Raw genomic sequence first — 144,179 nt, 5'->3', positions numbered from 1 at the left:
CAGGTGCCATTGTGTATCGTGGTATGGTCACATGTGGAGATCTGTAAAGATGCTCAGTATTTGAACACAGACTCCACCCAGGTCCCATTGTGTTTGGTGGTATGGTCACATGTCGAGATCAGTAAAGATGCTCAGTATATGAACACAGGCTCCACCCAGTTGCCATTGTGTTTGGTGGTATGGTCACATGTGGAGATCTGTAAAGATGCTCAGTATATGAACACAGGCTCCACCCAGTTGCCATTGTGTTTGGTGGTATGGTCACATGTGGAGATCTGTAAAGATGCTCAGTATTTGAACACAGACTCCACCCAGGTGCCATTGTGTTTGGTGGTATGGTCAAATGTGGAGACCTGTAAAGATGCTCAGTATTTGAACACAGACTCCACCCAGATGCCATTGTGTTTTGTGGTACGGTCACATGTGGAGATCTGTAAAGATGCTCAGTATTTGAATACAGACTCCACCCAGGTGCCATTGTGTTTGGTGCTTTTTTGTCACATGTGGAGATCTGTAAAGATGCTCAGTATTTGATCACAGACTCCACCCAGGTGCCATTGTGTGTGGTGGTATGGTCACATGTGGAGATCTGTAAAGATGCTCACTATTTGGACACAGGCTCCACCCAGGTGCCATTGTGTTTCGTGGTATGGTCACATGTGGAGATCTGTAAAGATGCTCAGTTTTTGAACAATGACTCCACCCAAGTGCCATTGTGTTTGGTGGTATGGTCACATGTGGAGATCTGTAAAGATGCTCAGTTTTTGAACAATGACTCCACCCAGGTGCCATTGTGTTTCGTGGTATGGTCACATGTGGAGATCTGTAAAGATGCTCAGTTTTTGAACAATGACTCCACCCAGGTGTCATTGTGTTTGTTGATATGGTCACATGTGGAGATCTGTAAGGATGCTCAGTTTTTGAACACAGACTCCACTCAGGTGCCATTGTGTTTGGTGGCATGGTCACATGTGGAGATCTGTAAAGATGCTCAGTTTTTTAACACAGACTCCACCCAGGTGCCACTGTGTTTTGTTGGTATGGTCACATGTGGAGATCTGTGAAGATGCTCAGTATTTGAACACAGGCTCCACCCAGGTGCCATTGTGTTTCGTGGTGTGGTCGCATGTGGAGCTCTGTAAAGATGCTCAATATTTGAAAACAGGCTCCACCGAGTTGCCATTGTGTTTGGTGGTATGGTCACATGTGGAGATCTGTAAATTTGCTCAGTATTTGAACGCAGACTCCACCCAGGTGCCGTTGTGTTTGGTGGTATGGTCACATTTGGAGATCTGTAAAGATGCACAGTATTTGAACACAGGCTCCACCCAGTTGCCATTGTGTTTGGTGGTATGGTCACATGTGGAGATCTGTAAAGATGCTCAGTATTTGAACACAGGCTCCACCCAGGTGCCATTGTGTTTGGTGGTATGGTCACATGTGGAGATCTGTAAAGATGCTCAGTATTTGAACACAGGCTCCAACCAGTTGCCATTGTGTTTGGTGGTTAGGTCACATGTGGAGATCTGTAAAGATGCCCAGTATTTGAACACAGACTCCACCCAGGTGCCATTGTGTATTGTGCTGTGGTCACATGTGGAGATCTGTAAAGATGCTCAGTATTTGAACACGGGCTCCACCGAGGTGCCATTGCGTTTGGTGGTGTGGTCACATGTGGAGATCTTTTAAGATGCTTAGTATTTTAACACAGGCTCCACCCAGGTGCCATTGTGTTTTGTGGTATGGTCACATGTGGAGATCTGTAAAGATGCTCATTATTTGAACACAGACTCCACCCAGGTGCCCTTGTGTTTGATGGTATGATCACATGTGGAGATCTGTAAAGATGCTCAGTATTTGAACACATAATCCACACAGGTGCCATTGTGTTTGGTGGTATGGTCACATGTGGAGATCTGTAAAGATGCTCAGTATTTGAACACAGACTCCACACAGGTGCCATTGTGTTTGGTGGTATGGTCAAATGTGGAGATCTGTAAAGGTGCTCAGTATTTGAACACAGGCTCCACCCAGTTGCCATTATGTTTGGTGGTATGGTCACATGTGGAGATCTGTAAAGATGCTCAGTATTTCTACACAGGCTCCACCCAGTTGCCATTGTGTTTGGTGGTATGGTCACATGTGGAGATCTGTAAAGATGCTCAGTATTTGAACACAGACTCCACCCAGGTGCCATTGTGTTTGGTGGTATGGTCACATGTGGAGATCTGTAAAGATGCTCAGTATTTGATCACAGGCTCCACCCAGGTGCCATTGTGTTTGGTGGTATGATCACATGTGGAGATCTGTAAACATGCTCGGTATTTGAATACAGGCTCCACCCAGGTGCCATTGTGTTTCGTGATGTGGTCACAGGTGGAGATCTGTAATGATGCTCAGTATTTGAACACAGGCTCCACCCAGGTGCCATTGTGTTTGGTGGTATGGTCACATGTGGAGATCTGTAAAGATGCACAGTATTTGAATACAGACTCCACCCAGGTGCCATTGTGTTTTGTGGTATGGTCACATGTGGAGATCTGTAAAGATGCTCAGTATTTGAATACAGGCTCCACCCAGGTGCCATTGTGTTTTGTGGTATGGTCACATGTGGAGATCTGTAATGATGCTCATATTTGAACACAGACTCCGCCCAGGTGCCATTGTGTTTTGTGGTATGGTCACATGTGGAGATCTGTAAAGATGCTCAGTATTTGAACACAGGCTCCACCGAGGTGCCATTGTGTTTGGTGGTATGGTCACATGTGGAGATCTGTAAAGATGCTCAGTATTTGAATACAGGCTCCACCAAGGTGCCATTGTGTTTGGTGGTGTGGTCACATGTGGAGATCTGTAAAGATGCTCAGTGTTTGAACACTGACTCCACCCAGGTGCCATTGTGTTTGGTGGTATGGTCACATGTGGAGATCGGTAAAGATGCTCAGTATTTGAACACAGACTCCACCCAGGTGCCATTGTGTTTGGTGGTATGCTCACATGTGGAGATCTGTAAAAATGCTCAGTATTTGAACACAGGCTCCACCCAGGTGCCATTGTGTTTCGTGGTTTGGTCACATGTGGAGATCTGTAAAGTTGCTCAGTATTTGAAAACAGGCTCCACCCAGGTACCATTGTGTTTCGTGGTGTGGTCGCATGTGGAGCTCTTTAAAGGTGCTCAGTATTTGAACACAGGCTCCACCCAGGTGCCATTATGTTTGGTGGTGTGGTCACATGTGGAGATCTGTAAAGATGCTCAGTATTTGAACACAGGCTCCAACCAGTTGCCATTGTGTTTGGTGGTTAGGTCACATGTGGAGATCTGTAAAGATGCTCAGTATTTGAACACAGACTCCACCCAGGTGCCATTGTGTATTGTGGTGTGGTCACATGTGGAGATCTGTAAATATGCTCAGTATTTGAACACGGGCTCCACCGAGGCGCCATTGTGTTTGGTGGAATGGTCACATGTGGAGATCTGTAAAGATGCTCAGTATTTGAACACAGACTCCACCCAGGTGCCCTTGTGTTTGATGGTATGGTCACATGTGGAGATCTGTAAAGATGCTCAGTATTTGAACACAGACTCCACCCAGGTGCCATTGTGTTTGGTGGTATGGTCACATGTGGAGATCTGTAAAGATGCCCAGTATTTGAACACAGACTCCACCCAGGTGCCATTGTGTATTGTGCTGTGGTCACATGTGGAGATCTGTAAAGATGCTCAGTATTTGAACACGGGCTCCACCGAGGTGCCATTGCGTTTGGTGGTGTGGTCACATGTGGAGATCTTTTAAGATGCTTAGTATTTTAACACAGGCTCCACCCAGGTGCCATTGTGTTTTGTGGTATGGTCACATGTGGAGATCTGTAAAGATGCTCATTATTTGAACACAGACTCCACCCAGGTGCCCTTGTGTTTGATGGTATGATCACATGTGGAGATCTGTAAAGATGCTCAGTATTTGAACACATAATCCACACAGGTGCCATTGTGTTTGGTGGTATGGTCACATGTGGAGATCTGTAAAGATGCTCAGTATTTGAACACAGACTCCACCCAGGTGCCATTGTGTTTGGTGGTATGGTCAAATGTGGAGATCTGTAAAGGTGATCAGTATTTGAACACAGGCTCCACCCAGTTGCCATTATGTTTGGTGGTATGGTCACATGTGGAGATCTGTAAAGATGCTCAGTATTTCTACACAGGCGCCACCCAGTTGCCATTGTGTTTGGTGGTATGGTCACATGTGGAGATCTGTAAAGATGCTCAGTATTTGAACACAGACTCCACCCAGGTGCCATTGTGTTTGGTGGTATGGTCACATGTGGAGATCTGTAAAGATGCTCAGTATTTGATCACAGGCTCCACCCAGGTGCCATTGTGTTTGGTGGTATGATCACATGTGGAGATCTGTAAACATGCTCGGTATTTGAATACAGGCTCCACCCAGGTGCCATTGTGTTTCGTGATGTGGTCACAGGTGGAGATCTGTAATGATGCTCAGTATTTGAACACAGGCTCCACCCAGGTGCCATTGTGTTTGGTGGTATGGTCACATGTGGAGATCTGTAAAGATGCACAGTATTTGAACACAGACTCCAACCAGGTGAAATTGTGTTTGATGGTATGGTCCCATGAGGAGACCTTTAAAGATGCTCAGTATTTGAATACAGACTCCACCCAGGTGCCATTGTGTTTTGTGGTATGGTCACATGTGGAGATCTGTAAAGATGCTCAGTATTTGAATACAGGCTCCACCCAGGTGCCATTGTGTTTTGTGGTATGGTCACATGTGGAGATCTGTAATGATGCTCATATTTGAACACAGACTCCGCCCAGGTGCCATTGTGTTTTGTGGTATGGTCACATGTGGAGATCTGTAAAGATGCTCAGTATTTGAACACAGGCTCCACCGAGGTGCCATTGTGTTTGGTGGTATGGTCACATGTGGAGATCTGTAAAGATGCTCAGTATTTGAATACAGGCTCCACCAAGGTGCCATTGTGTTTGGTGGTGTGGTCACATGTGGAGATCTGTAAAGATGCTCAGTGTTTGAACACTGACTCCACCCAGGTACCATTGTGTTTCGTGGTGTGGTCGCATGTGGAGATCGGTAAAGGTGCTCAGTATTTGAACACAGGCTCCACCCAGGTGCCATTATGTTTGGTGGTGTGGTCACATGTGGAGATCTGTAAAGATGCTCAGTATTTGAACACAGGCTCCAACCAGTTGCCATTGTGTTTGGTGGTTAGGTCACATGTGGAGATCTGTAAAGATGCTCAGTATTTGAACACAGACTCCACCCAGGTGCCATTGTGTATTGTGGTGTGGTCACATGTGGAGATCTGTAAATATGCTCAGTATTTGAACACGGGCTCCACCGAGGCGCCATTGTGTTTGGTGGAATGGTCACATGTGGAGATCTGTAAAGATGCTCAGTATTTGAACACAGACTCCACCCAGGTGCCCTTGTGTTTGATGGTATGGTCACATGTGGAGATCTGTAAAGATGCTCAGTATTTGAACACAGACTCCACCCAGGTGCCATTGTGTTTGGTGGTATGGTCACATGTGGAGATCTGTAAAGATGCTCAGTATTTGAACACAGACTCCACCCAGGTGCCATTGTGTGTGGTGGTATGGTCACATGTGGAGATCTGTAAAGATGCTCAGTATTTGAACACAGGCTCCACCCAGTTGCCATTGTGTTTCGTGGTATGGTCACATGTGGAGATCTGTAAAGATGCTCAGTACTTGAATACAGACTCCACCCAGGTGCCATTGTGTTTGGTGGTATGGTCACATGTGGAGATCTGTAAAGATGCTCAGTATTTGATCACAGGCTCCACCCAGGTGACATTGTGTTTGGTGGTATGGTCACATGTGGAGATCTGTAAAGATGCTCAGTATTTGAACATAGACTCCACCCAGGTGCCATTGTGTGTGGTGGTATGGTCACATGTGGAGATCTGTAAAGATGCTCATATTTGAACACAGACTCCACCCAGGTGCCATTGTGTTTCGTGGGATGGTCACATGTGGAGATCTGTAAAGATGCTCAGTATTTGAACACAGACTCCACCCAGGTGCCACTGTGTTTTGTTGGTATGGTCACATGTGGAGATCTGTGAAGATGCTCAGTATTGGAACACAGGCTCCACACAGGTACCATTGTGTTTCGTGGTGTGGTCGCATGTGGAGCTCTTTAAAGATGCTCAGTATTTGAACACAGGCTCCACCCTGGTGCCATTGTGTTTGGTGGTATGGTCACATGGGGAGATCTGCAAAGTTGCTCAGTATTTGAACGCAGACTCCACCCAGGTGCCGTTGTGTTTGGTGGTATGGTCACATTTGGAGTTCTGTAAAGATGCACAGTATTTGAACACAGGCTCCACCCAGTTGCCATTGTGTTTGGTGGTATGGTCACATGTGGAGATCTGTAAAAATGCTCAGTATTTGAACACAGACTCCACCCAGGTGCCATTGTGTTTGGTGGTATGGTCACATGTGGAGATCTGTAAAGATGCTCAGTATTTGAACACGGGCTCCACCGAGGTGCCATTGTGTTTGGTGGAATGGTCACATGTGGAGGTCTGTAAAGATGCTCAGTATTTGAACACAGGCTCCACCCAGGTGCCATTGCGTTTGGTGGTGTGGTCACATGTGGAGATCTTTTAAGATGCTCAGTATTTGAACACAGGCTCCACCCAGGTGCCATTGTGTTTTGTGGTATTGTCACATGTGGAGATCTGTAAAGATGCTCATTATTTGAACACAGACTCCACTCAGGTGCCCTTGTGTTTGATGGTGTGGTCACATGTGGAGATCTGTAAAGATGCTCAGTATTTGAACACAGACTCCACCCAGGTGCCCTTGTGTTTGATGGTATGGTCACATGTGGAGACCTGTAAAGATGCTCAGTATTTGAACACAGACTCCACCCAGGTGCCATTGTGTGTGGTGGTATGGTCACATGTGGAGATCTGTAAAGCTGCTCAGTATTTGAACACAGGCTCCACCCAGGTGCCATTGTGTTTCGTGGTATGGTCACATGTGGAGATCTGTAAAGATGCTCAGTACTTGAATACAGGCTCCACCCAGGTGCCATTGTGTTTGGTGGTGTGGTCACATGTGGAGATCGGTAAAGATGCTCAGTATTTGAACAACAGACTCCACCAAGGTGCCATTGTGTTTGGTGGTATTGTCACATGTGGAGATCTGTAAAGATGCTCAGTGTTTGAACACAGGCTCCACCCAGTTGCCATTGTGTTTGGTGGTATGGTCACATGTGGAGATCTGTAAAGATGCTCAGTATTTGAACACAGACTCCACCCAGGTGCCATTGTGTTTGCTGGCATGGTCACATGTGGAGATCTGTAAAGATGCTCAGTATTTGATCACAGGCTCCACCCAGGTGCCATTGTGTTTGGTGGTATGATCACATGTGGAGATCTGTAAAGATGCTCAGTATTTGAATACAGGCTCCACCCAGGTGCCATTGTGCTTGGTGGTATGGGCACATGTGGAGATCTGTAAAGATGCTCAGTATTTGAATATAGGCTCCACCCAGGTGGCATTGTGTTTGGAGGTATGGTCACATGTGGAGATCTGTAAAGATGCTCAGTATTTTGACACAGCTTCCACCCAGGTGCCATTGTGTTTCGTGGTGTGGTCACATGTGGAGCTCTGTAATGATGCTCAGTATTTGAACACAGACTCCAACCAGGTGAAATTGTGTTTGATGGTATAGTCACATGTGGAGATCTGTAAAGATGCTCAGTATTTGAACACAGACTCCACCCAGGTGCCATTGTGTTTGGTGGTATGGTCACATGTGGAGATCTGTAATGATGCTCAGTATTTCAACACAGACTCCACCCAGGTGCCATTGTGTTTGGTGGTATGGTCACATGTGGAGATCTGTAAAGATGCTCAGTATTTGAACACAGACTCCACCCAGGTGCCATTGTGTTTGGTGGTATGGTCACATGTGGAGATCTGTAAAGATGCTCAGTATTTGAACACAGACTCCAACCAGGTGCCATTGTGTTTGGTGGTATGGTCACATGTGGAGATCTGTAAAGATGCTCAGTATTTGAACACAGACTCCACCCAAGTGCCATTGTGTGTGGTGGTATGGTCACATGTGGAGATCTGTAAAGATGCTCAGTATTTGAATATAGGCTCCACCGAGGTGCCATTGTGTTTGGTGGTATGGTCACATGTGGAGATCTGTAAAGATGCTCAGTATTTTGACACAGCCTCCATCCAGGTGCCATTGTGTTTCGTGGTGTGGTCACATGTGGAGCTCTGTAATGATGCTCAGTATTTGAACACAGACTCCAACCAGGTGAAATTGTGTTTGATGGTATGGTCACATGTGGAGATCTGTAAAGATGCTCAGTATTTGAACACAGGCTCCACCCAGGTGCCATTGTGTTTGGTGGTATGGTCACATGTGGAGATCTGTAAAGATGCTCAGTATTTGAACACAGACTCCACCCAGGTGCCATTGTGTGTGGTGGTATGGTCACATGTGGAGATCTGTAAAGCTGCTCAGTACTTGAACACAGGCTCCACCCAGGTGCCATTGTGTATCGTGGTATGGTCACATGTGGAGATCTGTAAAGATGCTCAGTATTTGAATACAGTATTTGAGTGTGGTGTCAGGTCAGTGGGGTGGGGCTGTCGGGTCAGTGGGGTGGGGCTGTCGGTTTAGTGGGGTTGGGTGGGGGGGTCGTGTCAGTGGGGTGGGGGGTTCGGTTCAGTGGGGTGGGGGTGTCGGGTCAGTGGGGTGGGGGTGTGGTGTCAGTGGGGTGGGGTGGTCGGGTCAGTGGGGTGGGGTGGTTAGTTCAGTGGGGTGGTGTGGGGGGGTTGGGTCCATGGCCTGTGGTGTCGGGTCAGTGGGGTGGGGGGGTCGGGTCAGTGGGGTGGGGGACGGGTCAGTGGGGTTTGGGGGTTCGCATCAGTGGGGTGGGAGTGTCGGTGGGGTGGGGGGGTCGGGTCAGTGGGGTGGGGTGTTCGGGTCAGTGATGTGGGGGTTCGGATCAGTGGGTTTGGGAGGGTCGGATCAGTGGGTTGGGGGGTTCGGATCAGTGGGGTGGGGGGTCGGGTCAGTGGGGTGTGGGGCCGGGTCAGTGGGGTGGGGGTGTCGGGTCAGTGGAGTGTGGTGTCAGGTCAGTGGGGTGGGGCTGTCGGGTCAGTTCGGTTGGGTGGGGGTCGTCGGGTCAGTGAGGTGGGGTGTCGGGTCAGTGGGGTGGGGCTGTCGATTCAGTGGGGTTGGGTGGGGGTTCGGGTCAATGGGGTGGGGGTTCGGCTCAGTGGGGTGGGGGTGTCGGGTCAGTGGGGTGGGGGTCTGGGTCAGTGGGGTGGGGGTCGGGTCAGTGGGGTGGGTGTCCGGGTCAGTGGGGTGAGGGTCCGGGTCAGTAGGGTGGGGGGGTCCGGTCAGTGGGGTGGTGGGTCGTGTCAGTGGGGCGGGGTTTCGGTTCAGTAGGGTGGGGTGGTCAGTGGGATGTGGAGTCAGTGTGGTGGGGGTGTGGGGTCAGTGGGGTGGGGGGTTCGGGTCAGTGGGGTGGGGTTGTTGGGTCAGTGGGGTGGGGGGGTCAGTATGGTGGGGTGGTCAGTTGGGTGGGGGATCAGTGGGGTGTGGGGGTCGGGTCAGTGGGGTGCGGGGATCGGGTCAGTGGAGTGGGGTGGGGTTGTCTGGTCAATGGGGTGGAGTATCGGGTCAGTGGGGTTGGGAGGGGGATTCGGGTCAGTGGGGTGGGGGTCGGGTCAGTGGGGTGGGGCTCTGGTCAGTGGGGTGGGGGTCGGGTCAGTGGGGTGCGGGCCAGTGGGGTGGTTGTCGGGTCAGTGGGGTGGGGGTCAGGTCAGTGGGGTGCGGGGGTCATAGAGTCATAGAGAGTCATAGAGTAATACAGCACGGATAGAGGCCCTTCGGCCCATCGTGTCCGCGCCGGCCATCATGCCCTGTCTAATCTAATCCCATATTCCAGCATTTGGCCCGTAGCCTTGTATGCTATGGCATTTCAAGTGCACATCCAAATGCTTCTTAAATGTTGTGAGGGTTTCTGCCTCCACAACCCTTTCAGGCAGTGAGTTCCAGACTCCAACCACCCTCTGGGTGAAAAAGTTCTTTCTCAAATCCCCTCTAAACCTCCCGCCCTTTACCTTGAATCTATGCCCCCTAGTTATTGACCCCTCTACTAAGGGAAAAAGCTCCTCAGCATCCATCCTATCTATGCCCCTCATAATTTTGTACACCTCAATCATGTCCCCCCTCAGCCTCCTCAGCTCCAAGGAAAACAAACCCAATCTGCCCAGTCTCTCTTCATAGCTGAAGCGCTCCAGCCCTGGTAACATCCTGGTGAACCTCCTCTGCGCCCTCTCTAACGCGATCACATCCTTCCTGTAGTGTGGCGACCAGAACTGCACACAGTATTCCAGCTGTGGCCTAACCAGTGTTTTATACAGCTCCATCATAACCTCCTTGCTCTTATATTCAATGCCTCGGCTAATGAAGGCAAGTATCCCATATGCCTTTTTTACCACCTTATCCACCTGTTCCGCCGCCTTCAGGGATCTGTGTACTTGCACACCCAGATCCCTCTGACCCTCCGTCTTGCCTAGGGTCTTTCCATTCATTGTGTATTCCTTTGCCTTGTTAGTCCCCCCAAAGTGCATCACCTCGCACTTTTCCGGGTTAAATTCCATTTGCCACTGTTCCGCCCATCTGACCAACCCATCTATATCGTCCTGCAGACTGAGGCTACCCTCCTCGCTATTTACCACCCTACCAATTTTTGTATCATCCGCGAACTTACTGATCATACCCTTTACATTCATATCCAAGTCATTAATGTAGACCACAAACAGCAAGGGACCCAGCACCGATCCCTGTGGTACCCCACTGGCCACAGGCTTCCAGTCACAAAAACAACCTTCGACCATCACCCTCTGCCTTCTGCCACTAAGCCAGTTTTGTATCCAATGTGCCAAGGCACCCTGGATTCCATGGGCTCTTACCTTCTTGACCAGTCTCCTGTGCGGGACTTTATCGAAGGCCTTACTGAAATCCATGTATACCACATCCACTGCGTTACCCTCATCCACACACCTAGTCACCCCCTCAAAAAATTCAATCAAATTAGTCAGACATGATCTTCCCTTGACAAAGCCATGTTGACTATCCCTGATTAATCCTTGCCTCTCCAAGTGGAGACAAATTTTGTCCCTCAGGATTTTTTCCAATAATTTTCCTACCACTGATGTTAGGCTCACTGGCCTGTAGTTCCCCGGTTTTTCCCTACTACCCTTCTTGAATAATGGTACTACATTAGCGGTTCTCCAGTCCTCTGGCACATCCCCTGTGGCCAGAGAGGTCCTGAATATATGTGTTAGAGCCCCCGCAATCTCCTCCTTTGCCTCACACAGCAGCCTGGGATACATTTCATCTGGGCCTGGGGATTTATCCATTTTTAGGCCAGCTAAAACCGCCAATACCTCCTCCCTCTCGATGTTAATATGTTCGAGCATATCACAGTCCCCCCGCCCTGTTTCTATGTCTACATCGTCCTTCTCCATAGTGAAAACAGATGCAAAAAATTCATTTAGAACCCCTCCTACATCTTCCGGCTCCACACACAGATTGCCACTTTTGTCCCTAATGGGCCCTATTTTTTCCCTAGTTATCCTCTTACCCTTAATATACTTATAAAACATCTTCGGATTTTCCTTTATTTTGCTCGCCAGTGTTATTTCATGGCCCCTCCTTGATCTCCTAATTTCTTTTTTAAGTATCCCCCTGCACTTTTTGTACTCCTCTAGGGCTCCCTCCATCTTTAGCCTTTTGTATCTACCAAAAGCCCTCCTTTTTTTCCTAATCCATTCTCGTATATCCCCTGACATCCAAGGTTCCCTGTGGTTTTTGGAACCACCCTTGACCTTTACGGGAACATGTTGCCATTGTATGATCTCAATCTCCCTTCTGAAAGCCTCCCATTGCTCCGATGCGGATTTTCCTACAAGTAGCTGATCCCAGTCCATTTTGGCCAGATCCTGCCTTATCCTATTAAAATCGGCCTTCCCCCAATTTAGAACCTTTATTTCCGGCCCATCCCTGTCCTTTTCCATGGCCACCTTAAATCTTACCATATTATGGTCACTATCACCAAAGTGCTCACCTACTAGCACTTTTTCCACTTGGCCGGCCACATTCCCTAGAATTAGGTCCAGTACCGCCCCCTCTCTTGTAGGACTTTCTACATGCTGGCTCAAAAAGCTCTCCTGGATGCACTTTAAGAATTCTACACCCTCTGAGCCTTTCACACTCTGACTATCCCAGTTAATATTGGGGAAGTTGAAATCCCCCATTATTATTACCCTATTATTTGCACATTTCTCTGAGATTTGCCAACATATCTGTTCCTCTATCTCCCCCTGACTGTTTGGAGGCCTATAGTACACTCCCAGCAAAGTGCTTGCCCCCTTTTTGTTTTTAAGCTCCACCCATATGGCCTCATTAGAGGACCCTGCTAATATGTCATCCCTCCTTACTGCAGTAATTGACTCCTTAATTAATATTGCGACACCCCCTCCTCTTATACCTCCCCCTCTGTCTCGCCTGAAGATTCTGTACCCCGGAATATTGAGCTGCCAGTCTTGCCCTTCCCTCAACCATGTCTCCATGATAGCAACAATATCATACTCCCATGTGTTTATTAACACCTTCAGTTCATCCACCTTATTTGCAAGACTCCTTGCATTAAAATAGATGCCATCCAGCCTTGCCCTTATATATTTGCCCTGTATACCAAGCCAGTCGGGCCAGTGGGGTGGGGGGTTCGGGTCAGTGGGGTGGGGGTCGGGTCAGTGGGGTGGGGGTCGGGACAGTGGGGTGCGGGTGTTGGGCCAGTAGGGTGGGGTTTCGGGTCAGTGGGGTGGGTGTCGGGTCAGTGGTGTGGGTGTCGGGTCAGTGGGTGGGGATCGTGTCATTGGGGTGGGGGTTGTGTCAGTGCGCTGGGGGGTCGGGTCAGTCGGGTTTGTCGGGTCAGTGGGGTGGGGTTTGGTTCAGTGGGGTGGGGGGGTCGGGTCAGTGGGGTGTGGTGTCGGCTCAGTGGGGTGGGCTGTCGGGTCAGTTGTGTGGGGGGGTCGGTTCAGGTGGTGTGGGGCAGTTGGATCAGTGGGGTGGGGGGTCGGGTCAGTGGGGTGGGGGGCTCGGTTCACTGGGGTGGGGGTGTCGGATCAATAGGGTGGGGGTATCGGGTCAGTGGTGTGGGTGGTCGGGTCAGTGGGTTGGGGATGTCGGCTTAGTGGGGTGTTGGGTTCGGGTCAGTATGGTGGGGGGTTCGGTCAGTGTGTTAGGGGGTCGGGTCAGTGGGGTGGGGGGTCGGGTCAGTGGGGTGGGGGTATCGGATCAGTGGGGTTGGGGTGTCGGGTCAGTGGGGTGGGGGAGTCGGGTCAGTGGGGAATATGTGTCAGGTCAGTGGGGTGGGGGGGTCAGATCAGTGTAGTGGGTGGGTCAGGTCAGTGGGGTGGGCGGTCGGGTCAGTGGTGTGCGGGGGTCGGGTCAGTGGGGTTGGGGTGTCGAGTCAGTGTGCTGGGGGTTCGGATCAGTGGGGTAGTGTGGGGGGTCGGGTCATTGGGATGGGGTGGGGTGTCGGGTCAGAGGGGTGGGGTGGTCGGGTCAGTGGGGTATGGTGTGGGGGTCGGGTCAGTGGGTAATGGTGTGGGGGTCGGGTCAGAGGGGTGGGTGGGTCGGGTCAGTGGGGTGGTGTGGGGGTGTGGGATAAGTGTGGTGAGTTTTGTGTCCATCAGATGTAAGACACAGACTGCAGGAGAATGGTGCAACAGGTATTTACTCAACGTGGCTCACTCTGGAACTGAACTGTACAGATTTCTACTCAGTGCTATATACAGGTGTGGTCACTGCCGGTACTACAGTATACATGAGCTGTAAAAAGTAGTTCCCCTCCTTAAAGGTATATACATTACAGTGAGGTGGGCGGGTTGGTTCGGTGGTGTGGGCTGGGGTGTTCGCGTCAGTGGGGAGAGGTGGGCGGGTCAGATCAGTGGGGTGGGGGTGATCAGTTCAGTGGGGCGGGGTGGTGTTTTCAGATCAGTGGGGTGGTGCTGTGGGTCATACAAGGTTTTGCAGATGGGGTTAGATGAAGGAGGAGTGAGTGGAGCATAGACACCGGCACGCTGTTTGGCTGAAAGGCCTCTTCCTGTTCTGCACCTTCGATTTAATTCTATGTTTAAAGGGAAGTGACGATGACACATTTTCTGAAGCAGTTTGGTGCAAAGTAAATAGCGAAGCTTTGCTCTAATTTTGTAGCTGGAACAAGCAAACTCCTCTGGTGGAACTGGGGCATTCCAGTTACCCAGCCAGAGTATGTGGAATGTTGTGTAAAAGTGAAATGAGTTTAACTGTTTCTTTATCATTAAACCACAAATCAGACTTGTGTATTTCAGAGGAGAGGATTTGATCAAAGAATTACGTTCAGTTTCACACTTGGGTGAAAAGTTGGACATAGAAACATAGAAGATAGGAGCAGGAGTAGGCCATTTGGCCCCTCGAGCCTGCTCCGCCGTTCAACATGATCATGGCTGATCATCCAAATTCAGTATCCTGTCCCTGCCTTCTCCCCATATCCCTTGATCCCTTTAGCCTGAAGAATTATATCTAACTCCTTCTTGAATATATTTAATGAACTGGCCTCTACTGCCTTCTGTTTTAGAGAATTCCACAGGTTCACCACTCTCTGGGTGAAGAAATTCCTCCTCATTTCTGTCCTAAATGGCTTACCCTTTATCCTTAGAATGTGACCCCTGGTTCTGGATTCCCCGGCCATCAGAAACATCCTTTCTGCATCTAGTCTGTCCAGTCCTGTCAGAATTTTATAAGATTTAATGAGACCACCTCTCATTCTTCTAAACTCCAGCGAGTACAAGCCCAATCGACCCAATCTCTCCTCATACATCATTCCTGCCATCCCAGGTATCAGCCTGGTGAATCTTCGCTGGACTCCTTCCATGGCAAGAACATCCTTCCTCAGGTAAGGCGACCAAAACTGCACACAATACTCAAGATATGGTCTCAAAGAGGCCCTGTACAACTGCAGCAAGACATCTATGTTCCTGCACTCAAAGCCTCTCGCTACGAAGGCCAACATATCATTTGCCTTCTTAACCACCTGCTGCATCTGCATTCTTACCTTCAGCGACTGGTGTACAAGGACACCCAGGTCTCGTTGCACTTCCCCTTCGCCCAATCTATTGCCATTCAGATAATAATCTGCCTTCCTGTTTTTGCCAACAAAGTGGATAACCTCACATTTATCCACGTTTTATTGCATCTGCCATGCTTCTGCCCAATCAGCCAACATGTCCAAATCATCCTGGAGTTTCTCGGCATCCTCCTCACAGCACACTTGCCCACCAAGCTTTGTGTCGTCTGCAAATTTGGAGATAAATACATCCAGTTCACTCGTTTAGATCATCAATATATATTGTGAATAGCTGGGGTCCAAGGACTGGGGAGCAGTCACCTTTATACTAGGACTTGTGGGAGGAGTCAGCCGAGGCATGTCCAGGCATGTACACAGTGGAATACAAACAGTGGTTTACCACATTCACCCCTTGTTTAAAATTGAGTCCGGCGGGGTGAAGTGTATTAAAAGTTAGTGTATTGGAGTCTCTCCGGAGGTCTTGTCTGCCGCTGTGATCGGTGTGGCGATGGCAGGCGTAGTGGAGCTTCCGGTGTCGAGTCCTGCGTGGGCTGTGGCACAGGCGTGTCGTCCTCATAGATGTCGAGCGGGTCGCGGGGCCCAGGCCTGCCTTCTGCTGGGGCTGGATATCGGATCGTGGGGGGGGGGTGGTAGTGAGTAGTGGATTACTGCGGCCCCCGAGGGTGCAAGGTCTCTTATGGAGACTCTGTCCTCCCGCCCGTCCGGGTATGCAATGTAAGCATACTGGGGGTTCGCGTGGAGGAGGTCGACCCTCTCGACCAGGGGGTCCGTTTTATGGGTCCTCACGTGCCTTCTCAGTAGGACCGGCCCTGGGGACGTCAGCCATGGCGGTAGCGATGTCCCGATGTGGACTTCCTTGGGAAGACAAACATTTTCTCATGAGGGGTGGCGTTAGTGGCAGTGCAGAGCAGTGACCGAATAGAGTGGAGCGCGTCGGGGAGCACATCCTGCCAGCGGGAGGTTGGAAGGCCCCTAGACTTTAAGGCTAGCAGGGCGGCCTTCCAAACTGTCGCATTTTCTCTTTCCACATGTCCGTTCCCCCGGGGGTTGTAACTGGTGGTTCTGCTTGTGGCAATACCCCTAGTTAGCAGGTACTGACGGAGTTCGTCGCTCATAAACGATGAGCCCCGGTCGCTATGGATATAGCTGGGGAAACCGAACAGGGTGAAGAGGTCGTTCAGACATTTAATGACCGTGGCACTGGTCATGTCCGGGCAGGGGATGGCGAACGGGAAATGGGAGTACTCATCAATAATATTGAGGAAGTACACATTGCGGTCGGAGGAGGGGAGAGGCCCTTCAAAATCAACGCTCAGGCGCTCGAAGGGGCGAGTGGCTTTTATCAGGTGGGCCCTGTCTGGTCTAGAAAAGTGCGGTTTGCACTCAGCGCAGACTTGGCAGTTCCTGGTCATGGTCCTGACCTCCTCAATAGAGTAAGGCAGGTTGCGGGCCTTGGTGAAGTGGAAGAACCTGGTGACCCCCGGGTGGCAGAGGTCATTGTGGAGGGCCCGCAGTCTATCGATCTGTGCGCTGGTGCAGGTGCCACGCGATAGCGCACCCGGGGGTTCATTGAGCTTCCCGGGCCGGTACAAGATCTCGTAATTGTAGGTGGAAAGTTCGATTCTCCACCTCAAGATCTTGTCATTTTTGATTTTGCCCCTCTGCTTGTTGTTCAACATGAAAGCAACTGAACGTTGATCAGTGAGCAGGGTAAATCGTTTTCCGGCCAGGTAGTGCCTCCAATGACGCACAGCCTCCACAATCGCCTGGGCCTCCTTCTCAACAGCTGAGTGTCTGGTCTCCGGGCCTTGGAGGGTTCGTGAAAAGAAGGCCACGGGTCTCCCCGCCTGATTGAGGGTAGCGGCCAGGGCAAAGTCGGACGCGTCGCTTTCCACCTGGAAGGGGATGGATTAGTCCACTGCATGCATGGTGGCTTTGGCAATGTCTTCCTTGATACAGTGGAAGGCTAAGCGGGCCTCTGCCGTCAAGGGAAAAGAGGTGGACTTGATCAGCGGATGGGCCTTGTCCGCATAGTAGGGGACCCACTGGGCATAATAGGAGAAAAACCCTAGGCACCTCTTCAGGGCCTTGAGGCAGTGGGGCAGTGGGAGTTCCATAAGGGGACGCATCCGGTCGGGGTCGGGGCCAATGACTCCGTGTTCCACAACACAGCCAAGGATGGCGAGGCGGTTTGTGTGGAATATGCACTTCTCCTTGTTATATGTGAGGTTCAGGAGTCGGGCGGTGCGGAGGAATTTTTCGAGGTTTGCGTCATGGTCCTGCAAGTCACGGCCGCAGATGGTCACATTGTCCAGATATGGGAAAGTGGCCTGCAACGCATTTTGATCTACCATCCGGTCCATCTCCCTTTGGAAGACGGAGACCCCGTTGGTGACGCCAAAGGGAAACCTAAGGAAGTGGTAGAGGCGGCCGTTTGCCTCAAAGGCAGTATACTGGCGGTCCTCAGGGCGGATAGGGAGCTGGTGGTACGCTGATTTCAGGTCAATGGTCGAGAAGACGCGGTACTGCGCGATCTGGTTGACCATATCAGCTATGCGGGGGAGTGGGTAGGCGTCCAGCAGGGTGTAGCGATTTATTGTCTGGCTGTAGTCGATGACCAGGCGCTGCTTCTCGCCGATCTTAACGACCACAACATGGGCTCGCCAGGGGCTGGTGCTGCCCTCAATAATCCCTTCCTTCAGGAGCCACTCCACTTCGGTTTTAATGAAAACCCTGTCCCCGGCACTGTATCGCCTGCTCTTTGTGGCGATGGGCTTACAGTCGGGGGTGAGGTTAGCAAACAGTGGGGGGGGGGGTGACTCTGAGTGTGGAGAGGTTGCACCTGGTGCGTGGCGGGCAATTTGGAAGCTGCTGGCTGCGGACTATGAGTGGGGGTAGGGGTCCACCGTACGCCATCGTAACACTTTTAAGGTGGCACTGAAAATCTAACCCCAGCAGGAAGGCAGCGCAGAGGTCGGGCAGGACCAGAAGTTTAAAATGATCGTACACGGTCCCGTCGACTACGAGTGTCACTACGCAGTAGCCGCCAATGTCCGCTGACTGGGACTCAGAGGCCATAGAAATCCGCTGGTGCGCAGGCAGGACTGGGAGAGAGCAACGCCGCACCGTGTCGGGGTGGATGAAGCTCTCCGTGCTCCCAGAGTCAAAAAGGCAGATTGTATCGTGGCCATTTACCTTAATGTCCATTGTGGAACTGGCCAGCTGGTGCGGTCTCGCTTGGTCCAGTGTAACAGATGCCAGCGTAGGGGTCGGTGTGTCGCTGCGGGTATCAGATGAGGCGGTGTTGGGGGCCTGCTGCGTTCCAGCTGTCCTCCAAGATGGCGGCGTCCATGATCCCCATGTGGCTGGAGGCATCCAAAATGGCTGCTGTACCGGTGGTTCGCACATGGTTGGGGAGGCCCAAGATGGCGGCCCGCATGGCCCACACGCGGCGCTGCTGGGGTTCGGGGTGGCTTTGGCCCTGCAGACGTTAGCGTAGTGTCCCTTCTTCCCGCAGCCCGAGCAGATCGCGTTTTTCGCCAGGCAGCGCGCTCTGGGGTGTTTTGCCTGGCCACAGAAGTCGCATTTCTGGCCTTGGGGCACTGCTGTCTGGCCTTGGGACACTGCTGCGGTAGTTGGGCCGTTGCTGGGGTGTGGCTGGGGTGGCACGGCGCTATGAGGCGGTCCTACCGTGTCCCAGGCTGTCATTCCCCGTGGCGTCCACGGTGCAGAGGAGTAGGCATCCATGCCCCGGTAGGCTGCATCCAATGATAGTGCGAGTTCAGAGGCCTTGTTGAGGTCGAGGTCACTCTGCTCCAACAGTCGCTGTCGGGTGTAATTGGATATGTGGCCCGCTACAAAAGCGTCCCGGATAAGTTCCTCTGTATACACGGCGGCCTTTACATCCTTACAACCACAGGCCCGGCCAAGCACAGACAGTGCCTGAAGGTATTCCACGGTCGACTCCCCAGAAGGTGCCTGGCGTACACTTCGTTCACTGGGTGCGTGTACTGGTCCTTGAGGAGCTTGATAGCGTCCGCATACGAGGTCGCGTCTTGGATGACCGAGTACACTCGGTGGTTCACTTTGGAGGTCAGGACATCCAGTTTGTCCTCGTCCGATTTGATTGCTGCGGAGGCGGTCAGGAATTTTTCGAAACACTTAAGCCAGTGAGTAAACTTGGTGGATGAGTCCGCATCCCGATGATCTAAGTCCAGGCATGCTGGTGTGAGGATCTTCTCCATTATAAAAATTTTGTTAATAAAATTGATGCGCTATCAATTACTCATAAAAGACTGAGAGTTAAGAGAGTAACTAAAGGCTTTTATTAACAAAAGAATGAAGGTCTGCCTCGAGTGGTCGACCGGTCCAGAAATACAAAGGGCTGGGGAGCAGTCACCTTTATATTAGGACTTCTGGGAGGAGTCAGCCGAGGCATGTCCAGGCATGTACACAGTGGAATACAAACAGTGGTTTACCACAACTTTATCCTTCGAATGTGACCCCTGGTTCTGGATTCCCCAGCCATCAGAAACATCCTTTCTGCATCTAGTCTGTCCAGTCCTGTCAGAATTTTATAAGATTTAATGAGGCCCCCTCTCATTCTTCTAAACTCCGGCGAGTACAAGCCCAATCGACCCAAACTCTCCTCATACGTCATTCCTGCCATCCCAGGTATCAGCCTGGTGAATCTTTGCTGGACTCCTTCCATGGCAAGAACATCCTTCCTCAGGTAAGGCGACCAAAACTGCACACAATACTCAAGATATGGTCTCAACAAGGCCCTGTACAACTGCAGCAAGACATCCATGTTCCTGCACTCAAAGCCTCTCGCTACGAAGGCCTACATATCATTTGCCTTCTTAACCGCCTGCTGCATCTGCATTCTTACCTTCAGCGACTGGTGTACAAGGACACCCAGGTCTCGTTGCACTTCCCCTTCGCCCAATCTATTGCCATTCAGATAATAATCTGCCTTCCTGTTTTTGCCAACAAAGTGGATAACCTCACATTTATCCACGTTTTATTGCATCTGCCATGCTTCTGCCCAATCAGCCGACATGTCCAAATCATCCTGGAGTTTCTCGGCATCCTCCTCACAGCACACTTGCCCACCAAGCTTTGTGTCGTCTGCAAATTTGGAGATATTACATCCAGTTCACTCGTTTAGATCATCAATATATATTGTGAATAGCTGGGGTCCAAGGACCAAACCCTGCAGTGCCCCATTAGTCTCTGCCTGCTACTCGGAAAAAGATCCATTTTTTCCAACTCTTTGCTTTCTGTCTGCCAACCAGTTTTGTAACCAAGTCAATACCTTGCCCCCAATCCCATGTGCCTTAACTTTACACGCTAACCTCTTATGCGGGACCTTATCGAAACCCTACTGAAAGTCCAAATATACCACATCCACTGGTTCTCCATTATCTATTTTCCCAGTCACATCCTCAAAAAATTCCAGTAGATTAGTCAAGCACGATTTACCTTTTGTAAATCCATGTTGACTTTGTCCGATCCTGTCACTGTTTTCCAAGTGCTATTGCATCTTTTGTAATGGACTCTAGCATTTTCCCCACTACCGATGTCAGGCTTACCGGTCTGTAATTCCCTGTTTTGTCCCTTCCAGATTCCATCGAATATTGGAAGATGATCAGCAATGCATCTACTATTTCTAGGGCCACTTCCTTAATACCCTATCATGTAGATTATCAGGCCCTGGGGATTTATCGGCCTTCAGTCACATCAATTTCCCTAACACCATTTCCCTACAAATACTGATTTCTTTCAGTTCCTCCCCTTCATTTGACCCTATGTTCCCCGACATCTCTGGGAGGTTATTTGTATCCTCCTTTGCGAAGACAGAACCAAAATATGTATTTAATTGGTCTGCAATTTCTTTGTTACCCATTATATAATCCCCTGATTCTGGCTGCAAGGGACCTACGTTGGACTTCACCAATCTTTTTTTCTTCACATATCTATAAAATCTTTTACGGTCAGTCTTTGTGTTCCCTGAAAGCTTAGTCTCATATTCTAACTTCCCCTTCTTAATTAATCCCTTTGTCCTCCTTTGTTGAATCCTAAACTGCTCCCAATCGTCAGGTTTACTGCTTTTTCTGGCCAATTTATATGTCCTCTCCTTGGATCTTATGCTATCCCTAATTTCCCTTGTTAGCCACGGTTGAGTCACCTTTTTTGTTTTATTTTTATGCCATACTGGGATGAACAAATTCTGTAGTTCAGCCATGCGATCTTTGAATGTTTGCAATTGCCTATCCACCGTCAACCCTTTGAGTGACATTCCCCAATCAATCCTACACAACTGGCGCCTCAGATCATCATAGATTCCTTTATTTAAATTCAGGACGCTAGTCTCTGAGTCAACTACTTCATTCTCCATCTTAATGAAGAATTCTATCATATTATGATCGCTCTGACCCAAATGGCCTCGTTCAACAAGATTGCTAATTAATTCTTTCTCATTACATAATATCCAGTCTTGCACGGCCTGATCTCTGGTTGGTTCCTCGACATATTGGTCCAGGAAACCATCCCGTAAACACTCGAGGAATTCCTCCTCCACAGTATTGTTACTAATTTGGTTAGCCCAATCTATATGTAGATTAAAGTCAGCCATGATGACTGCTGTGCCCTTATTGCACGCTTCCCTAATTTCCCTTTTAATGCCATCCACCATCTCCGCATTACTGTTTGGAGGTCTATATACCACTCCCACTAACGTTTTCTGCCCTTTGGTATTGCTCAGTTCTACCCATACAGATTCCACCCATACAGATTCCACATCATCAAGCTAATATCCTTCCTCAGAATCGTGTTAATCCCTTCTTTAACCAGCAATGCTACCCTACCTCCCGTAACTTTTTGCCTATCTTTCCTGAATATTGAATACCCCTGGTTGTTGAGTTCCCAGCCTTGGCCACCCTGGAGCCATGTTTCCATAATCCCAATCAAATCATATTCGTTTAGCTCCATTTGTGCAGCTAATTCATCCACCTTATTCCGAATTCTCCTTGCATTAAGAAACAAATCTTCAGGCTTGTTTTTTTAATGCTCTTAGACCTATCAGAATTATTATTTACTGTGGCCATGTTTGATTTAAACCATCGATTTCTCTAACTGCCACTTTTGTTTTTCACATGTATCTCATCTCCAACCTTCATTTCCTCCCAATATTCTGTCGCCTCTCGAATCTCTGCCCACCATTCACACAACTCCATATTTGGATCTCTCCAATCGGGTTTCAGCTCCTGCCAAAGCCCTGAACTGCCAATAATAAAAGTATTAAATGAAATGCTCCATGATTGTGATCATGGTAAACGATCCCTCCTCATTCTTCTCGACCTCTGCCGTCTTTGACACGGTCGAGCACAACATCCTCCAATGCCTCAGCCCCGTTGTCCAGCTCAGTGGGACTGCCCTCACTTGGCTCCACTTTTAACCATCCGATCAAAGCCGGAGAATCTCCATCAATGGCTTTGCATCCCGCTCCTGCACTGTTACCTGGAGTCCCCGATGGATCTGTTCTCGACCCCTCCTATTTCTCATGTACATGCTGCCCCTTGTAGATATTATCCAAACATAAGAGATCAAATTTTATATGTACACTGACAGCACTCTGCTCTCCCTCTCCGTCCCCCTGCTCTCCCATTCCAACCCCTCTGTTCTCTCTCTCCAGCCCCTCTGCTCTCCCGCCCCTCTGCTCTCCCGCCCCTCTGCTCTCCCTCCCCTCTGCTCTCCCTCTCCGGCCCCTCTGCTCTCCCTCTCCGGCCCCTCTGCTCTCCCTCTCCGGCCCCTCTGCTCTCCCTCTCCGGCCCCCCTGCTCTCCCTCTCCGGACCCCCTGCTCTCTCTCTCCGGCCCCTCTGCTCTCCCTCTCCGGCCCCTCTGCTCTCCCTCTCCGGCCCCTCTGCTCTCCCTCTCCGGCCACTCTGCTCTCCCTCTCCGGCCACTCTGCTCTCCCTCTCCGGCCCCTCTCCGGCCCCCCTGCTCTCCCTCTCCGGACCCCCTGCTCTCCCTCTCCGGACCCCCTGCTCTCTCTCTCCGGCCTCTCAGGTCCCCCTCTCCGCTCCCTCTGCTCTCCCTCTCCGCTCCCTCTGCTCTCCCTCTCCGCTCCCTCTGCTCTCCCTCTCCGGACCCTCTGCTCTCTCTCTCCGGCCTCTCAGGTCCCCCTCTCCGGCCTCTCAGGTCCCCCTCTCCGCTCCCTCTGCTCTCCCTCTCCGGCCCCTCTGCTCTCCCTCTCCGGCCCCTCTGCTCTCCCTCTCCGGCCCCTCTGCCCTCCCTCTCCGGCCCCTCTGCCCTCCCTCTCCGGCCCCTCTGCCCTCCCTCTCCGGCCCCTCTGCCCTCCCTCTCCGGCCCCTCTGCCCTCCCTCTCCGGCCCCTCTGCCCTCCCTCTCCGGCCCCTCTGCCCTCCCTCTCCGGCCCCTCTGCCCTCCCTCTCCGGCCCCTCTGCCCTCCCTCTCCGGCCCCTCTGCCCTCTCTCTCCGGCCCCTCTGCCCTCTCTCTCCGGCCCCTCTGCCCTCTCTCTCCGGCCCCTCTGCCCTCTCTCTCCGGCCCCTCTGCCCTCTCTCTCCGGCCCCTCTGCCCTCTCTCTCCGGCCCCTCTGCCCTTCCTCTCCGGCCCCTCTGCCCTCCCTCTCCGGCCCCTCTGCCCTCCCTCTCCGGCCCCTCTGCCCTCTCTCTCCGGCCCCTCTGCCCTCTCTCTCCGGCCCCTCCACTCTCCCTCTCCGGCCCCTCCACTCTCCCTCTCCAGTCCCTCTCTCGACCCTCCATTTCTTATGGTTTCTCACACTGCTTGTCCCACAGCCAGTCTGTGACGACCTACATATTTCTCCAATTACACATTGGGAAGACCCAGGACATGGTCTTCGCCACCTGCCATGAATTCTGTTCCTCGCCGGTGATTCCATCCCCGTCCCAGCCACTGTCCCGGATTGTTCACAACCTCATTGTTCTACTGGCACCAAGCTGAGCTTCTGACCTGATCTCCTCTCATCACAAAGACCGTCTACTTCCAACTGAGTAACATCAGCATTCTTCATCCCGGCTTCAGCCCATCTTCTGCTGAAATCCTCTTCCATGCTTTTCTCACTGTAGACTTGATTTTTCCAATGCTGTACGGGTTGGCTTTGATCCTTTCACGCACCGTGAATTAAGTGCATCAAAACCCTGCTCACCGCTCACCCTGTCCTTGTGAACCTACCTTGGCTCCTGGTCCCCCAGCAACTCCAAATTAAAACTCTCACCCTCGTTTAAACCCCATTCATTGATCCGGCACTCCCTGTCTCTGTAACCTCCTCCAGTCCTACACTCCCCCACCACCAAGATCTCTCTGTTCCTCAGACTCAGGCCTCTTGTGCATTTCACCCTCTCCTCACTCTAACCAGATCACATCTCCATGAACCCACGACAACCTCACTGCTCATGGAGACCAGAGGAATCCCGACTAGCTGTATATTCTGTATGTGGATACATAACATATTCATAAAATACCATAATTAATATCAAAACTCAACAAATATCTGTAAATAACATAAGTCAATGCCGCCACTTTGTGTACAGTGAAGGATCGTATAATTTATCAATGATCACCCGCTCCATATTTCCCTGCAGAATATTCTCTACCTCAGTAATAAGGCTGGTTTTGGCCTGCACTGTTAGGGTACATCTCTCCAATGGGTGCTCCCAGTGCGGAGTCTCGGCCTGCACTGTGTGAGTAAATCTCACCAATGGGTGCTCCCAGTGCGGAGTCTCGGCCTGTACTGTGAGTAAATCTCACCAATGGGTGCTCCCAGTGCAGAGTCTCGGCCTGTACTGTGTGAGTAAATCTCACCAATGGGTGCTCCCAGTGCACAGTCTCGGCCTGTACTGTGAATAAATCTCACCAATGGGTGCTCCCAGTGCAGAGTCTCGGCCTGCACTGTCTGAGTAAATTTCACCAATGGGTGCTCCCTGTGCAGAGTCTCGGCCTGCACTGTGTGAGTAAATCTCACCAATGGGTGCTCCCAGTGCAGAGTCTCGGCCTGTACTGTGAATAAATCTCACCAATGGGTGCTCCCAGTGCAGAGTCTCGGCCTGCACTGTGTGAGTAAATCTCACCAATGGGTGCTCCCAGTGCAGAGTCTCGGCCTGCACTGTGTGAGTAAATCTCACCAGTGGGTGCTCCCAGTGCGGAATCTCGGCCTGCACTGTGTGAGTACATCTCACCAATGGGTGCTCCCAGTGTGGAGTCTCAGCCTGTACTGTGAGTAAATCTCACCAATGGGTGCTCCCAGTGCGGAGTCTCGGCCGACGGGAGCCCGCGTGGTACTCGGTTGTGATGCTCAGCAGGACTCACTGGATTTCACTGGGCAGCTGTCTGTGTCACACCTGATGTGGAGTGTTGATCGTAACACTATGGAAATGTTCGATCCCAGATCTAACTGCTGTTCTACTGATGGGGAGGAGGGACTTGATATCATGTTTAACAAGGCAACGTTCTGCTTTTTATTTCAATATTTCCATCTAGACCTCTTAATAATATTGTATTTAATGCAGAGCGTTAGAATCTGGGAACGCCTGTCACCAACATGGCTGAAGCTCCAAACAGGGGAGAATATCCAACATCTTCAAGAATGAGAAAGGACAAAGGTAGGTTCAGAAAATTCATTTAAATATCATTTCTGTCCCAACAAAGGGTCCAGATCTCGTGCAACAACCTGCAGCTCACACAGGAAGAGGGAATAGGATAGGGGCTGAGTAGGAAGAGGGAAGTGAGTGACGATTTGGAGGGGTACTGCAGTCACAGGTGGAGCCAGACCCTTAGTATTGGAAATGTCCAATAGATACCTAGAATTGGTGAATGTAATGTGGATAGACCAGTGACTCAGAGGATGGACTTCCTGAGCAGGAGGCCACTCCGAGTGGGGCGGTCTGGAGAGGCAGGTGGGGTACAAGAATAGGAGAGCAATAAGGGAATATTAAGACAGAGGCTCGAGTCTAAAAATCACGGCCTCAAGGTGGTGGTCTCCGGAATGCTTTGCACTGCACTGCTTAAGGAGGGAGATATGAGGCAGGTCAATGTAGGGCGGCAAGGCTGGAGCAGGAGGGAAGAGTTAACGTTCTTGGAGCAATAGAGTGAGTTCAGGGAGAAGGGAAGGGACGGCCATGATCTGAACCGACCAGCAGCAATCATTTTATGGAATGGGTGAATGGAGCAGTGGGCGGGTGGGTGAATGGAGCAGCGGGAGGGTGGGTGAATGGAGCAGCGGGAGGGCATGTGGATGGAGCAGCGGGAGGGTGGGTGAATGGAGCAGCGGGAGGGTGGGTGATTGGAGCAGCGGGAGGGTGGGTGAATGGAGCAGTGGGAGGGTGGTTGAATGGAGCAGCGGGAGGGTGGGTGAATGGAGCAGTGGGAGGGTGGGTGACTGGAGCAGTGGGTGGGTGGGTGAGTGGAGGGGTATCGGTTGATTTGACTGGAAGGTGGGGAATGTCCAGATCCGAGACTAGAGAGCGGAATAAATAAAATTGTTGAAACAGGAACACTTGGGTAGAGGTTTCCATGATTTTGACCCAACGATGATGACTAATAGGTCAGGCCTGGTCCAAGTCTGGTCGCTGTGTGACTTGGAGGGTAAATGGGAGGTGATGGTGTCCCCATGCACCACCTGCCCTTGTCCACTGGGTGCTGTGATCTATTAACTATGAGACAGAATTTAGTTTTGAATGGGTGTCGGAAAGAAACGATCCTGATTATAACATTTTGAGGAGAGTGAAAATATATTTGTGGATACCAGTATTCAAATTCAAATCGCTTTATTGGCATGATAAGATACATCTTATGTTGCCAAAGCATCATAATACATTTATGGTTGAACACATAAACGCAGTTCTATTCATACAGTGTATAAACAGGTATATCCCTGAGTGTATAAATATACAATCGCATTATTTATATATACTCTTTTCTTAGTTTACTGGTTGTCCCTCTGTTCATGGCAAGCTGTAACATAGTGTGCCGCCAGTGTTACACAGCTTCTCTCCTCCCCCAGTAGGTATGGGAGTTTTTGGTTGTCATTCAGATTTCTGAATTCATGGCATATTTGTGAGAATTTTTGGTAGAAATTCTCCCTGATGCCCTGATATTTTCCACAGGCTGTGAGGAAGTGCATCTCTGTCTCCACTGCTTCCTGACTGCAGTGAGAGCATATCCTGTCTTCTCTTGGCAGCCTGGTCTGCCTGTGTCTGCCTTTTTCGAGCGCTAGGCTATTTTCGCTAAGTCTGTACCTTGTCAAGGTTCTTCTCAGTTTGTTATAGATACATAGAAGATAGGAGCAGGAGTAGGCCATTCGGCCCTTCGTGCCTGCTCCGCCATTCGATGAGATCATGGCTGATCCTTTAATTCAGTATCCCGTCCCCGCCTTCTCTCCGTAACCCTTAACCCCTTTTGCCCGTAGAAATATATCTAATTCCCTCTTAAATATATTTAATGAGCTGGCGTACACTGCCCTCTGTGGCAATGAGTTCCACAGGTTCACCACTCTCTGAGTGAAGAAATTCCCCCTCATCTCTGTCCTAAATGGTTTAGCCCTTATCCTTAAATTATGTCCTCTAGTTCTGTTCTCACCCGCCAAGGGAAACATTCCTTCTGCATCCAGTCTGTCTAGACCTGTCAGAATTTTATACACTTCTATGAGGTCCCCTCTCAATCTTCTAAACTCCAGTGTGTACATCCCTAAACTACATAGTCTCTCCTCATAGGTCATTCCCGCCATTCCTGGTATCAGCCTGGTGAATCGCCGCTGCACCCCCTCCATGGCAAGAACATCCTTCCTCAGATGAGGCGACCAAAACTGTACACAGTACTCGAGGTGTGGTCTCACCAGTGCCCTGTACAGCTGCAGCAAGGTATCCCTGTTCCTGTATTCTAACCCTTTTGCTATGAAGGCCAGCATACCGTTTGCCTTCTTGACCGCCTGTTGCACCTGCATGCTCGCCTTCAGTGACTGGTGTACAAGAACACCCAGGTCTCTCTGTACTTCCCCCTCTCCCAATCTATTGCCATTTAAATAATAATTTGCCTTCCCGTTCCTGCACCCAAGGTGGATAACTTCGCACTTGTCCACATTATAGTGCATCTGCCATTTATCCGCCCAATCGCCCAGTCTGTCCAAATCGCTCTGGAGCTTCCTGGTCTCTTCCTCTGAGCCCACCCCCCCTCCTAGTTTAGTGTCGTCTGCAAATTTGGAAATGCTGCATCCGACTCCCTGATCCAGGTCATTAATGTAAATTGTGAACAGCTGGGGGCCCAGGACAGATCCCTGTGGTACCCCACTTGTTACTGCCTGCCATTCAGAAAATGAGCCGTTTATTCCAACTCTCTGTTTTCTATCTGACAGCCAGTTCCCTATCCACGCCAAAACTTTCCCCTTTATCCCATGAGCCTCAATTTTCCATGCTAATCTTTTATGTGGGACCTTATCGAAGGCCTTTTGGAAGTCCAGGTACACCACATCTACTGGCTCTCCCCCATCTATTCTACCAGTTACTCCCTCAAAAAATTCCAATAGATTAGTCAAGCACGATTTACCCTTTGTAAATCCATGTTGACTCTGTCCTATCCTGTCCCCATTTGCTAAGTGCTCCGCTATTTCATCCTTAATGATGGACTCCAGCATTTTGCCCACAACTGATGTAAGGCTTACAGGTCTGTAATTACCTGCTTTTTCCCTACCCCCCTTTTTGAATAGTGGGGTAACGTTAGCTACCCTCCAATCCTTTACCATGGTCAGGTAATCAGCTATGTTGCATTGTCTGTTTAGGGCCAAGTAGCAATTGAGTTTGCTTTGGGTTTTTGTTGTTTCTGCCCAATATGTCAGATGTTTTTCCTTTTGCTTAGCGACGATTGTGTTGGGTCGAATTCTTTGTGTTACCCTGTCACTGTCCTGGGGCTGGTTGTTGTTAGTATTGTTAGTAGTTTCTTCACTGAGTCCCAGGACTAGTTGACTGAGGGTATTCTTCTTTATGGTCAGCTCTTGGCATTTCAGGGCGTCGTAGTGATAGCATTGGGGGTTGCTCATTTGTAGGTGATTACTACATGGTTCTATATCCACCCTGGAACACTAGGATGTTCCCTGGAGCTACCTTAAGATATATTCTATATGTACACAGTTAAAGAATAGGAATGTAAATAGGATATTTTGTGGTGGGAATGAGATAGAGGGGGAGACTGTGTTGTGAGCAAACTCCTGGAATCTCTAGTTGAAGGACAAATTACTGAACATTTACAGATAGAGGGGATGATCCGGGTGGCTGGAACTGATTAGCTGTCAATAAGTCGTGTTTGACAAATTTGCACACAGAATTGCCTATATAGATTGATGGAATGTAACACATATGATGTATGCGGGTTTTTAGAAGCTGTTTGTTAATGTGGTTCTTTGTGTTCACAGATCCGAACTCGACAATCAATAAGTTCTTCACAAAGTGCGATGATTACCAGCTGTTCCAGTTGACGAAATTCTACCGGAACAGACGGTTAAAGAGGGTGCGGAGGGACTCGGTCTCTGGTTAACAGGCGAGGACCATTTCAGTGGACAAGAGTATCACGTGAGTGGAAGGGACAAAGATTGAGTTTAGATTATTCTAACATCGCAGCACTGACAGAATGTCCTAACATAGGAGCAAAGGAATTGCTTGATGAGCAAAGACCAAGGTCTGTGTAAGTCCCCTCCTAACCCTGGTATTGAATGCTACAATGATGATGGAGTTGTTGACTGACCGATCTCTATTAATTAATCTACAACAGACTCATGATTTGAGGAAAACCCCCAGAGGTGGAGAGCTTTGTGAACCTTAGATCCAAAGTCATCTCTTCCTCCCAAGCATGCTACATACCACCTGTCATATCTCAAACTATTCATATACTACAACCCAACATATGATTTTCTGAAATCAATCTGTCTAATTTGCCGTTTAATGATTCAATATTAACTGCTTCCAACGTCTCCTGAGGGAGCCTGTTCCCCTGATTGACCACTCGCTCACTGAATATTTTTTCCACAGAGTAGTTTTAAATTTACCCTTCAAGCACTTGTGTCCTTTGTTTCTAATATACTGGACAAAGTGAACCAGTAATCACATCACCTCTCAACCTTTTCTCTTCCAGTGAGAACAGGCCCAATTTACACCATAGCTCCTCCTAATCCAACCCCTCCACTCTCTCAATCACTCTAGTCGATCTCTTCGATTGCTGCGATAACCTTGTTAACTGAGGAAATCAGAACAGTATTCTAAGTACCGTCACACCAAAGATTAATAAATTAGCGGGATTATCTCACTACATCTGCTTAATATTGATCTGTTAGCACATCCAACATCTGATTTGATTTGGTTTCCTCACTGCCACTGAGAATTGTTGCAATATCAAATATTGGAATCGTACAATGTTAAAGAATGGAATTGGCAAAATATCAAAGAAATGGATAAAACTGCAAATATTGTGAATCTGAAAATGATACGAAGAGGTGAAAATACCCAGCGGATCCATCAGTATCTGTACAAAGGACAGGGGAACGGTTCAGGTATAACTCTTGTGCGGACTGAAAACAAAGGGAAACGGTTTTACTGGGACTGGGACAGGAGAGACCGGAGGCAACAGACAGGGGTTAGAGGGAAGACAATGAGCTGAGTGACCAGGAAACTACTTGATAGAAAATCGGGGAAATGTTAGATGACACACAGAAATCACCTCTGGGTTAAAGAAAAGATATTAAAAAACAGAAGAGCTCATATGGTGAAAGATTGAGACAAAAATAAAGGAAAAAATCCAACAAAGCAGTGTGGGGATGGAAAACGGGACTCTCCCCATTCAATATAGTGCAATTGTTTGTTTTCTCGTCCGAGTCACCTAGTCTAATCCCAACCTTCTGCTCACTGACCATTACCGTTAATATCCCACCTAGTCTAATCCCAACCTCCTGTTCACAGTCCTTTTCAATTAATATCCCACCTAGTCTAATCTCATCCTCCTGCTCACTGCCCATTACCGTTAATATCCCACCTAGTCTAATCCCAACCTTCTGCTCACTGACCATTACCGTTAATATCCCACCTAGTCTAATCCCAACCTCCTGTTCACAGTCCTTTTCAATTAATATCCCACCTAGTCTAATCTCATCCTCCTGCTCACTGCCCATTACCGTTAATATCCCACCTAGTCTAATCCCAACCTTCTGCTCACTGACCATTACCGTTAATATCCCACCTAGTCTAATCCCAACCTCCTGTTCACAGTCCTTTTCAATTAATATCCCACCTAGTCTAATCTCATCCTCCTGCTCACTGCCCATTACCGTTAATATCCCACCTAGTCTAATCCTAACGTCCTGCTCACTACCCATTACCATTAATATCCCAGCTAGTCTAATCCCAAGGTCCTGTTCACTACACTTACCGTGAATATCCCACCTAGTCTAATCCCAACATCCTGCTTACTACCCAGTACTGTTAATATCCCACCTCGTCTAATGCTAACCATCTGTTCAATCCATGAACTCTAATATTGCTTTTTCTCGAAAGCAAATTATCTTATAACAATTTATCGACTTGCTTCCTCAAAGTTTGTGGGAGTGAACTATACATTCTAACCACCATGTACGGAAAAAAGTGTATCCACCCTCACCCTTAATAATTTGAATTTGCCTAAATTCGTGGCTTTTGACCAGAAAGTGGAAACCATCTGTAAACATTTCTTTCATCATAAACTTTCAGAAATTGAAGACTTCCATCAACTCCTCACCTAATCTGCTCAACTCGCAAAGCATGAGCCCTAAGTTCTCAAACTCCCTTTATAAAAGGAATTCCACATCCCAGTGAACGTGCTGAACAGTTTTTCAAAGAGATGTATTTCCTTCCTATAATTGAGTTTCCAAAACTAAATGCATCTGTGTAAATGACCTGCCGCTGCGATCTTGGTGTGGAACGTCACTCCCCATTTTCCTCCAGTTAAACATTGGAAAGACTGATGCAATCGTCTGCTACCCCACCAGAAATTCCATCTCCTCATTGCTTGATTCCATCTCCCTCCCCGGCCACTGCTGGTGACTAAGCTAGGCTGTTCACCATCTCCACACCCAACCTTGAGCTGTACTCCCTGCACCATATACTCGCCATCACAAAGATCGCCTACTTCTATCCCCGTAACATTGCCCGCCCCTGCCTCGGCCCATCTCTAAACCCGACTGTCCCAATGCTCCCCTGGCCGGACTCCCTCCTTAAACCCTCTCTAATCTTCAGCAACTCCCAAATTCTGCTGCCCGCAACCTGCCCAGTTTCATTCAAATATCTCTCGTGTGCTCACTAACCTTTCCTGGCTCCCGCTTCTCGAATGCCTTCATTCTGCTCTTTAAATAACTTAAAGTCCTCGACCCTTCCTATCGCTCTAACCCACTCCAGCCCTACAGCCTGCCATGCCATGGGAATTCTCCGTTGCTCTGATTCTGGCTTCTTTTGCACCCAGTCCTTCACACTACCACTGGTGGCTGAGCGTTTAGTTGTCTTGAGCCCGACGCTCAGGAATTCACTCCATCAACCCCTCTGCCCCCACCTCCCTCTGCTCCTTAACCCTTACCTTGCCTCCAGCTTCTGAGCACATCCACTAATTAAGATGTTTTGCCTCGGGTTCATTGTCTGATTCCGCCTCTCTGAAACACCATGGGACTAGTTTATACTTTAAAAGCCCTATATAGATATAAGTTGGTGATTGAAGTTCTGACTATCCATTGGTGGACACGTGCTTCCGGTTACTGAGGTTTCATACCGGCAGTGATTGTGCAAAAATTCAGTGTCTGTCATTTCAATTGCAGGAGAAGCATGCGATTGGCGTGATTGGAATTGTCATCATTATTTTTATTATTGGTCGATTCTGCTGACCAATTAACCAAGTGGTTTTTTCGATTAGTCAGTTTAATTTCCCAGGAAGTTTTGCAGCTGCTTCCCTCACTTCAGATTCATCCCTTTCCTGCCAGGGGAGTTCTGATTCGCTGGTGTTTTTGTTCTCAGTATATTAACAAAGTGTGACAGCAGGAAGTAAGTGTGAGAAACGAGTGTATCATATTGTCAATCAGGAATCTGATGTCATGTTGGACACTGAGGGAGAGAGAGAACTAATCCCATTAAAACTATTGCTGATTCTCTTTGATTCCTCACTCTCCCAGAACAATATTTCTGATTTCTATTTTCCTTCTATCTCAATTATTTCCCGTTAATGAGCGAATCAAGATGTTTACAGAATATTTAGCTCTTGTTCAAAATGGATCAGTACCCGTCCCAGTGATTACCTTCTGTGCTCAGAACAATGGGGAGATCCCATCACTATGCAGGTCCTTTCCATCTCATTATCAGTGCTTGTCTTTGACTCCGCACCTCAATACATTCATTACTATTCTTTACAGAAAGTCACTGAGCTCGCGGAGGAGGGAAACCGGGCAGACAGTTCCAAACTTCTAATTCTGGTGATGGAGAAAGGCTCTGGGGCCCCAAGGGTGATGTGGGAATCCTTGGTGAAAATACACCACAGGTTACCAAAGCTGGACAAAATACTGAAAGAAAGAGAGGAACTTGGTACGGTAACATCACACATGGAATGTAAATTCAGATTCAAACACTGCAGAGTTTACTATAATATCACACAGATCTGATTTCATGAAAGGTCATTGATTTCAACAGGTTGTGACCCATTTGTTTGCATGAACATCGGACAAGGTTTATCCGAAGTACCCAGTCACCTGAAAGCTAAGTGAGGAAAGTTTATTTCATTTGAGAATCAGAATGTTTGACAGTAGCCGTTTGTTGAGAGGTTGTCAGAATCTGCCAGTCAGTGGTACAAAGGCTGGAGATACAGCATTAAACGGCATTTGGATTCGTGATTAATCCACCAAAGTTCTGCATAGGTTCAATTTACAATTAACTCAGGTTTTGGAATTATTGGTAAATTTAGAGGTCTTGTATTCTCCAGTTAATCCAACTGCTCATTGCCTACACGTGGCAGGATCCTGGTAGATTGTGAAACCCCATACACACATCGGAGGGTCCTGGTACACTGTGAAACCCCATACACACCTGGCAGGATCTTGATATACTGTGAAACGACATACAGACCTGGAAGGATCCTGATACACTAAAACCCCATACACACCTGGCAGGATCCTCACATCGGGGAGGTTTTCTAGCACTGCTGGGGTGGGTTTAAACTAACTTGGCAGGGGGATGGGGTAAAGAGTGGAGCTATAGTATGGGGTGATTTACAGCCAAATACAGAGGAAAAAACAAGTCAGCTGGGAAGGCAGAGCAAACATGTGAAGGCAAAAAGGGAATATGGCAGAGCTGGAAGGCATTTATTTTAATGCAAGGAGTCTTGCAAATAAGGTGGATGAACTGAAGTTGTTGTTGAACACATGGGAGTACGATATTGTTGCTATCACAGAGACATGGTTGAGGGAGGGTCAGGACTGGCAGCTCAATATTCCGGGGTATAGAATATTCAGGGGAGACAGAGGGTGGTGTAAAAGGGGAGGGGGAGTTGCAATATTAATTAAGGAGTCAATTACTGCTGTAAGGAGGGATGATATATTAGCGGGTTCCTCTAATGATGCCAAATGGGTAGAACTTAAAAACAAAAAAGGGGCAAGCACTTTGCTGGGAGTGTAATATAGGCCCCCAAACAGTGAGGGGGAGATAGAGGAACAGATATGTAGGCAAATCTCAGAGAAGTGCTAAAATAAGAGGGTAATAATAGTGGGGGATTTCAACTTCCCCAATATTAATTGGGATAGTCAGAGTGTGAAAGGCTTAGAGGGTGCAGAATTCTTAAAGTGCATCCAGGAGAGCTTTTTGAGCCAGCATATAGAAAGTCCTACAAGAGGGGGCGGTACTGGACCTAATTCTGGGGAATGTAGCCGGGCAAGTGGTGGAAGTGTCAGCAGGAGAGCATTTTGGCGACAGTGACCATAACTCGGTGAGATTTAAGGTGGTTATGGAAAAAGACAAAGACGGCCCGGAAATAAGGGTTCTAAATTGGGGGAAGGCCGATTTTAATACGATAAGGCAGGATCTGGCCAAAGTGGACTGGGAGCAGCTACTTATAGGAAAATCCACATCAAAACAGTGGGAGACTTTCAGAAGGGAAATAGAGAGAGTACAACGCCAAATGTTCCTGTAAAGGTCAAGGGTGGGACCAACAAGCAAAGGGAACCTTGGATGACAAGGGATACACAAAAATGCATTAGGAAAAAAAAGGGGGGCTTTTGCAGTTACAAAAGACTAAAGACGGAGGAAGCCCTAGAGGAGTAAAGAAAGTGCAGGGGCATATTTAAAAAAGAAATTAGGAGGGCGAGGAGAGGCCATGAAATAACACTGGCGAGCAAAATAAAGGAAAACCCTAAGATGTTTTATAAGTATATTAAGGGCAAGAGGATATCCAGGGAAAGGGTAGGGCCCATTAGGGACCAAAGTGGCAATCTGTGTGCAGAGCCAGATGATGTAGGCGGGGTTTTAAATGAATTTATTGCATCTGTGTTCATTATGGAGAACGACGATGTAGACATAGAAATCGGGCAAGGGGACTGTGACACACTTGAACATATTAGCATCGAGAGGGTGGAGGTACTAGCGGTTTTAGCAGGCCAAAAAAGTGGATAAATCCCCAGGCCTGGACGAGATGTATCCCAGGCTGTTGTATGAGGCAAAGGAGGAGATTGCAGGGGCTCGGACACAAATTTTCAGAACCTCTCTGGCCACAGGGGATGTACCAGAGGACTGGAGAACAGCTAACTTAGTACCATTATACAAGGGTAGCAGGGATAAACCAGGGAATGACAGGCCAGTGACCCTAACATGTGTGGTAGGGAAATTATTGGAAAAAATTCTGAGGGACAAAATTAGTCTCCAATTGGAGAGGCAAGGATTAATCGGGGATAGTTAGCATGGCTTTGTCAAGGGTAAATCACATCTGACAAATCTGATTGAATTTTTCGAGGGGGCGACTAGGTGTGTGGATGAGGGAAATGCTGTGGATGTGGTTTACATGGACTTCAGCAAAGGTTTTGACAAAGTCCCGCATAGGAGACTGGTCAAGAAGGTAAGAGCCCATGGGATCCAGGGTGCCTTGGTGCGTTGGATCCTAAACTGGCTGAGTGGCAGGAGGCAGAGGGTGATGGTCGGAGGTTGCTTTTGTGACTGGTAGCCTGTGTCCAGTGGGGTACCTCAGGGATCGGTGCTGGGTCCCTTGCTGTTTGTGATCTACATAAATGATTTGGATGAGAATGTGAAAGGTATGATCAGTAAGTTCGTGGATGACACGAAAATTGGTGGGGTGGTAAATTGCGAGGACGAAAGCCTCAGGCTACAGGACGATATAAACGGGTTGGTCAGATGGGCGGAAAAGTGGCAAATGGAATTTAACCCTGAAAAGTGCGAGGTGATGCATTTTGGACGGACAAATAAGGCAAGGGAATACACAATGAGTGGTAGGACCCTAGGAAGTACAGAGGGTCATAGATCCCTGAAGGCAGCGGAACAGGTCGATAAGGTGGTTAAAAAGGCATATGGGATACTTGCCTTCATTAGCCGAGGCATAGAATATAAAAGAGCAGGGAGGTTATGATGGAGCTGTACAAAACGCTGGTGAGGCCACAGCTGGAGTACTGTGTGCAGTTCTGGTCGCCTCACTATAGGAAGGATGTGATTGCTTTGGAGAGGGTGCAGAGAAGATTCACCAGGATGTTACCTGGGATGGAGCGCCTCAGCTATGAAGAAAGACTAAACAGGCTGGGGTTGTTTTCCTTGGAGCAAAGGCGGCTGAGTGGGGACCTGATTGAGGTGCACAAAATGATGAGGGGCATAGATAGGGTAGATAAAGAGGAACTTTTCCCCTTAGTAGGGGGGGGTCAATAACAAGGGGGCATAGATTCAGGGTAAGGGGCAGGAGATTTAGAGGGGATTTGAGGAGGAACTTTTTCACCCAGAGGGTGGTTGGAATCTGGAACTCACTGCCTGAAAGGGTGGTAGAGGCAGGAAGCTTCACAACATTCAAGAAGCATTTGGATGAGCACTTGAATTGCCATTGCATACAAGGCTATGGTCCAAATGCTGGAAAATGGGATTAGACTGGACAGGGATTGATGGACGGCGCAGACACGATGGGCCAAAGGGCCTCTTTCTGTGCTGTATGACTCTATGACTATGATACTGATACACTGTGAAGCCCCATACACACCTTGTGGTGTATGTAAGCTGTTCCACCTCGAGAACTTAAGCCTGTTCCACCTTAAGAGATGTACTGCTTTCTCTGGCTGCTGTATACGTAATACCGGTGGTGACCACCGGTATATAAGCACTGTGTAGTAAGATTGTATTTAGTACAGTCCTGACCTCCAACCAGTAAAGACCTGTTGAACTTTAATCTTGTAGTCTGTGTGTTATTAATTACAACTAGAACACACAGACTTTACAGTGGCGACAAGTCAGATTCTTACCCTGTGGCAGTTATATCCACGGCGGCTTCATCCACAGAACGGACGTCGAAGAGAGGCTTCCACCCTCATCACCGTGCTGGAAGACACGTCGCGCGGCAGACATCGAGAAACCAGAGTGCAGAAGACATCCTGAACTCGAAGCCTTCATCAGCGGCAGTCAGCTATCTTCTTTCTACCTTGGTAGTGGGTAAGCCGGGCAGCGACGCGACCAGAAAGTCGGCCGCGTTGGCTGTACAGATGCGGAGGGAAGAAGGAGGAATAAGGGCGGTGAGATCAATCGCGACCGGAGATAAGAGCCAGGCCGCATTCGGGCTGAAAGGCGCAGCGCGGGGACAGCGATCGCGGCTGGTGATAAGGGCCGGGCCGCATTTGGGCTTAAAAGGCGCAGCGTCTGGAGGCAACTGAAGGCGCGAGAGCCGCGGTGAAGCGGAGACAGCGTCGGGGGACGGGCGAAGACTGCCAAGAGCGGGAAAACCGCCATTTTTAGGCGGAGGACGAAGACAAGAGCGTGGAAGCCACCATCTTGGATAAAAATAAAAATAAATTAAATTGCAACGATGCCTAAACATGGATACATTAATACCTTTGATAGCGACATCGAAGATTGGGCTATGTATGTAGAACGCATACAAAATTATTGTAAAGCAAATAAAATCCCAGATGAAGAGAAAGCACTAACATTATTAAACTTAATGGGTGCGAAGACATACGGGCAATTGAAACACCTTTTATCACCAGATGAACCGGCGGATAAGACGTTCGAGGAGATTGTTACTGTCCTGAAAAATCACCTAAACTCCACGCCGCTGATGCTAGCCGAACGATTTAAATTTTACAGCAGAAGGCAGCTGAAGGATGAAAGCAATGCTGAATATTTAATGGAATTGCGTAAGCTAGCAAAGTACTGTCAATTTGGAACGAAACTGACAGAGGCGCTACGAGATAAATTTGTGTGTGGTTTATTAAAAGAAGATACACAAAAGCGATTGCTCAAGGAGAATGAGCTGACGCTTGAGAAAGCGGTCACTATGGCAGCAGCACACGAAACCGCAGCGAGAGGCACGTCAGTAATGCAGCTACGGTCACCGGAACGCAGTACAAATAAATTGGGTTTGAGTTCTGTAAAATGTTATTGTTGCGGAAAGACAACGCACGAGCAGAACCAGTGATGGTTTAAAAACGAAGAATGCAGAACGTGTGGCAGGCTTGGCCACATAGCTAAAGTATGCCGGTCAGGAAAGAAGACCAGCAACAAAAAGTCACCGCAACGAAAATACATAAATGTACACAAGGTGACAAAGAACAGTTCGACCGAACAGAAGTCAGATTCAGACGCTAGCAGTAATGAACTGGGTAGCTTAAGATTACACAACGTTGGTAAGGATGCAGATCTCCAGACAATTTGGGTCACCCTTCAGATAGCAGGAGTCCAAGTAAAGATGGAATTGGACACTGGATCGGCATTGACGGTCATGAATAAGAAAGATTACAAAAGGTTATTCCAACATATTCCCCTACGGGTTATGGAGATTATATTGAAAACATACACGGGGCAAAGAGTGTACCCCATCGGAAAGATAGAGGTAAAGGTGGTCCACAAGGGCAAAGAAAGCCAAGTAAATGGACATATGTGCTACCTGAAGGAGGTCCACCACTACTGGGACTGGAGTGGATTAGGAAAATGAATATGGACTGGCACTCCTTGAAGACACTAATGGTAGATTCCGGGGAAACAGATGTCAAACCTAAACGATTGTCCTGAATATTGGATGATGCTAAAGAGGTGTTCCAGCAGGGACTGGGAAAACTGAGGGGAATTACGGCAAACATCAAGATTGATGAACATGCACACCCAAAATTTTTTAAAGCCAGACCGGTACCCTATGCAATACGACCTACTGTATAAGCAGAACTGGAAGCGCTAGAACGTTCAGGTGTACTGTCTAAGATAGATTGGAGTGAGTGGGCTATGCCCATTGTTCCCGTTATGAAACGTCCTTCGAGCAACAAGCCAGGAGAACCAGGGAAGGTTCGCATCTGTGGAGATTTCAAAATCACCGTTAATCTGTTGCTTCACACGGTGCAGTATCTGCTTCCGCGGATTGAGGATATTTTTGCTTCGTTGTCTGACGGGAAACACTTCACCAAGATAGACCTGGCGCAGGCGTACTTGCAGATGGAGGTTGAAGAAGAGTCACGCCAATACCTCATGATCAACATGCATCGAGGTTTGTACCGGTACAATAGGCTGGTTTTTGGAGTGGCATCGGCTCCAGCAATTTGGCAGAGGGCCATGGAGCAGGTACTACAGGGAATTCCAGGCACACAATGTTACCTGGATGATATTCTGATTACAGGTGATGGTGCTGAAGAACACCTCGCAAACTTGGAACTGGTGCTCAACAGACTGAAAGAGTATGGACTTAAGAGTTAATCGGCAGAAATGTGAGTTCTTCCAGAAGCGGATCGCGTACTGTGGTCATGTCATTGACCGGGAGGGGCTTCATAAGTCTCCTGACAAGATAGAGGCAGTTGTAAAGGCTCCCGCTCCGGATAATGTCTCTCCGTTGAGGTCGTTTCTAGGATTGATTAACTATTACCATAAATTTCTACCAAATCTATCCACGGTACTGCACCCGCTAAAAGCTCTTTTACAGAAGTGGGTACCATGGGAATGGAGCGAAAACTGTAAGAAGGCATTTTGCAAAAGCAAAGAATTGATCACCTCAGAGGAAGTGTTGGCTCACTTCAACCCGACACTGCCTATTCGGTTGGCTTGTGATGCTTCTCCATATGGTATTGGGGCAGTACTCTCACACAAGTTGCCAAATGGCACGGAAAGGCCAGTCGCGTTTCCATCCAGATCATTGACCTCCGCTGAGCGCAACTATGCGCAGATCGATAGGGAGGCTCTCAGCCTTGTATGGGGAGTGAAGAAGTTTAATCATTACCTGCAGGGCCAAAAATTCACACTTCTGACAGACCATCAGCCGTTGGTATCCATTTTTAACCCTATGAAGGGTGTTTCAGTGATGACAGCACAGCGTCTCCAGAGATGGTCCCTTTTCCTAGGGGCACATCAATATCAAATTGAATTCAAAGGTACAAAGCAGCATGGCAATGCTGATGGGCTGTCGCGCCTGCCACTACCTGAAGAAGAAACGACGAAAGTTGACCCTGTTGAGTTATTTCATTCAACCATCGAGTGTTTACCAGTCACCAATGCAAGTATTGAAAGAGAAACCAGGAACGACCCGACACTGTCCAGAGTCTAGGAGGTGACAGTGAAAGGATGGCCAACACGTGGTGATCCTCTGTTACCAGCATTCTCGGCAAGCCGAGACCAGCTGTCCGTCTGCCATGGTACTTTGATGTACGGGACAAGAGTGATTATTCCTCCCAAGTTAAGGGAAAGAGTTCTAAAAGAACTGCATGAAGGTCATCTGGAGGGAGTTAAGATGAAAAGTCTTGCTAGGGCTTATGTATGGTGGCCGGGTATTGACCAACAGATAGAGGAGTTGATGAAAAGCTGCGCTGGGTGCCAAAAAGTGCAAAATGCAACTCCGATCGCACCACTACACCCATGGGAATGGCCTTCAGCCCCATGGCAACACGTACATATTGACTTTGGTGGTCCATTCATGGACTCCATGTTCCCAATTGTGGTGGACGCACATTCCAAATGGCCAGAAGTGATCAAGATGAATACCATTACTTCAGAAAAGACAATTGCGGTGTTAAGAACAATATTCACAAGGAACGGATTGCCAGAACAGATCTGTTCTGACAACGGACCACAGTTCGTGCCGGAAGAATTCCAAAAATTCTTAAAGAAGAATGGGGTGAAACATTATACCTCTGCCCCATATCATCCAGCGACAAACGGGTTGGCCGAGAGATTTGTCCAAACATTCAAAAAGGCAATAAAGGCCATGAACGATGATCAGATTCCGCTACAGCACCAGGTGGACAATTTCCTTATGGCGTATCGAAACGCCGCTCATGCAGTGACTAACCAAAGTCCTGCCATGATGTTTTATAACAGGAGGTTGTGGTCCAGGTTGGACTTGTTAAAACCAAATGTGCGGAGGGAAATGGAAAACAAACAGTTCTGGCATATTAATTACAAGTCCACTCGAAGTTTCGACGTAGGACAACCAGTGTTGGCAAGGGGCTATGGAAACGAAAAATGGCAGTCCGGAACAATTCAGGCCAGACAAGGACCTCTGATGTACACAGTAGATATTGGTAACAATGTGATAAGGCATCATGCGGATCAACTGGTAGAATCAAGAGCAAGGGTCGAACCCATGGTTGCGACAGAGACAACTGTGGAAGACGTTAATGAACCTGAAGCATCTACCTCGGCAGGGACTGTACCTGATGATGACGTCCAATACATAGGAAACCAACAAGAGTCACCTCAGCAACAAGAATCAGAGACCACTGAAAGGCATTATCCAGACCGAATCAGAAGGCCTCCTGAGAGACTGAACCTTTGAACTGTTTATACCTGAAGTTATATATGTATATATGTTATGATGTTATGTTAAATGGGGATATGACTATTAAGCTAAAAAGGGAGGATTGTGGTGTATGTAACCTGTTCCACCTTGAGATGTATTACTTTCTCTGGCTGCTGTATACGTAATACCGGTGGTGACCACCGGTATGTAAGCACTGTGTATTAAGATTGTATTTAGTATAGTCCTGACCTCCAACCAGTAAAGATCTGTTGAACTTTAATCTTGTAGTCTGTGTGTTATTAATTACAACTAGAACACACAGACTTGACACAACTGGCAGGATCCTGATACACTGTGAAACCACACTTTGAAACCACACACTCACCCGGCAAAGCCTAGATTTGCCTTTCTAATCTAGGCTTTATTAACTTAAAAAGCCTGTAGCACATCTTTCAACACCCAGTCCCAACAAAAGGCTGGAAAGAACTGAATTTAAGATGGCCACCACAAATCACATGACATCAACTACCAATGAGATTACAGCATATATCCCAAGGCAGGAAACAAACAACCAATCACAATACTTCTTACTAAACAAAGAATAATCACCACATTCACCCCTCCTTTTAAAATATACTCCAACCTAAATAACCTTTACAATTTATAATTAATTATTTACAACTAAAACTATGCACAGACAAAATAAAACTATTCAACATGACATAATACTAAGTGAGCAACAACAAATAGTAACATTGCACATAAGTATTAAGTATCTCTCAACTAAATCAATATAATATTTCAACAATTTTAAAACATTACTATCAATTTAAAAGTCCATTTTCAATCGGTCGACCGGATATCTTGTTCGAGTCGACCTTCTTAACCTTGGTGAAATTCCTTGCCCTCCCACACCAGGAGACACAGAAGTATCTTCTGCAGGAATGCTATCCATATCCCGATTTTCAACAGTTTCCGGATTAGAAATCCCATCAGGAGGTAAACTGGGACGGTCATGAACATCCATCATGGGCTGACTAATAGAAGTATCATTATCTGCAGTCGGATTGGAAATATTCGTAGTATCTGCAACAGCACCCACATTATCTGAATCATGACTATTGTTAATATCCTCAGAAGAGGACTGGCCACCACAAGGAGCCAAGTCTTTACTTGAAACGGTACTTTCATTCCCATCTTGGAATCGAATATGAGCATATTGGGAATTTGCCTCCAACAGCTCCACCTCCTCCACTAAAGGATCATATTTTGACAATCTAACATGGCGTCGAAGCAGCACAGGTCCCTGCATAGTAAGCCATGAAGGTACCGAATATCCCATAGTAAATCTCCGCGGATAGTTAAAGAGCCTTTCATGGGGCTTCACATTAGTAGCCGTTGAAAGCAATGATCTAATGGAATGCAGGGCATCAGGCAGTACCATTTCCCACTGTGTATTCTTAAGGTTCCGGGATGTCAAAGCCAACATAACTGCCTTCCAGATCACCCCATTGTATCGTTCGCACTGTCCATTACCCTGGGGATTATACGGGGTAGTTCTGCAAGTAGAAATTCCCCGACTCTGAAGGTATTCCTTCAACTGGGAAGACATAAAAGAACTTCCCTGATCCGAATGGATATACGCAGGCATCCCAAAGATGACAAAAATTTGAGTCAGACATTTGATAACTGTAGCAGCTGATACATCTGCCCAAGGAAAAGCAAAAGGGAATCTTGAAAACTCATCCACAACAGTAAATATATATCGGTTTTGATTAGTTGAAGGAAGAGGCCCCTTAAAATCGATGCTCAAACGTTCAAAAGGAGACGTAGCCTTTATAAGATGAGCTCGTTGAGGCTTACAGAAATTCGGTTTACACCGAGCACAGATAGAACATGATGAAGTCATCCGCTTGACGTCTTCAACTGAAAAGGGCAAATTCGTACAGCGTACGAAGTGTATCATCCTCGTAACCCCAGGATGGCATAAGGCATTGTGAAAATTAATAAGCGTATCTCCGTGAATCAGAGAACAATAAGCCTTCGACAGCACATCAGCAGCAACATTATCCTTCCCTGGACGATAAACTATATCAAAATGGTAACATGCCAACTCAATCCTCCACCTCATTATTTTATCATTCTTAATCTTTCCAAAATGTTTGACATCAAACATAAAGGACACAGACTTTTGATCAGTTACCAACGTAAAATGTCGCCCCGATAAATAATGTCTCCATTTACGCAGTGCTTCTACTATTGCATACGCCTCTTTCTCTATTGAAGAATGCCTTTTTTCACTATTGTTCAAGGTACGTGAGAAAAAGGCCACAGGTCTTCCATTTTGGTTCAGAGTAGCCCCAATTGCAAAATCAGAAGCGTCCGTCTCAATCAGAAAAGGAACCTGCTCATCAATAGAATGCACAACTGCTCCAAGGATATCCTTTTAAAAATTATCAAATCACCTCCTGGCCTCCCATGATAGAGGATATGTCGTAACCCGAATAACAGGCTGGATCTTGTGAAAAATTTGCAATCCAATTAGAATAGTAAGAAAACAGTCCAACAACTCGTTGCAAAGCCTTAGAATTAGTAGGACAAGGTAAATCAATCAATGGTCGCAGACGTTCTGGGTCTGGTTTAACCTTGTTTCCCGAGATAATGTACCCCAGTAGATTTACCTCAGTGGTCGAAAAGGTACACTTCTCTTTGTTGAAAGTTAAACCAACTTTTTCCACAGCTTGAAGGAATCTTTCTAAGTTAGAATCATGCTCCACCCTTGATTTGCCACACACCGTGATGTCATCTAAGTATGAAAAGGTGTCAGAGAGAGAGTTATCACTTATAAAAGCATCCATTGCCCGTTGAAAACAAGCAACACCATTAGTAACACCAAATGGTATTCGGCAAAACTGATACAGCTTTCCACCAGCCTCAAAGGTCGTATATGGTTGATCCTTCTTAATAGGAATCTGATAAGCACTCTTTAGGTCAATAGTGCTAAAAACCTTATACTGAGATACTTTATTGATAAGCTCATCAATCTTAGGCAAAGGGTATGCATCTAATTCATTATACCTATTAATAGTTTGGGAATAGTCTATCATCATTCGTTTCTTATGTCTCTCGTTAGTCGTGACGACTACCTGTGCCCGCCAAGGCGAACAACTAGGTTCAATGATTCCTTCCAATAAGAGACGTTGAACTTCAGAATTAATAAATTCTCTATCCTGACTGCTATACCTTCTTGACTTGGTAGCAATTGGCTTACAATCCAGCATCAAATTGGAAAAAAGTGATAATGGACAAATGGATAAGGAGGTTAATCCACAAATAGATAAAGGTGGCTTAGTCCCTCCAAATGAAAGACTCGTGCAACTGAAGCACATCATGACCAATCAAAATATCCGCACAGAGATTAGGCAAAACAGATAGGCGTATATCAGTATACGTATTACCTAGAAGAATCAATTTCACAAGACAACAACCAGCTACTTGTGAAGTGAGAGTCGTCTGAGCCATACACACCTGATAGGAAACAGGCGAAATTTTCAAATGCTTCTCCTTTGCAAACTGAAGACTTATAAAACTCTCGGTACTGCCCGTATCTATAAGGGCCTTCACTTCCAACCCATTAACTTGGGCCGTAACTATAGCTTTGTTTAGGCCATGAGCAAATGCAGCAGAAATTGATGCAATAAACGCCCTATCTAAAGGCTGAATAGTCAGAGGAGGTAATTGAACCTGATGATTTACACACACGTGCGTAATGACCTCTCTTGCCGCATTTACTACACACAGCCTCCCGAGCAGGACACTTCAGATGAGGGTGCCGGACGTTCCCACAAAAATAACACTTCTGAATCCTAGAGGCAACAGCCGCTGAAGTAGAAACTGTTTCAGAATCTAGTAAACCACTCCTATTAAGTCCACATAATTCCTTTTCATCCGGAACTGCCGAAACCACAGTCACAGGCCGATTAAAAAGAGCATAAGAATCCGAACTTCTCTGAGCCACATCCAATGTAGAAGCTTGCTCAGAAGCACTCTTAAGATCCAAAGTCTTATTTTCTAACAACCGCTGACGAATTGATCTAGACAGTAATCCATTAATAAAAGCATCCCGTACCGATTCTTCCTTATATTCTTCAGCCGTCATGGCCTTATAATTACAGTTAACACTAAGGCACCGAAGTGCTTGAAAATAAGTATCCAAAGATTCTCCCACCTGCTGCCTACGGGCAGATAGAAGGTGACGTGCAAATACCTCATTCTTTGGTTTAACAAAAATCTTTTCCAATGTAGAAATAGCCACTTCGTAAGTTTTACAGTCCAAAATATACTTATACACATCCGGAGCAATGTAGTTGATCAGCATATTCAGCTTATTTAGAGACTCTTGATTCAACACGCCCAAAAAGTTTTTAAATGTACAATACCAATGTTTCCATTTATCATCCACTCCTGCTGAATTAGGGTTAGCATTGAACCGTTCTGGTTGAAGATATCGCTCCATTCTGACAAAGTTAATAAATTGAAGTAAAGAATAGATTTGCCTTTCTAATCTAGGCTTTATTAACTTAAAAATCCTGTAGCACATCTTCAAAACCCAGTCCCAACGAAAGGCTGGAAAGAACTGAATTTAAGATGGCCACCACAAATCACATGACATCAACTACCAATGAGATTACAGCATATATCCCAAGGCAGGAAACAACAAACCAATCACAATACTTCTTACTAAACAAAGAATAATCACCACAAAACCCCATACATACCTGGCAGGATCCAGATTCACTGAAACCACATACACACCTGGCAGGATGCTGTTACACTTTGAAAACTCACACACCTGGCCGGATCCTGATACATTGTAAACAAAATACACACCTGGCAGGATCCTGATACACTGTGAAACTCCATATACCTCTGGCAGGATCCAGATATGCTGTGAAACCCCACACACACTCCTGGCAGGGTCCTGATATACTGTGAAAGCCTACACACAACTGGCAGGATCCTGATAAACTGTGGAACCTCATACAAACCTTGCAGGATTCCGATAAACAGCGAGAACCCATAAAGACCTGGCAGGATCCTGAAACACTGAAACGTCATACACACCTGTCAGGAACGTATTACACTGTTGAATCCCATAATCATCTGGCAGGATCCTCATACAGTGTGAAGCCAAATACACACCTGGCCGGATCCTGAAAAACTGAAACCCCATACATGCCTGGCTGGATCCTGATACACTGAAACACCATACACACCTGGCAGGATCATGAAACACTGAATCACCGTACACAGCTGGCAGGGTCGTGATACACTTAATAACCCCATACAAACCTGGCAGCATCCTGATACATTGTGAAACCCCATAAATACCTGGCAGGTTCCTTATATACTGTGAAACACCATACATTCCTGGCAGGGTCCTGATACACTGTGAAACCACATACACACCTGGCAGGATCATTAAAATCCTCAATTTAAATAAAGGAAACTACGATGGTCAGAGGAGCGAGTTGGGTAGGATTGAGTGGGGAATGGCGCTCAAAGGGTTGACGGATAGGCAATGGCAAACATTCAAAGACCGAATGGATGAGCTACAGAATTTGTGCATCCCAGTTTGGCAAAAATAAAACAAAAAAAGGTGACTCAACCGTGGCTAACAAGGGAAATTAGGGACAGCATAAGATCCAAGGAGAGGACATATAAATTGGCTAGAAAAAAGCAATAATCCTGAGGATTGGGAGAAGTTTAGGAGTCTACAAAGGAGGACAAAGGGATTAATTAAGAAAGGGAAAATAGAATATGAGAGTGAGCTAGCTGGGAACAGAAAAACTGACTGTAAATGCTTTTATAGATATGTGAAGAGAAAAAGATTAGTGAAGTCAAGCGTAGGTCCCTTACAGTCAGAATCAAGGAAATTTATAATGGGAAACAAGGAAATGGCTTACCAACTAAATACATACTTTGGTTCTGTCTTCACAAAAGGAGGACACGAATAGCCTCCCAGAGATGCCAGGGAACATAGGGTCTGATGAAAGAGGGGAACTGAAAGAAATCAGTATTTGTAGGAAAATGGTGTTAGGAAAATTGATGGGACTGAAGGCCAATAAATCCCCAGGGCCTGATGGTCTACATCCCAGTGTACTTAAGGAAATGGCCCTAGAGATAGTAAATGCATTACTGGTGATCTTCCAGAACTCAATATACTCTGGAACGGTACCCATGGATTGGAGGGTAGCTAATGTTACCCCACTGTTCAAAAAAGGTGGTAGAGAAAAAGCGGGGAATTATAGACCGAGTCTGACATCGGTAGTGGGGAAAATGCTAGAGTCTATTATAAAAGATGTAATAGCAGAGCACTTGGAAAGCAGTGACATGATTGGACAAAATCAACATGGATTGACAAAAGGTAAATCATGCTTGAATAATCAACTGGAAATTTTTGAGGATGTAACTGGTAAAATAGACAAGGGAGAACCAGTGGATGTGGTGTATTTGGACTTTCAGAAGGCTTTCGATAAGGTCCCACACAAGAGATTAGCATGCAAAATTAAGGCACATGGGATTGGGGGCAAGGTATTGACTTGGATAGAGAACTGGTTGGCGGACAGAAAGTAAAGGGTTGGAACAAACGGGTCGTTTTCTGAGTGGCAGGCAGTGACTAGTGGGGTACCGCAAGGATTGGTCCTAGGACCCCAGCTGTTCACAATATATATTAATGATCTGGACGAGAGAATTGGATGTAATATCCCCAAATTTGCAGACGACACAAAGCTGGGTGGGAGGGTAAGCTGCGAGGAGGATGTCGGGAAACTCCAGTACGATTTGGACAGGTTGAGCGATTGGGCAGAAACATGGCAAATGCACTATAATGTGGATAAATGTGAGGATATCCACTTTGGTGGCAAAAACAGGAAGGCAGATTATTATTTGAATGGCAATAGATTGGGAGAAGGGGAAGTGCAAAGAGACCTGGGTGTTCTTGTGCACCAGTCGCTGTATGTAAGCATGCAGGTGCAGCAGGTAGTTAAGAAGGCAAAGGATGTGTTGGCCTTCGTAGCTAGAGGTTGCGAGTACAGGAACAAGAATGTCTTGCTACAGTTGTACAGGGCCTTGGTGAGACCGGACCTTGAGTATTGTGTGCAGTTTCGGTCACCATACCCGGGGAAGGACGTTCTTGCCATGGAGGGAGTGCAGCGAAGATTCACCAGGCTGATACCTGGGATGGCAGGAATGACGTCTGAGGAGAGATTGTGTCGATTGGGCTTATACTCACTGGAGTTTAGAAGATTGAGAGGGGATCTCATCGAAACCTATAAAATTCTGTCAGGTCTGGACAGACTAGATGCAGGAAGGATGTTTCTGAAGGCCAGGGAGTCCAGAACTAGGGGTCATAGTCTAAGGATAAGGGGTAAGCCATTTAGGAATCAAATGAGGAGCAATTTCTACACTCAGATTGGTGAACCTGTGGACTTCTCTGCCACAGAGGGCGGTGGAGGCTAGTTCATTAAATATATTCAAGAAAGAGTTGGATATATTTCTTGAGGCTAAAGGGATCAAGGGATATGGGGAGAAGGCAGGGAAAGGGTACTGAATTTGGATGATCAGCCATGATCAAATTGAATGGCAGAGCACGCTCGAAGGGCCGAATGGCCTACTCCTGCTCCTATCTTCTATGTTTCTATGATACACTGCGACACCCCATACACACCTGGCAGGATCCTATTACACTGTGGAACCCCATACACACCTGGCACAATCCTGATACATTGAAACCACATACACACCTAGCAGGTACCTGATACATGGAGCGTCCCATAGACACCTGGCAGGATCCGTTTACACTTTCAAACCCCATATACACCTGGCAGTACCCTGATCCTCTGCGAAACCACATACACACCAGGCATGATCCTGATTCACTGTGAAACTCCATACATACCTGACAGGATCCTGAAACACTGAAACCCCATACACACCTGGCAGGATCATGAAACACTGAAACCCCATACAGACCTGTCAGGATACTGATACACTTTGAAACCACATACACACCTGGCAGGATCTTGATGCCTCCGATCAGAACAAATCTTTGAACCTACCTGCTGGTTCCATAAATCCCAAGGCCGGGCCTCTCCGGGTCCGTGCTGGGCCGCCCCGTGTCAGCGTCAGGGCCTCTCCAGGTCCATGCTGGTGGAGGCCCACGTATCCCAGGGGCAGATGCGGTTCGCACGCCACTGGGATCACGTAGGCTTGGTGAACCAAAGAACGGGATCCCCATCAAACTTTTGACAGGTCAATACACACAGAATTGATTCATAGAGTTATACAATACAGAAAGAGTCCCTTTGGCCCATCGTGTCTGCACCGGCCATCAAGACCTGTCTATTCTAATCCCATTTTCCAGCACTTGGTCTGTAGCCTTGTATGCGTTGTCAAATTTAATATTTCTATTTTTTGACATTCTTGAGCTGATAAAATCTGGACTTGCACCTGATTTTACCAGGCTTAGGAATTCCATGGTCTTTCATCTGGCAGAAGTTGTGCAAGAAGTGCATCTCTCCACCCACAAACAATTTTCCTGGGCTGGCGGACTTTGACAGATCGCCAGTGCCAGTTTTCAGCACTTGCACTTCTATTGCCTGAAACCGACACTTGAGACACCTATTTGTGCATACTCATCTCGTCCGCACCCGTGGGAGTCCGAAAATCCAGCCTCTTATAACAGGAGAATGATTAGGTGCAAAAAATATGTGTATTTGACCCAAAAATAAGCCTGTCCCTGTTATACAGATGGCCCACTTACCCCTCCTCTCCGTGTATCTACACAAACTCGTTCAAATGTCACTACCCCATCTAACGCGGCACCATTACGGTGTTTCCTTGGTAACTGGTCCAGCCGATGAAGTATGCTATGGGTGAAAAAATAGACTGAATTACCCTCTTACTTTCAATTCACTCCATTATTAATTATTTTGCTAATTGTGGGCCAGATTCCTGCATTAATTTTGTGAAATCCATTAAAACATTTCAATACCAAAGTCACTTGTCCAAACAAAACTCATCAAACCCAGTAACCCTTCTCACAGCCTAAACTCTGAATCCCTTCAATCATCTTCATCAGTGCACAAAATGCACCGGATACCCTGCACAATACATGAAACAATAACAATCTACCTCCTGCCTATTCACAGTCTGCCCCTCAGTGCACACAACACCCCAGATAACCTGCACAATTCATGAAACAATAACAATCTACCTCCTGCCTATTCACAGTCTGCCCCTCAGGGCACATAATACCCCAGATAACCTGCACAATTCATGAAACAATAGCAATCTACCTCCTGTCTAATCACAGTCTCACCCTCTCTCAGTGCACATAATACCCCAGATAACCTGCACAATTCAAGAAGTGGTTCGTGTAAATCGCCACTATATAAAAGAGTTTAGCTTCGACGAACTATAAATAAGTTGTTTATTTACCGAAACAGGATAATACAGCAGGTAAGGTAGCAGATAAGATGGCTGACTACAAGAGCACCATATTGCAGCTCACAGGATAATTACAGCAGGTAAGGGGGCTGACTGCAGGAACACCATGTTGGAGGTCTTACGGTAGGTAAGATAGCAGGTAAGATGGCTGACTGCAGGAGCAACATGTTGCAGGTCTTACGGTAGGTAAGATGGCTGACTGCAGGAGCACCATGTTGTAGACCTTGTCCCAGCGGGGACTCCACAAGGACTACATTCCCAGTTCCGTGGGGAGCGTGTGGGGAACCTCACAACCTCCTCACACTCGACTCTATATTCCCGACGTCACGTGACCGCGTCATGACGTCAGCACGTTCACGTGTGCTTAGGCAGTCACGTGACCTGCGCCGTTATCGGTAAATCTCCGCGGTACTGAGGCTGGCCTTTAAGGCTGAGGTTACTAGGCTGGGCTGTGCCAGTACTTGCCGCGGGAGCGGAGAATCATTTCGCTCCCGCTTGCAGGCTGATGCAGCCGAAGTCGCGATAGGCCGGGCTGTGCCGGCGGCCGTCTTGGAAGCCCGATTCGGGCCGACGGCCAGTGCGCATGCGTCGTGTGACGTCAGTGCGTTAGGTCGGCGGCCGACGCGCATGCGTCACGTGATGCCAGCGCGTTAGGTCGCCTCTTAATGGGGCAACGGCCCAACAGGTAAGTTATACAATTAAGTACATACAGTTAGGTAAGTTATACACACATAAATAAGTTAAGTTAAAGGGAATTATGCATATATCTCAATGTAAAAGGCAACCCATAAGACCGCCACACTCCTGACTATTCACAGTCTGTCCCTCTCAGTGCACACAATATCACAGATAACCTGCACAATTCATGAAACAATAGCAATCTACCTCCTGTCTATTCAATGTCTTTCCCTCTCTCAGTGCACACAATATCACAGATAACCTGCACAATTCATGAAACAATAGCAATCTACCTCCTGTCTATTCACAGTCTGTCCCTCTCAGTGCACACAATACTCCAGATAACCTGCACCATTCATGAAACAATAGCAATCTACCTCCTGTCTATTCACAGTCTGTCCCTCTCTCAGTGCACACAATACCACAGATAACCTGCACAATTCATGAAACAATAGCAATTTACCTCCTGTCTATTCACAGCCTGTCCCTCTCTCAGTGCACACAATACCCCAGATAACCTGCACAATTCATGAAACAATAGCAATCTACCTCCTGTCTATTCACAGTCTGTCCCTCTCTCAGTGCACACAATACCCCAGATAACCAGCACAATTCATGAAACTATAGCAGCCTACCTCCTGTCTATTCACAGCCTGTCCCTCTCTCAGTGCACACAGAACCCCAGATAACCTGCACAATTCATGAAACAATAGCAATCTACCTCCTTCCTATTCACAGTCTGTCTCTCTCTCAGTGCACACAATACCCCAGATAACCTGCACAATTGATGAACCAATAGCAAACTACCTCCTGTCTATTCACAGTCGGTCCCTCTCTCAGTGCACACAATAACAAAGATAACCTGCACAATTCATGAAACAATAGCAATCTACCTCCTGTCTATTCACAGTCTGTCCCTCTCTCAGTGCACACAATACCACAGATAACCTGCACAATTCATGAAACAATAGCAATCTACCTCCTCTCTATTCACAGTCTGTCCCTCTCTCAGTGCACACAATACCCCATATAACCTGCACAATTCATGAAAGAATAGCAATCTACCTCCTGTCTATTCACAGTCTGTCCCTCTCACTGCACACATTACCCCAGATAACCTGCACAATGAAAGAAACAATAGCAATCTACCTCCTGTCTATTCACAGTCTGTCCCTCTCTCAGTGCAAACAATACCCCAGATAACCTGCACAATTCATTAAACAATAGCAATCTACCTCCTGTGTATTCACAGTCTGTCCCTCGCAGTGCACACAATACCCCAGGCAACCTGCACAATTCATGAAACAATAGCAATCTACCTCCTGTCTATTCACAGTCTGTTCCTCTCTGTGCAAACAATACCCCAGATAACCTGCACAATTCATGAAACAGTAGCAATCTACCTCCTGTGTATTCACAGTCTGTCCCTCGCAGTGCACACAATACCCCAGGCAACCTGCACAATTCATGAAACAACAGCAATCTACCTCCTGTCTATTCATAGTCTGTCCCTCTTAGTGCACACATTACCCCAGATAACCTGCACAATGAATGAAACAATAGCAATCTACCTCCTGTCTATTCACAGTCTGTCCCTCGCAGTGCACACAATACCCCAGGCAACCTGCACAATTCATGAAACAATAGCAATCTACCTCCTGTCTATTCAGTCTGTTCCTCTCTGTGCACAAAATACCCCAGATAACCTGCACAATGAATGAAACAATAGCAATCTACCTCCTGTCTATTCACAGTCTGTCCCTCTCAGTGCACGCAATACCCCAGATAACCTGCACAATTCAAGAAACAATAGCAATCTACCTCCTGTCTATTCAATGTCTTTCCCTCTCTCAGTGCACACAATACCCCAGATAACCTGCACAATTCATGAAACAATAGCAATCTACCTCCTGTCTATTCACAGTCTGTCCCTCTCTCAGAGCACACAATACCCCAGATAACCTGCACAATTCATGAAACAATAGCAATCTACCTCCTGTCTATTCACAGTCTGTCCCTCTCAGTGCACACAATACCCCAGATAACCTGCACATTTCATGAAACAATAGCAATCTACCGCCTGTCTATTCACAGTCTGTTCCTCTCTCAGTGCACACAATACCCCAGATAAACTGCACAATTCATGAAACAATAGCAATCTACCTCCTGTCTATTCAGTCTGTTCCTCTCTGTGCACAAAATACCCCAGATAACCTGCACAATTCAAGAAACAATAGCAATCTACCTCCTGTCTATTCACAATCTGTCCCTCTCAGTGCACACAATACTGCAGATAACCTGCACAATTCATGAAACAATAGCAATCTACCTCCTGTCTATTCACAGTCTGTCCCTCTCTGTGCACAAAATACCACGGATAACCTGCACAATTCATGAAACAATAACAATCTACCTCCTGTCAATTCACAGTCTGTCCCTCTCAGTGCACACAATATCCAAGTTAACCTGCACAATTCATGAAACAATAGCAATCTACCTCCTGTCTATTGACAGTCTGTCCCTCTCAGTGCACACAATACCCCAGATAAGCTGCACAATTCATGAAACAATAGCAATCTACCTCCTGTCTATTGACAGTCTGTCCCTCTCAGTGCACACAATACCCCAGATAACCTGCACAATTCATGAAACAATAACAATCTACCTCCTGTCTATTCACACTCTGTCCCTCTCTCAGTGCACACAATACCCAAGATAACCTGCACAATTCATGAAAAAATAACAATCTACCGCCTGTCTATTCACAGTCTGTCCCTCTCTCAGTGCACACAATACCCCAGATAACCTGCACAATTCATGAAACAATAGCTATCTACCTCCTGTCTATTCACAGTCTGTCCCTCCCTCAGTGCACACAATACCCCAGATAACCTGCACAATTCATGAAACAATAGCAATCTACCTCCTGTCTATTCACAGTCTGTCCCTCTCTCCGTGCACACGATACCCCAGATAACCTGCACAATTCATGAAACAATACCAATCTACCTCCAGTCTATTCACAGTCTGTCCCTCTCTCAGTGCACACAATACCCCAGATAAACTGCACAATTCATGAAACAATAGCAATCTACGCCTGTCTATTTACAGTCTTTCACTCTCAGTGCACACTATACCCCAGATAACCTGCACATTTCATGAAACAATAGCAATTTACCGCCTGTCTATTCACAGTCTGTCCCTCTCAGTGCACACAATACCCCAGATAACCTGCACAATTCATGAAACAATAGCAATCTACCTCCTGTCTATTCACTGTCTGTCCCTCTCTCAGTGCACACAATACCCCAGATAACCTGCACAATTCATGAAACAATAGCAATCTACCTCCAGTCTATTCACAGTCTGTCCCTCTCTCAGTGCACACAATACACCAGATAACCTGCACAATTCATGAAACAATAACAATCTACCTCCTGTCTATTCACAGTCTGTCCCTCTCAGTGCACACAATACCCCAGATAACCTGCACAATTCATGAAACAATAGCAATCTACCTCCTGTCTATTCACAGTCTGTCCATCTCTCAGTGCACACAATACCCCAGATAACCTGCACAATTCATGAAACAGTAACAATCTACCCCCTGTCTATTCACAGTCTGTCCCTCTCAGTGCACACAATACCCCAGATAACCTGCACAAATCATGAAACAATAACAATCTACATCCTGTCTATTAACAGTCTGTCCCTTTCTCAGTGCACACAATACCCCAGGCAACCTGCACAATTCATGAAACAATAGCAATCTACCTCCTGTCTATTCACAGTCTGTTCCTCTCTGTGCACAAAATACCCCAGATAACCTGCACAATTCAAGAAACAATAGCAATCTACCTCCTGTCTATTCAATGTCTTTCCCTCTCTCAGTGCACACAATACCCCAGATAACCTGCACAATTCATGAAACAATAGCAATCTACCGCCTGTCTATTCACAGTCTGTTCCTCTCTCAGTGCACACAATACCCCAGATAACCTGCACAATTCATGAAACAATAGCAATCTACCTCCTGTCTATTCACAGTCTCTCCCTCTCAGTGCACACAATACCCCAGATAACCAGCACAATTCATGAAACAATAGCAATCTACCTCCTGTCTATTCACAGTCTGTCCCTCTCAGTGCACACAATACACCAGATAACCTGCACAATTGATGAAACAAGAACAATCTACCTCCTGTCTATTCACAGTCTGTCCCTCTCAGTGCACACAATACCCCAGATAATCTGCACAATTCATGAAACAATAGCAATCTACCCCCTGTCTATTCACAGTCTGTCCCTCTCAGTGCACACAATACCCCAGATAACCTGCACATTTCATGAAACAATAGCAATCTACCGCCTGTCTATTCACAGTCTGTCCCTCAGTGCACACAATACCCCAGATAACCTGCACAATTCATGAAACAATAGCAATCTACCTCCTGTCTATTCACAGACTGTCCCTCTCAGTGCACACAATACCTCAGATAACCTGCACAATTCATGAAACAATAGCAATCTACCTCCTGTCTATTCACAGTCTGTCCCTCTCTCTGTGCACACAATACCCCAGATAACCTGCACAATTCATGAAACTATAGCAATCTACCCCCTGTCTATTCACAGTCTGTGCTTTTAATGCACACAATACCCCAGATAACCTGCACATTTCATGAAACAAGAGCAATCTGCCGCCTGTCTATTCACAGTCTGTCCCTCTCAGTGCACACAATACCCCAGATAGCCTGCACAATTCATGAAACAATAGCAATCTACCTCCTGACTATTCACAGACTTTCCCTCTCTCAGTGCACACAATACCCCAGATTACCTGCACAATTCTGGAAACTATAGCAATCTACCTCCTGTCTATTCACAGTCTGTCCCTCTCAGTGCACACAATACCCCAGATAACCTGCACAATTCATGAAACAATAACAATCTACCTCCTGTGTATTCACAGTCTGTCCCGCTCAGTGCACACAATACCCCAGATAACCTGCACAATTCATGAAACAATAGCAATCTACCTCCTTTCTATTCACAGTCTGTCCCTCTCTCAGTGCACACCATACCCCAGATACCCTGCACAATTCATGAAACAATAGCAATCTACCTCCTGTCTATTCACAGACTGTCCCGCTCAGTGCACACAATACCCCAGATAACCTGCACAATTCATGAAACAATAGCAATCTACCGCCTGTCTATTCACAGTCTGTTCCTCTCTCAGTGCACACAATACCCCAGATAACCTGCACAATTCATGAAACAATAGCAATCTACCTCCTGTCTATTCACAGTCTGTCCCTCTCAGTGCACACAATACCCCAGATAACCAGCACAATTCATGAAACAATAGCAATCTACCTCCTGTCTATTCACAGTCTGTCCCTCTCAGTGCACACAATACACCAGATAACCTGCACAATTGATGAAACAAGAACAATCTACCTCCTGTCTATTCACAGTCTGTCCCTCTCAGTGCACACAATACCCCAGATAATCTGCACAATTCATGAAACAATAGCAATCTACCCCCTGTCTATTCACAGTCTGTCCCTCTCAGTGCACACAATACCCCAGATAACCTGCACATTTCATGAAACAATAGCAATCTACCGCCTGTCTATTCACAGTCTGTCCCTCAGTGCACACAATACCCCAGATAACCTGCACAATTCATGAAACAATAGCAATCTACCTCCTGTCTATTCACAGACTGTCCCTCTCAGTGCACACAATACCTCAGATAACCTGCACAATTCATGAAACAATAGCAATCTACCTCCTGTCTATTCACAGTCTGTCCCTCTCTCTGTGCACACAATACCCCAGATAACCTGCACAATTCATGAAACTATAGCAATCTACCCCCTGTCTGTTCACAGTCTGTGCTTTTAATGCACACAATACCCCAGATAACCTGCACATTTCATGAAACAAGAGCAATCTGCCGCCTGTCTATTCACAGTCTGTCCCTCTCAGTGCACACAATACCCCAGATAGCCTGCACAATTCATGAAACAATAGCAATCTACTTCCTGTCTATTCACAGTCTGTCCCTCTCAGTGCACACAATACCCCAGATAACCTGCACAATTCATGAAACAATAACAATCTACCTCCTGTGTATTCACAGTCTGTCCCGCTCAGTGCACACAATACCCCAAATAACCTGCACAATTCATGAAACAATAGCTATCTACCTCCTTTCTATTCACAGTCTGTCCCTCTCTCAGTGCACACCATACCCCAGATACCCTGCACAATTCATGAAACAATAGCAATCTACCTCCTGTCTATTCACAGACGGTCCCGCTCAGTGCACACAATACCCCAGATAACCTGCACAATTCATGAAACAATAGCAATCTACCTCCTGTCTATTCACAGTCTGTCCCTCTCTCGGTCACACAATACCCCAGATAACCTGCACAATTCATGAAACAATAGCAATCTACCTCCTGTCTATTCACAGTCTGTCCCTCTCTCAGTGCAAACAATACCCCAGATAACTTGCACAATTCATTAAACAATAGCAATCTACCTCCTGTCTATTCACAGTCTGTCCCTCTCAGTGCACACAATACCACAGGTAACCTGCACAATTCATGAAACAATAGCAATCTACCTCCTGTCTATTCACAGTCTGTCCCTCTCTGTGCACAAAATACCACAGATAACCTGCACAATTCAAGAAACAATAGCAATCTACCTCCTGTCTATTCACAGTCTGTCCCTCTCTGTGCACAAAATACCCCAGATAACCTGCACAATTCAAGAAACAATCGCAATCTACCTCCTGTCTATTCAATGTCTGTCCCTCTCTCAGTGCACACAATACCCCAGATAACCTGCACAATTCATGAAACAATAGCAATCCACCTCCTGTCTATTCACAGTCTGTCCCTCTCTCAGTGCACACAATACCCCAGATAACCTGCACAATTCATGAAACAATAACAATCTACCTCCTGTCAATTCACAGTCTGTCCCTCTCTCAGTGCACACAATACCCCAGATAACCTGCACAATTCATGAAACAATAGCAATCTACCCCCTGTCTATTCACAGTCTGTCCCTCTCAGTGCACACAATACCCCAGATAACCTGCACAATTCATGAAACAATATCAATCTACATCCTGTCTATTAACAGTCTGTCCCTCTCTCAGTGCACACAATATCCAAGTTAACCTGCACAATTCATGAAACAATAGCAATCTACCTCCTGTCTATTGACAGTCTGTCCCTCTCAGTGCACACAATACCCCAGATAAGCTGCACAATTCGTGAAACAATAGCAATCTACCTCCTGTCTATTGACAGTCTGTCCCTCTCAGTGCACACAATACCCCAGATAACCTGCACAATTCATGAAACAATAACAATCAACCTCCTGTCTATTCACAGTCTGTCCCTCTCTCAGTGCACACAATACACAAGATAACCTGCACAATTCATGAAACAATAACAATCTACCGCCTGTCTATTCACAGTCTGTCCCTCTCTCAGTGCACACAATACCCCAGATAACCTGCACAATTCATGAAACAATAGCAATCTACCTCCTGTCTAATCACAGTCTGTCCCTCTCAGTGCACACAATACTCCAGATAACCTGCACAATTCATGAAACTATAGCAATCTACCCCCTGTCTATTCACAGTCTGTCCCTCTCAGTGCACACAATACTCCAGATAACCTGCACAATTCATGAAACAATAGCAATCAACCTCCTGTCTATTCACAGTCTGTCCCTCCCTCAGTGCACACAATACCCCAGATAACCTGCACAATTCATGAAACAATAGCAATCTACCTCCTGTCTATTGACAGTCTGTCCCTCTCTCCGTGCACACGATACCCCAGATAACCTGCACAATTCATGAAACAATAGCAATCTACCTCCTGTCTAATCACAGTCTGTCCCTCTCAGTGCACACAATACTCCAGATAACCTGCACAATTCATGAAACAATAGCAATCTACCTCCAGTCTATTCAGTCTTTACCTCTCTCAGTGCACACAATACCCCAGATAAACTGCACAATTCATGAAACAATAGCAATCTACGCCTGTCTATTTACAGTCCTTCACTCTCAGTGCACACTATACCCCAGATAACCTGCACATTTCATGAAACAATAGCAATCTACCGCCTGTCTATTCACAGTCTGTCCCTCTCAGTGCACACAATACCCCAGATAACCTGCACAATTGATGAAACAATAGCAATCTACCTCCTGTCTATTCACAGTCTGTCCCTCTCTCAGTGCACACAATACCCCAGATAACCTGCACAATTCATGAAACAATAGCAATCTACCTCCTGTCTATTCACAGTCTGTCCCTCTCTCAGTGCACGCAATACACCAGATAACCTGCACATTTCATGAAACAATAACAATCTACCTCCTGTCTATTCACAGTCTGTCCCTCTCAGTGCACACAACACCCCAGATAACCTGCACAATTCATGAAACAATAGCAATCTACCTCATGTCTATTCACAGTCTGTCCCTCTCAGTGCACACAATACCCCAGATAACCTGCACATTTCATGAAACAATAGCAATCTACCGCCTGTCTATTCACAGTCTGTCCCTCTCTCAGTGCACACAATACCCCAGATAACCTGCACAATTCAAGAAACAATAGCAATCTACCTCCTGTCCATTCAATGTCTGTCCCTCTCTCAGTTCACACAATACCCCAGATAACCTGCACAATTCATGAAACAATAGCAATCTACCTCCTGTCTATTCACAGTCTGTCCCTCTCTCAGTGCACACAATAAACCAGATAACCTGCACAATTCATGAAACAATAACAATCTACCTCCTGTCTATTCACAGTCTGTCCCTCTCAGTGCACACAATACCCCAGATAAACTGCACAATTCATGAAACAATAGCAATCTACGCCTGTCTATTTACAGTCTTTCACTCTCAGTGCACACTATACCCCAGATATCCTGCACATTTCATGAAACAATAGCAATCTACCGCCTGTCTATTCACAGTCTGTCCCTCTCTCAGTGCACACAATACCCCAGATAACCTGAACAATTCATAATACAATAGCAATCTACCTCCTGTCTATTCACAGTCTGTCCCTCTCTCAGTGCACACAATACCCCAGATAACCTGCACAATTCATGAAACAATAGCAATCTACCTCCAGTCTATTCACAGTCTGTCCCTCTCAGTGCACACAATACCCCAGATAACCTGCACAATTCATGAAACAATAACAATCTACCTCCTGTCTATTCACAGTCTGTCCCTCTCAGTGCACACAATACCCCAGATAACCTGCACAATTCATGAAACAATAGCAATCTACCTCCTGTCTATTCACAGTCTGTCCATCTCTCAGTGCACACAATACCCCAGATAACCTGCACAATTCATGAAACAGTAACAATCTACCCCCTGTCTATTCACAGTCTGTCCCTCTCAGTGCACACAATACCCCAGATAACCTGCACAAATCATGAAACAATAACAATCTACATCCTGTCTATTAACAGTCTGTCCCTTTCTCAGTGCACACAATACCCCAGGCAACCTGCACAATTCATGAAACAATAGCAATCTACCTCCTGTCTATTCACAGTCTGTTCCTCTCTGTGCACAAAATACCCCAGATAACCTGCACAATTCAAGAAACAATAGCAATCTACCTCCTGTCTATTCAATGTCTTTCCCTCTCTCAGTGCACACAATACCCCAGATAACCTGCACAATTCATGAAACAATAGCAATCTACCGCCTGTCTATTCACAGTCTGTTCCTCTCTCAGTGCACACAATACCCCAGATAACCTGCACAATTCATGAAACAATAGCAATCTACCTCCTGTCTATTCACAGTCTCTCCCTCTCAGTGCACACAATACCCCAGATAACCAGCACAATTCATGAAACAATAGCAATCTACCTCCTGTCTATTCACAGTCTGTCCCTCTCAGTGCACACAATACACCAGATAACCTGCACAATTGATGAAACAAGAACAATCTACCTCCTGTCTATTCACAGTCTGTCCCTCTCAGTGCACACAATACCCCAGATAATCTGCACAATTCATGAAACAATAGCAATCTACCCCCTGTCTATTCACAGTCTGTCCCTCTCAGTGCACACAATACCCCAGATAACCTGCACATTTCATGAAACAATAGCAATCTACCGCCTGTCTATTCACAGTCTGTCCCTCAGTGCACACAATACCCCAGATAACCTGCACAATTCATGAAACAATAGCAATCTACCTCCTGTCTATTCACAGACTGTCCCTCTCAGTGCACACAATACCTCAGATAACCTGCACAATTCATGAAACAATAGCAATCTACCTCCTGTCTATTCACAGTCTGTCCCTCTCTCTGTGCACACAATACCCCAGATAACCTGCACAATTCATGAAACTATAGCAATCTACCCCCTGTCTATTCACAGTCTGTGCTTTTAATGCACACAATACCCCAGATAACCTGCACATTTCATGAAACAAGAGCAATCTGCCGCCTGTCTATTCACAGTCTGTCCCTCTCAGTGCACACAATACCCCAGATAGCCTGCACAATTCATGAAACAATAGCAATCTACCTCCTGACTATTCACAGACTTTCCCTCTCTCAGTGCACACAATACCCCAGATTACCTGCACAATTCTGGAAACTATAGCAATCTACCTCCTGTCTATTCACAGTCTGTCCCTCTCAGTGCACACAATACCCCAGATAACCTGCACAATTCATGAAACAATAACAATCTACCTCCTGTGTATTCACAGTCTGTCCCGCTCAGTGCACACAATACCCCAGATACCCTGCACAATTCATGAAACAATAGCAATCTACCTCCTGTCTATTCACAGACTGTCCCGCTCAGTGCACACAATACCCCAGATAACCTGCACAATTCATGAAACAATAGCAATCTACCGCCTGTCTATTCACAGTCTGTTCCTCTCTCAGTGCACACAATACCCCAGATAACCTGCACAATTCATGAAACAATAGCAATCTACCTCCTGTCTATTCACAGTCTGTCCCTCTCAGTGCACACAATACCCCAGATAACCAGCACAATTCATGAAACAATAGCAATCTACCTCCTGTCTATTCACAGTCTGTCCCTCTCAGTGCACACAATACACCAGATAACCTGCACAATTGATGAAACAAGAACAATCTACCTCCTGTCTATTCACAGTCTGTCCCTCTCAGTGCACACAATACCCCAGATAATCTGCACAATTCATGAAACAATAGCAATCTACCCCCTGTCTATTCACAGTCTGTCCCTCTCAGTGCACACAATACCCCAGATAACCTGCACATTTCATGAAACAATAGCAATCTACCGCCTGTCTATTCACAGTCTGTCCCTCAGTGCACACAATACCCCAGATAACCTGCACAATTCATGAAACAATAGCAATCTACCTCCTGTCTATTCACAGACTGTCCCTCTCAGTGCACACAATACCCCAGATAACCTGCACAATTCATGAAACAATAACAATCTACCTCCTGTGTATTCACAGTCTGTCCCGCTCAGTGCACACAATACCCCAAATAACCTGCACAATTCATGAAACAATAGCTATCTACCTCCTTTCTATTCACAGTCTGTCCCTCTCTCAGTGCACACCATACCCCAGATACCCTGCACAATTCATGAAACAATAGCAATCTACCTCCTGTCTATTCACAGACGGTCCCGCTCAGTGCACACAATACCCCAGATAACCTGCACAATTCATGAAACAATAGCAATCTACCTCCTGTCTATTCACAGTCTGTCCCTCTCTCGGTCACACAATACCCCAGATAACCTGCACAATTCATGAAACAATAGCAATCTACCTCCTGTCTATTCACAGTCTGTCCCTCTCTCAGTGCAAACAATACCCCAGATAACTTGCACAATTCATTAAACAATAGCAATCTACCTCCTGTCTATTCACAGTCTGTCCCTCTCAGTGCACACAATACCACAGGTAACCTGCACAATTCATGAAACAATAGCAATCTACCTCCTGTCTATTCACAGTCTGTCCCTCTCTGTGCACAAAATACCACAGATAACCTGCACAATTCAAGAAACAATAGCAATCTACCTCCTGTCTATTCACAGTCTGTCCCTCTCTGTGCACAAAATACCCCAGATAACCTGCACAATTCAAGAAACAATCGCAATCTACCTCCTGTCTATTCAATGTCTGTCCCTCTCTCAGTGCACACAATACCCCAGATAACCTGCACAATTCATGAAACAATAGCAATCTACCTCCTGTCTATTCACAGTCTGTCCCTCTCTCAGTGCACACAATACCCCAGATAACCTGCACAATTCATGAAACAATAACAATCTACCTCCTGTCAATTCACAGTCTGTCCCTCTCTCAGTGCACACAATACCCCAGATAACCTGCACAATTCATGAAACAATAGCAATCTACCCCCTGTCTATTCACAGTCTGTCCCTCTCAGTGCACACAATACCCCAGATAACCTGCACAATTCATGAAACAATATCAATCTACATCCTGTCTATTAACAGTCTGTCCCTCTCTCAGTGCACACAATATCCAAGTTAACCTGCACAATTCATGAAACAATAGCAATCTACCTCCTGTCTATTGACAGTCTGTCCCTCTCAGTGCACACAATACCCCAGATAAGCTGCACAATTCGTGAAACAATAGCAATCTACCTCCTGTCTATTGACAGTCTGTCCCTCTCAGTGCACACAATACCCCAGATAACCTGCACAATTCATGAAACAATAACAATCAACCTCCTGTCTATTCACAGTCTGTCCCTCTCTCAGTGCACACAATACACAAGATAACCTGCACAATTCATGAAACAATAACAATCTACCGCCTGTCTATTCACAGTCTGTCCCTCTCTCAGTGCACACAATACCCCAGATAACCTGCACAATTCATGAAACAATAGCAATCTACCGCCTGTCTATTCACAGTCTGTCCCTCTCTCACTGCACACAATACCCCAGATAACCTGCACAATTCATGAAACAATAGCAATCTACCCCCTGTCTATTCACAGTCTGTCCCTCTCTCAGTGCACACAATACCCCAGATAACCTGCACAATTCATGAAACAATAGCAATCAACCTCCTGTCTATTCACAGTCTGTCCCTCCCTCAGTGCACACAATACCCCAGATAACCTGCACAATTCATGAAACAATAGCAATCTACCTCCTGTCTATTGACAGTCTGTCCCTCTCTCCGTGCACACGATACCCCAGATAACCTGCACAATTCATGAAACAATAGCAATCTACCTCCTGTCTAATCACAGTCTGTCCCTCTCAGTGCACACAATACTCCAGATAACCTGCACAATTCATGAAACAATAGCAATCTACCTCCAGTCTATTCAGTCTTTACCTCTCTCAGTGCACACAATACCCCAGATAAACTGCACAATTCATGAAACAATAGCAATCTACGCCTGTCTATTTACAGTCCTTCACTCTCAGTGCACACTATACCCCAGATAACCTGCACATTTCATGAAACAATAGCAATCTACCGCCTGTCTATTCACAGTCTGTCCCTCTCAGTGCACACAATACCCCAGATAACCTGCACAATTGATGAAACAATAGCAATCTACCTCCTGTCTATTCACAGTCTGTCCCTCTCTCAGTGCACACAATACCCCAGATAACCTGCACAATTCATGAAACAATAGCAATCTACCTCCTGTCTATTCACAGTCTGTCCCTCTCTCAGTGCACGCAATACACCAGATAACCTGCACATTTCATGAAACAATAACAATCTACCTCCTGTCTATTCACAGTCTGTCCCTCTCAGTGCACACAACACCCCAGATAACCTGCACAATTCATGAAACAATAGCAATCTACCTCATGTCTATTCACAGTCTGTCCCTCTCAGTGCATACAATACCCCAGATAACCTGCACATTTCATGAAACAATAGCAATCTACCGCCTGTCTATTCACAGTCTGTCCCTCTCTCAGTGCACACAATACCCCAGATAACCTGCACAATTCAAGAAACAATAGCAATCTACCTCCTGTCCATTCAATGTCTGTCCCTCTCTCAGTTCACACAATACCCCAGATAACCTGCACAATTCATGAAACAATAGCAATCTACCTCCTGTCTATTCACAGTCTGTCCCTCTCTCAGTGCACACAATAAACCAGATAACCTGCACAATTCATGAAACAATAACAATCTACCTCCTGTCTATTCACAGTCTGTCCCTCTCAGTGCACACAATACCCCAGATAAACTGCACAATTCATGAAACAATAGCAATCTACGCCTGTCTATTTACAGTCTTTCACTCTCAGTGCACACTATACCCCAGATATCCTGCACATTTCATGAAACAATAGCAATCTACCGCCTGTCTATTCACAGTCTGTCCCTCTCTCAGTGCACACAATACCCCAGATAACCTGAACAATTCATAATACAATAGCAATCTACCTCCTGTCTATTCACAGCCTGTCCCTCTCTCCGTGCATACGATACCCCAGATAACTTGCACAATTCATAATACAATAGCAATCTACCTCCTGTCTATTCACAGTCTGTCCCTCTCTCAGTGCACACAATACCCCTGATAACCTGCACAATTCATAATACAATAGCAATCTACCTCCTGTCTATTCACAGTCTGTCCCTCTCTCAGTGCACACAATACCCCAGATAACCTGCGCAATTCATGAAACAATAGCAATGTCTATTGTCTATTCACGGTCTGTCCCTCTCGGTGCACAATGTCTATTGTCTATTCACAGTCTGTCCCTCTCGGTGCACACAATACCCCGGATAACCTGCACAATTCATGAAACAACAGCAAGCTACCTCCTGTCTATTCACAGTCTGTCCCTCTCTCAGTGCACACATTACCCCAGCTAACCTGCACAATTCATGAAACATTAGCAATCTACCTCCTGTCTAGTCACTGTCTGTCCCTCTCAGTGCACACAATACCCCAGATAACCTGCACAATTCATGAAACAATAGCAATCTACCTCCTGTCTAATCACAGTCTGTCCCTCTCAGTGCACACAATACTCCAGATAACCTGCACAATTCATGAAACTATAGCAATCTACCCCCTGTCTATTCACAGTCTGTCCCTCTCAGTGCACACAATACTCCAGATAACCTGCACAATTCATGAAACAATAGCAATCAACCTCCTGTCTATTCACAGTCTGTCCCTCCCTCAGTGCACACAATACCCCAGATAACCTGCACAATTCATGAAACAATAGCAATCTACCTCCTGTCTATTGACAGTCTGTCCCTCTCTCCGTGCACACGATACCCCAGATAACCTGCACAATTCATGAAACAATAGCAATCTACCTCCTGTCTAATCACAGTCTGTCCCTCTCAGTGCACACAATACTCCAGATAACCTGCACAATTCATGAAACAATAGCAATCTACCTCCAGTCTATTCAGTCTTTACCTCTCTCAGTGCACACAATACCCCAGATAAACTGCACAATTCATGAAACAATAGCAATCTACGCCTGTCTATTTACAGTCCTTCACTCTCAGTGCACACTATACCCCAGATAACCTGCACATTTCATGAAACAATAGCAATCTACCGCCTGTCTATTCACAGTCTGTCCCTCTCAGTGCACACAATACCCCAGATAACCTGCACAATTGATGAAACAATAGCAATCTACCTCCTGTCTATTCACAGTCTGTCCCTCTCTCAGTGCACACAATACCCCAGATAACCTGCACAATTCATGAAACAATAGCAATCTACCTCCTGTCTATTCACAGTCTGTCCCTCTCTCAGTGCACGCAATACACCAGATAACCTGCACATTTCATGAAACAATAACAATCTACCTCCTGTCTATTCACAGTCTGTCCCTCTCAGTGCACACAACACCCCAGATAACCTGCACAATTCATGAAACAATAGCAATCTACCTCATGTCTATTCACAGTCTGTCCCTCTCAGTGCACACAATACCCCAGATAACCTGCACATTTCATGAAACAATAGCAATCTACCGCCTGTCTATTCACAGTCTGTCCCTCTCTCAGTGCACACAATACCCCAGATAACCTGCACAATTCAAGAAACAATAGCAATCTACCTCCTGTCCATTCAATGTCTGTCCCTCTCTCAGTTCACACAATACCCCAGATAACCTGCACAATTCATGAAACAATAGCAATCTACCTCCTGTCTATTCACAGTCTGTCCCTCTCTCAGTGCACACAATAAACCAGATAACCTGCACAATTCATGAAACAATAACAATCTACCTCCTGTCTATTCACAGTCTGTCCCTCTCAGTGCACACAATACCCCAGATAAACTGCACAATTCATGAAACAATAGCAATCTACGCCTGTCTATTTACAGTCTTTCACTCTCAGTGCACACTATACCCCAGATATCCTGCACATTTCATGAAACAATAGCAATCTACCGCCTGTCTATTCACAGTCTGTCCCTCTCTCAGTGCACACAATACCCCAGATAACCTGAACAATTCATAATACAATAGCAATCTACCTCCTGTCTATTCACAGTCTGTCCCTCTCTCAGTGCACACAATACCCCAGATAACCTGCACAATTCATGAAACAATAGCAATCTACCTCCAGTCTATTCACAGTCTGTCCCTCTCAGTGCACACAATACCCCAGATAACCTGCACAATTCATGAAACAATAACAATCTACCTCCTGTCTATTCACAGTCTGTCCCTCTCAGTGCACACAATACCCCAGATAACCTGCACAATTCATGAAACAATAGCAATCTACCTCCTGTCTATTCACAGTCTGTCCATCTCTCAGTGCACACAATACCCCAGATAACCTGCACAATTCATGAAACAGTAACAATCTACCCCCTGTCTATTCACAGTCTGTCCCTCTCAGTGCACACAATACCCCAGATAACCTGCACAAATCATGAAACAATAACAATCTACATCCTGTCTATTAACAGTCTGTCCCTTTCTCAGTGCACACAATACCCCAGGCAACCTGCACAATTCATGAAACAATAGCAATCTACCTCCTGTCTATTCACAGTCTGTTCCTCTCTGTGCACAAAATACCCCAGATAACCTGCACAATTCAAGAAACAATAGCAATCTACCTCCTGTCTATTCAATGTCTTTCCCTCTCTCAGTGCACACAATACCCCAGATAACCTGCACAATTCATGAAACAATAGCAATCTACCGCCTGTCTATTCACAGTCTGTTCCTCTCTCAGTGCACACAATACCCCAGATAACCTGCACAATTCATGAAACAATAGCAATCTACCTCCTGTCTATTCACAGTCTCTCCCTCTCAGTGCACACAATACCCCAGATAACCAGCACAATTCATGAAACAATAGCAATCTACCTCCTGTCTATTCACAGTCTGTCCCTCTCAGTGCACACAATACACCAGATAACCTGCACAATTGATGAAACAAGAACAATCTACCTCCTGTCTATTCACAGTCTGTCCCTCTCAGTGCACACAATACCCCAGATAATCTGCACAATTCATGAAACAATAGCAATCTACCCCCTGTCTATTCACAGTCTGTCCCTCTCAGTGCACACAATACCCCAGATAACCTGCACATTTCATGAAACAATAGCAATCTACCGCCTGTCTATTCACAGTCTGTCCCTCAGTGCACACAATACCCCAGATAACCTGCACAATTCATGAAACAATAGCAATCTACCTCCTGTCTATTCACAGACTGTCCCTCTCAGTGCACACAATACCTCAGATAACCTGCACAATTCATGAAACAATAGCAATCTACCTCCTGTCTATTCACAGTCTGTCCCTCTCTCTGTGCACACAATACCCCAGATAACCTGCACAATTCATGAAACTATAGCAATCTACCCCCTGTCTATTCACAGTCTGTGCTTTTAATGCACACAATACCCCAGATAACCTGCACATTTCATGAAACAAGAGCAATCTGCCGCCTGTCTATTCACAGTCTGTCCCTCTCAGTGCACACAATACCCCAGATAGCCTGCACAATTCATGAAACAATAGCAATCTACCTCCTGACTATTCACAGACTTTCCCTCTCTCAGTGCACACAATACCCCAGATTACCTGCACAATTCTGGAAACTATAGCAATCTACCTCCTGTCTATTCACAGTCTGTCCCTCTCAGTGCACACAATACCCCAGATAACCTGCACAATTCATGAAACAATAACAATCTACCTCCTGTGTATTCACAGTCTGTCCCGCTCAGTGCACACAATACCCCAGATACCCTGCACAATTCATGAAACAATAGCAATCTACCTCCTGTCTATTCACAGACTGTCCCGCTCAGTGCACACAATACCCCAGATAACCTGCACAATTCATGAAACAATAGCAATCTACCGCCTGTCTATTCACAGTCTGTTCCTCTCTCAGTGCACACAATACCCCAGATAACCTGCACAATTCATGAAACAATAGCAATCTACCTCCTGTCTATTCACAGTCTGTCCCTCTCAGTGCACACAATACCCCAGATAACCAGCACAATTCATGAAACAATAGCAATCTACCTCCTGTCTATTCACAGTCTGTCCCTCTCAGTGCACACAATACACCAGATAACCTGCACAATTGATGAAACAAGAACAATCTACCTCCTGTCTATTCACAGTCTGTCCCTCTCAGTGCACACAATACCCCAGATAATCTGCACAATTCATGAAACAATAGCAATCTACCCCCTGTCTATTCACAGTCTGTCCCTCTCAGTGCACACAATACCCCAGATAACCTGCACATTTCATGAAACAATAGCAATCTACCGCCTGTCTATTCACAGTCTGTCCCTCAGTGCACACAATACCCCAGATAACCTGCACAATTCATGAAACAATAGCAATCTACCTCCTGTCTATTCACAGACTGTCCCTCTCAGTGCACACAATACCCCAGATAACCTGCACAATTCATGAAACAATAACAATCTACCTCCTGTGTATTCACAGTCTGTCCCGCTCAGTGCACACAATACCCCAAATAACCTGCACAATTCATGAAACAATAGCTATCTACCTCCTTTCTATTCACAGTCTGTCCCTCTCTCAGTGCACACCATACCCCAGATACCCTGCACAATTCATGAAACAATAGCAATCTACCTCCTGTCTATTCACAGACGGTCCCGCTCAGTGCACACAATACCCCAGATAACCTGCACAATTCATGAAACAATAGCAATCTACCTCCTGTCTATTCACAGTCTGTCCCTCTCTCGGTCACACAATACCCCAGATAACCTGCACAATTCATGAAACAATAGCAATCTACCTCCTGTCTATTCACAGTCTGTCCCTCTCTCAGTGCAAACAATACCCCAGATAACTTGCACAATTCATTAAACAATAGCAATCTACCTCCTGTCTATTCACAGTCTGTCCCTCTCAGTGCACACAATACCACAGGTAACCTGCACAATTCATGAAACAATAGCAATCTACCTCCTGTCTATTCACAGTCTGTCCCTCTCTGTGCACAAAATACCACAGATAACCTGCACAATTCAAGAAACAATAGCAATCTACCTCCTGTCTATTCACAGTCTGTCCCTCTCTGTGCACAAAATACCCCAGATAACCTGCACAATTCAAGAAACAATCGCAATCTACCTCCTGTCTATTCAATGTCTGTCCCTCTCTCAGTGCACACAATACCCCAGATAACCTGCACAATTCATGAAACAATAGCAATCTACCTCCTGTCTATTCACAGTCTGTCCCTCTCTCAGTGCACACAATACCCCAGATAACCTGCACAATTCATGAAACAATAACAATCTACCTCCTGTCAATTCACAGTCTGTCCCTCTCTCAGTGCACACAATACCCCAGATAACCTGCACAATTCATGAAACAATAGCAATCTACCCCCTGTCTATTCACAGTCTGTCCCTCTCAGTGCACACAATACCCCAGATAACCTGCACAATTCATGAAACAATATCAATCTACATCCTGTCTATTAACAGTCTGTCCCTCTCTCAGTGCACACAATATCCAAGTTAACCTGCACAATTCATGAAACAATAGCAATCTACCTCCTGTCTATTGACAGTCTGTCCCTCTCAGTGCACACAATACCCCAGATAAGCTGCACAATTCGTGAAACAATAGCAATCTACCTCCTGTCTATTGACAGTCTGTCCCTCTCAGTGCACACAATACCCCAGATAACCTGCACAATTCATGAAACAATAACAATCAACCTCCTGTCTATTCACAGTCTGTCCCTCTCTCAGTGCACACAATACACAAGATAACCTGCACAATTCATGAAACAATAACAATCTACCGCCTGTCTATTCACAGTCTGTCCCTCTCTCAGTGCACACAATACCCCAGATAACCTGCACAATTCATGAAACAATAGCAATCTACCGCCTGTCTATTCACAGTCTGTCCCTCTCTCACTGCACACAATACCCCAGATAACCTGCACAATTCATGAAACAATAGCAATCTACCCCCTGTCTATTCACAGTCTGTCCCTCTCTCAGTGCACACAATACCCCAGATAACCTGCACAATTCATGAAACAATAGCAATCAACCTCCTGTCTATTCACAGTCTGTCCCTCCCTCAGTGCACACAATACCCCAGATAACCTGCACAATTCATGAAACAATAGCAATCTACCTCCTGTCTATTGACAGTCTGTCCCTCTCTCCATGCACACGATACCCCAGATAACCTGCACAATTCATGAAACAATAGCAATCTACCTCCTGTCTAATCACAGTCTGTCCCTCTCAGTGCACACAATACTCCAGATAACCTGCACAATTCATGAAACAATAGCAATCTACCTCCAGTCTATTCAGTCTTTACCTCTCTCAGTGCACACAATACCCCAGATAAACTGCACAATTCATGAAACAATAGCAATCTACGCCTGTCTATTTACAGTCCTTCACTCTCAGTGCACACTATACCCCAGATAACCTGCACATTTCATGAAACAATAGCAATCTACCGCCTGTCTATTCACAGTCTGTCCCTCTCAGTGCACACAATACCCCAGATAACCTGCACAATTGATGAAACAATAGCAATCTACCTCCTGTCTATTCACAGTCTGTCCCTCTCTCAGTGCACACAATACCCCAGATAACCTGCACAATTCATGAAACAATAGCAATCTACCTCCTGTCTATTCACAGTCTGTCCCTCTCTCAGTGCACGCAATACACCAGATAACCTGCACATTTCATGAAACAATAACAATCTACCTCCTGTCTATTCACAGTCTGTCCCTCTCAGTGCACACAACACCCCAGATAACCTGCACAATTCATGAAACAATAGCAATCTACCTCATGTCTATTCACAGTCTGTCCCTCTCAGTGCATACAATACCCCAGATAACCTGCACATTTCATGAAACAATAGCAATCTACCGCCTGTCTATTCACAGTCTGTCCCTCTCTCAGTGCACACAATACCCCAGATAACCTGCACAATTCAAGAAACAATAGCAATCTACCTCCTGTCCATTCAATGTCTGTCCCTCTCTCAGTTCACACAATACCCCAGATAACCTGCACAATTCATGAAACAATAGCAATCTACCTCCTGTCTATTCACAGTCTGTCCCTCTCTCAGTGCACACAATAAACCAGATAACCTGCACAATTCATGAAACAATAACAATCTACCTCCTGTCTATTCACAGTCTGTCCCTCTCAGTGCACACAATACCCCAGATAAACTGCACAATTCATGAAACAATAGCAATCTACGCCTGTCTATTTACAGTCTTTCACTCTCAGTGCACACTATACCCCAGATATCCTGCACATTTCATGAAACAATAGCAATCTACCGCCTGTCTATTCACAGTCTGTCCCTCTCTCAGTGCACACAATACCCCAGATAACCTGAACAATTCATAATACAATAGCAATCTACCTCCTGTCTATTCACAGCCTGTCCCTCTCTCCGTGCATACGATACCCCAGATAACTTGCACAATTCATAATACAATAGCAATCTACCTCCTGTCTATTCACAGTCTGTCCCTCTCTCAGTGCACACAATACCCCTGATAACCTGCACAATTCATAATACAATAGCAATCTACCTCCTGTCTATTCACAGTCTGTCCCTCTCTCAGTGCACACAATACCCCAGATAACCTGCGCAATTCATGAAACAATAGCAATGTCTATTGTCTATTCACGGTCTGTCCCTCTCGGTGCACAATGTCTATTGTCTATTCACAGTCTGTCCCTCTCGGTGCACACAATACCCCGGATAACCTGCACAATTCATGAAACAACAGCAAGCTACCTCCTGTCTATTCACAGTCTGTCCCTCTCTCAGTGCACACATTACCCCAGCTAACCTGCACAATTCATGAAACATTAGCAATCTACCTCCTGTCTAGTCACTGTCTGTCCCTCTCAGTGCACACAATACCCCAGATAACCTGCACATTTCATGAAACAATAGCAATCTACCGCCTGTCTATTCACAGTCTGTCCCTCTCAGTGCAAACAATACCCCAGATAACCTGCACAATTCATGAAAAAATACAATCTACCTCCTGTCTATTCACAGTCTGTCCCTCTCAGTGCACACAATACCCCAGATAACCTGCACAAATCATGAAACAATAACAATCTACATCCTGTCTATTAACAGTCTGTCCCTTTCTCAGTGCACACAATATCCAAGATAACCTGCACAATTCATGAAACAATAGCAATCTACCTCCTGTCTATTCACAGTCTGTCCCTCTCTCAGTGCACACAATACCCCAGATAACCAGCACAATTCATGAAACAATAGCAATCTACCTCCTGTCTATTCACAGTCTGTCCCTCCCTCAGTGCAAACAATACCTCAGATAACCTGCACAATTCATGAAACATTAGCAATCTACCTCCTGTCTATTCACAGTCTGTCCCTCTCAGTGCACTCAATACCCCAGATAACCTGCACAATTCATGAAACAATAGCAATCTACCTCCTGTCTATTCACAGTCTGTGCCTCTCTCCGTGCATACGATACCCCAGATAACCTGCACAATTCATAATACAATAGCAATCTACCTCCTGTCTATTCACAGTCTGTCCCTCTCTCAGTGCACACATTACCCCAGCTAACCTGCACAATTCATGAAACATTAGCAATCTACCTCCTGTCTATTCACAGTCTGTCCCTGTCAGTGCACACAATACCCCAGATAACCTGCACAATTCATGAAACAATAGCAATCTACCTCCTGTCTATTCACAGTCTGTCCCTCTCAATGCACACAATACCCCAGATAACCTGCACAATTCATGAAACAATAGCAATCTACCTCCTGTCTATTCACAGTGTGTCCCTCTCACTGCACACAATACCCCAGATAACCTGCACAATTCATGAAACAATAGCAATCTACCTCCTTTTATTTTAATGCAAGGAGTCTTGCAAATAAGGTGGATGAACTGAAGTTGTTGTTGAACACATGGGAGTACGATATTGTTGCTATCACGGAGACATGTTTGAGGGAGGGTCAGGACTGGCAGCTCAATATTCCGGGGTATAGAATCTTCAGGCGAGACAGAGGGGGGTGTAAAAGGGGGGGTCGGTTGCAATATTAATGAAGGAGTCAATTACTGCTGTAAGGAGGGACGATATATTCGTGGGTTCCTCTAATGAGGCCATATGGGTCGAACTTAAAAACAAAAAGGGGGCAAGCACTTTGCTGGGAATGTACTATAGGCCCCCAAACAGTCAGGGGGAGATAGAGGAACAGATATGTCAGCAAATCTCAGAGAATTGCGAAAATAATAGGATAATAATAGTGGGGGATTTCAACTTCCCCAATATTAATTGGGATAGTCAGAGTGTGAAAGGCTTAGAGGGTGCAGAATTCTTAAAGTGCATCCAGGAGAGCTTTTTGAGCCAACATGTAGAAAGTCCTACAAGAGAGGGGGCGGTACTGGACCTAATTCTAGGGAATGTAGCCGGGCAAGTGGTGGAAGTGTCGGTAGGAGAGCATTTTGGCGACAGTGACCATAATTCGGTGAGATTTAAGGTGGTCATGGAAAAAGACAAAGACGGCCCGGAAATAAGGGTTCTAAATTGATGGAAGGCCGATTTTAATTTGATAAGGCAGGATCTGGCCAAAGTGGACTGGGAGCAGCTACTTATAGGAAAATCCACATCAAAACAGTGGGAGACATGCAGAAGGGAAATAGAGAGAGTACAATGCCAACATGTTCCTGGAAAGGTCAAGGGTGGGACCAACAAGCAAAGGGAACCTTGGATGACAAGGGATATACAAAAATGCATTAGGAAAAAAAGGGGGGCTTTTGGCTGTTACAAAAGACCAAAGACGGAGGAAGCCCGAGAGGAGTAAAGAAAGTGCAGGGGCATACTTAAAAGAGAAATTAGGAGGGCGAGGAGGGGCCATGAAATAACACTGGCGAGCAAAATAAAGGAAAATCCTAAGATGTTTTATAAGTATATTAAGGGCAAGAGGATAACCAGGGAAAGGGTAGGGCCGATTAGGGACCAAAGTGACAATCTGTGTGTAGAGCCAGATGATGTAGGCGGGGTTATAAATGAATTTTTTGCATCTGTGTTCACTATGGAGAAAGACGATGTAGACATAGAAATCGGGCAAGGGGACTGTAACATACTTGAACATATTAGCAAAGAGAGGGAGGAGGTGCTAGCGGTTTTAGCAGGCCAAAAAAGTGGAGAAATCCCCAGGCCCGGACGAGATGTATTCCAGGCTGCTGTGTGAGGCAAAGGAGGAGATTGCAGGGGCTCTGTCACAAATTTTCAGAACCTCTCTGCCCACAGGGGATGTACCAGAGGACTGGAGAACAGCTAATGTAGTACCATTATTCAAGAAGGGTAGCAGGGATAAACCAGGGAATTACAGGCCAGTGAGCCTTACATCTGTGGCGGGAAATTATTGGAAAAAATTCTGAGGGACAAAATTAGTCACCACTTGGAGAGGCAAGGATTCATCAGGGATAGTCAGCATGGCTTTGTCAAGGGTAAATCATGTCTGACAAATCTGATTGAATTTTTCGAGGGGGTGCCTAGGTGTGTGGATGAGGGAAATGCTGTGGATGTGGGTTACATGGACTTCAGTAAAGCTTTTGACAAAGTCCCGCATAGGAGACTGGTCAAGAAGGTAAGAGCCCATGGGATCCAGGGTGCCTTGGCGCGTTGGATCCTAAACTGGCTGAGTGGCAGGATGCAGAGGGTGATGGTCGAAGGTTGTTTTTGTGACTGAAAGCCTGTATCCAGTGGGGTACCTCAGGGATCGGTGCTGGGTTCCTTGCTGTTTGGGATCTATAGAAATGATTTGGATGAGAATGTCAAAGGTATGATCAGTAAGTTCGGAGATGACACGAAAATTGGTGGGGTGGTAAATTGCGAGGAGAAAAGCCTCAGGCTACAGGACGATATAAACGGGTTGGTCAGATGGGCAGAAAAGTGGCAAATGGAATTTAACCCTGAGAAGTGCGAGGTGATGCATTTTGGACGGACAAATAAGGCAAGGGAATAAACAATGAGTGGTAGGACCCTAGGAAGTACAGAGGGTCAGAGGGACCTTGGTGTACATGTACATAGATCCCTGAAGGCAGCGGAGCAGGTAGATAAGGTGGTTTAAAAGGCATATGGGATACATGCCTTCATTCGCCGAGGCATAGAATATAAGAGCAGGGAGGTTATGATGGAGCTGTACAAAACGCTGGTGAGACCACAGCTGGAGTACTGTGTGCAGTTCTGGTCGCCTCACTACAGGAAGGATGTGATTGCTTTGGAGAGGGTGCAGAGAAGATTCACCAGGATGTTACCTGGGATGGAGCGCCTCAGCTATGAAGAAAGGCTAATCAGGCTGGGGTTGTTTTCCTTGGAGCAAAGAAGGCTGAGGGGGGACCTGATTGAGGTGTACAAAATGATGAGGGGCATAGATAGAGTAGATAAAGAGGAACTTTTCCCCTTAGTAGGGGGGGTCAATAACAAGGGGGCATAGATTCAGGGTAAGGGGCAGGAGATTTAGAGGGGATTTGAGGAGGAACTTTTTCACCCAGAGGGTGGTTGGAATCTGGAACTCACTGCCTGAAAGGGTGGTACAGGCAGGAAACCTCACAACATTCAAGAAGCATTTGGATGAGCACTTGAAATGCCATTGCATACCAGGCTATGGACCAAATGCTGGAAAATGGGATTCGACTGAACAGGGATTGATGGACGGCGCAGACACGATAGGCCGAAGGGCCTCTTTCTGTGCTGTAAAACTCTATGACTCCATGACTCTATTCACAGTCTGCCCTCTGAGTGCACACAATACCCCAGATAACCTGCACAATTCATGAAACAAAAGCAATCAACCTCCTGTCTATTCACAGTCTGTCCCTCTCTCAGTGCACACAATACCCCAGATAACCTGCACAATTCATGAAACAATAGCAATCTACCTGCTGTCTATTCACAGTCTGTCCCTCTCTCAGTGCACACAATACCCCAGATAACCTGCACAATTCATGAAACAATAGCAATCTACCTCCTGTCTATTCACAGTCTGTCCCGCTCAGTGCACACAATACCCCAGATAACCTGCACAATTCATGAAACAATAGCAATCTACCTCCTGTCTGTTCACAGTCTGTCCCTCTCTCAGTGCACTCAATACCCCAGATAACCTGCACAATTCATGAAACAATAGCAATCTACCTCCTGTCTATTCACAGTCTGTCCCTCCGTCAGTGCACACAATACCCCAGATAACCTGCACAATTCATGAAACAATAGCAATCTTCCTCCACTCTATTCACAATCTGTCCCTCTCAGTGCACACAATACCCCGGATAACCTGCACAATTCATGAAACAATAGCAATCTACCTCCTGTCTATTCACATTCTGTCCCTCTCTCAGTGCACACAATACACCAGATAACCTGCACAATTCATGAAACAATAGCAATCTACCTCCTGTCAATTCACAGTCTGTCCCTCTCTCAGTGCACACAATACCTCAGATAACCTGCACAATTCATGAAACAATAGCAATCTACCTCCTGTCTATTCACAGTCTGTCCCTCTCTCAGTGCAAACAATACCGCAGATAACCTGCACAATTCATGAAACAATAGCAATCTACCTCCGGTTTATTCACAGTCTGTCCCTCTCTCAGTGTGAACAATACCCCAGAAAACTGCACAATTCATGAAACAACAGCAATCTACCTCCGGTCTATTCACAGTCTGTCCCTCTCTCAGTCACACAATACCCCAGATAACCTGCCCAGACACTGAGACATTTGCAGTGAACCTTTTGTCAAGGGAGGGAAAGGATAAGGGTGCTGATTCCTCAGCTCAGTGTCCAAGCAGCTGAAGCACGGCCGCCAATGCTGGAACCATGTAAACCTGGTATGTGAAAGGGGCATGAATTGGAGGAGCACCGTTATCTCGGCGGATTTTGTGGCTGGAGGAGGTTACAGAAACAATATGGGGGCTAGGACATTGAGGAATTCGCAAATAAGAATGAGAATGCTTAAGTCCAGATGTTGCCTGACCGGGAGCCAATGTAACCCATGGCTAATGGGTAAACAGGATTGATGCGAATTTGGATATGGGCAGCAGAGTTTTAAATGAGCTTGCTTATGGAGGGTATAAGGTGGGAGGCCAGCCAGGAGACCATTGGAATAGTCGAGTCCGGAAGTAACGAGGAGCACGAATGAGGGTTGCAGCAGCAGCTGAGCTGAGGCAAGGGTGGAGACTGAGGATATGGCAGAGTTGGAAGTAGGCAAACTTTGTGATTGGGAGGATATGGGGTCTGAAGCTCAGTTAATGGTGAAATGGAACGCCGATTTGAACATCTGTCCATTCACAGTCTGTCTCACTCCCAATTCACACACTGCCCCAGATAACCTGTCCAAGGTCTGATACAATAACCGTGGGACACTTGACCATTCCTAGTCTGTCCCACTCCCAATTAACACACTGCCCCAGATAACCTGCCCAAGGTCTGATACAGTAACAGTGGGACACTTGACCATTCACAGTCTGTCCCACTCCCAATTCACACAATGCCCCAGATAACCTGCCCAAGGTCTGATACAATTACAGTGGGACACTTGACCATTAACAGTCTGTCCCACTCCCAATTCACACACTGCCCCAGATAACCTGCCCAAGGTCTGATACAATAACAGTGGGACACTTGACCATTCACAGTATGTCCCACTCCCAATTCACACAATGCCCCAGATAACCTGCCCCTGGTTGATACAATAATAGTGGGACACTTGACCATTCACAGTCTGTCACACTCCCAATTCACACACTGCCCCAGATAACCTGCCCCTGGTCTGATACAGTAACAGTGGGACACTTGACCATTCACAGTCTGTCCCACTCCCAATTCACACAATGCCCCAGATAACCTGCCCAAGGTCTGATAAAATAACAGTGGGACACATGTCCATTCACAGTCTGTCCCACTCCCAATTCACACAATGCCGCAGATAACCTGCCCAAGTTCTGATACAGTAACAGTGGGACACTTGACCATTCACAGTCTGTCCCACTCCCAATTCACACAATGCCCCAGATAAACTGCCCAAGGTCTGATACAATAACCGTGGGACACTTGACCATTCACAGTCTGTCCCACTCCCAATTCACACAATGCCCCAGATAACCTGCCCAAGGTCTGATACAATAACCGTGGGACACTTGTCCATTCCTAGTCTGTCCCACTACCAATTCACACAATGCCCCAGATATCCTGCCCAAGGTCTGATAAAGTAACATTGGGACACTTGACCATTCACAGTCTGTCCCACTCCCAATTCACACAATGCCCCAGATAACCTGCCCAAGTTCTGATACAGTAACAGTGGGACACTTGAACATTCACAGTCTGTCCCACTCCCAATTCACACACTGCCCCAGATAACCTGCCCAAGGTCTGATACAGTAACAGTGGGACACTTGACCATTCACAGTCTGTCCCACGCCCAATTAACACACTGCCCCAGATATCCTGCCCCTGGTCTGATACAGTAACAGTGGGATACTTGACCATTCACAGTCTGTCCCACTCCCAATTCACACACTGCCCCAGATAACCTGCCCCTGGTCTGAAACAGTAACAGTGGGACACTTGACCATTCACAGTCTGTCCCACTCCCAATTCACACAATGCCCCAGATAACCTGCCCACGGTCTGATATAATAAATGTGGGACACTGGGCCATTCACAGTCTGTCCCACTCCCAATTCACACAATGCCGCAGATAACCTGCCCAAGGTCTGATAGAATAACAGTGGAACACTTGACCATTGAAAGTCTGTCCCACTCCCAACTCACACAGTACCCCAGATAACCTGCCCAAGGTCTGACACAGTAACATTGGAAAACTTGACCATTCACAGTCTGTCCCACTTCCAATTCACACAATGCCCAATATAACCTGCCCAAGGTCTGATTCAATAACAGTGGGACACTTGACCATTCACAGTCTGTCCCACTCCCAATTCACACACTGCCCCAGATAACCTGCCCAAGGTCCGATACAGTAACAGTGGGACACTTGACCATTCACAGTCTGTCCCACTCCCAATTCACACAATGCCCCAGATAACCTGCCCAAGGTCTGATAGAATAACTGTGGGACACTGGGCCATTCACAGTCTGTCCCACTCCCAATTCACACAATGCCCCAGATAACCTGCCCAAGGTCTGATACAATAACCGTGGGACACTTGACCATTCACAGTCTGTCCCACTCCCAATTCACACAATGCCCCAGATAACCTGCCCAAGTTCTGATACAGTAACAGTGGGACACTTGAACATTCACAGTCTGTCCCACTCCCAATTCACACACTGCCCCAGATAACCTGCCCAAGGTCTGATACAGTAACAGTGGGACACTTGACCATTCACAGTCTGTCCCACGCCCAATTAACACACTGCCCCAGATATCCTGCCCCTGGTCTGATACAGTAACAGTGGGATACTTGACCATTCACAGTCTGTCCCACTCCCAATTCACACACTGCCCCAGATAACCTGCCCCTGGTCTGAAACAGTAACAGTGGGACACTTGACCATTCACAGTCTGTCCCACTCCCAATTCACACAATGCCCCAGATAACCTGCCCACGGTCTGATATAATAAATGTGGGACACTGGGCCATTCACAGTCTGTCCCACTCCCAATTCACACAATGCCGCAGATAACCTGCCCAAGGTCTGATAGAATAACAGTGGAACACTTGACCATTGAAAGTCTGTCCCACTCCCAACTCACACAGTACCCCAGATAAACTGCCCAAGGTCTGACACAGTAACATTGGAAAACTTGACCATTCACAGTCTGTCCCACTTCCAATTCACACAATGCCCAATATAACCTGCCCAAGGTCTGATTCAATAACAGTGGGACACTTGACCATTCACAGTCTGTCCCACTCCCAATTCACACACTGCCCCAGATAACCTGCCCAAGGTCCGATACAGTAACAGTGGGACACTTGACCATTCACAGTCTGTCCCACTCCCAATTCACACAATGCCCCAGATAACCTGCCCAAGGTCTGATAGAATAACTGTGGGACACTGGGCCATTCACAGTCTGTCCCACTCCCAATTCACACAATGCCCCAGATAACCTGCCCAAGGTCTGATACAATAACCGTGGGACACTTGACCATTCACAGTCTGTCCCACTCCCAATTCACACAATGCCCCAGATAGCCTGCCCAAGGTCTGATACAGTAACATTGGGACACATGACCATTCACAGTCCGTCCCACTCCCAATTCACACAATGCCCCAGATAACATGCCCAAGTTCTGATACAGTAACATTGGGACACTTGACCATTCACAGTCTGTCCCACTCTCAATTCACACAATGCCCCAGATAACCTGCCCAAGGTCTGATACAATAACAGTGGGACACTGGACCATTCACAGTCTGACCCACGCTGAATTAACACACTGCCCCAGATATCCTGCCCCTGGTCTGATACAGCAACAGTGGGATACTTGACCATTCACAGTCTGTCCCACTCCCAATTCACACACTGCCCCAGATAACCTGCCCCTGGTCTGAAACAATAACAGTGGGACACTTGACCATTCACAGTCTGTCCCACTCCCAATTCACACAATGCCCCAGATAACCTGCCCACGGTCTGATATAATAACTGTGGGACACTGGGCCATTCACAGTCTGTCCCACTCCCAATTCACACAATGCCCCAGATAACCTGCCCAAGGCCTGATAGAATAACAGTGGAACACTTGACCATTCAAAGTCTGTCCCACTCCCAACTCACACAATGCCCCAGATAACCTGCCCAAGGTCTGATACAATAACAGTGGGACACTTGAACATTCACTGTCTGTCCCACTCGCAATTCACACACTGCCCCAGATAACCTGCCCAAGGTTCGATAAAGTAACAGTGGGACACTTGAACATTCACAGTCTGTCCCACTCCCAATTCACACAATGCCCCAGATAACCTGCCCAAGGTCTGATACAATAACAGTGGGACACTTGACCATTCACAGTCTGTCCCACGCCCAATTAACACACTGCCCCAGATAACCTGCCCCTGTTCTGATACAGTAACAGTGGGACACTTGACCATTTGCAGTCTGTCCCACTCCCAATTCACACACTGCCCCAGATAACCTGCCCCTGGTCTGATACAATAATAGCGGGACACTTGACCATTCACAGTCTGTCACACTCCCAATTCACACACTGCCCCAGATAACCTGCCCCTGGTCTGATACAGTAACAGTGGGACACTTGACCATTCACAGTATGTCCCACTCCCAATTCACACAATACCCCAGATAACCTGCCCCTGGTCTGATACAATAATAGTGGGACACTTGACCATTCACAGTCTGTCACACTTACAATTCACACTCTGCCCCAGATAACCTGCCCCTGGTCTGATACAGTAACAGTGGGACACTTGCCCATTCACAGACTGTCCCACGCCCAATTAACACACTGCCCCAGATAACCTGCCCCTGGTCCAATACAGTAACAGTGGGACACTTGACCATTCACAGTCTGTCCCACTCCCAATTCACACAATGCCCCAGATAACCTGCCCAACGTCTGACAGAATAACTGTGGGACACTGGGCCATTCACAGTCTGTCCCACTCCCAATTCACACAATGCCCCAGATAGCCTGCCCCTTGTCTGATACAGTAACATTGGGACACTTGACCATTCACAGTCTGTCCCACTCCCAATTCACACAATGCCCCAGATAGCCTGCCCAAGGTCTGATACAATAACCGTGGGACACTTGACCATTCACAGTCTGTCCCACTCGCAATTCACACAATGCCCCAGATAGCCTGCCCAAGGTCTGATACAATAATAGTGGGACACTGGGCCATTCACAGTCTGTCCCACTCCCAATTCACACAATGCCCCAGATAGCCTGCCCCTTGTCTGATACAGTAACATTGGGACACTTGTCCATTCACAGTCTGTCCCACTCCCAATACACAATTCCCCAGATAACCTGCCCAAGTTCTGATACAGTAACAGTGGGACACATGACCATTCACAGTCTGTCCCACTCCCAATTCACACAATTCCCCAGATAACCTGCCCAAGTTCTGATACAGTAACGGTGGGACACATGACCATTCACAGTCTGTCCCACTCCCAATTCACACAATTCCCCAGATAACCTGCCCAAGTTCTGATACAGTAACATTGGGACACTTGTCCATTCACAGTCTGTCCCACTCCCAATACACAATTCCCCAGATAACCTGCCCAAGTTCTGATACAGTAACAGTGGGACACATGACCATTCACAGTCTGTCCCACTCCCAATTCACACAATTCCCCAGATAACCTGCCCAAGTTCTGATACAGTAACAGTGGGACACTTGACCATTCGCAGTCTGTCCCACTCCCAATTCACACAATGCCCCAGATAACCTGCCCACGGTCTGATGTAATAACTGTGGGACACTGGGCCATTCACAGTCTGTCCCACTCCCAATTCACACAATGCCGCAGATAACCTGCCCAAGGTCTGATAGAATAACAGTGGAACACTTGACCATTCAAAGTCTGTCCCACTCCCAACTCACACAATACACCAGATAACCTGCTCAAGGTCTGACACAGTAACAGTGGGACACTTGACCATTCGCAGTCTGTCCCACTCCCAATTCACACAATGCCCCAGATAGCCTGCCCCTGGTCTGATACAGTAACATTGGGACACTTGACCATTCACAGTCTGTCCCACTCCCAATTCACACAATGCCCCAGATAACCTGCCCACGGTCTGATAGAATAACTGTGGGAGACTGGGCCATTCACAGTCTGTCCCACTCCCGATTCACACAATGCCCCAGGTAACCTGCCCAATGTCTGATAGAATAACAGTGGAACACTTGACCATTCAAAGTCTGTCCCACTCCCAATTCACACAATACCCCAGATAACCTGCCCAACGTCTGATTCAGTAACATTGGGACACTTGACCATTCACAGTCTGTCCCACTCCCAATTCACACAATGCCCCAGATCGCGTGCCCAAGGACTGATAGAATAACTGTGGGACACATGTCCATTCACATTCTGTCCCAGTCCCAATTCACACAATGTCCCAGATAACCAGCCCAAGTTCTGATACAGTAACAGTGAGACACATGACCATTCACAGTCTGTCCCACTCCCAATTCACACAATGCCCCAGATAACCTGCCCAAGTTCTGATACAGTAACAGTGGGATACTTGACCATTCACAGTCTGTCCCACTCTCAATTCACACAATGCCCCAGATATCCTGCCCAAGGTCTGATACAGTAACATTGGGACACTTGACCATTCACAGTCTGTCCCACTCCCAATTCACACAATGCCCCAGATAACCTGCCCAAGGTCTGATACAATAACTGTGGGACACTTGACCATTCACTCTCTGTCCCACTCCCAATTCACACACTGCCCCAGATAACCTGCTCTAGGTCTGATACAGTAACAGTGGGACACTTGACCATGCACAGTCTGTCCCACTCCCAATTCACACAATGCCCCAGATAACCTGCCCAAAGTCTGATACAATAACAGTGGGACACTTGACCATTCACAGTCTGTCCCACTCCCAATTCACACAATGCCCCAGATAACCTGCCCAGGGTCTGATACAATAACAGTGGGACACTTGACCATTCACAATCTGTCCCACTCCCAATTCACACAATGCCCCAGATAACCTGCCCAAGGTCTGATACAGTAACATTGGGACACTTGACCATTCACAGTCTGTCCCACTCCCAATTCACACAATGCCCCAGAGAACCTGCCCATGGTCTGATACAGTAACAGTGGGACACTTGACCATTCACGGTATGTCCCACTCCCAATTCACACAATGCCCCAGATAACCTGCCAACGGTCTGATACAATTACAGTGGGACACTTGACCATTCACAGTTTGTCCCACTCCCAATTCACAAAATGCCCCAGATAACCTGCCCAAGGTCTGATACAATAACAATGGGACACTTGACCATTCACAGTCTGTCCCCCTCCCAATTCATACAATGCCCCAGATAACCTGCCCAAGGTCTGATACAATAACAGTGGGTCACTTGACCATTCACAATCTGTCCCACTCCCAATTCACACACTGCCCCAGATAACCTGCCCTTGGTCTGAAATAGTAACAGTGGGACACTTGACCATTCACAGTCTGTCCCACTCCCAATTAACACACTGCCCCAGATATCCTGCCCCTGGTCTGATACAGTAACAGTGGGATACTTGACCATTCACAGTCTGTCCCACTCCCAATTCACACACTGCCCCAGATAACCTGCCCCTGGTCTGATACAGTAACAGTGGGACACTTGACCTTTCACAGTCTGTCCCACTCCCAATTCACACAATGCCGCAGATAACTTGCCAAAGTTCTGATAGAATAACAGTGGAACACTTGACCATTCACAGTCTGTCCCACTCCCAATTCACACACTGCCCCAGATAACCTGCCGCTGGTCTGATATAATAACTGTGGGACACTGGGCCATTCACAGTCTGTCCCACTCCCAATTCACACAATGCCGCAGATAACCTGCCAAAGTTCTGATAGAATAACAGTGGAACACTTGACCATTCACAGTCTGTCCCACTCCCAATTCACACACTGCCCCAGATAACCTGCCCCTGGTCTGATAAAATAATAGCGGGACACTTGACCATTCGCAGTCTGTCCCACTCCCAATTCACACACTGCCCCAGATAACCTGCCCAAGGTCTGTTACAATAACAGTGGGACACTTGACCATTCACAGTATGTCCCACTCCCAATTCACACAATGCCCCAGATAACCTGCCCCTGGTCTGATACATTAATAGTGGGACACTTGACCATACACAGTATGTCCCACTCCCAATTCACACACTGCCCCAGATAACCTGCCTGTGGTCTGATACAGTAACAGTGGGACACTTGCCCATTCACAGACTGTCCCACGCCCAATTAACACACTGCCCCAGATAACCTTCCCCCTGGTCTGATACAGTAACAGTGGGACACTTGCCCATTCACAGACTGTCCCACGCCCAATTAACACACTGCCCCAGATAACCTTCCCCCTGGTCTGATACAGTAACAGTGGGACACTTGACCATTCACAGTCTGTCCCACTCCCAATTAACACACTGCCCCAGATAACCTGCCCAAGGTCTGATACAGTAACAGTGGGACACTTGACGATTCACAGTCTGTCCCACTCCCAATTCACACAATGCCCCAGATAACCTGCCCAAGGTCTGATACAATTACAGTGGGACACTTGACCATTAACAGTCTGTCCCACTCCCAATTCACACACTGCCCCAGATAACCTGCCCAAGGTCTGATACAATAACAGTGGGACACTTGACCATTCACAGTATGTCCCACTCCCAATTCACACAATGCCCCAGATAACCTGCCCCTGGTTGATACAATAATAGTGGGACACTTGACCATTCACAGTCTGTCCCACTCCCAATTCACACAATGCCCCAGATAACCTGCCCAAGGCCTGATACAATAACAGTGGGACACATGTCCATTCACAGTCTGTCCCACTCCCAATTCACACAATGCCCCAGATAACCTGCCCAAGGTCTGATACAATAACAGTGGGACACATGACCATTCACAGTCTGTCCCACTCCCAATTCACACAATGCCGCAGATAACCTGCCCAAGTTCTGATACAGTAACAGTGGGACACTTGACCATTCACAGTCTGTCCCACTCCCAATTCACACAATGCCCCAGATATCCTGCCCAAGGTCTGATAAAGTAACATTGGGACACTTGACCATTCACAGTCTGTCCCACTCTCAATTCACACAATGCCCCAGATAACCTGCCCAAGGTCTGATACAATATCAGTGGGACACTGGACCATTCACAGTCTGTCCCACTCCCAATTCACACAATGCCCCAGATAACCTGCCCAAGTTCTGATACAGTAACAGTGGGACACTTGAACATTCACAGTCTGTCCCACTCCCAATTCACACAATGCCCCAGATAACCTGCCCAAGGTCTGATACAGTAACAGTGGGACACTTGACCATTCACAGTCTGTCCCACGCCCAATTAACACACTGCCCCAGATAACCTGCCCAAGGTCTGATACAGTAACAGTGGAACACTTGACCATTCACAGTCTGTCCCACTCCCAATTCACACACTGCCCCAGATAACCTGCCCAAGGTCTGATACAGTAACAGTGGGACACTTGACCATTCACAGTCTGTCCCACGCCCAATTAACACACTGCCCCAGATATCCTGCCCCTGGTCTGATACAGTAACAGTGGGATACTTGACCATTCACAGTCTGTCCCACTCCCAATTCACACACTGCCCCAGATAACCTGCCCCTGGTCTGAAACAGTAACAGTGGGACACTTGACCATTCACAGTCTGTCCCACTCCCAATTCACACAATGCCCCAGATAACCTGCCCACGGTCTGATATAATAACTGTGGGACACTGGGCCATTCACAGTCTGTCCCACTCCCAATTCACACAATGCCGCAGATAACCTGCCCAAGGTCTGATAGAATAACAGTGGAACACTTGACCATTGAAAGTCTGTCCCACTCCCAACTCACACAGTACCCCAGATAACCTGCCCAAGGTCTGACACAGTAACATTGGAAAACTTGACCATTCACAGTCTGTCCCACTTCCAATTCACACACTGCCCCAGATAACCTGCCCAAGGTCCGATACAGTAACAGTGGGACACTTGACCATTCACAGTCTGTCCCACTCCCAATTCACACAATGCCCCAGATAACCTGCCCAAGGTCTGATAGAATAACTGTGGGACACTGGGCCATTCACAGTCTGTCCCACTCCCAATTCACACAATGCCCCAGATAGCCTGCCCAAGGTCTGATACAATAACCGTGGGACACTTGACCATTCACAGTCTGTCCCACTCCCAATTCACACAATGCCCCAGATAGCCTGCCCAAGGTCTGATACAGTAACATTGGGACACATGACCATTCACAGTCTGTCCCTCTCCCAATTCACACAATGCCCCAGATAACCTGCCCAAGTTCTGATACAGTAACATTGGGACACTTGACCATTCACAGTCTGTCCCACTCTCAATTCACACAATGCCCCAGATAACCTGCCCAAGGTCTGATACAATAACAGTGGGACACTGGACCATTCACAGTCTGTCCCACACTGAATTAACACACTGCCCCAGATATCCTGCCCCTGGTCTGATACAGCAACAGTGGGATACTTGACCATTCACAGTCTGTCCCACTCCCAATTCACACACTGCCCCAGATAACCTGCCCCTGGTCTGAAACAATAACAGTGGGACACTTGACCATTCACAGTCTGTCCCACTCCCAATTCACACAATGCCCCAGATAACCTGCCCACGGTCTGATATAATAACTGTGGGACACTGGGCCATTCACAGTCTGTCCCACTCCCAATTCACACAATGCCCCAGATAACCTGCCCAAGGCCTGATAGAATAACAGTGGAACACTTGACCATTCAAAGTCTGTCCCACTCCCAACTCACACAATACCCCAGATAACCTGCCCAAGGTCTGACACAGTAACATTGGGACACTTGACCATTCACAGTCTGTCCCACTTCCAATTCACACAATGCCCCAGATAACCTGCCCAAGGTCTGATACAATAACAGTGGGACACTTGAACATTCACTGTCTGTCCCACTCGCAATTCACACACTGCCCCAGATAACCTGCCCAAGGTTCGATAAAGTAACAGTGGGACACTTGAACATTCACAGTCTGTCCCACTCCCAATTCACACAATGCCCCAGATAACCTGCCCAAGGTCTGATACAATAACAGTGGGACACTTGACCATTCACAGTCTGTCCCACGCCCAATTAACACACTGCCCCAGATAACCTGCCCCTGTTCTGATACAGTAACAGTGGGACACTTGACCATTTGCAGTCTGTCCCACTCCCAATTCACACACTGCCCCAGATAACCTGCCCCTGGTCTGATACAATAATAGCGGGACACTTGACCATTCACAGTCTGTCACACTCCCAATTCACACACTGCCTCAGATAACCTGCCCCTGGTCTGATACAGTAACAGTGGGACACTTGACCATTCACAGTATGTCCCACTCCCAATTCACACAATACCCCAGATAACCTGCCCCTGGTCTGATACAATAATAGTGGGACACTTGACCATTCACAGTCTGTCACACTCCCAATTCACACTCTGCCCCAGATAACCTGCCCCTGGTCTGATACAGTAACAGAGGGACACTTGCCCATTCACAGACTGTCCCACGCCCAATTAACACACTGCCCCAGATAACCTACCCCTGGTCCGATACAGTAACAGTGGGACACTTGACCTTTCACAGTCTGTCCCACTCCCAATTCACACAATGCCCCAGATAACCTGCCCAACGTCTGACAGAATAACTGTGGGACACTGGGCCATTCACAGTCTGTCCCACTCCCAATTCACACAATGCCCCAGATAGCCTGCCCCTTGTCTGATACAGTAACATTGGGACACTTGACCATTCACAGTCTGTCCCACTCCCAATTCACACAATGCCCCAGATAGCCTGCCCAAGGTCTGATACAATAACCGTGGGACACTTGACCATTCACAGTCTGTCCCACTCCCAATTCACACAATGCCCCAGATAGCCTGCCCAAGGTCTGATACAATAATAGTGGGACACTGGGCCATTCACAGTCTGTCCCACTCCCAATTCACACAATGCCCCAGATAGCCTGCCCCTTGTCTGATACAGTAACATTGGGACACTTGTCCATTCACAGTCTGTCCCACTCCCAATACACAATTCCCCAGATAACCTGCCCAAGTTCGGATACAGTAACATTGGGACACATGACCATTCACAGTCTGTCCCACTCCCAATTCACACAATTCCCCAGATAACCTGCCCAAGTTCTGATACAGTAACGGTGGGACAGATGACCATTCACAGTCTGTCCCACTCCCAATTCACACAATTCCCCAGATAACCTGCCCAAGTTCTGATACAGTAACATTGGGACACTTGTCCATTCACAGTCTGTCCCACTCCCAATACACAATTCCCCAGATAACCTGCCCAAGTTCTGATACAGTAACAGTGGGACACATGACCATTCACAGTCTGTCCCACTCCCAATTCACACAATTCCCCAGATAACCTGCCCAAGTTCTGATACAGTAACAGTGGGACACTTGACCATTCGCAGTCTGTCCCACTCCCAATTCACACAATGCCCCAGATAACCTGCCCACGGTCTGATATAATAACTGTGGGACACTGGGCCATTCACAGTCTGTCCCACTCCCAATTCACACAATGCCGCAGATAACCTGCCCAAGGTCTGATAGAATAACAGTGGAACACTTGACCATTCAAAGTCTGTCCCACTCCCAACTCACACAATACACCAGATAACCTGCTCAAGGTCTGACACAGTAACAGTGGGTCACTTGACCATTCACAGTCTGTCCCACTTCCAATTCACACAATGCCCCAGATAACCTGCCCAAGGTCTGATACAATAACAGTGGGACACTTGACCATTCACAGTCTGTCCCACTCCCAATTCACACAATGCCCCAGATAACCTGCCCAAGTTCTGATACAGTAACAGTGGGACACTTGACCATTCACAGTCTGTCCCACTCCCGATTCACACACTGCCCCAGATAACCTGCCCAACGTCTGATACAGTAACAGTGGGACACTTGACCATTCGCAGTCTGCCCCACTCCCAATTCAAACAATGCCCCAGATAGCCTGCCCCTGGTCTGATACAGTAACATTGGGACACTTGACCATTCACAGTCTGTCCCACTCCCAATCCACACAATGCCCCAGATAACCTGCCCACGGTCTGATAGAATAACTGTGGGAGACTGGGCCATTCACAGTCTGTCCCACTCCCGATTCACACAATGCCCCAGGTAACCTGCCCAATGTCTGATAGAATAACAGTGGAACACTTGACCATTCAAAGTCTGTCCCACTCCCAATTCACACAATACCCCAGATAACCTGCCCAACGTCTGATTCAGTAACATTGGGACACTTGACCATTCACAGTCTGTCCCACTCCCAATTTACACAATGCCCCAGATCGCGTGCCCAAGGACTGATAGAATAACTGTGGGACACATGTCCATTCACATTCTGTCCCAGTCCCAATTCACACAATGTCCCAGATAACCAGCCCAAGTTCTGATACAGTAACAGTGAGACACATGACCATTCACAGTCTGTCCCACTCCCAATTCACACAATGCCCCAGATAACCTGCCCAAGTTCTGGTACAGTAACAGTGGGATACTTGACCATTCACAGTCTGTCCCACTCTCAATTCACACAATGCCCCAGATATCCTGCCCAAGGTCTGATACAGTAACATTGGGACACTTGACCATTCACAGTCTGTCCCACTCCCAATTCACACAATGCCCCAGATAACCTGCCCAAGGTCTGATACAATAACTGTGGGACACTTGACCATTCACTCTCTGTCCCACTCCCAATTCACACACTGCCCCAGATAACCTGCTCTAGGTCTGATACAGTAACAGTGGGACACTTGACCATGCACAGTCTGTCCCACTCCCAATTCACACAATGCCCCAGATAACCTGCCCAAAGTCTGATACAATAACAGTGGGACACTTGACCATTCACAGTCTGTCCCACTCCCAATTCACACAATGCCCCAGATAAACTGCCCAGGGTCTGATACAATAACAGTGGGACACTTGACCATTCACAATCTGTCCCACTCCCAATTCACACAATGCCCCAGATAACCTGCCCAAGGTCTGATACAGTAACATTGGGACACTTGACCATTCACAGTCTGTCCCACTCCCAATTCACACAATGCCCCAGAGAACCTGCCCATGGTCTGATACAGTAACAGTGGGACACTTGACCATTCACGGTATGTCCCACTCCCAATTCACACAATGCCCCAGATAACCTGCCCACGGTCTGATACAATTACAGTGGGACATTTGACCATTCACAGTTTGTCCCACTCCCAATTCACAAAATGCCCCAGATAACCTGCCCAAGGTCTGATACAATAACAATGGGACACTTGACCATTCACAGTCTGTCCCCCTCCCAATTCACACAATGCCCCAGATAACCTGCCCAAGGTCTGATACAATAACAGTGGGACACTTGACCATTCACAATCTGTCCCACTCCCAATTCACACACTGCCCCAGATAACCTGCCCTTGGTCTGATATAGTAACAGTGGGACACTTGACCATTCACAGTCTGTCCCACTCCCAATTAACACACTGCCCCAGATATCCTGCCCCTGGTCTGATACAGTAACAGTGGGATACTTGACCATTCACAGTCTGTCCCACTCCCAATTCACACACTGCCCCAGATAACCTGCCCCTGGTCTGATACAGTAACAGTGGGACACTTGACCATTCACAGTCTGTCCCACTCCCAATTCACACAATGCCGCAGATAACCTGCCAAAGTTCTGACAGAATAACAGTGGAACACTTGACCATTCACAGTCTGTCCCACTCCCAATTCACACACTGCCCCAGATAACCTGCCCCTGGTCTGATATAATAACTGTGGGACACTGGGCCATTCACAGTCTGTCCCACTCCCAATTCACACAATGCCGCAGATAACCTGCCAAAGTTCTGATAGAATAAAAGTGGAACACTTGACCATTCGCAGTCTGTCCCACTCCCAATTCACACACTGCCCCAGATAACCTGCCCAAGGTCTGTTACAATAACAGTGGGACACTTGACCATTCACAGTATGTCCCACTCCCAATTCACACAATGCCCCAGATAACCTGCCCCTGGTCTGATACAATAATAGTGGGACACTTGACCATACACAGTATGTCCCACTCCCAATTCACACACTGCCCCAGATAACCTGCCTGTGGTCTGATACAGTAACAGTGGCACACTTGCCCATTCACAGACTGTCCCACGCCCAATTAACACACTGCCCCAGATAACCTTCCCCCTGGTCTGATACAGTAACAGTGGGATACTTGACCATTCACAGTCTGTCCCACTCCCAATTCACACACTGCCCCAGATAACGTGCCCCTGGTCCGATACAGTAACAGTGGGACACTTGACCATTCACAGTCTGTCCCACTCCCAATTCACACAATGCCCCAGATAGCCTGCCCAAGGTCTGATCCAATAACCGTTGGACACTTGACCATTCACAGTCAGTCCCACTCCCAATTCACACAGTGCCCCAGATAACCTGCCCAAGGTCTAATGCAATTACAGTGGGACACTTGACCATTCACAGTCTGTCCCAATCCCAATTCACACAATGCCCCAGATAACCTGCCCAAGTTCTGATACAGTAACAGTGGGACACATGACCATTCACAGTCTGTCCCACTCCCAATTCACACAATGCCCCAGATAACCTGCCCAAGTTCTGATACAGTAACAGTGGGACACTTGACCATTCACAGTCTGTCCCACTCCCAATTCACACAATGCCCCAGATAAACTGCCCAAGTTCTGATACAGTAACAGTGGGACACTTGACCATTCACAGTCTGTCCCACTCCCAATTCACACAATGCCCCAGATAACCTGCCCAAGTTCTGATACAGTAACAGTGGGACACTTGACCATTCACAGTCTGTCCCACTCCCAATTCACACAATGCCCCAGATAACCTGCCCAAGTTCTGATACAGTAACAGTGGGACACTTGACCATTCACAGTCTGTCCCACTCCCAATTCACACAATGCCCCAGATAACCTGCCCAAGTTCTGATACAGTAACAGTGGGACACTTGACCATTCACAGTCTGTCCCACTCCCAATTCACACAATGCCCCAGATAAACTGCCCAAGTTCTGATACAGTAACAGTGGGACACATGACCATTCACAGTCTGTCCCACTCCCAATTCACACAATGCCCCAGATAACCTGCCCAAGTTCTGATACAGTAACAGTGGGACACTTGACCATTCACAGTCTGTCCCACTCCCAATTCACACAATGCCCCAGATAAACTGCCCAAGTTCTGATACAATAACCGTGGGACACTTGACCATTCACAGTCTGTCCCACTCCCAATTCACACAATGCCCCAGATAAACTGCCCAAGTTCTGATACAGTAACAGTGGGACACTTGACCATTCACAGTCTGTCCCACTCCCAATTCACACAATGCCCCAGATAAACTGCCCAAGTTCTGATACAGTAACAGTGGGACACTTGACCATTCACAGTCTGTCCCACTCCCAATTCACACAATGCCCCAGATAAACTGCCCAAGTTCTGATACAGTAACAGTGGGACACTTGACCATTCACAGTCTGTCCCACTCCCAATTCACACAATGCCCCAGATAACCTGCTCAAGGACTGAAACAATAACCGTGGGACACTTGACCATTCCTAGTCTGTCCCCCTCCCAATTCACACAATGCCCCAGATATCCTGCCCAAGGTCTGATACAATATCAGTGGGACACTGGACCATTCACAGTCTGTCCCACTCCCAATTCATACAATGCCCCAGATAACCTGCCCAAGTTCTGATACAGTAACAGTGGGACACTTGAACATTCACAGTCTGTCCCACTCCCAATTCACACACTGCCCCAGATAACCTGCCCAAGATCTGATACAGTAACAGTGGGACACTTGACCTTTCACAGTCTGTCCCACTCCCAATTCACACAATGCCCCAGATAACCTGCCCACGGTCTGATATACTAACTGTGGGACACTGGGCCATTCACAGTCTGTCCCACTCCCAATTCACACAATGCCCCAGCTAACCTGCCCAAGGTCTGATAGAATAACAGTGGAACACTTGACCATTCAAAGTCTGTCCCACTCCCAACTCACACAATACCCCAGATAACCTGCCCAAGGTCTGACACAGTAACATTGGGACACTTGACCAATCACAGTCTGTCCCAATTCCAATTCACACAATGCCCGAGATAACCTGCCCAAGGTCTGATACAGTAACAGGTGGACACTTGACCATTCACAGTCTGTCCCACTCCCAATTCACACAATGCCCCAGAAAACCTGCCCAAGGTCTGATACAATAACAGTGGGACACTTGACCATTCACAGTCTGTCCCACGCCCAATTAACACACTGCCCCAGATAACCTGCCCCTGTTCTGATACAGTAACAGTGGGATACTTGACCATTCAGTCTGTCCCACTCCCAATTCACACACTGCCCCAGATAACCTGCCCATGGTCTGATACAGTAACAGTGGGACACTTGACCATTCGCAGTCTGTCCCACTCCCAATTCACACATTGCCCCAGATAAACTGCCCCTGGTCTGATACAATAATAGTGGGACACTTGACCATTCACAGTCTGTCCCACTCCCAATTCACACAATTCCCCAGATAATCTGCCCAAGGTCTGATACAATAACCGTGGGACACTTGACCATTCCTAGTCTGTCCCACTCCCAATTCACACAATGCCCCAGATAACCTGCCCAAGGTCTGATACAGTAACATTGGGACACTTGACAATTCACAGTCTGTCCCACTCCCAATTCACACAATGCCCCAGATAACATGCCCAAGGTCTGATACAATAGCAGTGGGACACTTGACCATTCACAGTCTGTCCCACTCCCAATTCACACAATGCCCCAGATAACCTGCCCAAGGTCTGATACAATAACAGTGGGACACTTGACCATTCACAGTCTGTCCCACTCCCAATTCATACAATGCCCCAGATAACCTGCCCCTGGTCTGATACAGTAACAGTGGGACACTTGACCATTCGCAGTCTGTCCCACTCCCAATTCACACAGTGCCCCAGATAACCTGCCCAAGGCCTGATAGAATAACTGTGGGACACTGGGCCATTCACAGTCTGTCCCACTCCCAATTCACACAATTCCCCAGATAGCCTGCCCAAGGTCTGATAGAATAACAGTGGAACACTTGACCATTCAAAGTCTGTCCCACTCCCAATTCACACAATACCCCAGATAACCTGCCCAAGGTCTGATACAGTAACATTAGGACACTTGACCATTCACAATCAGTCCCACTCCCAATTCACACAATGCCCCAGAATACCTGCCCAAGGCCTGACACAATAACAGTGGGACACTTGACCATTCACAGTCTGTCCCACTCCCAATTCACACACTTCCCCAGATAACCTGCCCCTGGTCTGATACAGTAACAGTGGGACACTTGACCATTCACAGTCTGTCCCACGCCCAATTAACACACTGCCCCAGATAACCTGCCTCTGGTCTGATACAGTAACAGTGGGATACTTGACCATTCACAGCCTGTCCCGGTCCCAAATCACACACTGCCCCAGATAACCTGCCCCTGGTCTGATACAGTAACAGTGGGACACTTGACCATTCACAGTCTGTCCCACTCCCAATTCACACAATGCCCCAATAACCTGCCCAAGGTCTGATAGAATAACTGTGGGACACTGGGCCATTCACACTCTGTCCCACTCCCAATTCACACAATGCCCCAGATAGCATGCCCAAGGTCTGAAACAGTAACAGTGGGACACTTGACCATTCACAGTCTGTCCCACTCCCAATTCACACACTGCCCCAGATATCCTGCCCCTGGTCTGATACAGTAACAGTGGGATACTTGACCATTCACAGTCTGTCCCACTCCCAATTCACACACTGCCCCAGATAACCTGCCCAAGGTCTGATACAGTAACAATGGGACACTTGACCATACACAGTCTGTCCCACTCCCAATTCACACAATGCCCCAGTAAACCTGCCCAAGGTCTGATACAATAACAGTGGCACACTTGACCATTCACAGTCTGTCCCACTCCCAATTCACACAATGCCCCAGATAACGTGCCCAAGGTCTGATACAACAACAGTGGGACACTTGACCATTCACAGCCTGTCCCACTCCCAATTCACACAATGCCCCAGATAACCTGCCCCTGGTATGATACAGTAACAGTGGGACACTTGACCATTCGCAGTCTGTCCCGCTCTCAATTCACACACTGCCCCAGATAACCTGCCCCTGGTCTGATACAGTAACAGTGGGATACTTGACCATTCACAGTCTGTCCCACTCCCAATTCACACAATGCCCCAATAACCTGCCCAAGGTCTGATAGAATAACTGTGGGACACTGGGCCATTCACACTCTGTCCCACTCCCAATTCACACAATGCCCCAGATAACCTGCCCAAGGTCTGATACAGTAACAGTGGGATACTTGACCATTTACAGTCTGTCCCCCTCCCAATTCACACAATCCCCCAGATATCCTGCCCAAGGTCTGATACAGTAACATTGGGACACTTGACCATTCACTGTCTGTCCCACTCCCAATTCACACAATGCCCCAGATAACCTGCCCAAGGTCTGGTACCATAACAGTGGGACACTTGACCATTCACAGTCTGTCCCACTCCCAATTCACACAATGCCCCAGATAACCTGCCCACGGTCTGATACAATTACAGTGGGACACTTGACCATTCACAGTATGTCCCACTCCCAATTCACAAAATGCCCCAGATAACCTGCCCAAGGTCTGATACAATAACAATGGGACACTTGACCATTCACAGCCTGTCCCCCTCCCAATTCACACAATGCCCCAGATAACCTGCCCAAGGTCTGATACAATAATAGTGGGACACTTGTCCATTCACAGTCTGTCCCACTCCCAATTCACACACTGCCCCAGATAACCTGCCCTAGGTCTGATATAGTAACAGTGGGACACTTGACCATTCACAGTCTGTCCCACTCCCAATTCACACAATGCCCCAGATAACCTGCCCAAGGTCTGATACAATAACAGTGGGACACTTGACCATTCACAGTCTGTCCCACTCCCAATTCACACACTGCCCCAGATAACCTGCCCATGGTCTGATACAGTAACAGTGGGACACTTGACCATTCACAGTCTGTCCCACTCCCAATTCACACAATGCCCCAGATAACCTGCCCAAGGTCTGATACAATAACAGTGGGACACTTGACCATTCACAGTCTGTCCCACTCCCAATTCACACAATGCCCCAGATAACCTGCCCAAGGTCTGATACAATAACAGTGGGACACCTGACCATTCGCAGTCTGTCCCACTCCCAATTCACACACTGCCCCAGACAACCTGCCCAAGGTCCGATACAGTAACAGTGGGACACTTGACCATTCACAGTCTGTCCCACGCCCAATTAACACACTGCCCCAGATAACCTGCCCCTGGTCTGATACAGGAGCAGTGGGATACTTGACCATTCAGTCTGTCCCACTCCCAATTCACACACTGCCCCAGATAACCTGCCCAAGGTCCGATACAGTAACAGTGGGACACTTGACCATTCACAGTCTGTCCCACGCCCAATTAACACACTGCCCCAGATAACCTGCCCATGGTCTGATACAGTAACAGTGGGACACTTGACCATTCACAGTCTGTCCCACTCCCAATTCACACACTGCCCCAGATAACCAGCCCAAGGTCTGATACAATAACAGTGGGACACTTGACCATTCACATTCTGTCCCACTCCCAATTCACACAATGCCCCAGATAACCAGCCCATGGTCTGATACAATTATAGTGGGACACTTGACCATTCACATTCTGTCCCACTCCCAATTCACACAATGCCCCAGATAACCTGCCCAAGGTCTGATACAGTAACAGTGGGACACTTGGCCATTCGCTGTCTGTCCCACTCCCAATTCACACACTGCCCCAGATAACCTGCCCAAGGTCTGATACAATAAAAGTGGGACACTTGACCACTCACAGTATGTCCCACTCCCAATTCACACAATGCCCCAGATAACCTGCCCCTGGTCTGATACAATAATAGTGGCACACTTGACCATTCACAGTCTGTCCCACTCCCAATTCACACAATGCCCCAGATAACCTGCCCAAGGTCTGATACAATAACAGTGGGACACCTGACCATTCACATTCTGTCCCACTCCCAATTCACACACTGCCCCAGATAACCTGCCCAAGGTCCGATACAGTAACAGTGGGACACTTGACCATTCACAGTCTGTCCCACGCCCAATTAACACACTGCCCCAGATAACCTGCCCCTGGTCTGATACAGTAACAGTGGGATACTTGACCATTCAGTCTGTCCCACTCCCAATTCACACAATGTCCCAGATAACCTGCCCAAGGTCTGATACAATAACTGTGGGACACTTGATCATTCACAGTCTGTCCCACTCCCAATTCACACAATGCCCCAGATAACCTGCCCAAGGTCTGATGCAGTAACAGTGGGACACTTGATCATTCACAGTCTGTCCCACTCCCAATTCCCACACTGCTCCAGATAACCTGCCCAAGGTCTGATACAGTAACAGTGGGACACTTGACCATTCACAGTCTGTCCCACTCCCAATTCACACAATGCCCCAGATAACCTGCCCCTGGTCTGATACAGTAACAGTGGGACACTTGACCATTCGCAGTCTGTCCCACTCCCAATTCACACAATGCCGCAGATAACCTGCCCAAGGCCTGATGGAATAACTGTGGGACACTGGGCCATTCACAGTCTGTCCCACTCCCAATTCACACAATGTCCCAGATAACCTGCCCAAGGCCTGATGGAATAACTGTGGGACACTGGGCCATTCACAGTCTGTCCCACTCCCAATTCACACACTTCCCCAGATAACCTGCCCCTGGTCTGATACAGTAACAGTGGGACACTTGACCATTCACAGTCTGTCCCACGCCCAAATAACACACTGCCCCAGATAACCTGCCCCTGGTCTGATACAGTAACAGTGGGACACTTGACCATTCACAGTCTGTCCCACTCCCAATTCACACAATGCCACAGATAACCTGCCCAAGGTCTGATAGAATAACTGTGGGACACATGTCCATTCAAATTCTGTCCCACTCCCAATTCACACAATGCCCCAGATAACCTGCCCAAGTTCTGATACAGTAACAGTGGGATACTTGACCATTTACAGTCTGTCCCCCTCCCAATTCACACAATGCCCCAGATATCCTGCCCAAGGTCTGATACATTAACTTTGGGACACTTGACCATTCACTGTCTGTCCCACTCCCAATTCACACAATGCCCCAGATAACCTGCCCAAGGTCTGATACAATAACCGTGGGACACTTGACCATTCACAGTCTGTCCCTCTCCCAATTCACACACTGCCCCAGATAACCTGCCCTAGGTCTGATACAGTAACAGTGGGACACTTGACCATTCACAGTCTCTCCCACTCCCAATTCACACAATGCCCCAGATAACCTGCCCAAGGTCTGATACAATAACAGTGGGACACTTGTCCATTCACAGTCTGTCCCACTCCCAATTCACACAATGCCCCAGATAACCTGCCCAAGGTCTGATACAATAACAGTGGGACATTTGACCATTCACATTCTGTCCCACTCCCAATTCACACACTGCCCCAGATAACCTGCCCAAGGTCTGATACAATAACAGTGGGACACTTGACCATTCACAGTATGTCCCACTCCCAATTCACACAATGCCCCAGATAACCTGCCCCTGGTCTGATACAATAATATTGGGACACTTGACCATTCACAGTCTGTCACACTCCCAATTCACACACTGCCCCAGATAACCTGCCCGTGGTCTGATACAGTAACAGTGGGACACTTGACCATTCACAGTCTGTCCCACGCCCAATTAACACACTGCCCCAGATAACCTGCCCCTGGTCTGATACATTAACAGTGGGATACTTGACCATTCACTGTCTGTCCCACTCCCAATTCACACACTGCCCCAGATAACCTGCCCCTGGTCTGATACAGTAACAGTGGGACACTTGACCATTCACAGCCTGTCCCACTCCCAATTCACACAATGCCCCAGATAACCTGCCCAAGGTCTGATAGAATAACTGTGGGACACTGGGCCATTCACAGTCTGTCCCACTCCCAATTCACACAATGCCCCAGATAGCCTTCCCCTGGTTGAATACAGTAACATTGGGACACTTGACCATTCACAGTCTGTCCCACTCCCAATTCACACAATGCCACAGATAACCTGCCCACGGTCTGATAGAATAACTGTGGGACACTTGACCATTCACAGTCAGTCCCACTCCCAATTCACACACTGCCCCAGATAACCTGCGCAAGGTCTGATACAGTAACAGTGGGACACGTGACCATTCACAGTCTGTCCCACTCCCAATTCACACAATGCCACAGATAACCTGCCCAAGGTCTGATAGAATAACAGTGGAACACTTGACCATTCACAGTCAGTCCCACTCCCAATTCACACACTGCCGCAGATAACCTGCGCAAGGTCTGATACAGTAACAGTGGGACACGTGACCATTCACAGTCTGTCCCACTTCCAATTCACACAATGCCCCAGATAACCTGCCCAAGGTCTGATACAATAACAGTGGGACACTTGACCATTCACAGTCTGTCCCACTCCCACTTCACACACTGCCCCAGATAACCTGCCCATGGTCTGATACAGTAACAGTGGGACACTTGACCATTCGCAGTCTGTCCCACTCCCAATTCACACACTGCCCCAGATAACCTCCCCAAGGTCTGATACAATAACAGTCGGACACTTGACCATTCACAGTCTGTCACACTCCCAATTCACACACTGCCCCAGATAACCTGCCCCTGGTCTGATACAGTAACAGTTGGACACTTGACCATTCACATTCTTTCCCACCCCCAATTAACACACTGCCCCAGATAACCTGCCCCTGGTCTGATATAGTAACAGTGGGATACTTGACAATTCACAGTCTGTCCCACTCCCAATTCACACACTGCCCCAGATAACCTGCCCCTGGTCTGATACAGTAACAGTGGGACACTTGACCATTCACCGTCTGTCCCTCTCCCAATTCTCACAATGCCCCAGATAACCTGCCCAAGTCCTGATAGAATAACTGTGGGACACTGGGCCATTCACAGTCTGTCCCACTCCCAATTCACACAAAGCCCCAGATAGCCTGCCCCTGGTCTGATACAGCAACATTGGGACATTGACCATTCACAGTCTGTCCCACTCCCAATTCACACAATGCCCCAGATAACCTGCCCACGGTCTGATAGAATAACTGTGGGACACTGGGCCATTCACAGTCTGTCCCACTCCCAATTCACACAATGCCCCAGATAACCTGCCCAAGGTCTGATGCAGTAACATTGGGATACTTGACCATTCACAGTCTGTCCCACTCCCAATTCACACAATGCCCCAGATAACCTGCCCAAGGTCTGATAGAATAACAGTGGAACACTTGACCATTCAAAGTCTGTCCCACTCCCAATTCACACAATACCCCAGATAACCTGCCCAAGGTCTGATACAGTAACATTGGGATACTTGACCATTCACAGTCTGTCCCACTCCCAATTCACACAATGCCCCAGATAACCTGCCCAAGGTCTGATACAATAGCAGTGGGACACTTGACCATTCACAGTCTGTCCCACTCCGAATTCACACAATGCCCCAGATAACCTGCCCAAGGTCTGATACAGTAACAGTGGGACACTTGACCATTCGCAGTCTGTCCCACTCCCAATTCACACACTGCCCCAGATAACCTCCCCAAGGTCTGATACAATAACAGTCGGACACTTGACCATTCACAGTCTGTCACACTCCCAATTCACACACTGCCCCAGATAACCTGCCCCTGGTCTGATAGAGTAACAGTGGGACACTTGACCATTCACATTCTTTCCCACCCCCAATTAACACACTGCCCCAGATAACCAGCCCCTGGTCTGATATAGTAACAGTGGGATACTTGACAATTCACAGTCTGTCCCACTCCCAATTCACACACTGCCCCAGATAACCTGCCCCTGGTCTGATACAGTAACAGTGGGACACTTGACCATTCACCGTCTGTCCCTCTCCCAATTCTCACAATGCCCCAGATAACCTGCCCAAGTCCTGATAGAATAACTGTGGGACACTGGGCCATTCACAGTCTGTCCCACTCCCAATTCACACAAAGCCCCAGATAGCCTGCCCCTGGTCTGATACAGCAACATTGGGACATTGACCATTCACAGTCTGTCCCACTCCCAATTCACACAATGCCCCAGATAACCTGCCCACGGTCTGATAGAATAACTGTGGGACACTGGGCCATTCACAGTCTGTCCCACTCCCAATTCACACAATGCCCCAGATAACCTGCCCAAGGTCTGATGCAGTAACATTGGGATACTTGACCATTCACAGTCTGTCCCACTCCCAATTCACACAAAGCCCCAGATAACCTGCCCAAGGTCTGATAGAATAACAGTGGAACACTTGACCATTCAAAGTCTGTCCCACTCCCAATTCACACAATACCCCAGATAACCTGCCCAAGGTCTGATACAGTAACATTGGGATACTTGACCATTCACAGTCTGTCCCACTCCCAATTCACACAATGCCCCAGATAACCTGCCCAAGGTCTGATACAGTAACATTGGGATACTTGACCATTCGCAGTCTGTCACACTCCCAATTCACACAATGCCCCAGATAACCTGCCCAAGGCCTGATACAATAAGAGTGGGACACTTGACCATTCACAGTCTGTCCCACGCCCAATTAACACACTGCTCCAGATAACCTGCCCCTGGTCTGATACAGTAACAGTGGGACACTTGACCATTCACAGTCTGTCCCACGCCCAATTAACACACTGCCCCAGATAACCTGCCCCTGCTCTGATACAGTAACAGTGGGACACTTGACCATTCACAGTCTGTCCCACACCCAATTCACACAATGCCCCAGATAACCTGCCCAAGGTCTGATAGAGTAACAGTGGGACACTTGACCATTCATAGTCTGTCCCGCTCCCAAATCACACACTGCCCCAGATAACCTGCCCAAGTTCTGATACAGTAACAGTGGGACACATGACCATTCACAGTCTGTCCCACTCCCAATTCACACAATGCCCCAGATAGCCTGCCCCTGGTCTGATACAGTAACATTGGGACACTTGACCACTCCCAATTCACACAATGCCCCAGATAACCTGCCCAAGGTCTGATACAGTAACAGTGGGACACTTGACCATTCACAGTCTGTCCCACTCCCAATTCACACACTGCCCCAGATAACCTGCCCAAGGTCTGATACGGTAACAGTGGAACACTTGACCATTCATAGTCTGTCCCGCTCCCAATTCACACACTGCCCCAGATAACCTGCCCCTGGTCTGATACAGTAACAGTGGGACACTTGACCATTCACAGTCTGTCCCACTCCCAATTCACACAATGCCCCAGATTACCTGCCCAAGGCCTGATAGAATAACTGTGGGACACTGGGCCATTCACAGTCTGTCCCACTCACAATTCACACACTGCCCCAGATAACCTGTCCAAGGTCTGATACAGTAACAGTGGGACACTTGACCATTCACAGTCTGTCACACTCCCAATTCACACACTGCCCCAGATAACCTGCCCCTGGTCTGATACAGTAACAGTGGGACACTTGACCATTCACAGTCTGTCACACTCCCAATTCACACACTGCCCCAGATAACCTGCCCCTGGTCTGATATAGTAACAGTGGGATACTTGACAATTCACAGTCTGTCCCATCCCAATTCACACACTGCCCCAGATAACCTGCCCCTGGTCTGATGCAGTAACAGTGGGACACTTGACCATTCACAGTCTGTCCCACTCCCAATTCTCACAATGCCCCAGATAACCTGCCCAAGGCCTGATAGAATAACTGTGGGACTCTGGGCCATTCACAGTCTGTCCCACTCCCAATTCACACAAAGCCCCAGATAGCCTGCCCAAGGTCTGATACAATAACAGTGGGACACTTGATCATTCACAGTCTGTCCCACTCCCAATTCACGCAATGCCCCAGATATCCTGCCCAAGGTCTGACACAGTAACAGTGGGACACTTGACCATTCACAGTCTGCCCCACTCCCAATTCAACCACTGCCCCAGATAACCTGCCCATGGTCTGATACAGTAACAGTGGGACACTTGACCATTCGCAGTCTGTCCCACTCCCAATTCACACACTGCCCCAGGTCTGATACAATAACAGTGGGACACTTGACCATTCACAGTATGTCCCACTGCCAATTCACACAATGCCCCAGATAACCTGCCCCTTGGTCTGATACAATAATAGTGGGATACTTGACCATTCACAGTCTGTCCCACTCCCAATTCACACACTGCCCCAGATAACCTGCCCCTGGTCTGATACAGTAACAGTGGGACACTTGACAATTCACAGTCTGTCCCACGCTCAATTAACACACTGCCGCAGATAACCTGCCCCTGGTCTGATACAGTAACAGTGGGACACTTGACCTTTCACAGTCTGTCCCACTCCCAATTCACACAATGCCCCAGATAACCTGCCCATGGTCTGATACAGTAACAGTGGGACACTTGACCATTCGCAGTCTGTCCCACTCCCAATTCACAGAATGCCCCAGATAACCTGCCCACGGTCTGATAGAATAACAGTGGGACACTGGGCCATTCACAGTCTGTCCCACTCCCAATTCACACAATGCCCCAGATAACCTGACCAAGGTCTGATAGAATAACAGTGGAACGCTTGACCATTCACAGTCAGTCCCACTCCCAATTCACACACTGCCCCAGAAAACCTGCCCAAGGTCTGATACAATAACAGTGGGACACTTGACCATTCACAGTCTGTCCCACTCCCAATTCACACACTGCCCCAGATAACCTGCCCAAGGTCTGATACAATAACAGTGGGACACTTGACCATTCACAGTATGTCCCACTCCCAATTCACACAATGCCCCAGATAACCTGCCCCTGGTCTGATACAATAATAGTGGGACACTTGACCATTCACAGTCTGTCACACTCCCAATTCACACACTGCCCCAGATAACCTGCCCCTGGTCTGACACAGTAACAGTGGGACACTTGACCATTCACAGTCTGTCCCACCCCCAATTAACACACTGCCCCGGATAACCTGCCCCTGGTCTGAAACAGTAACAGTGGGATACCTGACAATTCACAGTCTGTCCCACTCCCAATTCACACACTGCCCCAGATAACCTGCCCCTGGTCTGATACAGTAACAGTGGGACACTCTGACCATTCACAGTCTGTCCCACTCCCAATTCTCACAATGCCCCAGATAACCTGCCCAAGGCCTGATAGAATAACTGTGGGACACTGGGCCATTCACAGTCTGTCCCACTCCCAATTCACACAATGCCCCAGATAGCCTGCCCCTGGTCTGATACAGCAACATTGGGACACTTGACTATTCACAGTCTGTCCCACTCCCAATTCACACAATGCCCCAGATAACCTGCCCAAGGTCTGATACAATAACAGTGGGACACTTGACCATTCACAGTCTGTCCCACTCCCAATTCACACAATGCCCCAGATAACCTGCCCAAGGTCTGATACAGTAACAGTGGGACACTTGACCATTCACAGTCTGGCCCACTCCCAATTCACACAATGCCCCAGATAACCTGCCCAAGGTCTGATACAATAACAGTGGGACACTTGACCATTCACAGTCTGCTCCACTCCCAATTCACACACTGCCCCAGATAACCTGCCCATGGTCTGATACAGTAACATTGGGACACTTGACCATTCGCAGTCTGTCCCACTCCCAATTCACACACTGCCCCAGATAACCTGCCCAAGGTCTGATACAATAACAGTGGGACACTTGACCATTCACAGTATGTCCCACTCCCAATTCACACAATGCCCCAGATAACCTGCCCCTGGTCTGATACAATAATAGTGGGACACTTGATCATTCACAGTCTGTCCCACGCCCAATTAACACACTGCCCCAGATAACCTGCCCCTGGTCTGATACAGTAACAGTGGGATACTTGACCATTCACAGTCTGTCCCACTCCCAATTCACACATTGCCCCAGATAACCTGCCCGTGGTCTGATACAGTAACAGTGGGACACTTGACCATTCACAGTCTGCCCCACTCCCAATTCACACAATGCCCCAGATAACCTGCCCAAGGTCTGATAGAATAACTGTGGGACACTGGGCCATTCACAGTCTGTCCCACTCCCAATTCACACAATGCCCCAGATAACCTGCCCCTGGTCTGATACAATAATAGTGGGACACTTGACCATTCACAGTCTGTCACACTCCCAATTCACACACTGCCCCAGATAACCTGCCCCTGGTCTGATACAGTAACAGTGGGATACCTGACAATTCACAGTCTGTCCCACTCCCAATTCACACACTGCCCCAGATAACCTGCCCCTGGTCTGATACAGTAACAGTGGGACACTTGACCATTCACAGTCTGTCCCACTCCCAATTCTCACAATGCCCCAGATAACCTGCCCAAGGCCTGATAGAATAACTGTGGGACACTGGGCCATTCACAGTCTGTCCCACTCCCAATTCACACAATGCCCCAGATAGCCTGCCCCTGGTCTGATACAGCAGCATTGGGACACTTGACCATTCACAGTCTGTCCCACTCCCAATTCACACAATGCCCCAGATAACCTGCCCATGGTCTGATAGAACAACTGTGGGACACTGGGCCATTCACAGTCTGTCCCACTCCCAGTTCACACAATGCCCCAGATAACCTGCCCAAGGTCTGATAGAATAACAGTGGAACACTTGACCGTTCAAAGTCTGTCCCACTCCCAATTCACACAATACCCCAGATAACCTGCCCAAGGTCTGATACAGTAACATTGGGACACTTGACCATTCACAGTCTGTCCCACTCCCAATTCACACAATGCCCCAGATAACCTGCCCAAGGTCTGATACAATAACAGTGGGTCACTTGAACATTCACAGTCTGCTCCACTCCCAATTCACCCACTGCCCCAGATAACCTGCCCATGGTCTGATACAGTAACATTGGGGCACTTGACCATTCGCAGTCTGTCCCACTCCCAATTCACACAATGCCCCAGATAACCTGCCCAAGGTCTGATAGAATAACTGTGGGACACTGGGCCATTCACAGTCTGTCCCACTCCCAATTCACACAATGGCCCAGATAGCCTGCCCCTGGTCTGATACAGTAACAGTGGGACACTTGACCATTCACAGTCTGTCCCACTCCCAATTCACACAATGCCCCAGATAACCTGCCCCTGGTCTGATACAATAATAGTGGGACACTTGACCATTCACAGTCTGTCCCACGCCCAATTAACACACTGCCCCAGATAACCTGCCCCTGGTCTGATACAGTAACAGTGGGATACTTGACCATTCACAGTCTGTCCCACTCCCAATTCACACATTGCCCCAGATAACCTGCCCGTGGTCTGATACAGTAACAGTGGGACACTTGACCATTCACAGTCTGCCCCACTCCCAATTCACACAATGCCCCAGATAACCTGCCCAAGGTCTGATAGAATAACTGTGGGACACTGGGCCATTCACAGTCTGTCCCACTCCCAATTCACACAATGCCCCAGATAACCTGCCCAAGGTCTGATACAATAACAGTGCGACACTTGACCATTCACAGTCTGTCCCACTCCCAATTCTCACAATGCCCCAGATAACCTGCCCAAGGCCTGATAGAATAACTGTGGGACACTGGGCCATTCACAGTCTGTCCCACTCCCAATTCACACAATGCCCCAGATAGCCTGCCCCTGGTCTGATACAGCAACATTGGGACACTTGACCATTCACAGTCTGTCCCACTCCCAATTCACACAATGCCCCAGATAACCTGCCCATGGTCTGATAGAACAACTGTGGGACACTTGACCATTCACAGTCTGTCCCACTCCCAGTTCACACAATGCCCCAGATAACCTGCCCAAGGTCTGATAGAATAACAGTGGAACACTTTACCATTCAAAGTCTGTCCCACTCCCAATTCACACAATACCCCAGATAACCTGCCCAAGATCTGATACAGTAACATTGGGACACTTGACCATTCACAGTCTGTCCCACTCCCAATTCACACAATGCCCCAGATAACCTGCCCAAGGTCTGATACAATAACAGTGGGTCACTTGAACATTCACAGTCTGCTCCACTCCCAATTCACCCACTGCCCCAGATAACCTGCCCATGGTCTGATACAGTAACATTGGGGCACTTGACCATTCGCAGTCTGTCCCACTCCCAATTCACACAATGCCCCAGATAACCTGCCCAAGGTCTGATAGAATAACTGTGGGACACTGGGCCATTCACAGTCTGTCCCACTCCCAATTCACACAATGGCCCAGATAGCCTGCCCCTGGTCTGATACAGTAACAGTGGGACACTTGACCATTCACAGACTGTCCCACTCCCAATTCACACAATGCCCCAGATAACCTGCCCAAGGTCTGATAGAATAACAGTGGAACACTTGACCATTCACAATCAGTCCCACTCCCAATTCACACACTGCCCCAGATAACCTGCCCAAGGTCTGATACAATAACAGTGCGACACTTGACCATTCACAGTCTGTCCCACTCCCAATTCACACACTGCCCCAGATAACCTGCCCAAGGTCTGATACAGTAACAGTGGGACATTTGACCATTCGCAGTCTGTCCCACTCCCAATTCACACACTGCCCCAGATAACCTGCCCAAGGTCTGATACAATAACAGTGGGACACTTGACCATTCACAGTATGTCCCACTCCCAATTCACACAATGCCCCAGATAACCTGCCCCTGGTCTGATACAATAACAATGGGACACTTGACCATTCACAGTATGTCCCACTCCCAATTCACACACTGCCCCAGATAACCTGCCCAAGGTCTGATACAGTAACAGTGGGACACTTGACCATTCACAGTCTGTCACACTCCCAATTCACACACTGCCCCAGATAACCTGCCCCTGGTCTGATACAGTAACAGTGGGATACCTGACAATTCACAGTCTGTCCCACTCCCAATTCACACACTGCCCCAGATAACCTGCCCCTGGTCTGATACAGTAACAGTGGGACACTTGACCATTCACAGTCTGTCCCACTCCCAATTCTCACAATGCCCCAGATAACCTGCCCAAGGCCTGATAGAATAACTGTGGGACACTGGGCCATTCACAGTCTGTCCCACTCCCAATTCACACAATGCCCCAGATAGCCTGCCCCTGGTCTGATACAGCCACATTGGGACACTTGACCATTCACAGTCTGTCCCACTCCCAATTCACACAATGCCCCAGATAACCTGCCCACGGTCTGATAGAACAACTGTGGGACACTGGGCCATTCACAGTCTGTCCCACTCCCAGTTCACACAATGCCCCAGATAACCTGCCCAAGGTCTGATAGAATAACAGTGGAACACTTGACCGTTCAAAGTCTGTCCCACTCCCAATTCACACAATACCCCAGATAACCTGCCCAAGGTCTGATACAGTAACATTGGGACACTTGACCATTCACAGTCTGTCCCACTCCCAATTCACACAATGCCCCAGATAACCTGCCCAAGGTCTGATACAATAACAGTGGGTCACTTGAACATTCACAGTCTGCTCCACTCCCAATTCACCCACTGCCCCAGATAACCTGCCCATGGTCTGATACAGTAACATTGGGGCACTTGACCATTCGCAGTCTGTCCCACTCCCAATTCACACACTGCCCCAGATAACCTGCCCAAGGTCTGATACAATAACAGTGGGACACTTGACCATTCACAGTATGTCCCACTCCCAATTCACACAATGCCCCAGATAACATGCCCCTGGTCTGATACAATAATAGTGGGACACTTGACCATTCACAGTCTGTCCCACGCCCAATTAACACACTGCCCCAGATAACCTGCCCCTGGTCTGATACAGTAACAGTGGGATACTTGACCATTCACAGTCTGTCCCACTCCCAATTCACACATTGCCCCAGATAACCTGCCCGTGGTCTGATACAGTCACAGTGGGACACTGGGCCATTCACAGTCTGTCCCACTCCCAATTCACACAATGCCCCAGATAACCTGCCCCTGGTCTGATGCAGTAACATTGGGACACTTGACCATTCTCAGGCTGTCCCACTCCCAATTCACACAATGCCCCAGATAACCTGCCCAAGTTCTGATACAGTAACAGTGGGATACTTGACCATTCACAGTCTGTCCCACTCCCAATTCACACAATGCCCCAGATAAACTGCCCAAAGTCTGATACAATAACCGTGGGACACTTGACCATTCACAGTATGTCCCACTCCCAATTCACACAATGCCCCAGATAACCTTCCCATGGTCTGATACAATAACCGTGGGACACATGACCATTCCTACTCTATCCCACTCCCAATTCACACTATGCCCCAGATAACCTGCCCAAGGTCTGATACAATAACAGTGGGACACTTGACCATTCACAGTCTGTCCCACTCCCAATTCACACAATGCCCCAGATAACCTGCCCAAGGTCTGATACAATAACAGTGGGACACTTGACCATTCACAGTCTGCTCCACTCCCAATTCACACACTGCCCCAGATAACCTGCCCATGGTCTGATACAGTAACATTGGGACACTTGACCATTCGCAGTCTGTCCCACTCCCAATTCACACACTGCCCCAGATAACCTGCCCAAGGTCTGATACAATAACAGTGGGACACTTGACCATTCACAGTATGTCCCACTCCCAATTCACACAATGCCCCAGATAACCTGCCCCTGGTCTGATACAATAATAGTGGGATACTTGACCATTCACAGTCTGTCCCACTCCCAATTCACACATTGCCCCAGATAACCTGCCCGTGGTCTGATAAAGTAACAGTGGGACACTTGACCATTCACAGTCTGCCCCACTCCCAATTCACACAATGCCCCAGATAACCTGCCCAAGGTCTGATAGAATAACCGTGGGACACTTGACCATTCCTACTCTGTCCCACTCCCAATTCACACAACGCCCCAGATATCCTGCCCAAGGTCTGATACAGGAACATTGGGACACTTGACCAATCACAGTCTATCCCACTCCCAATTCACACAATGCCCCAGATAACCTGCCCAAGGTCTGATACAATAACAGTGGGACACTTGACCATTCATAGTCTGTCCCACTCCCAATTCACACAATGCCCCAGATAACCTGCCCAAGGTCTGATGCAGTAACAGTGGGACACTTGACCATTCACAGTATGTCCCACTCCCAATTCACACAATGCCCCAGATAACCTGCCCCTGGTCTGATACAATAATAGTGGGACACTTGACCATTCACAGTCTGTCCCACGCCCAATTAACACACTGCCCCAGATAACCTGCCCCTGGTCTGATACAGTAACAGTGGGATACTTGACCATTCACAGTCTGTCCCACTCCCAATTCACACATTGCCCCAGATAACCTGCCCGTGGTCTGATAAAGTAACAGTGGGACACTTGACCATTCACAGTCTGCCCCACTCCCAATTCACACAATGCCCCAGATAACTAGCCCAAGGTCTGATAGAATAACTGTGGGACACTGGGCCATTCACAGCCTGTCCCACTCCCAATTCACACAATGCCCCAGATTGCCTGCCCCTGGTCTGATACAGTAACATTGGGACACTTGACCATTCACAGTCTGTCCCACTCCCAATTCACACAATGCCCCAGATAACCTGCCCAAGGTCTGATAGAATAACAGTGGAACACTTGACCATTCACAGTCAGTCCCACTCCCAATTCACACACTGCCCCAGATAACCTGCCCAAGGTCTGGTACAATAACAGTGGGACACTTGACCATTCACAGTCTGTCCCACTCCCAATTCACACACTGCCCCAGATAACTTGCCCAAGGTCTGATACAGTAACAGTGGGACATTTGACCATTCGCAGTCTGTCCCACTCCCAATTCACACACTGCCCCAGATAACCTGCCCAGGGTCTGATACAATAACAGTGGGACACTTGACCATTCACAGTATGTCCCACTCCCAATTCACACAATGCCCCAGATAACCTGCCCCTGGTCTGATACAATAACAGTGGGACACTGGGCCATTCACAGTCTGTCCCACTCCCAATTCACACAATGCCCCAGATAACCTGCCCAAGGTCTGATAGAATAACAGTGGAACACTTGACCGTTCAAAGTCTGTCCCACTCCCAATTCACACAATACCCCAGATAACCTGCCCAAGGTCTGATACAGTAACATTGGGACACTTGACCATTCACAGTCTGTCCCACTCCCAATTCACACAATGCCCCAGGTAACCTGCCCAAGGTCTGATACAATAACAGTGGGACACTTGACCATTCACAGTCTGTCCCACTCCCAATTCACACAATGCCCCAGATAACCTGCCCAAGGTCTGATACAGTAACAGTGGGACACTTGACCATTCACAGTCTGTCCCACTCCCAATTCACACAATGCCCCAGATAACCTGCCCAAGGTCTGATACAATAACAGTGGGACACTTGACCATTCACAGTCTGCTCCACTCCCAATTCACCCACTGCCCCAGATAACCTGCCCATGGTCTGATACAGTAACATTGGGACACTTGACCATTCGCAGTCTGTCCCACTCCCAATTCACACACTGCCCCAGATAACCTGCCCAAGGTCTGATACAATAACAGTGGGACACTTGACCATTCACAGTCTGTCCCACTCCCAATTCACACAATGCCCCAGATAACCTGCCCCTGGTCTGATACAATAATAGTGGGACACTTGACCATTCACAGTCTGTCCCACGCCCAATTAACACACTGCCCCAGATAACCTGCCCCTGGTCTGATACAGTAACAGTGGGATACTTGACCATTCACAGTCTGTCCCACTCCCAATTCACACATTGCCCCAGATAACCTGCCCGTGGTCTGATACAGTCACAGTGGGACACTTGACCATTCACAGCCTGTCCCACTCCCAATTCACACAATGCCCCAGATAAACTGCCCGAAGTCTGATACAATAACCGTGGGACACTTGACCATTCACAGTATGTCCCACTCCCAATTCACACAATGCCCCAGATAACCTGCCCAAGGTCTGATACAATAACCGTGGGACACTTGACCATTCCTACTCTGTCCCACTCCCATTTCACACAATGCCCCAGATATCCTGCCCAAGGTCTGATACAGTAACATTGGGACACTTCACCATGCACAGTCTATCCCACTCCCAATTCACACAATGCCCCAGATAACCTGCCCAAGGTCTGATACAATAACAGTGGGACACTTGACCATTCACAGTCTGTCCCACGCCCAATTAACACACTGCCCCAGATAACCTGCCCCTGGTCTGATACAGTCACAGTGGGACACTTGACCATTCACAGTCTGCCCCACTCCCAATTCACATAATGCCCCAGATAACCTGCCCAAGGTCTGATAGAATAACTGTGGGACACTGGGCCATTCACAGTCTGTCCCACTCCCAATTCATACATTGGCCCAGATAGCCTGCCCCTAGTCTGATACAGTAACATTGGGACACTTGACCATTCACAGTCTGTCCCACTCCCAATTCACACAATGCCCCAGATAACCTGCCCAATGTCTGATACAATAACAGTGGGACACATGTCCATTCACAGTCTGTCCCACTCCCAATTCACACAATGCCCCAGATAACCTGTAAAGTCTGTGGGTTGTACAGTTAATAACGACACAGACTTCAGGAATAACAAACAAACAGGTCTTTACTATTCGAAGGTCAGGGCGAATCTGCCCAAGGAATCATGCCACAACACTTATATACCGGTGTGGTCACTGTCGGTATTACAGTATACAGAAGCCAAACAAGTAGTGCCACACCTAAAGTAGTTCTCTTAAAGGTGAACGTTTACATACAATAGTTCTCTTAAAGGTAGACGGGTACATACACTACAATCCTCCCTTTTTAGCTTATTACATACAGAGTCCCCATTAAACATAACATATCTTCAACTTCATATAAAACAATTTACAGACATAGTCACGGTGGGAAACAGTTCACAGGTTCAGTCTCTGCGGGAACAGTTCACAGATTCAGTCTCTGATCTTGACTCGGTCCAAACAACATCTCTTTGGTGTAGATGGTTCACATTGCTAGCGTGACTCCTCCATATCCTTTTCTTGATGTAACAGCTTGAGCTTTCGTCCTGCTGAACCAGCAGTGCTGACTTTTACAACAACTGGGTTGCCTTGATATTTTCCTACTTCCCAACTGATTTAACTCCTTTCGTAGGGTCCACGCATGATCTGGTAGAAGTGATAATATTTGCGATAGTTATCATCTTCTGCTTCTTCTTTTTGTTTTCTGCTTTTTGGAGACTCTCGGGGCTCCCTTATCAGCTGCCAGCTGTAGCGCCACCAACTCTCTATGTTCCTTCGACTTTAAGTGCTTCATCCTGATTTCGGCACTTTGGGAGTTTTCATCACAATCTGGGCAGACCACATCCTCGTAATATTCAGTGTCACTCAACAGGTCATGGTAATATTCGGGTTCGTCCTGAGTTAGGCCAGCGAGAGGGCCTTCTACTTCCTCCTTACCCATCTGGACGTTAGCTGACTGTGGTTCCTTCCCTAGACATCTTTCTTGAAAAGACTTCTTCATGCATTCATCTTCATCCCGCTCTTCCTGGGTTTCCTGCAAATCCTTCACTAATGACCTCATTTGTGATTTCAATACTTCCCCTTCCCTCGGGGATTGATTGATCGGGCTATTCAATCCTTCTACTGGAGCAGCTGTTTCAACATTCTGTTGTTCACATAGACGCGATTCAGCGTACTTTTGGCATCGCAGTAAAGTCTGTTTTGCAACCTCAGCTATTTCCCAAACTTTTGAGAGCTCCGAACTCCTTCCCGTTGAAGATTGAAGCTCGTGTTCAGATTGTTCCCATTGCAGAGTCTTTTCCCTCAGCATATGAAGGAGTTGGCTGACCGTTAACTCTTCCACGGGAACACTGTGGATCAGAGTCTTCTCCATTTCATCCACCTTTTCCTCCAATGCTTCCACCTTCTGTTCCTCTTGTACTTTGGCTTTCAGCGCTCGGAAAAGTTGCGCCCTGATGCTCTCTAGCTCATGTTCAGGGACCATTCTTACAGTCTCTGTGTTTCTTACAGTTTCCTTTTCTTCCACTGAAAGGATTCCCAGTTGAATCTGTTCTTCAAGTTGTTGAACCTCGGACATTGCCGCCTCATATTTGTCTTGGGTTTCCTTCAATATTTTTATGAGTTCTTGGACATCTTGTCTTTCATGTTCTGCCATGTCTTTCACCTCCAATTTCTCATCTATGGACAGAACTTCTACCGATGAGTCTGTCTTGGCCTTGAGCTCATCAAGAATTTCCTGCAGCCTTTGGACTTCTTGCTCATGTTCAACCTTTAGTTTTTCATATGCTTCTACTGAAACTAGCTTTTCGGAGGTTGCCGAGTTAACCCCCTCCAGAATTGTAGCCTGGGCCTGTTCATACTGTTCTTTCAACTTCTCACACTCTGCTTGTAAGGAGTCGTAGAGAAGAACTGGAATAACATCCTGGCTTCCTGAAGATTCCTCTTCATTTTCTTCTTTCGCAATTTCCTGTTGGAGTTCAGCCAAGGCTGCTATGCTATCTGCCTCTCGAAGTCTCACTGCCATCAAATCTTCTTTATTCCTGCAGTCTATCTCAGCCATTTTCCGATTACTTTCATTTAACTGAGTGAGTAGTCCCTTATTCTGGGCTGAGAGATATTGCACCTTCTCATGTAGACCATAGCACTCCTTCTCTGCTCGACATAGCTGGTTACTGCTGATTTGGTTCTGTGTTTCAAGTTCCAACATCCTTTGCTTAGCTTCTTTCAGTTTCGCCCCTATAAGCTCCTCTTGCAACATGGCCACATTATTCACATCAGGTAAAGAAGCGTTTCTCTTTTCCATGTCCATGATTTTTTTCTGCATATCTTTAAGTGCACACTGCGATTCAGCTTCTCTTAACCTTGCTTGCACTAGCTCCGTCTCCAATTGCAGAACAAAATCCTCAGTGTAGCGTGGTTTGCCTTTATGCTGTATCTCTAGATCATGCAAATATTCTAACTCCTGAACATCATAAGGGAGATGTGCTCGGTAATTGGTCACGATGGCTCTATGGTCGCTCTTTGCTTGAGCTAGCTGCCTCTGCTGTCTTTCCAGGTTCTCCCATTCAGTGTCCCAGAACTTTTCCATTGTTTTCATCTCTTGTACGAGACGGTAACTCAACTGTTCTAATTGTTGTCGTACTTTGAAATAAGTTTGAGTCCGAGTTCGGTGTTCTTCCGTCGTGGATAAGTCCTTAACTTGAACAGGCTCAGAATTCTCTGTCAAACTGGAGTTCTGCTCTGAAGCTTTATTCTTCTCGGTAGCATAAGCCTTTATGCATGTCTTCGTTTTCTCCACCATAGTCGGCAAGTTCATTTTAGCCTTGTCTTCCATATTTGTGTTGGTCTTATCATCATCCGTTTCAGAATCTGAGCTGATAGCTTGCACCGAGTCCTCACTCATTATGGCTTTTAGATAGTACCATTCCATGTCTATTTTCTTGATCCACTCTCACCCTAGAAGTGGTGGTCTTCCCTCAGATAATACGTACAAGTTCATTCTTGGGTGTTCTTTACCCCTATCTCTCACCTTGACTCTTATCTTCCCCATGGGGTATACCTTATGCCCCGTGTATGTCTGCAATACGAACTTGGTATTTCTTAAGGGTATGTGAGAGAATAGCCGGTGGTAGTCCCTTCGATTTATGACTGATAGAGCTGATCCAGTGTCCAACTCCATTCTTACTTGGACTCCAGCTATTTTTAGTATGACCCAGATAGTTTGTAGGTCAGCTTCCTTACTCACATTGTGAATTCTCAGACTACCCAGCTCCTGGCTGTTTGGGTCTGAGTCTGAATTCTGTTCATCTGAACTCTTCTCAGCCACCTTGTGTACCTTGTTGTACTTTTCTTGTGGTGGCTTCCTTTGGTTGTTGGTCTTCTTCCCTGACCAGCATACCTTAGCGATGTGACCCAGTTTGCCACATTTCCTACATTCTTGGTTCTTAAACCGGCATTGATTCTGGTCATGTGTTGTCTTCCCACAACGATAGCATTTTTTTGTACTTGAGGTAATTTGGTCCACCCCGAGTGCCGCCGCCTTTAGCTGCATTTCCGCCGTTCCTTTCGCTGCGGCTTTGTGCGATGCGGCTATAAGGACAGCCCTGTCAAGTATGAGGCCGTTCTCTTCGAGTAGTCGCTCTTGTGTCCCTTCCTTGGACAATCCGCATATGAACTTGTCTCGCAGTGCCTCTGTCAGATTCCCTCCGAACTGGCAGCATTTCGCTAGCCTACGCAGTTCGACCAAATATTCCGTGTTGCTTTCGTCTTTCCGTTGCGTTCTTGCATAGAATTTGAATCGTTCAGTCAACATCAACGGTGTGGGGTTCAAGTGGTCCTTCAGAACAGCCACAATCCCTTCGAAAGTCTGATCCGCCGGTTTAGCTGGTTCTAGTAGATGCTTCAAGAGCCCATATGTCTTTGCGCCCATCGAGTTTAGCAATGTTATCGCTTTGTCGTCTTCCTCTATTTTGTTGGCTTCACAATAGATCTCGATGCATTCCACGTACGTGGCCGGGTCTTCTATCTCAGAATTAAAATCGTTAATATTCCCTCGCTTAGGCATCTTCCTTTCCTTGGGAGCAGCACAAGTATTTCTTTAAATTCTTATTTATTATATATTTATTTCTAAGATGGCGGTTTTTCCCGCGAAAATGGCGGTTTCCCGCTCTTTCCTTCTCTCCCCACCCCTTCAATGGCGGTCTCCCGCGTGTGTCGTCTTCTCCACCTAATGGCGGCTTCCCGCGTTTCTTCCCTGGTGGGAGGGGTACACTTTCCCCACAGCGGACAGGTTCAGCCGCTGGGCTGGCTTCCGCACAGCTCCCCTTACTCGGCTCTGTCTTTCTCTCCCGCTCGCACAGCTCTACCGGCGCTGGGTACCACATTCATGGAGAACAGTTCAGCCGCTGGACTGGCTCTCGCGCAGTCTCTCTCCCCTTGCTCGGCTCTGTCTCTCTCTTCCGCTCGCACGGCTCTACCGGCGCTGGGTACCCCATTCACGGAGAACAGTTCAGCCGCTGGACTGGCTCTCGCGCAGTCTCTCTCCCCTTGCTCGGCTCTGTCTCTCTCTCCCCCACGTTCGGCTCTACCGGCGCTGGGTACCCCGTTGGTGGAGAACAGTTCAGCCGCTGGACTGGCTCTCGCGCAGCCTCCTTTGGTCGGCTCTGCCTCTCCCACACGCCCAGCTCCCGTTCGCCTCCCAGCCCTCAAGCAGTCCGGTGCTTCCCTCCCCGGCTGCGGCTGAGTTTCTCTCTTCCCGCGCCGGCTCCCGGTCTCAGCGCTTCGTGGCTTCGGTCGCTGCCCGGCTTTTCCCGCCGGTCGCGGTCCGGCTATCTCACGACGCCGTTGGACCCGCCTTCCTGACCAGCTCTGCTCCCCCTCGACCGTGGTCGAGTGCACAGCCCTTATCCTCCGGATTTCGTTACACTTTTCCCTACTCACAGTCTCCGCGGCCACCTTGTTTCCTGCTGATCGGCTCACTCCGCACCGTGGTAGAAGGGTAGTCAGTGCCTGTTGCTGATGGAAGCTTTTGTTGCTAAAGTCTTCCTCCTTTCTATTGCTGCAGCCTCGTGTTTTCTTCCAGTAGAACGACGAGGGCGGTTGCCTCTCTTCGACGCTCTTTAGTTGCTTTGGTAGTCTTGCCGCAGGGTACGATAGGACTCGTTGCCACTGTAAAGTCTGTGGGTTGTACAGATAATAACGACACAGACTTCAGGAATAACAAACAAGCAGGTCTTTACTATTCGAAGGTCAGGGCGAATCTGCCCAAGGAATCATGCCACTACACGTATATACCGGTGTGGTCACCATCGGTATAACAGTATACAGAAGCCAAACAAGTAGTGCCACACCTAAAGTAGTTCTCTTAAAGGTGAACGTTTACATACAATAGTTCTCTTAAAGGTAGACAGGTACATACACTACATAACCTTCCAAGTTCTGATACATTAACATTGGGACACATGACCATTCACAGTCTGTCCCACTCCCAATTCACACAATGCCCCAGATAACCTGCACAAGGTCTGATAGAATAACAGTGGGGCACTTGACCATTCACAGTCTGTCCCACTCCCAATTTACACAATGCCCCAGATAACCAGCCCAAAGTCTGATACAATAACAGTGGTACACTTGACCATTCACAGTCTGTCCCACCTCCAATTCACACAATGCCCCAGATAACCTGCCCAAGGTCTGATAGAATAACAGTGGAACACTTGACCATTCACAGTCTGTCCCACCCCCAATTCACACAATGCCCCAGATAACCTGCCCCTGGTCTGATACAGTAACAGTGGAACACTTGACCATTCATATCTGTCCCACTCCCAATTCACACAATGCCCCAGATAACCTGCCCAAGGTCTGATGCAGTAACAGTGGGACACTTGACCATTCACAGTCTGTCCCACTCCCAATTCACACAATGCCCAGATAACCTGCCCAAGGTCTGATACAATAACAGTGGGACACTTGACCATTCACAGTCTGCTCCACTCCCAATTCACACACTGCCCCAGATAACCTGCCCATGGTCTGATACAGTAACATTGGGACACTTGACCATTCGCAGTCTGTCCCACTCCCAATTCACACACTGCCCCAGATAACCTGCCCAAGGTCTGATACAATAACAGTGGGACACTTGACCATTCACAGTATGTCCCACTCCCAATTCACACAATGCCCCAGATAACCTGCCCCTGGTCTGATACAATAATAGTGGGATACTTGACCATTCACAGTCTGTCCCACTCCCAATTCACACATTGCCCCAGATAACCTGCCCGTGGTCTGATAAAGTAACAGTGGGACACTTGACCATTCACAGTCTGCCCCGCTCCCAATTCACACAATGCCCCAGATAACCTGCCCAAGGTCTGATAGAATAACTGTGGGACACTGGGCCATTCACAGTCTGTCCCACTCCCAATTCACACAATGGCCCAGATAGCCTGCCCCTGGTCTGATACAGTAACAGTGGGACACTTGACCATTCACAGTCTGTTCCACTCCCAATTCACACAATGCCCCAGATAACCTGCCCAAGGTCTGATACAATAACAGTGGGACACTTGACCATTCACAGTCTGTCCCACTCCCAATTCACACAATGCCCCAGATAACTAGCCCAAGGCCTGATAGAATAACTGTGGGACACTGGGCCATTCACAGCCTGTCCCACTCCCAATTCACACAATGCCCCAGATTGCCTGCCCCTGGTCTGATACAATAACATTGGGACACTTGACCATTCACAGTCTGTCCCACTCCCAATTCACACAATGCCCCAGATAACCTGCCCCTGGTCTGATACAATAATAGTGGGACACTTGACCATTCACAGTCTGTCACACTCCCAATTCACACACTGCCCCAGATAACCTGCCCCTGGTCTGATACAGTAACAGTGGGATACCTGACAATTCACAGTCTGTCCCACTCCCAATTCACACACTGCCCCAGATAACCTGCCCCTGGTCTGATACAGTAACAGTGGGACACTTGACCATTCACAGTCTGTCCCACTCCCAATTCTCACAATGCCCCAGATAACCTGCCCAAGGCCTGATAGAATAACAGTGGGATACTTGACCATTCACAGTCTGTCCCACTCCCAATTCACACAATGCCCCAGATAAACTGCCCAAAGTCTGATACAATAACCGTGGGACACTTGACCATTCACAGTATGTCCCACTCCCAATTCACACAATGCCCCAGATAACCTGCCCAAGGTCTGATACAATAACACTGGGACACTTGACCATTCACAGTCTGTCCCACTCCCAATTCACACAATGCCCCAGATAACCTGCCCAAGGTCTGATGCAGTAACAGTGGGACACTTGACCATTCACAGTATGTCCCACTCCCAATTCACACAATGCCCCAGATAACCTGCCCCTGGTCTGATACAATAATAGTGGGACACTTGACCATTCACAGTCTGTCCCACGCCCAATTAACACACTGCCCCAGATAACCTGCCCCTGGTCTGATACAGTAACAGTGGGATACTTGACCATTCACAGTCTGTCCCACTCCCAATTCACACATTGCCCCAGATAACCTGCCCGTGGTCTGATAAAGTAACAGTGGGACACTTGACCATTCACAGTCTGCCCCACTCCCAATTCACACAATGCCCCAGATAACTAGCCCAAGGTCTGATAGAATAACTGTGGGACACTGGGCCATTCACAGCCTGTCCCACTCCCAATTCACACAATGCCCCAGATTGCCTGCCCCTGGTCTGATACAGTAACATTGGGACACTTGACCATTCACAGTCTGTCCCACTCCCAATTCACACAATGCCCCAGATAACCTGCCCAAGGTCTGATGGAATAACAGTGGAACACTTGACCATTCACAGTCAGTCCCACTCCCAATTCACACACTGCCCCAGATAACCTGCCCAAGGTCTGGTACAATAACAGTGGGACACTTGACCATTCACAGTCTGTCCCACTCCCAATTCACACACTGCCCCAGATAACTTGCCCAAGGTCTGATACAGTAACAGTGGGACATTTGACCATTCGCAGTCTGTCCCACTCCCAATTCACACACTGCCCCAGATAACCTGCCCAGGGTCTGATACAATAACAGTGGGACACTTGACCATTCACAGTATATCCCACTCCCAATTCACACAATGCCCCAGATAACCTGCCCATGGTCTGATACAATAACAGTGGGACACTTGACCATTCACAGTCTGCTCCACTCCCAATTCACCCACTGCCCCAGATAACCTGCCCATGGTCTGATACAGTAACATTGGGACACTTGACCATTCGCAGTCTGTCCCACTCCCAATTCACACACTGCCCCAGATAACCTGCCCAAGGTCTGATACAATAACAGTGGGACACTTGACCATTCACAGTATGTCCCACTCCCAATTCACACAATGCCCCAGATAACCTGCTCCTGGTCTGATACAATAATAGTGGGACACTTGACCATTCACAGTCTGTCCCACGCCCAATTAACACACTGCCCCAGATAACCTGCCCCTGGTCTGATACAGTAACAGTGGGATACTTGACCATTCACAGTCTGTCCCACTCCCAATTCACACATTGCCCCAGATAACCTGCCCGTGGTCTGATACAGTCACAGTGGGACACTTGACCATTCACAGCCTGTCCCACTCCCAATTCACACAATGCCCCAGATAAACTGCCCAAAGTCTGATACAATAACCGTGGGACACTTGACCATTCACAGTATGTCCCACTCCCAATTCACACAATGCCCCAGATAACCTGCCCAAGGTCTGATACAATAACCGTGGGACACTTGACCATTCCTACTCTGTCCCACTCCCATTTCACACAATGCCCCAGATATCCTGCCCAAGGTCTGATACAGTAACATTGGGACACTTGACCATGCACAGTCTATCCCACTCCCAATTCACACAATGCCCCAGATAACCTGCCCAAGGTCTGATAAAGTAACAGTGGGACACTTGACCATTCACAGTCTGTCCCACTCCCAATTCACACACTGCCCCAGATAACCTGCCCAAGGTCTGATACAGTAACAGTGGGACACTTGACCATTCACAGTCTGTCCCACGCCCAATTAACACACTGCCCCAGATAACCTGCCCCTGGTCTGATACAGTCACAGTGGGACACTTGACCATTCACAGTCTGCCCCACTCCCAATTCACATAATGCCCCAGATAACCTGCCCAAGGTCTGATAGAATAACTGTGGGACACTGGGCCATTCACAGTCTGTCCCACTCCCAATTCATTCATTGGCCCAGATAGCCTGCCCCTAGTCTGATACAGTAACATTGGGACACTTGACCATTCACAGTCTGTCCCACTCCCAATTCACACAATGCCCCAGATAACCTGCCCAATGTCTGATACAATAACAGTGGGACACATGTCCATTCACAGTCTGTCCCACTCCCAATTCACACAATGCCCCAGATAACCTGTAAAGTCTGTGGGTTGTACAGTTAATAACGACACAGACTTCAGGAATAACAAACAAACAGGTCTTTACTATTCGAAGGTCAGGGCGAATCTGCCCAAGGAATCATGCCACAACACTTATATACCGGTGTGGTCACTGTCGGTATTACAGTATACAGAAGCCAAACAAGTCGTGCCACACCTAAAGTAGTTCTCTTAAAGGTGAACGTTTACATACAATAGTTCTCTTAAAGGTAGACGGGTACATACACTACAATCCTCCCTTTTTAGCTTATTACATACAGAGTCCCCATTAAACATAACATATCTTCAACTTCATATAAAACAATTTACAGACATAGTCACGGTGGGAAACAGTTCACAGGTTCAGTCTCTGCGGGAACAGTTCACAGATTCAGTCTCTGATCTTGACTCGGTCCAAACAACATCTCTTTGGTGTAGATGGTTCACATTGCTAGCGTGACTCCTCCATATCCTTTTCTTGATGTAACAGCTTGAGCTTTCGTCCTGCTGAACCAGCAGTGCTGACTTTTACAACAACTGGGTTGCCTTGATATTTTCCTACTTCCCAACTGATTTAACTCCTTTCGTAGGGTCCACGCATGATCTGGTAGAAGTGATAATATTTGCGATAGTTATCATCTTCTGCTTCTTCTTTTTGTTTTCTGCTTTTTGGAGACTCTCGGGGCTCCCTTATCAGCTGCCAGCTGTAGCGCCACCAACTCTCTATGTTCCTTCGACTTTAAGTGCTTCATCCTGATTTCGGCACTTTGGGAGTTTTCATCACAATCTGGGCAGACCACATCCTCGTAATATTCAGTGTCACTCAACAGGTCATGGTAATATTCGGGTTCGTCCTGAGTTAGGCCAGCGAGAGGGCCTTCTACTTCCTCCTTACCCATCTGGACGTTAGCTGACTGTGGTTCCTTCCCTAGACATCTTTCTTGAAAAGACTTCTTCATGCATTCATCTTCATCCCGCTCTTCCTGGGTTTCCTGCAAATCCTTCACTAATGACCTCATTTGTGATTTCAATACTTCCCCTTCCCTCGGGGATTGATTGATCGGGCTATTCAATCCTTCTACTGGAGCAGCTGTTTCAACATTCTGTTGTTCACATAGACGCGATTCAGCGTACTTTTGGCATCGCAGTAAAGTCTGTTTTGCAACCTCAGCTATTTCCCAAACTTTTGAGAGCTCCGAACTCCTTCCCGTTGAAGATTGAAGCTCGTGTTCAGATTGTTCCCATTGCAGAGTCTTTTCCCTCAGCATATGAAGGAGTTGGCTGACCGTTAACTCTTCCACGGGAACACTGTGGATCAGAGTCTTCTCCATTTCATCCACCTTTTCCTCCAATGCTTCCACCTTCTGTTCCTCTTGTACTTTGGCTTTCAGCGCTCGGAAAAGTTGCGCCCTGATGCTCTCTAGCTCATGTTCAGGGACCATTCTTACAGTCTCTGTGTTTCTTACAGTTTCCTTTTCTTCCACTGAAAGGATTCCCAGTTGAATCTGTTCTTCAAGTTGTTGAACCTCGGACATTGCCGCCTCATATTTGTCTTGGGTTTCCTTCAATATTTTTATGAGTTCTTGGACATCTTGTCTTTCATGTTCTGCCATGTCTTTCACCTCCAATTTCTCATCTATGGACAGAACTTCTACCGATGAGTCTGTCTTGGCCTTGAGCTCATCAAGAATTTCCTGCAGCCTTTGGACTTCTTGCTCATGTTCAACCTTTAGTTTTTCATATGCTTCTACTGAAACTAGCTTTTCGGAGGTTGCCGAGTTAACCCCCTCCAGAATTGTAGCCTGGGCCTGTTCATACTGTTCTTTCAACTTCTCACACTCTGCTTGTAAGGAGTCGTAGAGAAGAACTGGAATAACATCCTGGCTTCCTGAAGATTCCTCTTCATTTTCTTCTTTCGCAATTTCCTGTTGGAGTTCAGCCAAGGCTGCTATGCTATCTGCCTCTCGAAGTCTCACTGCCATCAAATCTTCTTTATTCCTGCAGTCTATCTCAGCCATTTTCCGATTACTTTCATTTAACTGAGTGAGTAGTCCCTTATTCTGGGCTGAGAGATATTGCACCTTCTCATGTAGACCATAGCACTCCTTCTCTGCTCGACATAGCTGGTTACTGCTGATTTGGTTCTGTGTTTCAAGTTCCAACATCCTTTGCTTAGCTTCTTTCAGTTTCGCCCCTATAAGCTCCTCTTGCAACATGGCCACATTATTCACATCAGGTAAAGAAGCGTTTCTCTTTTCCATGTCCATGATTTTTTTCTGCATATCTTTAAGTGCACACTGCGATTCAGCTTCTCTTAACCTTGCTTGCACTAGCTCCGTCTCCAATTGCAGAACAAAATCCTCAGTGTAGCGTGGTTTGCCTTTATGCTGTATCTCTAGATCATGCAAATATTCTAACTCCTGAACATCATAAGGGAGATGTGCTCGGTAATTGGTCACGATGGCTCTATGGTCGCTCTTTGCTTGAGCTAGCTGCCTCTGCTGTCTTTCCAGGTTCTCCCATTCGGTGTCCCAGAACTTTTCCATTGCTTTCATCTCTTGTACGAGACGGTAACTCAACTGTTCTAATTGTTGTCGTACTTTGAAATAAGTTTGAGTCCGAGTTCGGTGTTCTTCCGTCGTGGATAAGTCCTTAACTTGAACAGGCTCAGAATTCTCTGTCAAACTGGAGTTCTGCTCTGAAGCTTTATTCTTCTCGGTAGCATAAGCCTTTATGCATGTCTTCGTTTTCTCCACCATAGTCGGCAAGTTCATTTTAGCCTTGTCTTCCATATTTGTGTTGGTCTTATCATCATCCGTTTCAGAATCTGAGCTGATAGCTTGCACCGAGTCCTCACTCATTATGGCTTTTAGATAGTACCATTCCATGTCTATTTTCTTGATCCACTCTCACCCTAGAAGTGGTGGTCTTCCCTCAGATAATACGTACAAGTTCATTCTTGGGTGTTCTTTACCCCTATCTCTCACCTTGACTCTTATCTTCCCCATGGGGTATACCTTATGCCCCGTGTATGTCTGCAATACGAACTTGGTATTTCTTAAGGGTATGTGAGAGAATAGCCGGTGGTAGTCCCTTCGATTTATGACTGATAGAGCTGATCCAGTGTCCAACTCCATTCTTACTTGGACTCCAGCTATTTTTAGTATGACCCAGATAGTTTGTAGGTCAGCTTCCTTACTCACATTGTGAATTCTCAGACTACCCAGCTCCTGGCTGTTTGGGTCTGAGTCTGAATTCTGTTCATCTGAACTCTTCTCAGCCACCTTGTGTACCTTGTTGTACTTTTCTTGTGGTGGCTTCCTTTGGTTGTTGGTCTTCTTCCCTGACCAGCATACCTTAGCGATGTGACCCAGTTTGCCACATTTCCTACATTCTTGGTTCTTAAACCGGCATTGATTCTGGTCATGTGTTGTCTTCCCACAACGATAGCATTTTTTTGTACTTGAGGTAATTTGGTCCACCCCGAGTGCCGCCGCCTTTAGCTGCATTTCCGCCGTTCCTTTCGCTGCGGCTTTGTGCGATGCGGCTATAAGGACAGCCCTGTCAAGTATGAGGCCGTTCTCTTCGAGTAGTCGCTCTTGTGTCCCTTCCTTGGACAATCCGCATATGAACTTGTCTCGCAGTGCCTCTGTCAGATTCCCTCCGAACTGGCAGCATTTCGCTAGCCTACGCAGTTCGACCAAATATTCCGTGTTGCTTTCGTCTTTCCGTTGCGTTCTTGCATAGAATTTGAATCGTTCAGTCAACATCAACGGTGTGGGGTTCAAGTGGTCCTTCAGAACAGCCACAATCCCTTCGAAAGTCTGATCCGCCGGTTTAGCTGGTTCTAGTAGATGCTTCAAGAGCCCATATGTCTTTGCGCCCATCGAGTTTAGCAATGTTATCGCTTTGTCGTCTTCCTCTATTTTGTTGGCTTCACAATAGATCTCGATGCATTCCACGTACGTGGCCGGGTCTTCTATCTCAGAATTAAAATCGTTAATATTCCCTCGCTTAGGCATCTTCCTTTCCTTGGGAGCAGCACAAGTATTTCTTTAAATTCTTATTTATTATATATTTATTTCTAAGATGGCGGTTTTTCCCGCGAAAATGGCGGTTTCCCGCTCTTTCCTTCTCTCCCCACCCCTTCAATGGCGGTCTCCCGCGTGTGTCGTCTTCTCCACCTAATGGCGGCTTCCCGCGTTTCTTCCCTGGTGGGAGGGGTACACTTTCCCCACAGCGGACAGGTTCAGCCGCTGGGCTGGCTTCCGCACAGCTCCCCTTACTCGGCTCTGTCTTTCTCTCCCGCTCGCACAGCTCTACCGGCGCTGGGTACCACATTCACGGAGAACAGTTCAGCCGCTGGACTGGCTCTCGCGCAGTCTCTCTCCCCTTGCTCGGCTCTGTCTCTCTCTTCCGCTCGCACGGCTCTACCGGCGCTGGGTACCCCATTCACGGAGAACAGTTCAGCCGCTGGACTGGCTCTCGCGCAGTCTCTCTCCCCTTGCTCGGCTCTGTCTCTCTCTCCCCCACGTTCGGCTCTACCGGCGCTGGGTACCCCGTTGGTGGAGAACAGTTCAGCCGCTGGACTGGCTCTCGCGCAGCCTCCTTTGGTCGGCTCTGCCTCTCCCACACGCCCGGCTCCTGTTCGCCTCCCAGCCCTCACGCAGTCCGGTGCTTCCCTCCCCGGCTGCGGCTGAGTTTCTCTCTTCCCGCGCCGGTTCCCGGTCTCAGCGCTTCGTGGCTTCGGTCGCTGCCCGGCTTTTCCCGCCGATCGCGGTCCGGCTATCTCACGACGCCGTTGGACCCGCCTTCCTGACCAGCTCTGCTCCCCCTCGACCGTGGTCGAGTGCACAGCCCTTATCCTCCGGATTTCGTTACACTTTTCCCTACTCACAGTCTCCGCGGCCACCTTGTTTCCTGCTGATCGGCTCACTCCGCACCGTGGTAGAAGGGTAGTCAGTGCCTGTTGCTAATGGAAGCTTTTGTTGCTAAAGTCTTCCTCCTTTCTATTGCTGCAGCCTCGTGTTTTCTTCCAGTAGAACGACGAGGGCGGTTGCCTCTCTTCGACGCTCTTTAGTTGCTTTGGTAGTCTTGCCGCAGGGTACGATAGGACTCGTTGCCACTGTAAAGTCTGTGGGTTGTACAGTTAATAACGACACAGACTTCAGGAATAACAAACAAGCAGGTCTGTACTATTCGAAGGTCAGGGCGAATCTGCCCAAGGAATCATGCCACTACACGTATATACCGGTGTGGTCACCGTTGGTATAACAGTATACAGAAGCCAAACAAGTAGTGCCACACCTAAAGTAGTTCTCTTAAAGGTGAACGTTTACATACAATAGTTCTCTTAAAGGTAGACAGGTACATACACTACATAACCTTCCAAGTTCTGATACATTAACATTGGGACACATGACCATTCACAGTCTGTCCCAATCCCAATTCACACAATGCCCCAGATAACCTGCACAAGGTCTGATAGAATAACAGTGGGGCACTTGACCATTCACAGTCTGTCCCACTCCCAATTTACACAATGCCCCAGATAACCAGCCCAAAGTCTGATACAATAACAGTGGTACACTTGACCATTCACAGTCTGTCCCACCCCCAATTCACACAATGCCCCAGATAACCTGCCCAAGGTCTGATAGAATAACAGTGGAACACTTGACCATTCACAGTCTGTCCCACCCCCAATTCACACAATGCCCCAGATAACCTGCCCCTGGTCTGATACAGTAACAGTGGAACACTTGACCATTCATATCTGTCCCACTCCCAATTCACACAATGCCCCAGATAACCTGCCCAAGGTCTGATACAGTAACAGTGGGACACTTGACCATTCACAGTCTGTCCCGCTCCCAATTCAAACAATGCCCCAGATAACCTGCCCATGGTCTGATACAATAACAGTGGGACACTTGACCATTCACAGACTGTCCCACTCCCAACTCACACAATACCCCAGATAACCTGCCCAATGTCTGATACAGTAACAGTGGGACACTTGACCATTCACAGTCTGTCCCACTCCCAATTCACACAATGCCCCAGATAGCCTGCCCAAGGTCTGATACAGGAACAGTGGGACACTTGTCCATTCACAGTCTGTCCCACTCCCAATTAACACACTGCCCCAGATAACCTGACCAAGGTCTGATACAGTAACAGTGGAACATCCGTCCATTCACAGTCTGTCCCACTCCCAATTCACACAATGCCCCAGATAACCTGCCCAAGGTCTGATACAATAACAGTGGGACACTTGACCATTCACAGTCTGTCCCACTCCCAATTTACACAATGCCCCAGATAACCTGCCCAAGGTCTGATACAATAACAGTGGGACACTGGGCAATTCACAGTCTGCCCCACTCCCAATTCACACACTGCCCCAGGTAACCTGCCCAAGGTCTGATACAATAACAGTGGGACATCCGTCCATTCACTGTCTATCCCACTGCCAATTCACACAATGCCCCTGATAACCTGCCCATGGTCTGATACAGTAACAGTGGGACACTTGACCATTCACAGTCTGTCTCACTCCCAATTCACAATATGCCCCAGATAACCTGCCCACATTCTGCTACAGTAACAGTGGGACACTTGACCATTCACAGTCTGTCCCACTTCCAATTCACACAATGCCCCAAATAACCTGCCCAAAATCTGATACAAAACAGTGAGACATTTGACCATTCACACTCTGTCCATATCCCACTGATATCCTGTGCCCTATTTCCAAGTAATTATTAGAATCACGTGAGGATTTGAAACAGTTCTCAGCTATTAACTGAGTTTTTTAATTTCTACACACACCTCTATCGAAATTGCCAATTAAATCTTGCATTATTTTACTGAATAGTGAAATGGCATTGGCAAGTTGTTTTTCTGTCAATACAAATAATACTGAGAACCACTTTCTGTCTGTTCTTATTGAAGAGTTTCAGCAGAAACACAAGGAAACACTCCGGGTACAAACTGATACACTGAGAGTGAACACTATCCTAATAAAGGAGAAGGTTAAGATTTTCCAGCTGGTTGATCGATATGCTGAGCCAACGGTCATTTCTACTGTTCGAGATCGGACTCTTGTAGAACATGAACTGCTGGTAAGAGGCCGACACCATGAAGAGTGGAGAGAAAAACATCTGCGGAGAGAACTGGAAAAAACCCGAACTGATCAGTTGTTCCACAGCAGTTTTTCCCACAGAGGAGGTTTGTTCCAGAAAAGCGAGGGTATCTTCTGGCGATCCAAGTCTGTGAGTTCAGCAGTTGTGAGCGGAGTCTCGGGGATTGGAAAAACAACAATGGAACAAAAGATTGTTCATGACTGGGCCACTGGGAAAATATACCCAAACTTTCAATTTGTTTTCAGTTTTAAGTTCTGGGATTTGAACGCTATTAACTGTAGAATAAGCCTGAGGAATCTGATATTGGATCTGTATCCTTACTTTGGGAATATTCTTAGGGAGCTCTGGAAGAACCCAGAGGGATTGCTGTTTATATTCGATGGTTTGGATGAATTCAAGGACAGTATCGATTTTGCTGACAATCGGAGAAATACTGAACCTCAGCACATGTGCACAGATCCTGAAGACTGGTGTGAAGTGTCTGACATTGTGTACAGTTTAATACAGCACAAGCTGCTCCCAGGATGTTCAGTGCTAGTGACTTCGATCAGTGTCTGGGCTGAAATCCTGGGATTTGTTGGTGAAGAGCGGAAGGAATATTTCAACAAGTTTTTTGAAGATCAGACGGTGGCAGCAGCTGTTTTCAAACACGTGGAAGAGAACGAGATCCTGTACACCATGTGCTACAACCCTTCCGACTGCTTGATCATCGGTCTGTCACTAGGCCCCTTCTTTACACAAAGAGACAGGAATCAGCAGCGAGTTCCCAAGACCATCACCCAACTATATTCCTACTATATTTACAACATTTTGAAAAACCATGGCCGAGAGATTGAAAGCCCCCGTCATGTGTTACTGAATCTTGGTGAGATGGCCTTCACAGGAGTCTCTGAGAAGAAGATTGTGTTTAGAAATGGAGATTTGATCAAGTACAATCTACAACCTTCCCAGTTCCTATCTGGGTTCATGATAGAACATTTGGAGAGAGATGAATCTGCCCAGAGCGTGGTGTACACATTCCCGCACCTCACCATCCAAGAGTTTGTAGCCGCACTCTCTCAATTCCTGACTCCAGATCCTGGGGACATCCTGAAACTCCTCAGAGAAGCCCACAGCAAGGAAGATGGGCGATTTGAGATATTTCTCCGTTTTTTGCTGGTCTCTCCTCCCCACAGGCAGCTCGGCCCCTGGAGGAGTTTCTGGGTCCATTTCTTCATCAAACCACCTGCCGAGTGATTGACTGGGTGAAGGAGAAGATTGAAGGACAGATTGGAAACATAGGGAGTAATACTGGTAAAAGGAACCTCCTGAACACATTACACTACCTGTTTGAGTCTCAGAATAAAGCACTGGCTCGGACCACAGTGGGATCTGTGGAAACACTTACATTTAATGGATTGACATTGACCCCCATTGACTGTGCGGTCCTGTCTCACGTCATTGGACTCTGTGATACAATAAAAACACTCGATCTACAGAACTGCAACATTCAGTGTGAAGGACTCCAGTGGCTGGGACCCGTACTGCACAAATGCCGGGAGCTAAGTTAACTGTTTATTTGTCTCTAACTGTTGGGTGAATTGTAGAACAGTCACGGATTGTGTTGTTGCTCCATAATGTAGGGAAACAAACAGTTCAGTTAAACCAGAGAGAAGCGGATTCAACACAAATATGACCAATAATAAGAGGATCGGTCAGTAATTCCCTAAGGACTGGAGAATCTAAAATGGATCCTTGTGAACAAGTAGGGATTTTACAGTATTTATCGGATCAGCAGATACAGGTGACTGAGAGTCTGATAATTTAATTACAATAAGTCACCTTTAATAAAGCTGGACAGCAGAATGTAAACTCAGAATATAATCCGGCAGTAAAGATTAAATTAATTAAAAATGTTTTTCACATCCACCATTTCAACTGGAAACAGGAGAGAAACCCAAGTTTAAATCACTAACAGTTCGATATTTACTCAAATACCGTGCAGGGTGTGTCCTGTCGAGGGGGTAGTTTCCTGGATTGGGAATATTGGGGAATCGGGAATTCTTTCATCTGTAAATGTTTACAATTATTCACAGTCCTGAACATTGAGTAAAGATTAATATTCAGGATCTTAAACCTGCCGGTGAAAATGTTCCAATCTAACCAGAGTGCAGACACACACCGGCCAGCGGTGGGGCCACTCACACAGCGGGCGGCTCCTGGGTAAACCGGGGGAAGTGAACCCGGGAATTCCCCATAATCCACCCCATGTGTGAGGCCACACTAGGGGAGGGAACTTACGAAAATTCCCCAAAAAACTGTCGGGCCAGTTACACCTGAAATAAATGTAGAGCCAGTTAATGGGAATAAAGTGAGAGACTCCCCTCCCCTGTAAACTAGGTGTGCAAGGAGATTTAAAACTTGTAACGGGGCAGGATATACTCTATTGCTGCTATTGACAAACATTCACTCTAAGCCCTCTGACTCCCACAACTACCTGGAATACACTTCCTCCCAACTCGCTTCCTGTAAGGACGCTGGTCCATTCTCCCAGGTTTTCTGTCCCTGTCGCTTCTGCTCCGATGATGCCACCTTCCACACCAGTGCTTCCGACATGTCTTCCTTTTTCCTCAACTGAGTACTCCCCTCTACCGTGGTTGACATGGCTCTTGACCATGTCCTTTCTATTTCCCGCACTTCTGCTCTCACCCCTTCCCAGCCCACCCAGAACCATGATAGGGTTCACCTTGTCCTCACCTTTCACCCACCAGCCTCTGCATTCAATGGATCATCCTCCGCCATTTCCATCATGTCCAGCGTGATCCCACCACCAAACACATCTTCCCCTCACCTCCCCTTTCAGCATTCTGAAGGGAACGCTCCCTCCACGACAACCTGGTCCACTCCTCAATCACCCCAACACACATTCCCCTTCCCAGAGCACATTCCTGTGCAAGCACAGGAGATGCAACACATGCCCTTTTAGCTCTTCCCTTCCCATTGTCCAATGCCCAAAACTCTCCTTCCAGGTAAAACAGCGATTTACTTGTACCTCTTGCAATTTAATATACTGTATTCACTGCTCACGATGCAGTCTCCTCTACATTGGGCAGAAATATGCAGATTGGTGATCGCTTTGTGGAACACCTTCGCTCAGTCTGTAAGTGTGACCCCGAGCTTCTGGTCCCCTATCGCTTTAATGCTCTGCTCCACTCCCACTCTGATCTCTCCAATCTCGGCCTCTTACACTCTTCCAACAAAGTATAACATAAGATCGAGGATCAGCACCTCATCTTTCAATTAGGCACTTTACATACTTCTGGACTCAACATCGAGTTCAACAATTTCAGACTATAAACTCAGCCCCTAGTTTATTTGTTTCATTATTGTTTTTCTTTTTCCTTGTTTTTCTCTCGCATGACAGCTGTTGATGATTCTGTCATTGACATTTACACCTCAACTAGATTCATCTTTTGTTACTTAACTTGTCCCATTACCATCTCCTTTTGCTTGCACCATCATCCCTTTTGTCTTTCAATCTCTCCTGTCTTCCACCCTATCACCGACCTTCCCTTTTGTTCTTTCCTCCACTCCCCCCATCTTTCCCGGCCCCTACACTTGCTTAAACATCCGTTACATCTGTAACTTGTTCCAGTTCTGACGAAGGGTCCTTGACCTGAAACATTAACTCTGTTTCTCTCTCTATAGATGCTGCTTGACCTGCTGGGTATTTCCAGCATTTCCTGTTTTAATTCAGAATAAATTCTCCTTGTTATATAAAATCCTGGGGGACGGATTTTACAGCAGCAGTTAGCGTTTCACAATATAACTCACCCCGGGATATTATACAGATTAATATAATGCTCAGAGTATAAAGTACAGGGAATCACCGCTTTATCATTTAATTCTGGGAAAATCGCTTTATTCCCATAAAGTCCGGGATTTAAGGTGCAGCAGAAATGAGAAGTTTCTCCAAACATGACGAGGCGGGTCACTGAGCTCCAGGAGGGTAATTCCGATCATCAGGGATTGAGACGGACTGAGGGACATTTAAAGGCTTCACACAGACAGCACTTTATTTAATAAATACATTAACGGACAATCCCTGAATATATGGGCTGTTGGACAGAGTGAGATACATTCCCAGTGAGGGGGGAATTTCACAGGGGTCAGCGGGTACCATCAGTGGTGGGTCGAGTGGGTCCCCGACCTTACCCGACCCCGGTCCCACCCGACCTCTCCCAGCCCCATCCGGCCCTCAGCCGACCCCGACCTCACCCGACCCCACCCGACACGACCATACCCCTTCGCGCCCCCCCGACCCACCACCATCCCCAGCCCCTCCCTCCACCCGACCTCGACCCCCCGACCCACCACCGACCCCGGCACCTCCCTCCACCCGACCTCGACTCCCCGACCCACCACCGACCCCGGCACCTCCCTCCACCCGACCTCGACCCCCCAACCCAGCACCGACCCCGGCACCTCCCTCCACCCGACCTCGACTCCCCGACCCACCACCGACCCCGGCACCTCCCTCCACCCGACCTCGACCCCCCGACCCAGCACCGACCCCGGCACCTCCCTCCACCCGACCTCGACCCCCCGACCCACCACCGACCCCGGCACCTCCCTCCACCCGACCTCGACCCCCCAACCCAGCACCGACCCCGGCACCTCCCTCCACCCGACCTCAACCCCCCCGACCCACCACCGACCCCGGCACCTCCCTCCACCCGACCTCGACCCCCCGACCCACCACCGACCCCGGCACCTCCCTCCACCCGACCTCGACCCCCCGACCCACCACCGACCCCGGCACCTCCCTCCACCCGACCTCGACTCCCCAACCCAGCACCGACCCCGGCACCTCCCTCCACCCGACCTCAACCCCCCCGACCCACCACCGACCCCGGCACCTCCCTCCACCCGACCTCGACCCCCCGACCCACCACCGACCCCGGCACCTCCCTCCACCCGACCTCGACCCCCCGACCCACCACCGACCCCGGCACCTCCCTCCATCCGACCTCGAACCCCGACACACCAACGACCCCGGCCCCTCCCTCCACCCGACCTCGACCCCCCAACCCAGCACCGACCCCGGCACCTCCCTCCACCCGACCCCACCCGAACCGACCCCTACCCGCCCATGTGGGAAATCGCGGGGGGAAACCGGGTGATTAATGTCCTGAATACTTTCAGTGATTGCTGTAATATCCCAGAGAGAAAATTACATCAGCTCCGTGTATTGATTTCTTTGTGGGTTCAATGACGAGACATTTATGAAAGAGAATGACTTTTAATCTAAAGTCTGTTCAACTCTTTATATAGCATTTCCAGGAGACATTATGCTTGTGATGCATTTAGAACGAAACTGAAACTAAACTCCACTGCCTTGCTTGTCTCGGTCACATGACCTCTGCTGGTCAGGCACAAGCAATCAATACCTGCAAACATGCTATTAAGGCATCATAATCGAACAGGCAAATACCATCTCTATTTGCTGATATCATTACACTCCGGGCTTCAATTCAGTTTGTTTCTCTCTCTCTGTTTGTGTTTAGACTGAGTGACAGTAAACTGGGAGATTCAGGAGTGAAACTACTGTCTGTGGCTCTGGGGAACGCGGACTGTAAAATACAGAGACTGCGGTAAGTACCAGACTGTGTGAAATTGTGTTTATAATAATTGGATGCCTGACACTGTACATTGTTATTAGTATCAGTAATAGAGTTATTAATAAAATCTGGGGATTTACTCTGATTCCTGTTATTTCTCTCTCTGATCCACAGGCTGTGGGCTGTCGGTCTCACAGATTCTTGTTCCCAGGATCTCGCCTCCGGTCTCAGTACAAACCGCTCACTGACGGATCTGAACCTGCGTAATAATAAACTGGGAGATTCAGGAGTGGAGCTAGTGTCTGTGGCTCTGGGAAACCCAGACTGTAAAATACAGACACTGGGGTAAGTACCAGACTGTGTGAGATTGTGTTTATAATAACTGGATGTCTGACACTCTACATTGTTATTAGTATCAGTAATAGTGTTATTAATAAACTCTGGGGATTTACTCTGATTCCTGTTATTTCTCTCTCTGATCCCCAGTCTGTTTGGTATCGGTCTCACAGATTCTTGTGCCGAGGATCTCGCCTCCGCTCTCTGTACAAACTGCTCACTGACGGATCTGAACCTGGGTTATAATAAACTGGGAGATTCAGGAGTGAAGCTACTGTCTGTGGCTCTGAGGAACCCGGACTGTAAAATACAGAACCTGCGGTGAGTACCAGATTGTATGAGATTGTGTTTATAATAACGGGATGTCTGACACTGAACATTATTAGCATCAGTAATAGTGTTATTAATAAACTCTGGGGATTTACTCTGATTCCTGTTATTTCTGTCTCTGATCCCCAGGCTGGATGGTGTCGGTCTCACAGATTCTTGTGCCGAGGATCTCGCCTCCGCTCTCAGTACAAACCACTCACTGACGGACCTGATCCTGAGTAATAATAAACTGGGAGATTCAGGAGTGGAACAACTGTCTGTGGCTCTGAGGAACCCAGACTGTAAAATACAGAGACTGCGGTAAGTACCAGACTGTGTGAGATTGTGTTTATAATAACTGGATGTCTGACACTGTACATATTATTAGTATCAGTAACAGTGTTATTAATAAACTCTGGGGATTTACTCTGATTCCTGTTTTTTCTCTCCCTGATCCCCAGGCTGTATCATGTCGGTCTCACAGATTCTTGTGCCGAGGATCTCGCCTCCGCTCTCAGTACAAAACGCTCACTGACGGATCTGAACCTGAGTTATAATAAGCTGGAAGATTCAGGAGTGAAACAACTGTCTGTGGCTCTGAGGAACCCAGACTGTAAAATATAGAGACTGCGGTAAGTACCAGACTGTGTGAGATTGTGTTTATAATAACTGGGTGTCTGACACTGGACATTATTATCAGTATCAGTAACAGTGTTATTAATAAACTCTGGGGATTTACTCTGATTCCTGTTATTTCTCTCTCTGATCCCCAGTCTGTTTGGTGTCGGTCTCTCAGATTCTTGTGCTGAGAATCTCTCCTCCGCTCTCAGTACAAACCGCTCACTGATGATTCTGAACCTGGGATCAAACTCCTTCACAGACCGATCTGTCCCCGCTCTCCGCCGCCTCACACTGACCTGCCGGAGTCTGGAGTGCATCTGGTGAGTGGTTGTGTTAATGTTTAATATAATCAATTAAATATCAATGGGATTCAGTCACTTTTCTGGGTAATATTTGTCTGTAATTATTATTGAAATATTAACCCCAGTCTCGCGGTTATTTACACTGATGTTCAATCTATTAATTCCTGTTTAATCTTTAATCTGTTTCAGGCTGGGGGAGAATCAGTTCCGTTTAAACGGAAGGAAACAGCTGGAGTTACTGCAGGGAACAAGACCCAGACTGAGTGTGACAGTGTGACCATTCCAAGTGATGCTGTCACTGCTCCCATTGAGCGACCATTCCAAGTGATGATGTCACTGCTCCCATTGTGTGACCATTCCAAGTGATGACATCACTGCTCCCATTGTGTGACGATTCCAAGTGATGACGTCACTGCTCCCATTGTGTGACCATTCCAAGTGATGATGTCATTGCTCCCATTGTGTGACCATTCCAAGTGATGCTGTCACTGCTCCCATTGTGTGACCATTCCAAGTGATGACGTCACTGCTCCCATTGTGTGACCATTCCAAGTGATGAGGTCACTGCTCCCATTGTGTGAACATTCCAAGTGATGGCGTCACTGCTCCCATTGTGTGACCATTCCAAGTGATGACGTCACTGCTCCCATTGTGTGAACATTCCAAGTGATGATGTCACTGCTCCCATTGTGTGACCATTCCAAGTGATGACGTCACTGCTCCCATTGTGTGACCACTCCAAGTGATGACGTCACTGCTCCCATTGTGTGACCATTCCAAGTGATGATGTCACTGCCCTCATTGTGTGACCATTTCCAGCCGATGACTTGATTTTAATTTAATTTAAGGGTTTCCAGCTCGAGCTGATTGCGTCATCTCCCATTGTGAGGTCAGAGGCCCAGACGCAGGTCACGAGACTCAGCCACTCCCAGGCTGCACCATTTCCAAAATGGATGTGAGTTTCTGCAAATTGCAGAGTTTGTCTGAGTGTGTCTCTATGCGAGTGGGTGTTTGGGTTACCGCACCAATGCTTTTCTCGATCTCCCTAGCTGCAATGCTCCATCTCACCCTGATGTAAGCTCCCCACTGGAGTGGAGCTAATTTAGAGAACAAACGGGAAACTGTTCAATTTACCGTCACCTCCAGTCCAGGTCCAAGGTCATCCCATTCACTGTCGTCGAATTACAGTATGCAGTCGACGCTTGTGTCTGCGCACACTCTGAGGTCGAACTCCAAACCATCGTCAACACCTTCACCAAAGCATACGATAGCATGGGCCTTACACTAAACATCAGTAAGACGAAGGTCCTCTGCTAACCTGCCCCTGCCACACAGTACTGCCCCCCGATTATCAAAATCCATGACAAGGCCTTGGACAATGTGGAACACTTTCCATACCTTAGGAGCCTACTGTCAACAAGGGCAGACGTCGATGACGAAGTCCAACACCGCCTTCAGTGTGCCAGTGCAGCCTGTGGTCAACTGAGGAAGAGAGTGTTTCAAGATCAGGACCTCAAACCCAGCACTAAGCTCATGGCCTACAGAGCAGCAGTGATACCCGCACTGCTGTATGCCTCAGAGACATGTACCATGTACAGCAGGCACCTCAAAACACTGGAGAGGTACCACCAATGCTGCCTCTGCAAGATCCTGCAAATCCATTGGAAGGATAGGTGAACCAACATCAGTGGTCTTGCTCAGGCCAACATCCCTGGCATCGAAGCTTTGACCACACTCGATCAGCTCCGATGGATGGGCCACATTGTCCGCATGCCCGATACGAGACTCCCAGAACAAGCGCTCTACTTGGAGCACCGGCATTGCAAGAGAGCCCCAGGTGGGCAGAGGAAACGCTTCAAGGACACCCTGAAAACCTCCTTGAAAAAATGTAACATCACCACCGAAACCTGGGAATCCCTGGCCCAAGACCGCACAAGGTGGCGGAGATGCATCCGGGAAGATGCCGAACACCTCGAGTCTCTTCACCGGAGCAAGTGGAAGCCAAGCACAGGCAGTGCAAGGAGCGCACATCAACCCAAGAACCCCACCCACCCGCCCCTTCAACCACCATCTGCCCCACCCACCCGCCCCTTCTGTTGTGTGTGTGCGTTTAAGGGGAGAACTACTTTTACAGCTCCTGTAATCTGTAGTACCGGCAGTGACCACACCTGTATATAAACCCTGAGTAGGGATCTGTACTGTAGTTTTCGAGCAACCCTCATCCAGTAAACACCTGTTGATTGTTCCTCTGCAGTCTCTGTCTATTTACTAACGGACACCATACCTCAAGATTCACAGATTTAACACCTTCAACCCAAGTAGTCCCCACCCACCCGCCCCTTCAACACAAGCACCCCACCCACACGCCCCTTCAACCAACGTGTGCCCCACCTGCGTCAGAGACTGTAGGTCCCACATTGGACTAATCAGTCACCTGAGAACACATTTTTAATGTGGAATCAAGTCATCCTCGGTTCTGAGGGACTGCCTATGAAGAAGAAGTCTTCAAATTGCAGAGTCTGTGTGAGTGTGTGTTGTCATGTTACTGTAAATTTTAGTTCAATGTGGGTGGGAGGGAGACTGTGAGTGAGAGAGAGACAGACAGAAAGTCAGTGAGAGTGAGTGAGACATGAAATCAACAGGCAAATTGCTGAATAGAAAGCCTGTTTCTGTAGGCCACAAAGTGAAATGAGAAGGCACTGAAAAGTGTCTTTTTCGTTTTAATCTTCCAACACAGCAGTCATGTCTCTGGAGGCTGGCCAGGCTGTGAGTGTGTGTGTGTGTGTGTGAGAGAGAGAGGGCTAAAGCTGGTGTTTGTGTGAGATGTGTTCTGCTGTCTTATTACCTGCTGTTGTTGTATTAAACCTTATTGATTTCATTATGGCCTTGTCCACATGTAATGCTGCTGTGTATCACTTTATTGCATTTTATTTCATTTCAAGACAGGTAGTCAGTCATTGCGATACTGAAAAATGTCTTTGTGGACTCTGTCAGTAAAAGCTGCTCTGTGATCATTTCATTCTATTTATTCCACTCCACTCAAATCAAGACAAGGCAGGGAGGCAATGAGAGAGATCTTATGTTCATTAATAAATAGACATTCTTATTATGAACACAGCTCGCTTTTGCTAGTTACTTTATTGAGCACATGTGGACTAGGTACAGTATCTGTAGAGGCTTCCATTTTGACTGTTGCCTTGTGGGTAGCCGAGTGCCTCATGGGTAATGTAGTCTTAATATACATACAGCTGGGTAGTGTAGTCTTATACATACAGCTATATACAGCTCTACTGCTCCACCTAGTGTCCACTATAGAATGACATGTTATTGATCATTACAAGAGACACATGGAATCAAGAAACAATCAGAATACAAATCAAAACAGATAATGCTGGAAACACTCAGCAGGTCAGGCAGCGTCTGTGGAGAGAGGGAGAAACGTGGTTAACGTTTCAGTTCGATGACCTGTCGTCACAACCTTGCCAGAATCTGACAAAAGGTCATCGAGCTGAATTAACTCTGTTTCACTCTCTCTCTCCACAGAAGCTGCCTGACCTGTTGAGTATTTGCAGCATTTCCTGTTTTAATTTCAGATTTCCAACATCCACAGTATTTGGCTTTTGATGCAGAATAGAAAGCCTAATTCTGTAGGCCGCACCAT

The 144,179-nt window shown here is 47.6% G+C and overlaps 1 protein-coding gene across 1 annotated transcript; it reads left to right on the top strand.

Moving 5' to 3' along the window:
* Positions 1 to 25,832: 25,832 nt before the first annotated feature.
* LOC147085682 (NACHT, LRR and PYD domains-containing protein 3-like) lies at positions 25,833 to 139,611 on the top strand. The gene is made up of 4 exons (XM_085979156.1): positions 25,833 to 25,893; positions 29,694 to 29,778; positions 139,125 to 139,295; positions 139,437 to 139,611. Exons 1-4 carry the CDS (start codon positions 25,833 to 25,835, stop codon positions 139,609 to 139,611), a joined length of 492 nt encoding a protein of 163 aa, XP_085835282.1.
* Positions 139,612 to 144,179: the final 4,568 nt, after the last annotated feature.

This window comes from Somniosus microcephalus, unplaced genomic scaffold (genome assembly GCF_052327205.1).
Source record: "Somniosus microcephalus isolate GS21.2 unplaced genomic scaffold, FLI_Smic_1.0 unresolved_chr8, whole genome shotgun sequence".
Classification (NCBI taxonomy): Eukaryota; Metazoa; Chordata; class Chondrichthyes; order Squaliformes; family Somniosidae; genus Somniosus; species Somniosus microcephalus.
Note: the sequence above shows the minus strand (reverse complement) of the source record. Positions and strands in the feature narration are given on the sequence as shown.

What these genes read in the sequence shown, in the direction of transcription:
- LOC147085682 (XM_085979156.1), top strand. Translation starts at nt 25,833, where the DNA reads ATGGCTGAAGCTCCAAACAGGGGAGAATATCCAACATCTTCAAGAATG. An exon ending in AAATTCTACCGGAACAGACG is followed by an intron (nt 29,779 to 139,124) that starts GTTAAAGAGGGT and finishes TCTGATCCACAG; the next exon opens with GCTGTGGGCTGTCGGTCTCA. An exon ending in TGTAAAATACAGACACTGGG is followed by an intron (nt 139,296 to 139,436) that starts GTAAGTACCAGA and finishes TCTGATCCCCAG; the next exon opens with TCTGTTTGGTATCGGTCTCA.